Consider the following 135,763-nt stretch of genomic DNA (forward strand, 5'->3'; position numbering starts at 1 on the left):
GCTGTCGGATTTTCTGTGGGAGCAATCCCAATCGGAAAAGGGAACTGTACCTCCTTCCCAGCTAGATTCTGCCACCGATTCCAGTGGCGGTATTCCACAACCGGCCTGTGGTACCCCAGGAGTCAGCCTGCTACAGCCACAGTCAGCCTGTCCCGTCCTCGGGCCCTGCGCTGGACAATGCCGACAGGTTGTGATGTACCCACGGCATGTGCGGACACTGCGCCGCTGCCCGACACCACCGGCCAAGCCGCCCGGCACCATGCGCCGTGGCGTGAAAGGCCCTTGGCAAGCTGCAGCCCTCCGTTGGCAGCCCCGGTATCAGGGTGGAGCGGCGGTATCAGGGTGAGGCACCATGTCACCCTGGGTGTCACTTTGGAGCCGGCTGGAAGATCACTACTGCCAGCTGTGAGGGAGAAGCTTTATCTCCGCCGCGTGCAGAGGCTGCTTTGCCCATGAATATTCAGCAATATTCAGCAGCGTCTCTGCGAGGAAGCCCCGCCGCTCCGCCCCGCCTTTCCCCCACCACCGCCGACGGAGGGCTCGCAGTTCGTGTTTGCTATAAAATGTTTGCAGTCACTCATTTCTGACTAATACCGACATTATTTGCCGTCGCATTAAAACACGGTCGCTCACCGGAGCACGCCCGCCGGCCGGACTGAGTGCCACGCTTCCTGGTGCTAGCAGCCGGTGGATTGATCAGCTTTTCATGCATTACTGTTATAAGCTTTTTGGGAGGAGGTTGCCCCAGCGAGAGATAGGCTTTGGGTACGGTACGCTGTTGCTCCTGCCAATAGTAATTCTTCTAGCTGCCTGGTTGACTTGTCCTGCTCAGAAACTCATGGTTGCACGTTCACCAGATTGGGAGCCGGGAGTTCCCCTGCACAGGGTCAGTTTGACAGGGACCGGCGGGGCATTTTTTGACCTATTGCACAGCACGGACATTTCCAGGTTTTCACGTTCCCTGTTCACGACCTCCCTCTCCCTCTTCGTCTCCTTCCTGCCTCTTTGTGCCGTATGGCAGCTGGTCACCTACAAAGCCCACGTTTGTTCCCGGAGGACGAGAAGGGCCCTGGTGCAGCATCACTGCTGGCGGGTGACCTATGGGGCGTTTTTTACCCCTTTCCAGCCTCTGTTGCACTACTGACAGCAGCTCCAAGATTCGGCAAATTCCCTTTCCCTGGTGCAATGTGGATTCTCATAGGCGAGGCAGAGAAACCAGCGAGGGAGGCTGAAACCAAAAGAAAGAGGTTTTATCACAGCCCCTGGAACTCCCTGACTGGGATCCCCGTAGGGCGGAACCAAGCAGAGCTCCACCACGGTGCGTGGCCCACGTCCGTCCCCATCGCCAGGTCTGGCGCAGCTCTGTGCCAGCGCTCGGTGTCAAGGCCAGCGGAGGTTCGGTGCGGGGTGAAAGCTGCTCCTTCGCCCCAGCTCCAGGAAATCCTGCTGTGCACGACCGACACGTGGAAAGGAAGGTGCAGTCGACCCTTACCCCGGCGTCTAGGTGGTGGCTGTCATATCACCATCGATGGCTTTATTGGAAGCTGTGCACACACAGCTGTCCCCTCCCATTACCTCTGCTCTGCACAGGACCAGCACGAGTCACCGTGCAAGACGGCTGTCCGTCCGTCTGTCCGTGGTGCATGGTCTGGGTACTGCCCTCCTGCAGATGCCATTTCAGGCATCCCTTTACTCCCGGTGCCCTGGGGCTGATCTGCCCCCGCCTCTGCCCCTTCCCTCTCCTCTGCCCCACACCCAGCCCCGCTCCTCGCCCCCCAGCACCAGGGCAAAGTGAATCACGACCCCGTGCCTGCCCTCACCGGGGTGGCAGGATTCCCGAAACGCCCGCCATGAGCGGGGAGATCCCAGGAGACGCTGAGACACGATGAGCCACCGCCTGGCAGTGCTGGCGGGCGCCGGGGCAGGCGAGCGGGCCAGCACGCGTCTCCCAGAGCCGCAGGTTTGGAGTTTGGTGTCGCTGCCTCCACGAGCGGGAGCAGAGGGACTTGCCGCGCAGACGCCCATCCTTGTGTCTGACTGCTCTGGGCGGAGGGTGCTCTGCTGAATCGGGGATTATTTTTAAAGCACACATCGTGAGCAAGCATTAGTCAACTGCTCTCTGTAGTCACCTCCTTCTCACTCTTGGCTATAAAGGGCCAGATCGTGCTCCCGGTGGATTTCAAGCAAAGCCACAGCTCGTGGAGCAGGAAATCCCTCGTCAGCAGCACCATGCCACACGTGGCATCCGTTGGGAAGAAGTTACATCGTTCGACAGCTTCCCATGGGCCTGGCTGCACTGAGAGCTTCCGAGGGCTGGCGACCCCGTACGCCGCAGGGACGAGAGCAATTCCGCCCCACGCTCCACTTGATTATTCCCACCCACGCGGTGAATCCAGCTCTGGAAGGTCCCGGTGGTGCTGGAGCAGTCCCTGTCCTCCCCCTGCCCACTGCCACCCCCACGGGAAGCTTCCCCCGCCCTCGCTGAGATGCCTGCAGGGAAGAGCTGGCTGCAAAAAAAAAAAACCTGTGGATGTTGCGGATGGACCTTATTGCCCACAAGGAGCTTTGCAAAAGGCTGGAGCCGTTTGTCCCGATTCCCAGCAGGGCGCCCGTGCCCCCTCCGCGGGTGCCGGCCGTCTGCACGGTCCTGCCTTCCTCTCGGCTCGTAGTCAATGAGGTGAAGCAGCAAGTAAATAAAGAGGCAAACGAGGCCGAGGTTCGAAGCCAGGTACTCCCTGCGCCCTCGCCGGGCTCCGAACAATGAGGTCCTTTGCTGCCAGCAAAAAAAAAACCAAACAACCCCCAAAGCTTCCAAGCTGCTCATGGGAAGTCAGTGAAGCAATTACGTTAATGACTATGAATGGGGCTAAAAACAATCTTGGATGAAAATGAGTGAGGGGCCGAATGAAGCGACCGATTCATAGCCCGGCTCCCACATCCAGGAATATTTCCAGTAAGCAAAGGCCTCGTTTTAGGGACTGTCTCATCCCCCATTTGTGCTTGGGGGGACTCTATTTCCACTCTGCTGGGTCCGGTGTCTCATCAAAATGCCTTCATAAATGGAGCAAACAAGGGCTGTATATGGCAGGGAAGCAGTCAATTAACACGATCCGAGTTCTTTTAGGGGCAGAGTTAATCAAGCATTCAGCGTTTTGTCATTCTCGTCTTTCTTTCCTGGGAAAATCCTATTAGTATAAAATCACTTAATTGGGCACTTCAAAGAGCTGATGGGAAAACAGTCTTCGCCAGGGTATAAACGCCATTCAGCCAAACACTGGGTTCATTTAGACTTTTGCTGGAGCGTGAGTGTTTCATTAAGAGCCTTCACGTTTCCCACTTAAAAGAAAAAAGCTTGTTAGTAGAGATAATAAAAAAAAAAAAAATCTTGGAGATTTGAATCTTGCTGAAGAGGGGTTTTACTGCCTGAATACGTGGGGCTTTGTTTCGGGGCTTTGTCCCCAGCAGAGCCTCTCACACCGACAGCGAGTGCCGGTCGATCTGCGTCCCCCAGCCCAGCGATTTCACACCTGCCCGGGGGGTTCTTGCGAGGAAAAGCTGTCCGAGGAGGGAAAGAGCCAACCCGTGCCCCGCGCGGGGCGGGTGACGGCCCGGGTCTGGCCTTCGGGGTGTAGGATGGTGTGTTTCGCAGGACTGGACCCCAAACCCCGGGTGCCCGGCCCCGCTCTGTGCTGGGGCGGAGGGCCCGTGGTAGTTCCCCTGTTCTCAGGTTGTTTCCCTGGGCAGAAATTCAGGTTTTTGCAGAGCTTACGTTTATCCCACCTTGAAAAATAACAGTGTGCACCCTGATCTGTCATTGCCAACTCCATCCCGACAGACCTGAAGGATCTGCCCGACTCTTTGCTGTTTCTTCCCCCTGCATTGGTTGATCCCACAGGAATATTGCGTTTCCCCCGCAAAAACACTTCATGTACACCTTCGACCACCGAATTTCCAAACCTTCCTCGCTGCTGGGGAGGGCTGGGTGAGGAACCACGCAGATCACTTCGTTTCTGTGGTCGGCGCTGGCAGGTTTTTGTCTGGGAAAACATTTCCAGGTCAACCACATGCTTATATATATTAATGACATGTTATATTCAGCCTTTATAAAATCCTTACATGTAGGTGTTCGTGTGCATTTAAAACAGTTGTTACGAGCATGGGTCGGACCTCAGCGTGTGATTCCCATCAGACGCGCCGAGATCTTTCCTTGGCACAACGTTTGGTTCTTCACTTTGGGATCGGGACTACCTGACGTGCCTCCACGAAGCCGTGTTTCCCCGGTCTCTTCCTTCTCACCCAAGGCTGGGGCCTCCAAACCCTCATTTCTTCACCCAAACCATTCCCCCGCTCCCACCCACATCCCCTTGGCTTTTGGGGGTGCTGCTCCCCACGTCCCTGGGGAGGATGAAACTTGGTGTCAGAGGCAATGTGCCCGGGCACGTTCTCCTGATGAAACCCCGGCCGTGCCGGCGCTGAGGACGGGCTGAGTCACGCACCGACTCTGCCCGCCGTGAATAAGCTATTTGCCTCCACGTCTGCGGTGGCTTCCTCTCCCCTCGGTGCCTGCGGGACCCACCTGGGGAGATCCGCCGGGAAGCAAACGCTCCCCAGGGCTCCCCGGCCGAGGCAGCGACCACCGCACGGTATCGAGGTGCCCCTGGTGCTGGGAAGAAGGTTAATTTGAAATATGCAATCGTTTAATATATTCCTTTTGCTTCCAGGCGGTAGGATGGGTTTTTCAAGCAAATTATAAGGATGGATTCTCCCACGATCACACCACTCTGGGGTGGGGGCTGGGGACACCTCTTGGGGAGGGCACACCCGGGCTGGGAGAGGTGACAGCTCCGAGAGGGTGGCTACAAACGGTGGGAAGGAACGAAGGAAACACCCCGTCTGCCCTCGGCGCGGATCCTGCTCCCCAGCCGCGCGCCTCTGCCCTGCTCCTACTACGTGTTGTTGGGGCTGAACATCATGAGTCACCTTTGGGATTTTTTTTCTTAAAGTTCCTGTACCGCCTTCTGTATTAATCACGCTTTTTTTTCCCCTTTTTTTTCTGGCGATGCCACTGCAGACTCGACCATGGACTCTCTGACCCAGACCCTGACGCCATTCCTCTCCCACTTCTCATTTCCAGTAACCCACTTTGCTGCGGTCTCCTCCGATGCCGGCGCCGCCGCGTAGCCGGAGCTCCCCGGCTCCCGGCACGGGGACATGAGGAAGAGGAGCGAGAGCGGAGTTTGCAACAGCCCCCCCCATCCCCGGGCCCCCACCCCACCAAAACGTCACAGAGAGAATTACAGAGTTCATTTCCTAAGGGAAAATCTACACCCAGTTTATTTTCTGGCTGGTTTTGCCCTGGAACGTGTCCCCGGTGTAACCGGGAATATTCGCATCAGCCAGGCTGGCCGGCTATCTCGAGTCACTTTGCTTTTTTCATCCCTCGCTCTTGCATCAGCGGTTGCAGTTCGCTGCGGGTTGCACAAGCGAGGCCACTCCTTCCTCCGCCACTTTGGGCGCTAATTTAAAAACCTGTCGGTTGTGCCAGTCCCATTCCCTTTTGTGTATTCGGGGGGGGGGGGTTAAAAAAAAAATGAGCTGGTTTAAGCAGTGAGCATCCTCTTGGTAAATGCTGCTTCATCTGAGAGTCCCGGCTCGCAGCCGGGGGCTGCGCTGACCGGGGGAGGATTCCCACGGCGTTGGGCTTCCCTTCGGTGCCAATCACATCTTCCTCGCATCCAGAGGGAGCGAACCAACAAACTGCAGCTGGAGCAGAGCTGGCGGTGGGCGAGGGAATGATCCGCTACCGCACAGTGACGCAGCGAGCCCTCCGCAGTGCGGCTCTACCAGCTGCTCTTTGCAACCAGGAGCAAAAATCCTTCCCACGTGGAAGCAGCAGCAGCAGCTTCCCTGCGCGGAAAGGCTGTTCCAGCTCGCCCGCTCCTCTCCTGCCTCTTAGGAACGGAAAGACCGGCTGAGCTGGGGAGCATCCCTAGCTTTGCCAGGATGGATTTTCTGCAGTGTGTGATATTAATTTCGGATGCTTTCACCTTCCCCATCCTCCTTTCACCTTTCCTCCCCGTCCCACCATGCCGGTCCAGAGGCAGCCGAGGGGGTGAGCAGCCGATGCCGACCCAAACGCCTTGGCTGGGCCCAGCGCCGGGGAGGGGGGACCGGCGATGGCAAACGCTGCTGGGGCGCGTGGCAGCCTCCAGCCAAACATGCCCAAACATATTCTCCAGCTGCTCGGGCCGGTGGGAAGCTGCTGGTCCAGCCGGGAAATGCACGGGTGTTTTGCACGCCAAGGGTCCTGCTCGGCACCCCAGCACCCGCTGGTTCCAGGGGCCTTCGACGGTGCCTGGCACTCCCAAGGGACCGCTTTAATTTGGTCTTTGTCCCTTGGAAGGGTGCTCTTGCCTTCTTGTGCCCCACAGGAGCGCACCCGTGCTGCCCAAGGCGTGGTGTCCAAGGTGCCTGGGCAGCTTACGCCGTGCCGGGAGGGTGCTGCAGAATGCGGCCCCCCTGACTCCGTGGGCGTCAGCCCTCATGCCGCAGGGCAGAGACGGACCCACGACCCCGCGCCTGCCACAGCACAGGGGTGGGTGCCCTCCGGCCTTGCAGTTTAACCCTGGCAGAAGCTGCCCGCGGTTCAGACCTTTCCCGCCTGTGGACTTGGATGCGTTTTCCAGATAAGCCACAGATCCCTCCAAATCCTCCCCACAGGTTCCTGCAGGACATGCACAGACTTGTTCCTCCTCCTCGTCCCTGCCCGGGCGCCTGCAGGACTCAGACCAGCAGATCCTTCCCAAAACGCTTTTCTCTGGCCACAGCTGGGTGCCGGGGGTTCGGCTGGCGGAGCGGAGCCAGGCCCCGGGGAGAAAATCCGGCAGGAGAGGCCAGGGGCGGCCTGTGCTGCCCAGGACGGGGTCAGGCAGCGTCTGGGGAGCAGGGGAGCATCATCCCGGCGTGGCTCTGAGGTGGGCGCCCCAGGGGACGAGAGAGTCGCCCCTTCCTTACCCCATTATCCCCCTTTCCCACTGGAATCCTCTGCACTAGTGACCCGGCAGGCAGGAAAGCCGGGTGGGACGTGGAGCACCCCGCCTCCAGTGAGCCAAGGTCTTCGTGTCTCCCGATGGGGAGGGGGCACCCCTGTATCCTCTGATGAGGGGTCCCTGCACCCCGCTAGGAAGGGGCTCCCTGTATCTCCTGATGGCGGGATCCCTGGATACCCTAACAGTGGGGTCCCTGTACCCCCTGATGGGGAGGTCACTGCATCCCTTATGGGAGGGTGGGGGTCCCTGTATCGCCTATGGGGTGTCCCTGTATCCCATGATGGGGGGATCCCTGAATCCCCTAGGAAGGGGTTCCCTGCATCCTGTAACAGCAGGGTCCCTGCACCCTGCTAGGAAGGGGGTCCCTGTACCCCCTGGTGGGGGGGGTCCCTGCATCCCCTAGGAAGGGGGTCTCTGTATCCCCTGATGGGGGGGTCCCTGTACCGGCTGATGGGGGGTCCCTGCACCCCCCTGGGAAGGGGGTCCCCGCAGCCGGTGCCCCCGCAGGCCCCGCTCCCCGCTGGGACCGCGCGCACTCCCGGGACCGGGGACCGGGATGGGGAGCGGGGACGCGGGGCCGGGAGCCGGGCGGCTGCCCCGGGGGCCGGGCCGGGGCCGGGCCGGGGCCGGGGCGGGGCGGGGCGGGAGGGAAATCCCGGGCGATGCCGTGAGCGGCGGCGAGGCCCCGCCCCGCCCCGGTATAAAGCGCGGCGAGAGGCGACGAGCACCGGGAGACGCGACGCGACGCGACGGTGAGTGCGGCGGTGGGGTCGGCCGGCCGGTGGCTCCGGCCCTGCCCTGCCCGGGGGGGGTCACCGGGGGGGGCCGCCGGTGCCCGGCCCGGGGAGCGGGGAAGCCGCGGGTGGCGGCGGCGGCGGCTCCGCCCGGTGGCCGCGTCCCCAGCGGGGCCGCTCCCGGTGGCGGGCGGGGAACGGCTGGGCCCTGGGGGGGGGGCGGTGGGGAGCCCCCCGGAGCCCCCCAGGAGGGCGCGGAGCCCCGGGCCGGGCTGCGCTCGCCCCCCGGCGGCGGCGGGGCGCGGTGCGGGGCGCGGCCGGGCAGCCCCGCCGCGGAGCATCCCTGCCCGCCCGGGGGCCGGGCGGGGGCCCCGCTGGGCGGCTGGGTCCCGCCGGCTCCCCCCGAGGCCCCCGCAGTCCCCCCCGCGGCTGAGGAGTCCCAGGGGCTCATCGGTGTCGTGAGCGGGGCGTTCTCTGCGCCTTCCCCCGGGGAGGCACCTGCGCGGGGTCACAGCGGCTGCCGGCTCCATCCACCCCCGGCTGTGGGTGCTCCCAGCCCCTCCTGCTCCCCAAGCCTTCTCCCAGCTGGTGTAACTGGTCCTGGGTGTCGCAGGTGCCTGTGGGGTTGGCGGGGGGGGGGGGGGTGTGTGTCCCTGGGAGCGCCTTCATCTCCCAGCCCGGCTGGGTGAGGTTTTAATGCAACCGTGCACCTGCATCGCCTCTTTGCGAGGCGTCTTGGGGTTCTCCAGCCGGGTTGCAGGAAACCTTGACGCTCTTGCTTGGGAGAGGCTGCTAAAAGCGACACCAGCCCCGTGGGAGGGGACAGTGACCTGGCCCTTGTCCTTCCCTATTTGGTGGCTCCAGCAATCTGCAATCGTGAGTCAGGGCGAAGCTGTTATCTCGGGGTGTGGGGACCGGGGTGGCACCTGGGCCGTGGTGGTGGCCTGAGGATGGGGAGATGAGTGCCTGACACAGGCGGGGAGGCTGGAGGGTGGCTGGTCAGGGTGTCGAAACATGTCCCCTGCCTGCTACCTGCCAGGGCTTGCCTGGACATGCTGGGACTTGCCTCGCAATGAGGTCACCCTGTTTATGTGCTCCGACTGCCAGGAGATAGGAAGCTGGATTTCTATTTTTACTCGGGGATGCTCCGTCTGGGTCGGGAGCAGGGCAGGCACAGGGTCGGGGTGGCCCCGAGGACGGAGCGTGGCCCCACCACCCCCGGGCTGGAGGCCCTCCAGCTGCCCGCCGGCACGCCGCGCCGGTGGCGTGTGCCCGCTAATGCGGCACAGGCGATCCGGAGGGGCTGCGGGTGCTGAATCTGGGCAGGAACCTTCCTTTCAGGAGGGTGAGCACCCCATCCCTGGGGACGTTTAAGGGTGGGGGGTACACGCCTGGGGGTCTGTTGTGGTCCCGGCTTTGGGGGTCCCAGATTGGGTGGGCAATGACAAAGCTGTCTTGCACACAGGGATTTTATTTCTGTGAATCTTTATTTAAAAAAAAAAACCAAAACAGATTTAATGAGCACGGCTATGCAAGCGGGCTCAAGCCTTACTTCCAAAAGCCGTCAAATCCCAGAGCGTTGTTTGCTTTGCTCTGATAACGAGGTTCCTCAAACCGCGGGCAGCACGAGGGGTCCATTAGCCCCATGCATGTGTAAGGGGGGGGCTGCTTGGAAGGAAAGGCTTTGCCACTTACTGTGAAGGTCAAAGCTTTTGGCACCGATTTGAAACAAAACAAACAAACAGGGTCTTGTCTCTGGTTACCCAACAGCTTCTTGCAGATAAGGGGTGGTTACCAAAGTGGTCAAGCTTGTGGCATGTTCTTGCAGTTGCTTAAGGCTTCCTTGCCACCGGGCCTGGGTTCTTGAGATGAAGAAACTGGCCAGAAAAATATCCTGTTGCTTCACTTGCCCATGGCTTGTGCCTGCGTGGAAGTGGGAACGCAGCGGGGTTGTGGATGGAGCCGGTGGCAGCATCGCGGTGCTGGATGCTCTGCCCTAGTAGGGCTTTACCTGCTGGAGGAGGAATGGGGAACGTCAACATTTGCACCTTCCCCGTCCTTCTGCATCACACCAGCCTGTGTTTGACCTCAGTCATGCTCAAGCCTCTGCCCAAGGCACCACTAAAATCCCAAATGTCCGAGTCCAAGGGGAGCGCTGGCAGACGGAGGTCCCCTCCGGGCTGCGTCAGTGTAGAGCCCAACCCAGCTTGCCCCACCTTGGCTACTGCCTGCTTTGCCCTGGTAGCAAATGTACCAAATGTGCTTGGGCTTGCTCGTGGCTTGCCCAACGCCCCAGTAACTCGCTCTGCTTTCCTCCCAGCCACCACGATGCCCCTGTCTCAGAGCAGGGCCGGGCAGGTGCCATGCAGCAGCAAGGTGTGCAGGAACCTCTTTGGCCCCGTGGACCACGACCAGCTCCAGAATGACTTTCAGGACCTGTTGAGGCAACACATAGAAGAAGCTCAGCAGCGCTGGAACTTCAACTTTGAGACGGAGACTCCCTTGGAAGGACACTTCAAGTGGGAGAGGGTCTTCCTGGATGAGCAGCCACCCCAGGAGGTCCACAGCCTGGTCAAGGTCACTGGCAGTGAGAGCAGGAGCTCCTTGGTCCACAAGGTCCCCTCCAAGGACCATCCTGGCAGGATTTGCCCTGAGGGGTCTCAGCAGAGCTCGGAGGTTTGCAGGGCTGGTTCCCCACACAGCTTGAAACGTGGGCAGACCACCATCAAAGGTGAGTGTTGGAGGCTTGGTGTCACTCCATGCACGCTTGGTGGCATTGCTAGTGTCATGGCTTTCCTGGTAGGGACAGATGGAGCTGACTTGGGTGAAAGAGCCCTGCCTGGCTCCATGGACCACCCTCCATGCATTTCTCTCCTCGGAGAGCAGAGCCCGCCTTCCAAGGGGAAAAGGCTTCAGACTGGGTGCCTTTTGATTGCTGGGGGTTAGGCAGGGGCCTCACATCGGGTTTGTGGGTCTTGTAGCTGAAGATGCCCCAAAATAGTTCATCACCCTCAGTTCCCATGGCCTGAGCCTGTCCCCTAAGATCAAGGGCTGGGGTGGAAGTGCAGGTGAGACCAAACAGAAGAGATGGTGGAGATCTACAGGCTCTTCTCTCAAGGAATGCATGGCTTTGGGTGGGTGGCTCAAAAATGGAGTCCGTCTGGGCTGGGTTTTGGGATGCTTCCCTGGGGACACCTCCCTCTTCCTGCCCCACTGCTCCTGATGGGCTGGAGGCACTTTCCAACTCTCTCTTTCTGCCTTCCAGACTTCTATAGCTCCAAGCGGAGGGTCATCCCCGACAAGCCCAAGCCTGACAAGCCCAAGCCATGACCTGATGGTGCTTGGCTCCTCTGCCATCGGGGACAGCTGCCAATGCTGATGTGCCCTGGGGGTGTCCATGGCTTTTTTCTCCCCACCCTGTACTGTGTAAGCTGTCTGTATGAAGCAATGTAGAGTCTGTAGTTCCCTATTTATGAGTAGCTCTGGGGTCCTGAGAGACCTTCACTGTGTGCAATGTATAGGAGTAGCCCATGTTGAGGCTTGTAGCCCCACGGAGGGGATGGAGGAGGACTGAAACGGGCCTGGTGGGCCTAAGGCATTGCCCTGCCTGCAGAGAAGAAAGAGCGTGCCTTCTGCCCCGTGTTGGTGGGGCCAAGCATTGTCCTTGCGCCATCCTGCTGTCCAGCTGTGGTCCTTCCCCTGCCCGATGGCTGGCCGTGGAGGACACTTGTGTCCCAGCCACCTGGTGGCACCAGATATCCTTAAGAAAGGGTCACAGATATGGATTGTAGAGCCCTGGGACAGCCTGACCCCGAGGACACCCCAGTTGCTGGCACGTGGTGGTGGCCCTTTTCCCAGCAGGATGGACCCAGCAGTGGCAAGCCCTCGTCCACGCATGGAAGCGGAGTGATACGGGGGCTGCTCGGGAGAGGAAACGCTGTTCCCCGGACAGCCCTTCCTTCGGGTGACTCACCGGTGCTGTCACCCGAGATGGGCTGCAGATGGTGACAAACCCACTGGAGGTCCCCAGCACTGAGCTCATTGTGGGACCAACGCTGCCTGGGAAGCTTTGGGGTCCCCTGGACTCTGCTGACCCAAAACCCCACTTTCTTACCTTGTTGTTGGCTTGTGGAGTGGTGGTGTTTGCCCTCCCGTTCCTGCCTCCTTCAACACTGACACCAGGCTGGGGAGCTGCCTGCTTTGGCCATGTTGGGCTGCTCTAGGAAGGAAGGAGTCCTGCTCGCCAGCAAGGATGACACCAAAAGATGAAATTGTAGCTTTTTTTCCTGGAGTTTTTCTCCTTTGGGGCTGGGGGGGAGAGAGGACCCTCGCTTGGCTCTGCAGAGCGAGGGGCTTCGGTCGCCTCTGGGACCAAGGGATGTCTCGGAGCAAAGGCTGCTCGGTCCCAGCGCTGAAGGATGAGTCCCTGCTCTTGAAGGACTCAACACTGTCAGGTCTCAGCACTTTCACGGGGTTCATCTCCTGCTCTGCTGGATTTGGACTCTGGAAACTGGTGCAAGATGGTCCCAGGCAGAAAAGGGATGGAGTCGACCTCCTGCCTTGCACCATGATGCACTTTGCTGTCGGTGAAGCTGGCACGTTCACAGCACTAAATGTTTATTTATAAAATAAATGCTATTAAGTCTATGGGGGGGGAAGGGGAAAGGGAAATACCTGTTTATCTATAAATGTTAACTCTGAATAAACACTTGCCTTGTGTAAGGGAATTGGTGTCTCTGGGTTAATGGAAATACCAGTGGTGGGAGCAGGGTCTGGCTGTGGGGAGGAGGGTGCTCTGGTCTGGGTCCCTGCCTGGCTCTGGGGGCTCGGGGGTTGCTCTGGGGGTGCAGCCCTGAGCTGGGAGCTGCCTTTGGGCTGGCTGGGAGCAGGGGCGGCTGTGCACAAACCCAGCTGCGCTTTCCACCCAGCCGGCTGTGGGCAGGGGCCGTTGCAGCCCTGGGTGACTCCTCTGCAGCGTGAAACATCAAAGCGGGGGGCCAGGGAGCTGTGCGAGGGCTGAGAGGAGCAAAACCTCACCATGACCCCTGTGCTTAACTCCGCTGCCTTGGGACAGCTGTCTGTGCTGTGGTCTGGGGTGCAGGATTGGTGCTGCTACCGCAGCCCCAGCAGAAGCCACTGCCACCTGTGCAGGGTCTCACTGCGTGAATGTAGGCTCCTCTGCTGCTGCATTGTGACCCCAATCCCCTACTCCTAACCCCCAGGGCACTACCTGGTGGGGTGGGTGGCCATTAGCCCTGGGCAAGCTGGCCATGTCCCCATTCTTCCTTTAAAGGGGTCCCAGGCCGAAGAGGGTGACCTGTGGGGTGGGACAGGGAGATGTGAGAGCGTGGGATGGCACCGCTGATGAAAACATCCAGCAGCAAGTCCCAGGTGGGACTGAGACTGGAGCTGCTGGATGCCAGGGCTGAGATCCCCTGGGAGTCAGGGATGCCTCCCCCATCAGCTGCTTCCTCTGAGGACTGAGCAAGACTTGTACGTGGACTGTGAGCTCAAGTTGTGGTTGATGTGATAAACGACCCAATTTGCAGCGGATCCAGGTGAAAATAAAGTTTTGATGGTAAGAACCTTGTTGTGTCATCGGTCAACCAAGGATCCCTAAAGCACCCGCCTGTCCCCATGGCCCTGGGTGACACCCCCGCATGCCGATGCCCCTTGAAATGCTTGCAGAGCACAATCACGCAGCCTTTGAGCTGCTGCTGAGTCAAGCCCTACAGATTTAGCCCTTTTAATCTTTCCCCTGACGTCAGTCCTTCCAGACCCCTTGGCCGCTGCCAGCTGCTCCCCTCTGCTGTCACCTCCCGTTTGTCGGGAGCGGTGGTGATGGAGGGAGCAAGAAATAAATCAGCAAATACTCCCTCATCCCTGTTTGTGAGGCTCTGAGGGCAGCCAGGGTCTGTGCGAGAGGGAGCTTGGCCCTTGGGCCTGAGTTTTGCACCCCCCTGGGAGACCCCAGCCCCGCACCACCTCGTCCAGGCAGGGGAGGACCCTGTGCCCCCAGCTTTGGAGACACAAAATGGTGATGGGCTTCCAGCAGCTGAGGAATGGATGGAAACCTTGCACTTTCAGCCCAGGTTGTGTTTCGCTGCTCTCCTATCCCAGCCTGGCCTCAGCATGGAGCAAGGACGCCAGGGTTCAAACCCCCGCGACGGCCAAGCGGGGCTGGGAGGAGGGTCAGGCGCTTCCCCTCCTTTCCCCACTCTATTCAATCCCCTTTCACTGAGACCCGGCATCTCCTCGGGGCTGGAAAGGGCCGTTGGTGCTGCAGGGCTGGGTCGTGCCCTCCCGTGGCTGGTGCTAACCCCGGCGCAGGCTGCCAGCAGGGCTCCGCAGCTGGAGTCTTGCTGGGCAGAGGGCATGAATCAATGAGCTCTCCCAGGGATATTTGGGGGTTTTCCCCCAAAAGCATCCTCAAGGAAAGCAAAGCCAAAATTCAGCCTTCTCCATGCAGCGGTAAACAGCCCTGAGGTTGCGAGACGCAGTGGCAAACTGAGCTCAGAGGTGGTTTTTGCAAGCTGAGCACCCCAGCCTGGCCCTGGGGTTGCTTCAATCTGGGGTAACAGGCACCAGCTTTGCTCAGAGCGTGGAGAAGGAACAGCTGAGCCCTCAATCGGCCCACAACTGCCCAGGCGGAGCGGTTGCACCTGAGCTGGCTGCAGCTTCGTTAGGTTAAACGGGAAAGGAGCAGGGCTGGGCTGCGACTGGGTGGGTGTGATGGGGCAGGGCACCTGCGCAGCCGGTTCCCAGCAAGTGATTTAACCAGCCTGGATGGGGAGAGCCAGGCAGTGCCCCAGCCTCTGCCCCGTGGCTCCTGCCCTGGGAGCCTGGGCTCAGAGCTGTGCTGTGAGCCGGTGCATGTTAATTCTAGTTATAACCTAAAGATAATAGTGTTTCCCATTGCTTGGGATTTCTTCCCATTCCGCAGTTAAAGCGGAGCAAAAAGGCACACGACCTGTTTAATTCCGCCATCCCCTTGCAAACCAGGGTGGATGCAGACCGCGGGCAGTCAGCGGGTTTGGTGCTGGCTTTAAAGCTAAGTTAATAATTCAGGCAGGAGCCTTGAAAAAACATCAGTGTGAGCAGCACAGCGGGGGAGATCTCCAAATCCTGGGCCCAAAGAGCCTCCGCAGGGAGGGTTTGCGGGTTTGTTCTGTCTTTGGTAGGTTGTTATAACCTGTGGGCTATACAGTCTTGTAGTTTGGGTTATTTGGGCTCTTAAAATAACATTTGCTGTTTCTCTGATGCTTTTCCCGTGCCCCAAACCCCTTCCAGCCTTGGCCGGACTGCTGCAAACACGGAAAGGATGGGGACTTCTGCTGCGGTTCCCGATGACACCGGCGGTGCCGCTGCTTTGGGGTCTGGGGGAGTTTGGGGGGACGGTGACCCTCCGGATGGGCCCTTCTCGCACCCCGCTTGCAACGTGGCAAACAGGAAGCGTGTGAGCACCGGCAGTTGAGTGTAACCCGAAAACGGAAAGCCGCCTTGAGTAAGAGAGAAAATGTGAGCTCGGGCGCAGGGCAGGTCAGACGCCCTCGGTGCCGGACCAGCATCCCTCCCGGCCCGGGGAGCCTCACCGCCCCGTGCACCCCAAAACCGAGGGTCCCTCTCGGTAGGTGGGAAAGGTAAGCTTTGCTGCTCCGGGAATACCTTGTGCATCACCTTAAAAAATAGAAAAACAAGGAAAATAAGGGCTTTTTCTCACTGTTGGTGAGCTAGGGGGGCTTTTTCTTGCTGCCTGTGGGGGGACTGTGGCTGGGGGCCCTTTTCTGACAGCCGGGAGCAGCGTGGGGCGTTTTGGAGGGGAGGCAGGTCGCCGGCAGTCAGTGATGCCGTGGGGGGACCCTGCTCAGCCGGGGCTGGGGCGTGCGTGGTTCCCATCCCAGCCCCCCTGCTTGTTCTGTGCCTCTGTTGTGCAATGGCCTCTGCTCCCCCCGGGACTGGGGCAGGTAACTGGGGGCTTCCCCATGCCTTAAACAACCCCACCTGCCCCCTGCCCGAGCTCCCACTTCTGCTGTCTTAGAGGCTGGGACCACCATAAAGGCACCTGGTTTCTTCCCCCTCCCCAGTGTCCTGTGGGACTCCAGCAACTCCACAAGACCCCCTTGCTTCAAGGGGAAGGGGATGCTTTTGGGGCCTATTCCCACATTTCCAGTGCCCCCTGGGATTTAGCAGAATCGCCATTTCACGTTGCAAAAGGAAAGGGGCAGAGGGCTGGAGCAGCCGGGGGTCTCCCCGGGCTGGGAGCAGAAAGCCAGGCTGCAGTCGGCTCAAGCATGGCCCCAGCTCTGCGTCACTGCTCTCCAAGGCTGTGGTTTCCTTCACTCGGTTTTTCAGCTTTGCCATGTGGACAACCCCTCACGGGGATGGCACAGTGGCTGTTGGTGACACTGCCACCCACCCAGGATGGGGAGAGGGGAGCAGGGGGGTCCCGAGCCCAGACCCCGCAAGCCGGGGCGAGCACGCAGGCTTGACGAAAGCCTCCCCGAGCTCTCGCGCAGCTCTCCCCGGAGGTGACTCATGGCTGTGAAAACTGGGGGAGGAATTTTAAAAGCTGCTGCTGAGCTCTGAGAAAGCAGGTGGAACCACCACATTTTGCCCAGACCTCCAGCACCGCCTTGGCTGGTCCTTTGCTGGTGTCACCTCCCGGCTGTGTCACCTCCCGGGTGGCCCTCGAGCCCCGGTGGTGCCGGTGCTCTGTGCATCCCCCATAGCCGGGGTGGAGCATGGGGAGATTCAGGATGGGTGCTTGGCCAGTGGCAGGAGAAGCTGCTTGCCCAGTGGGTGCTGGGCTCGCAGCCGGTGGGGACAGCCGTTGCTCGCTGCGGGTCGAGGCTCTGTTTGCGCCGTGCAATTGGAGATAAGCGCCTCTCTTCCTGTTGCCAAACCTGGGGGCCATTTACACCAGCCAAAATGAATTTCCAGCTCAGTCCTGCTCTGCCATCTCTCACCGTGCCACAGCAAAGGTCTCCGGCAAGGAGGGAGCCGGCCAAGGCTCAGCACCCGCCAATTTTACCATTGACGGGACCAAGCCAGGAGCCATGGCCGAGCGCCGGGCGGCCAAGGGCCGGCGCATGGGCTCCAGCCGGCGCAAGCAGCTGCGTGAGGGCTCCAGCGAGGCACCGGCAGCAGCCCCCGGCCCCAGCGAGGAGCTGCCAGGGGCATCCGATTTAGTGCAGAGGGTGCAGGACTTCTTCAGGGAGCGGGACAAGGACCAGGCGGGGTTTGTCACCCGCTCGGACATGCAGGTAAGCGATGGGGATGTATTCTCAGGTCAAATGCCACCGGAGTGGCTGGAGACTGGATGATGGGTAGGTTTTTCCCCTGATTTGCTTTGTTCTTAGAAATTGCAGGAGGAAGATATCCCGTGCAGCAAAGAGGAGCTGGAGCTCATATTCGATGGGCTGGATGCTGCCGGCACCGGGCGGTTAAGCACCGAGGAGTTCACTGCTGGGCTCCGTAAGTGCTGGGCTGCTCCTGGACACAGCCCCGGTGCTTTCCTGGGGGAACCTGAAACGTTCCCCTTGCTGGGTGGCATATGATGGCTCAAAAAGTGTCCCCGTGCCTGGGTCTCAGCCCATGGCTCGCCTGGTGAGAGGTCCTATTGTGCCAAAGCAGCTTGTCGAAGCCACGGGGTGGGAAGTGTCAGGGTTTGGGCTTTGCTGAGGGTTTGGGGTATCTGTTGGCAGGGCAGTTCCTGAGCTCCCAAAAAGCTGCCAGGGACCACCGCCGGCGGAAAACAGCATCCCGGAGGGTCCGCTTGGTCCTCCCCAGCCCAGCGTTGGAGGGGGTGGACAGTGAGGAGCAGAGACAATTTGCTGCCTTCATGGACCAGCTGGGCACAGACAACGTCTCTGAAGAGTAAGCTGCCCTGTTTAGCACCCATGGGTGTCCTGCAGGATGGGGCAGAGCTGCGCCAGGGGGAAAGGCTTGGGGTATCACAGGGCAGGGTATTCCCCTCATTTGGTCCCCATGCAGGCAGCAAGCCAAGAAATGGCTTGGAGGTGCCTTTGCCCCAAGTGCAGGAGCAGGGCACAGGATCACGGTCACCCCAATGCTTATCTGTCCCCCAGGACCATGAATCCTGAACGGTGTGAGCTAAATGACCCAGGGTCCCATAGCTGGCCCGGCTCTGGGGGGTCCTGGGGGGATGCTCACCGCAAACCACCCCTCTCCCTGCAGACAGGAGATCTGGCAGCTCTGGGTGAAGCTCCGGCAGGATGAACCCCAGCTCCTGGGCAACCTGGAGGACTTTCTGGCCAAGATGAAGCACCGCATCCAAGAAGCCAGAAGCAAGAAGACAGCTTTGGAGGTGACCCTGAACATGTGAGTCACCCCAGGGCAGTGGAGAGGGACAGGAAGGATGGGGCCCCCTGCTCACCCCAGCCGTGGAGACGTGCCCAAGGAGGGAGAAACCTGGGTGCTTTCAGCATCTCCATCAATGGCTGGAGCAGAGGTTTCACTGGGAGCCGACATTTGAGGTCGGGCTCCCTCTACAGTCACGCACAGGATGGCGAAAGTGCCAAACTCAGACTGCTGGACACGTCCTTGCTGGGTGAACCCCTCCGGGCAAACCCGGCTGCAGCCTGCAGGTCCCATGGGCAACGTGGGGCCCCAGGGACCTGCACCCGCTGCAGCAGGGTCTGACCACCCCCCCGGCCTTGCTGTCCCTGGCAGGCGTGTGGCTGAGCACGACAAGGAGGTGCAGCAGCTCTGCGAGGCCCTGGAGCAGCAGATCCAGCAGGAGCAGCAGCGGCTGGAGCAGGAGGTGGGTCACCAGCTGCTCCTCTCCCCTTGCCACCCACCCTGGGAGGGGACTCAGCACCCCCAAACCCTTGTGACAGCTCCCAGATGGGTGAGTGGGTGCTAATGTCCTTGTTGCCATCCCAGAGCATGGCCCGGAGCCACCAGCACAGCATGGAGCTGCAGCAAGCACTGGATGCCAGCGAGAGGGAGGTGCAGCGCTTGGTCACAGCACAGATGGAGGTGAGCTGGCCCCAGCCCCTGGTCCCCCATCGTGCATATGGGGTCTCTGGGCTGTACCTGTAGCAACAACACGGTGTTGTACACCTGATCTCGGGCTGTCCCCACCAGCCCTTGATGCAGGTTGTCACATAGGACCTCCATCACTTCTCCTTTGCCACCCCCATACCCACGCTCCCCTCTGTCCCCAGAGCACCTGAGTTGTTTCCCACTCTCCACCCTCGGGGGGGAAAAATTCAGCCCCAGGTCTAGAGGAGATGGTTATCCATCACTCTTTGGCATGAGTCTCATAGGGGTCCTGGTGGGGTGTGATTGTCCTGGTTGCTGTCCCGCAGCTGGAGATGCGGTGCCGCAGCCTCCGCAGTACACAGCAAGCCACCAGCACCGAAAACCAGCAGCTGGAGGAGAGTAACCAGGTGCTGGAGGACCGCCTGCAGCATCTCCACCAGCAGCTCCAGCAGACCCATGGGCGCCTGCGGACTGCGAGGGCCGCAGTGGCGCGGGAGCATGCAGAGGAGCCTGGGTGAGTAGCTGATGCCCGGCATCTCCCTCTGCACCTACGTGGTTTCATCCTGGGAGGTGCAGTGGAGGGGGAATGAGTTTGATGGGTCTCGGCCATCATGGTGCTTCAGTGGTCTCCACAGTGTGGATTAATCGTGGTTTGGTGTGAAAAGCATCAGAAAAAAAGCCAGGACTATCAGCACCGTGCACTGAATGTGTCCCTGTAGGGTAGTGCCAGCAGAGATGGGGACATCCTTCACCCAGAAGGACCCAACCAGGACTGATCCAAGGATTGTGCGGTTTGCTGTCCTGCTGCAGCCCGTTTTGACCCATGCTCTGTGTTTGCAGGGACAGAGCGGTAGCAGAGATGCCTGACGAGATGCCGCTGTCCCCACAGGTACTTCAGCTGGGTACGCGGGGATGGCATGGGGTGTCTGTGCTCCAGGGACTCGCGCTGTTTGGTTTGGGACTGCCGGGGAGCCCAAGAGCACAGGGTGCTTCTGCAGCAGAGGCAGTGCCTCCCCTAAAAGTTTTCTCAGACTGAGTCGGCATGGTGTCCTGCGGATGCTTGGGAAGGGAGGGGGTAGCAGTGTGTTCGTTCTGATACCCGCAAGGTTTCGGGTGGGTATGTCTGGATACCTGCCAGAGAGCTCAGCATCGTTTCACGTGGATATGCTTCCTTGCCAAGCGCTTTTCTCTCTTTTCTCCCCATCCCTGTTTACTGCAGATGAGTCCAGAGAAGAGCGAGAAGAGATCCGAGATGCAGATCAGGCTGGGGTCCCAGAGCACCGAGCCCAAACGCAAGAGCACCCACCACGTGTAAGGGGTCCTGGGCAACAGCTGCTGCTTCAGCTCGTGCCCTCGACATCTGCGAGCCGGTGCCGAGCCCCCAGGTCCTCCACCCTCTCCAGGCAAAATATGAAATTTAGTCCTTTTAATGCTCCTTTCCCACCTACTCATCTCTCATCCTGGAGATCAGATCTCTTACTCCAGCTCATCGCTCTGCATCACTCCCTTGTCTCGGGCACTGGATGTATCGGGTCACGAGTTGCGTTTTCACCTCTGGTAATGTGAGCACAGAGCCTGGGAAGCACTCGCTCGCTTGCCAGGCAGGATGCGGCCCCGGGTCTGGCTCCCTGGGTGTGCATCCCCCTTTCCCCTGTCCCCATCACTGCCTGTGTGAACCTCCAGTACAACTGGAGGGTAAATACAATCGGGTTTGGAGAGGGATGGGGTGAGGTGATGGAGGAGGGACCCGCCGGTACCAGCCCAGGTGGATGGGAGGGAGCTGCAGCCCGACGCAGGGGCTGGGCTGACTCTCCCCCATTTTCTGCCCTTTCCAGGGTTTGGGAAGTGCTGCCCACAGAAATAAGCGTTTTGGGAGCCCCACTGAGAGCAAGCTCCATGGAAGAGGACCCCTTCCCAGAATTTCTGAAAGAGGAACGATTTTCTGACCAAAGCTCTTTGCTAAGAGAGATGAATGATGCAATCGCAGCTCTGAGCAAACAGCTGAAGCCACAGGCACTGGGTGCACCCTCTGTGCCGGCAGATGCTGCCCATCACCCCCGGGACGATGCTGAGCCCCAAACGGGGCCGGAGGCAGCCACAGCCCATGGCACAACCCCCAAGGTCCTGCAAGAGACCCTCCCCGGCCACGTCAGTTATGAGCTGTTCGAAGGAGACCTGAAAGAGGGACCAGCCACAGCTCACCTTCATGCTCCAGACGTGACACAGGCTGGTGCGTCCATGGGAGCCGGGCACCACAGGGCTCAGGACCTGGGGGCAGAGCAGGGAGAGAGCCCAGAGGAGGCGTGGAGGATGTTATTCCTGCAAGGAAAGGGCGCTGGTGTGAAGGAGCTGATGCTAAAGGCAGCTGAGCATCCGCAAGGAGCACTGGGAGAGAGCATGGAGGCAAGAGAGCAGGCGCTCATGGAGGTGGAGGGAGAAGGATGGATGCAGGAAAAAACAGATTGGGAAAAGGCACAGCTCCTGGGAGAAGCTGAGGAAGTGGCATTAAACCAGGGAGAAAATCTGGAGGCAGGTCTGGGGCCACCTGAGGCTGGGGAGGCAGGTCTAGCAGCGGGATGGCAGCTTGGCCCAGCTGTGGCTCCAGAAGAGCGTGCGCAGCCCCCAGGAACGGGGCTGGGGGAAGAGGCTGACCCGTCATCGGGGCTCTCTGAGAAACTTGAAATAAAGCCTGGAGAGCGCCTGGAGCCAGAGCCACCATCCTGGGGTGAGGCACGGATGGGAGCAGCCCGGGGGGATAGTGTCCTCCCCGAGGTGACAGTGGCTCCCGACCTCGGGATGCTGGAGGAAGAGCGCGTCGGTGCAGAGGCACAGCCCTGGGGAGAGACCTTAGACGCCGATGTGCCGCCAGCCCCAGCTCAGCATGGAGGGAGCAGCAGAGCTGGGGCCGAGGAAGGGGAGGTGGAGGTAACGCAGCCCAGGGAGGCAGAGCCGTGGCCGCAGGGTGAGTCTGCGAGGGGAGATGCAGCGTGGGGAGGGAGCACAGGAGCAGAGGTGCTGCTGCCACCAACTGACACGCAGGAAGGTGGAGTGGGGACAGATGTGCAACCGCTGGAGGCCCAGAGCAGCAATGCCAACGTGCAGCTGCTCGTAGAGGTGGAGGAGCTCAAAGCGAGCACGGAGGCAGCTCTGCAGCCCCTGAGTGAGGCTGGCTCCCCGGGGACAGAGCAGGGATGGAGCGTGGCTCCAGGTGTGCAACCACTGGAGGAGGATGATAAACCAGAGTTAGGGCTGGGGGAGGAAATGGGTGCTGCTGCGGTGCATGGTGAGGGTCCTTTCCCAGCAGAAACACCTGCAGGGAGCCCAGACCTGGGTGGGCTGTTCCCAGTTAAAGCTCAGGCACTGGGACTGGTGAAAGCAGAGGAATCTCAGGCAGACAGGCAGCTGCTTGGGGATCCCAGTCCAGAAGCCCCCCAAGGAGGGGAGGACCATGCAGCCATGCAGCTCAGGGAGGAGGCTGCGGATGGGGGACGAGGGCAGGGCAAGCACGAGCTGCCACGTGAGCCTGTTCTGCACGGGGCAGGATTCGGGCAGGGAGAGGGGGCTGGTGCAGAGGAGCAGCCTGGAGCCGAGGCCGATGAACACAGTGCTGGCAGGGGGGACCCCGCTCCTCTGCCCACGGTGCTGTTTGGGGAGCAGAGGCCAGGAGCGGAGGTGGATGGAGATGTACAGAACCGGGAGGAAGAGGGGGAGCTGGAGCTGGTACAGGGAGAGGGAATCAGTGAGGATGGGCTGTTCCCAGTTAAGGCTTGGGCCCTGGAACTGGCACAGTCAGAGGACTCCCAGGCAGACCCACAGCTGTGGGGGGGTGCCAGCCCAGAAATCCCCCAGGGAGGGGAGGGTGGAGCAGCCGTACATCTCATGGAGGAGGCTGATGATGGGGCACAAGAGCAGGGTGAGCGTGGGCTGCCACACGAGCCTGTGCTTGATCCGCAGGGAGCAGGAGTCGGGCAGGGAGAGGAGGCTGGTGCGGGCATGCAGCTGTGGCAGGAGGCTGCAATCCTGGGCACGCTGGAGGACCAGAGCACTGATGCAAATGTGCAGCTGCTTGCAGAGGTGAATGAGCTCAAACTGACCCCAGTTGGGAGCACAGAGGCAGATCTGCAGCCCCTGAGTAAGGTCACCTCCCTGGATACAGAGCAGGGAGGGACCACGGCTCTGGATGTGCAGCCCCTGGATCAGGTCAATAAACCAGAGTTAGTGGAAATGGAGGCAGAGGACACCCAGGCAGACGCGCAGCTGCATGGGGTTGCCAGCCCAGAAACCCAGCAGGGCTGGGGGGACCGTGCAGCCGTGCAGCTCGTGGAGGAGGCTGAGGATGGGGCACAAGAGCAGGGTGAGCGTGGGCTGCCACACGAGCCTGTGCTTCACCCGCAGGGGGTGGCCATCGGGCAGGGAGAGGGGGCTCCTGAAGGTGTGCAGCCCCCTGAGGAGGCTGTAATCCTGGGCATGCTGGAGGACCAGAGCACTGATGCAAATGTGCAGCCACTTACAGAAGTGGAGGAGCTCAAATCAACCTCGGGAGGGAGCACAGAGGCAGATCTGGCACCCCTGGGCGCAGCTGGGGTGCGGGAAGGGGAGCAGAGCCAGACTCCTGGTTTGGAGGCAGGTCTGTGTGCGGCTCACGCTGCAGACATGTGGGAGGAGGCTGCTGGGGCACATGTGTACCCCCCAACTGAGACTGCTTTACATCCTGAGTGTGCCACTGCTGTCAAGGGTCCTGGTCTGGAAGCAGTGCTGGGAGCACTCACTGGTCCAGATGGGCAGGTCCTGGAGGATACCCAGACACTGGAAATACCGCAGGGAGAGCGGGCTGATGCAGAGGAGACGCCTTTGGATGGAGCTCAAGGTCTGGAAGTGGTGCAGGGAGAGAGGCTGGAGGCAGGGGCGAGGATTTTAGTTGAAACTCAGAGTCTAGGGATAAAGCAGGGCCATGATGACGCTGCATCTGCGCTGGCCCCCCTGGTCTCCGAGGTGACATTACAAATCAGCACACTAAAGCTGGAAATGCTGATGCGGGAGGATGTTCTCGTTCCAGATGTGCAGCAGCTAGGCGCTTCGGGACAGGCAGCCCAAAGCGAGCTGCGGGAGCAGGTCTCGGCACAGGCAGATAAGATGATGCTTCGCACTGCTTCCCAGCAGCCAGAGGAGAAGCCGCCGCATGTGATGGAAACAGAGCAGGTAGCTGCCGGACCTGCCAAGCCTCCAAAACAGGAGATGCCACCAGTGTCAACCCTTTGCACAAGGGTCCAACAGGAGGAAGATGTTGGGAATGATCAGTTGGGGATGGTCCTCGGAGATGGCTCACTGGGGGATGCAGCCAACAGCAGCACGCAGCCTCAAAGGCAGCTCTTGGGAGAACAGAGTGAAGACCTCAGTGTTGGTCAACAGGAGAAGAAGCAAGAGATTGGGTGGAAAATGAGCCAGGATGGCAAGCCCAGCCCAGGAAAGGCAGGGGCCATGGCTGCAGATGGGGCAGGAGCTGCTCCAACAGGTTCTCCTGAAGCTTCCCCAGACCCAGACCACCTCTACAATGTGCTGTTCATTGGGGACTCCCACGTGGGCAAAACATCATTCCTGTACCGGTTGCACGCCAACACCTTCAACCCGCACCTCACCGCCACAGTAGGTAGGTCTCCAGCCCCTCTCCAGCACAGCTCTGCACCCACTTGGGTGACCTTCACAGTTCCTTTTCCTCCACTGCACAAGCTGCTGGTGATCACTATGTGCATGTTACAGCTCACGCCAAGCATGCTATGCAGCCTGTCACCAAGGACCAAATAGGACCACCAACTTCACACGCTTGGGATGCTCATGAGCAGGCAGTGCTGGTTTTCCTTGCCCTCTTTAGGGCACCAATACCAATGGCCCTGGTGCTTTTCTTTCTGCTTTGCCTTTCAGCTCTCTTCTCCTCTCTTAACCAACCTGGTTTTATTCATGATGAAATTGGAGACCTTCCCAAAATCCAGCCATTAAAGAGCTAAAAGCTGGAGGTTCACTTGGGACCAGCCCCCCTGAGCTGTAGCCTCAGACCACACCTGCACCATGTGCCTTCTCCATCCATCCTCTGTTGCAGGGATGAACTCTACAATATCAAAATATCCCTTTTTGTGTCTCCTAGGACTGGATTATTGGGTCAAACACTTTGTCGTGGACAACAAGCGCTTTGCTCTCCGCCTGTGGGACTCAGCTGGTCAGGAAAGGTAAGGTGCTGTGCTGTCTGCTTAAGGAGAGCAACTGGTGATTTTCCTTTTTTTTTTTTTTTTTCTGGTAGATTAGTGGAAATGAACGTTCGTGGCTTTGCTAAGCAAAGGAGGGGTTGTTTAAGAAGGGACTCTGTACAGTGTGTGATCTGATAAAGAATAATAAAGGAAGTCATTAAGATTAAAATAAGCACTCAGGCTGTTTGTACAACCTCTGTGATCAGGATAGGAGCAAAATCTGGGTTTTGCCTTTTTTGTAGACATGCATTTCCAGCTTTCCCACTGGGATTTCAGATTGTTCTAGGCAAAACCTCCTTAGACCTTATCAGTGACCATTTAAAACATACACAGGTACCACAGCGTCACCAAGCAGTTCTTCCGGAAGGCAGACGGGGTCGTGCTGATGTACGATATCACGTCGGAGTACTCCTTCTCCGACGTGCGGTACTGGCTGAGCTGCATCCAGGTGGGTGAAGCAGAAAAACCTTGCTCTGTCCCCGAGGTCTTGGAACTGGCGGTGACTCCGTGATCTGCCTTTCCCCACCTGACCTCTGCCTCCGGTTAGGGATGGACATCTGGGGGTGACCAAGCCCTTTGTGAAGGGCATTCTGCTTTGCTTTGGTTAGAAAATAGTTTTTCTTGGAGGATTTAAATTCAGATACTGACCATTTTCACATTTTGGCAGTGTTTCCTGGGGTAATTTGTTGATAGTATCATTACGATAATGATCAACTTTTTAAAAATTAAAAACCGATGCAGAGGAATGGAAAATGTTGAAAGTGATTTTGATAACACGTTTAAATCCACTTTGAGTCCTGGGAAATGGGAGGCAACTCATGTCTTATTAAAAACTTCTTGTTAGAGATTTCCAGTCAAGTACAAAGTCAGCGTTTAAAAATGCTGGAACAAACTAGGATGTCGCCTTGCTCAGTGCCTGTAAATCTCCTCCAGAGCATCTTCTGGAGGGTTCCTGAAGTCGAACACAAAGTGAGTTCACTACAAGGGTAGCTTCTCCAGTGCTCTGCCCTGTTAATAAACCAGGACAGATGATTTAAGGGAAAAAAATCCTTTTCTTAAGTGCTGTTAAAATCATTTAGGAATTTAAGGTTTTGTTATCGGCCCAAATCCGTGGGCATCCTTCACGGTGCTCCAGGATGCGTCGAGACAGTGTGGCCGGCTGTGATTCAAGGGAGAGTCAGATGCGCTCCTGATCCTCCCCTCTTTACTTGCTCAGGAAGGAGCAGAAGACGGAGTCGCTGTTCTGCTTCTTGGGAACAAAACTGACTGCGCTGCAGCGAGACAGGTCCCTACGAAGGAGGGGGAACGCTTGGCCAAGGTAGGTGCACAGCCCTGCTGAAGCATGCTGTCCTCTCGAGTTAGGCAAGGACAGCTAAGGATGGGTGCCACCAGCCTGAGGACCTGGAGAAAGGTGAAAGCCCTTAACTTACCTTTTGTGCATCAGTGCATGGCAAAGTGATCTCTGAACCCATCTTTCACCCTTCCCTTCCTTGCTTTCCCCTTGCTGTTTTAGTTTTGACTCAGCACCACCCCAGTTTATGGAACTGGATCTATAAATTAAAACATTTTCAGCTCTGCTTATCTTTTCTGTGAAGTGTCACGTATCTTCCCAGCAAAATATAAACAGTAAAACCACCAAGCCCTATCCTGTTTTAAAGATACTGAAAAGCTTAAAGTACAATTAATCTTTTTCAAATGTAGATGCCTAATAAAAATCAGGTGAGAAGAATCTCACCTTTACTGACTTAATTTCAAAGTTTATGGGATTTGGACCAGTAACCATTGGCCAGTTTTACAAACGGAGACAGCAGGACAAGGGGTTAAATGCTTAAATGCTCCCCCGCCCCAACCAGTCACTGGCAGGCACAGAAGACCCAGATACATCTAGTTACCTCTCCGTATTTGCTCCACTAACCAGAAAGCATCGCATCTCGCTCTGTTTGCAGTGTCAGCCTTCTCCTTGATACTAAATGTTGGTGTCGCAGCTACCAGAAAAGCTGGATTTCACCCTCACCTTCCAGTAAATAAGTTATTGAGTTATTTGTTTTCTTGAGTCCTTCTGTTTCCCCTTGACTGTGACTATCCCTTGGCTATTTACTCCCATATTAAGCTATTCCATTGCAAGAATATTACATTTCTATTCCGGCTCTATGTCTTCCAGGAGCATCAGCTCATGTTTTACGAATGCAGTGCTGCTTCAGGCCACAATGTCTCCGAGTCTATGGTCAGCTTAATCAGGTGAGGCATGTGCTTGGATTTTACCATCTGTCCTGAATTTAATGGGCTCCCTCCTTGCTTTTTTAACTCCAAATGCTGGTGTGTTACTGTCACCGGAGACTCCATGTGCCCAAATGTCAGGGAAAACTGAGAGCAGTGTGTGCCCAGCTGGGATGAGCCGGAGGGAAGTGCTGCAAGATGCCTCCTGAATATCTAGCATTGTAAGGAGATTAATAAAGCCCTTCTCGGGATGCTGCTGATCTCTCCCTGGGTTGACTGAAATCAGTTCTGTCTGTGATTTGATTTAGGTTGGCATTTTTAGCAGAGTCCGTGGTTCTCAAGTCGCACCAAGCTGAAAGGCTCCTAACTCCTTTCAGCCGTGCCGAGCCTCCTTTACTGATGCTTGTCAAGACAAATAGCACAGCAATACAAAATATGGGGGAAATACCCAGCTCATTTGCTTAATTTTCTCCCAGGTTGCTCAAAGTTCGTGAAGAGGAAATGAAAAATAAGGCAGAAGAGGTACCAAAGCCACCTCAGAAGAAAAAGGGCTGCTGCTGGTGATGGACAGACCCCCTGTTGTGACCTGAAACTGCAGCGACAGCCAGAAAAGCATAAAAATAGCCCTCAGGCACCACCTCTGCTCCCTGTGTGTCTGCCTTGCCTGATCTCCCTCGGATGCTGAGAGCAAAAGCCGCTGCGGAGGAGCCTGCTGTCACCCAGCCCCTTCCCTGCTCTTCTCCTGCCGCTATCCCAGAGCACACGAGCCCTCCCAAACACTCGCTGGGAAACTTTACCACTTTCTTTTAGAGACAGAAAAGAAGGCTAAGGGAAGAGGCAGAAAAGGAACCCAGCTGGATCCGAGATGCTGGAATGATACTGGAAGCAGCAGGGAGCAAAACCAAGTCTTGGGATAAAAGAAATTAATACCAGGAGTCACCCGAAGGCCCATGTGTAACACAAGGGGATTTAGGGCTGTCGGCGCTCCTGTGCAGTGGTGACTTTTGCTCTGGCTTTGCAATCTGATCGGATTTGATCTGGAACAAGGAAATATGCAATATATCCTAAATGCACTTTGTGAGCCTCTCCAATTAGGCAAGGTAAAGCTAGTTTTTCTCTGTCCTGGTTTATCGTGCCTGTGAGCATTAATGGGTCTTGACAGAAAACTACTAAAAACTTTGCTCAAAATAAATTCAAAAGCCTCAAGAGCACGGCCAGGATAACAGAAAGAGCACTGGGGTGGTGGGATACATGATCAGATAAATGCTTGCAAGAGCTCTTTTCATTGCATGGCCCCCAGAGCAGATTTTTGCACTATTGCAGCAAATCTCCGGGTGGGCAGGGAAGAGCAAGCTGCTGCACCTTGCCCTTCTGCAACTGAGACGGCTTCTTTACAAAGTACTGAACCAGTTTTAAAACCCAGCGTGTAAAATCTAAACAAGCGCATGGCACAACGTCAAGGTTTTTTTTTCTTTTTATAGCTTGATGCAGAGAACTATATTTTTGCAGAGGAAGATAGACTAAATAAATAAGAATACAAGTGTTCTATTTTAGTATTTTTATATATTACATGTGTTGCCTCATCCCCCAGCAGTTCAACGGATGTATTTAAAGACTGTGCTTACATGCAGATTTTGGGGAAATAATTCCGCTCAGACAGGTTTTCTTTTTGTTGCCATTATTATTTATACGTATACTGTGGCAAAGCATATCCTGCTTACAAAAATATAGTGACAACAAGAGTTGGTTTTCTAAAAACACTATATATTTAAAAAAAATTAAAAAGGATATCATTCTGCATGTTTCTAGCTCTGTTATAGCTGAGCTTTCCAAGGAAACAAGGCTTAAGAGCTCCTGATGCCTATGTGTATGTGCTTGTTTTCTCTTTCCCGGCTCCAAGCAGCTTTGGAGTCCACGGGCTGTTTTCAGCAGTCCCCGATGGGCAGCAGCTGCAAAGCTCTGAGACTGCTGTCTGAATAAAGCTCTGAGTAACTGAGACTAATTAACATCCCCATTGATGGAAAAATTGCAGTTTAAGTTTAGTCTTTATCAGACAATGACAAATCTCCATGGGAGAGACCTGCAACGCACAGCACCAGGCGCGAGCACACTTTCTGATTCTGCTGCTCACAGAATTACCCCTTTAAATGGGGCCGGCTCTGTGTGATACCCAAAAGCGCTCAGTGGAGATGATGTTGATTTGGCGATGGAGATGCACAGAGACCAAGCTCAGGCTCAGAAAAATCAGGGGTGTGAGCTTCACCAGGTCCGATACAACTTTGCAATGATGCAGGAATTTCCGAGTCTTTGAGAGATGAGTTCTCTCCTCTGCACGCCCCATCTCCGTGCTCCAACACCTCCGTACCACTGAAGCCCCCATCCCTGCACTGGCTTCCCCCTGCCACAGCCCATCCTCCCTTGGCACTAATCTTTAAAAGACTTTCTTTTCTTAATGCACTATATTTATACACCCATTCCATGTCAATCCTTCTTTACCATATTTCGTCATAAAATATCTTTACTGATGGAGCAGTGGGAGCAGCCTGAAGACTGCAGCTCCTCAGGAAGAGTTTATGTGCCTCGGTTCAGAGCCTGGACTGGGTATTCGGGGTATCTAACAATGGCTTTTTTGTTGTTGTTTGGGCCCATCTTCCCTGTTTCTGCTTTGCTGTTTTATCTTAAAATAATATAAATCCAAGCACACTTTGCAAGTCTGGTCCATGATCAGAGGAAGCACCGTTTCAGCCTGATTAACCCCAAAAGGCTCTTTTTACTGGGTCTGCAATGGTTCCTGGCAGCTTGACCCCTCTGCAGAGCTGCCCAGCTGCATGTATGCCGAAGCCATCCATCAGATCAGCTTTTCTCTTTGCCTAAATTTGCTGGGATTATGCATGGAAGATCCTGCTTTGCCGAGTGGTAGCAGGATTGCCCAGAAAAACGTTTTTAGTTGCTTGCAAAAGAATGAGTTGAGGTCGCCGAGGCTAAACTCTCCCATTAGATGGCAGCAAATGCAGCAATACCTACAAACTCTGCAATATTTGTGCTGGAAAGAAAGACCAGGGAGCTTGAACAGGGCCCAAAAGAGAGATCTGCAAAAGAAAAGGCTTCCCAGAACAGCAGGCAGAAAGAAATGTCTATCTTCTTCCACTAGAAATCAGGTCTAGAAAAAAGGATGGAGTTTGTGCCCAAAGGTGTTGCATAAAACAAGTGTTACTCCACTCCAAACCTCCCCTCCAAACTTGGAAATGAATTTTTCATTCCCAGGTTGAGAGAAACGCCAGGAAGGCAATAAAGCATGTTGGAAAACATGGCCAGCGTGTTGCATTTGAAAGCATCTTTCACCTTTAATAACTCATAGTCCCAGCAAACATTCCCACTGCAGAATCAAAGGGATCGCTCATTTGCAAGCTGTTAAATGCATGCGCGAGAATTTGGAGGAAGATCAAGGTCTGAGATATTAATAGCAACAGGGAAACGCATATTTGTTTGGACCACAGGATTTTTTTTTTTTTATATCAGGTTGTTTCCCTTTGAGCCGTTTGTAATTCCTCAAGGCACTCCACAAGAATTAGAGGAGCTGCCCCAGCCAAACCAAGATTGCCGAAGATCTCAGATACCAGCCCAAAGTCAGCAGGCGTTTACCACCGTCTCGCTTTGATGCATCCACCTTGAAAGCAGAGAACCCAGACGAGCTCCTGACAAGTTGGAACAAACCATCGGCCAAAGCTTTTGGTGCCCCAGCTGCCAGGTCTCGGGTCTCACCCAGCAGTTTCACCTCATTCCCCTCGAAAGGCAGTAAAATCGGGATGCAGAGACCGTCCCGCTTCCCACGCTGGGAAGGAAGGAAATTCAAACCTGATAAGAGGAAGTACTTTTTCTCGCAATGTTTAATTAAACTGCAGAATTCATCGCTGCAGGAAGTTGTTGAGGCTGAGAACTTAAACAAGGCTGAAAAGGGACCAGAGCGATACCAAAATCGCCTGTCACAACCCACAGCTGTCTCTGAAAATGCATTTAATTGCAATTAAGGACTGAAGCCTGCGTCTGAGAGCTGGGTGAGGCTGAGACCCCTCGCTCCTGCTTTCTTCTGAGCTTTTCATGCTAGGGATGGCTCTGGGGTCCTCTGCTTGCTCCATCTCCCAGCTCTTTGCTCCTGGAAGCCTTTCCTACGCTTCTTAGGGCAGCAGCATCTTTCTTCTCCCCCTTGCTCCCCGGTACCCACCCTGTGCATGGTCACGGCTCATTGCTTGAGCTGTGGGAATGGGCATCCGTGTCCCCACGGGGCTGGGGGTAAGTGGGGCTCAGGGGGGCACTGGATGGGTCTTGAGGAGCTGGAGGGGGTAAATGGGACCCATGGGGCTGCTGTGGGGTCTGGGGGGGCTGTAGGGGGTGATGGGTGGGTGCTGTGGGGGGATGCTGGGGATTTAGGGGGTGCTTGGGGGTCTCATGGATGCTGTGGGTTCTGGCTGTCAAAGGATTTGGGGGTGCTGTGGTTTCTAAGGGGTGCTGGGGGGGTCTCAGGGGTGATGTGGGCTCAAGCAGGTGCTGGGGGAGGTCTCAAGGTTACTGTGGGGGGTGTGAGGGGGCTGGGGGTTCTGGTGGGTGTGGGGGTGTCTTAAGGTGCTGGCGTCTCAGGTAGGTGCTAAGTGGGGTGTCTTAAGGTGCTGGGGGCTCAGGTGGATGCTGGGGGGGTCTTAGGGTTAGCAGGGGGGTGTCCGAGGGTGCTGGGGGCTCAGGTGGGTGCTGAGGGGGGTGTCTGAAGGTAATGGGGGGTCAGGCAGGTGCTGGGGGGGTCGCAAGGTGGTCATGGGCTCAGGTGGGTGCTAAGGGGGATCTTAGGGTTCCTGAGTGGGTCTGAGGGTCCTGGGGAGGGTCAGGCTGGTGCTGGGGGTCTGAGGGGGTCTTAGGGTTAGCAGGGGGTGTCTGAGGGTGCTGGGGGCTCAGGTGGGTTCTGGGGGGGCTGAGGGTGGCCATGGACTCAGCTGGGTGCTGGGGGGTTGTCTTAGGGATAAGGGGGGGGGTCTCCGTGTTCTGGGCTCAAACGGGTGCTGGGGGGCTTCAGGGGGGCTCTGGGCTGCGGTGGGTGTTGGGGGGCCTGAGGGCCACCGGGGGGGTCTTAGGGCCCCCGGGGGATGTTTCGGGTGCTGGGGGGTCTCGGGGGGCGCGGGGCCGCCCCGGGCTGGGCCGGGCCCCGGCGGAAGCAGGAAGCGGCGGGGCGGCCCGGCCCCTCGGCCCCCTGCGTCCCGCCTCCATCGCGGGCGGGAGGAGCCCGGAGCCGGGCGGCGGAGCGGGGCAGCCGCCGGGCGGTGCCGGGGTGAGGCCGGGGGCGGTTGAGGGGGGCCGGGGCGGGGGTCGGGGGGGAGGCTGGAGCAGCGGGGCGGGCGGCCGAGCCAAGGGCCCTGCGGTGGGCGCAGGCCTGGGGGGGGTGGCTCCCGGGCCTGGGGGGGCTCCCGGGCCTAAGCGAGGCCCTCGCCAGGCGCCCAGCTGCGGGGGTGGGGGCTGTTTTTTGCTTCAATTTATTGATTCCCCCCCCCCCCCCCAAAAAAAAAAAAAAAAAGGCCCTGGCTGGAGCTCCTCTGCCTCGGAAATAAATAAGGGCGATGCCGTGGGCCTGTGGTGGGGGGTGCAGGTCCCGCTCTGGAGGGTTTTTAGCCCAGGGCTGGGACCTGACCCCCCTGAGCAGGGCCGAGGCAGGCAGAGAAACGGTGTTAAAGCAGATGAGAATGTATTATTTATATCACTGTTTCAGGTTCACCAGCGAGGCGAGCAAGCTTTCCCTTTTAAAGACTCGTCCGCCAGCGTTTCTCTCTAAATATTTAGGTTTCTAAAGCCTGGGTCCAAACACCCCGCCGTGCATCGGGTTTGCGGGTAGGACTGGGCCCTTGGGTGGAAACCTTTCAGGCCGAGAACCATCGCTATTTATGTTCGCAGAGAGAGCTGTTTATTCCTCCTGGGGTGGTGGAGTTCATAAAAAATCGCAGTAACATATGGGTTCCCTCGTTTAAAAGGCCTGTCTCTGAGAGGTTGCTGTGTGGAAGGAATGAGACTCGCTCAATATGTGCGTGTGACGGCAAAGTGGGTACAGTAGTCTGTTGTTATTATTTTGTCAGTTGTATTGTGGTGATAGGAAGGGGAATAATGGATTGTTATTTGTTTTTTAAGGCCTCATCTGCTCTCAAAACAATGTGGGAGCGTAATGCCTTATTTCCTAGCTGAGGATGTGGGTTACTGTTGAATTTGTCAAGGAGCTGCATTGGGTTTTTAATGGCTGTGACTTGCAGGGGTTGTCTTCTTCAAAGGTATTTGCTCAGAGTTGGAAACAAATGTGGAGGGGGGAGAACTGGGACGTATCTTGGCAGTTTATCATAGTAGGATGCTTCTGCTGTTTGGAAAGGGGGAAATTGCCGTGTTTGACAGCATTTACGTAGGGATAAGTGTTTTAAGTGGTTCCAGGCAGATTCTGCAAGCAGGGGAAGCTTGCTGAATCTGCTGGAATTCGGCACCGGAGAGCTTCACAGGCAAAAGCTTTGGCACACGGGAGCCAGCGGAAGCTAGATAACCTTTCAGACCATTTAGTGCACCAGTTGCAGTGTCAAGGCAACTAGAGTAATCATAAAAGCTGTGGGGGGAAAAAAAAAAGGCATTTAATATCCTGCAGATGTGCTGGCTCTCGCTTGTTATATGAATCAGGGTATTACATAAATGGAAGAGTTAGTAAAGCAATGTATTGTTTTTATAGGGCCAAGTGTATGCCAGGTGCTTCACAGATGAGAAGAAAAGGTCCCTGCCTTGGAGAGCTTACGATCCATAATGAGATACTATTGATCAAACCTGCTTTGGGGCAGCTTTGCTGGCCCATGGGGCTGCTCAGGTGGTAAGATCTGGGACAAATATTTGCATGGAACGCAAGGAATGTCGGTAGAGCAGGGCCAGGAGCTAATTAACCTGGCAATGTAGTGCAGCGTGTTCTCATTGCGTGCTTGGGATTAGGTTTTAATTTGGCATTTTACTCTTTTGGTGTTTCTAAGGCTGTGGCTAGAAATTTGACACTAATGTTAATATAACATCTGACATTAACTGCTTGAGTTGGATGCTTAGGCAGCTGCTGACCAAACAAATAGGGGTGATTTTTCAGCCAGATAATTTTCCTGATCTGATTCACCATGTGACCACATAAACAAATGTGCAAGAGCAGAACAGGGAGTTGATCTTAGGGGGTGAGGAGCAATTGCTGAAGCTGATAGTACTGTTGAAAAGTGTTGTCTTTTTTTTTCTGAAACTGCACTCTAGCATTGCACACACAAAAAAAAAAAAATATTAAAAATGCCGTTGATTGAATTCTGGCTTGTAGGAGCCCATGGTTTAGGGAGAGAGCTGTCGGCCAGTTCTCTAAAGGCAAATCGGATTTCAAGTTTGGTTGCCTAACAAGAGAATCTTATTTCTTGATATATACATACATACGTTTATGGCTGATTTGTCCTGTGGGAGCAGCCAGAACAAGTTACAGCAGAGCAATAAGTTTAGGTAGCATGTTACACAGTGCTTGTTGTCTTGTTCTCAAGCGAGCAAAACGGATCTGTGCTTTTAAAATGCAGGCTGTGCTGCCAGGTGTGCGCAGAGAAGACCCGTGTAAATAGTTATACAGTTCTTGCAGTCCAGTGACAGGCTTCGCGGGGCAAGGTGGTGAATTGGGTGAAGCACGGGATTCACGAGCTGGTTCCTAGTGTCAGGTGGTACTTGGAGCAAAAGCGGGACAGGGGCCTGATTTCCATTTTCAGCTGTGATCTGGGTGTATTGGTTGTGCTGCTTATGTTTTTACATGATAGTCCTCAGCCTGTGCTTTCAGGGCAATGCATTGCTTAACTGTGTCTCTCCAGAAAGAGTCTCGGTTGTCCCAGTTTGATCCAGGTTAGAGTTTTCCCAGCTTGGAAACCAGAAGCAAAGCAAGACCTCACAGATGCTCCCTTTCCCCCAGCAGTGTTTTTCCGAGGCTAAATGTCACTGTAACAATGGGATTCTCACGTTGGCAGCTATGAGCTTGTCCAGCAATTTCTTTGCATCTATTCTTCAGCCCATCTGCTGCTCTGGGTATCGCGAGGCTCTGCCTTTGTGGCAGACAGGGGGAGTGGTAGAGGAACACATTTCTTTTTTTGGCTTCTTAATGCTGATCGCTCATAGGTGTGTTCTTACAAGCTTCCCCATTGAAATTTCACGGTGGGAAATAATTTGCTGTCAAATGGCATTTTTGTCTCTGTCTGGCGTTCACAATGCAATTCTTGCTGCGGTATTTAGTTATGTGGCATTTCTGCATATGAATGACCTGCAGGCAAACTTTCAGAGGAATGTAGGAGCTTTTGTTGCCTGCAGAGCATGCTGCTATCACGTTACTGTTACTCAATAATCAGTTGGCCTGGACATTAGGTTGCGAAAATTTAAACAAATTGTAAAATGTTGAACCTTGCCCCACACATACTGCTTATTTCTCTGTCCTGTTCTTATTGTTGACAGGGGATTTAATGAAAACAAATCTACGTTAAAATAAGCGACTAAAATTATAGCGCAGGAGAGCTTAGCTTGGCTACTGTGTGTGATGATCGGCTTTGTATTGCTGGCTCTTGTACTTGGTGAGCAATCGCTTTATGGGACGGATTCATTTGGAATAGATGAATAAATGGAGTTTCATTGATTTCTGGGAAGCTTTGTTCATTTACATAAGCTGCGAATCTCGGCCGGTTCTTCTCTTGTCAGGAAATTTCACGGCTTCTTTCAGTCCCCGGGGAGATATCGAACCAGCAGAGACTATCAGGACTGCAGCTAAACGTTGTGCCTTTGGCTGTGACCAGGTTTGCTCCAGAGGAGCCTGCCTTCTTGCCTAGACGTTGCGAAGTTCCTGTGATCTCTCCATACACGCTGGTGTTGAGCTGTACGGCTGGAGTGTGTTTTCTGTTAACGTACTGAATCTCTCCACAGGGATTTTTCATCGGAGGCCATGGAGCTTTCGGCCAATGAGCTCAGCATTTATGACAAGCTATCAGAGACGATTGATCTAGTGAGACAGACTGGCCACCAGTGTGGGATGTCAGAAAAAGCCATTGAGAAATTCATCAAGCAGCTCTTGGAAAGAAACGAACCCCAGAGGGGACCTCCACGGTACCCTATCTTAGTGGCTCTCTACAAGGTAAGATGTCTTTTGTGCACGCACAGACTGTTTGAGGGTCAGAGGTTCTCCTTTTGCTCCTGAGCCTTTTACTTCCCGTTGCATTTTCTTGATGAATTTTTCTGAGTTCCTTATTTGAAAAAGCTGTGAAGTGTAGCTTCCTTCCTTTGTCCCATGAATTGATTTGAAAACAGAAGACAGCTGACCAAGATTTGAAATTCCTTATGTGCGTTGAAGGTTTAACATGTCAACACCTTCCTCTCCCTAAATTATTAAAGAATGAGACTTGGATCGAGTCTTCAGGCAAAGATTCCCGGTGTCAGCACCCTCAGTGGAAATGTGAGAAAGGAAGGAGATTCTTAAAGTTCAGGGTTGAATAATGAAGAGATCCAGGTTCTGTTTCTGACCCTGTCACCAGCTTCCACCTGTCTTTATTCTCCTAGTCCATAAAATAAACTTGTTGCCATGATGCTTGATGCTAGAAAATATTTTGAGACCCTTAACTAAAAGCTGATGTAAAAAGTTTTGCAAAGCGGGTGAAGGGATGCTATTGTTAGGTAGGTTCGAGATGTTTGCTACAAGGGTGAAAAACTTCCCACTGGCATAATATTCAGTAATATTTTAGGGTCATCTTTACAAAAATCATCATGATGGTTTCTATTTAGAAAAAAAAATCAATCTTTCTTGCTCACATCCTATAAAAAGCTGTAAAATGAGGCAGGAGAACAGGAAACTGGAAATTTGAACTTTCAGCTTCTGTTCTTGTTTTTGCTGTTGATTCACTTTGACTTTGGGCAGGAGGAGAGATGCGTCATGTCATCTCTTTAAGGCTTATTTGGGATCCTGGTATGGAGGAGGGAGCTGGTGCCAATTCTGCCAAAGTGTTTCGAGGCTTGACAGATGTTTGCAAAAAGCCTTGAAAACCTTGCGTAAGAGGTATGGCAGAAATGCAAGCTTTTATTTGATTAGGTGGGAGGAATCGGAACTATCTGTAGATAATCCTCATTGCTCTGGTGCTGGATTATTTGCAGTGCTAAAATACATGAACCGAGTTGTGTGGCTTGGGTTTGAAGGCTGCTTAATTTCATCCTTGGACAGCCCTAACAATAAAACTGAGTGACAACTCTGTGTACCTAAATAGCATTGCAGTTGAACAAGGAGCCACAGCAAAAATTGGAGTGTTCATCTTGCAACGCACAGCCACAACCCTGTGATACCAGTGACAAGGTGCGTCCTGTTCTGAAGACACGTCAGTTCACTGCAGTATAATTAAATATGTGCCTCTTTTCTCTTGCAGGGCCTGCTCACGCTGGGCTTGGTCTTGCTGACTGTTTACTTCGTGATCCAGCCATACAGCCCGCTGCCGCCTGAAGCTCCGCTCTCCAGAGCCCATGCCTGGGGCTCCCTCATCGGTCACATCCGGCTGCTCTCTCTGCCCATTGCCAAGAAGTACATGCTGGAGAGTAAGGAAATGATTTCTCTGCTGTAACATAAGCCTAGCGAGAAATACCAGGTTAAATACCAGCCATGCAAATCATTTGAGTGTCTCCCTGGGCACCAAAGACAAATGTGTTACTGGCATGGCACCATGGTTTTCTCTTTTCCTACCACTGTACTTAAAAATAGCATCCTGAATTCTGGCTAGGGCTCTTTCCCTTCCATTCATTGGGGTTGAAGCATATTTTATCTCTAACTTCATAATTTTGTTCTTGCACATTCTCTTTTCCTTGCTTTTAACACCTAGAGTTTTTTCTTCCACAAGAGTTCCCTTCCTCTAAAAATCTCTGCAGTTCTGAGAATCGTACTGAGATATCTATGCTGGGTAAATGTCACCTTTTTTTATTTTTTCTGAGTAAGCAGGCAAAAACAGTTTGTCAACCAAATCTTGATATCTGTGAGCAAAGTGTAGAAACCTCAACGTGTGACCCGGGTTTAAGGAAAAGTAGTTTTTGCCAAGTGGCGTATTGGGAAAGGACTGTGGGCTCGAGAGCTACGGTGTTTATAGCAGTTAACGTAACATTAAGGGTAGTGTGTGCGTGTGTGAGGAAGCTAGATAAGTGGCTCCCTAATGGGGTGTTCCCATCACGGGAGAGGAAAGTAATAGATTTTCCTAGACTAAACCTAATAGAAATGGAAAAGTTTGAGTATTTCTCATTGTCAGTTAATCATTTCCACTGACTTAGGCAAATGGGTGTAAGCATGGGCTCTGCCTTTTTGATAAAATACAAAGACTGTCAGTAATGATAAAGCTGTGAATTATTTTGAGCAGGGATGTGGCACAATGTTGATTGTCTGTCGGCTCACTGTAAAAACAAACTCCTGTATCCATGCCCTCGACGGGTTTATATTTAGCTTTGGCAGCTCATTGTGTTGGAGTTGTCTGTTCTGGCTCTGACCTTCCTGCCGTAGCTAAAAAGGGCGCCCTGAAATGCCAGCGCTGTTCTGCATTTTCTCTGTGTGTCTCCCTCTCTTCCGCTGACGTGTGGGATTTCTGTTGGTTCGGGTTCGTATGGGTGGGACGGGGTATCCCCCATTGTTCATCTCCTTCCTTAGATGCTGGGATCTCTCGCAGGGAGGAAAAAACAAAGGCGAGGAGATGGCTCTGATAGCCACTTGGCGTTAGTAGCCTGCTTATCTAATGCATTTCAGCGTTGACATGAGTCTGTGCACACCTCTCTGCTTCTGTATGGAGAAGGAAACCAATGAAAACTTTAATGCTCGTAATTCTTCGGTGAAATTTTGTTCAGAAAGCTGACAAGTTCTTCAGATGCCGCAGGGCCCTGTTGGATGGGGAGAGCCCAGGGAGGTTCCTTGGGACAGGAGAAGGTTTCTAGGACAGGGGTTGCCTGAAATCATGAGCATCTTGCTGTGAAGATAAATAACAGTAGGAGCAAGTCTGGGCTACTGATGGGAAAACCAGCTGAATGGGGAGGAGATAAGGAAATATCCAAAGGAGCAGGGGAAAAGGGAAGGAAGGGAAGGATGGATGGGGAGGAAGGATGCGAGGTTGTTGTTTAAATGCATATAAAATCCCTCATGCCTCCATGAGTCCTGGAAATCTTCTGAAGTGATGAGCAGTAGGGTGGGCAGCAAGCCAGTTCTGGGGAAAGGAGGGGAGGTACAGAGGGGATGAGGCAGTTACCGCTCTGTTTTTCCAACAGTATTAGGTCGTGGTGGAAGCCACAGCATGTCCCAATTAACAAATTCACTGGGCCTGGCTGGGGTAACTTTGATCTTGCCTCAGCAAAAGGAACTGGATTAGACCCCGGCTATTTGAATGGGAGAGTGCAGCACCCAGGCTGAACCTTGGCTGGGTTCCTGTGGGAATCCCTCGTGTCCTGGCTTCCCGGCGGGCAGCTGCAGCCACTGGGGCTGTCCCAGCATCCAGCTGTCCCAGCAGTGCTGGTGTCAACTTCACGGCTTGCTGCTGAGTGGACCGTGGTAAAGCCATCCAGCAGGGATCCGGAAGAGCCAGTTTCATGGCGTGGGGCTGAGTAGTCTCCTGAGCTCTCCTGCCTTGTGCATGGCATAATGTTTTACCCTTAATTTTTGCCTTGTGATCTGCTGAAGGGAAGGGGTAAAGCTACATCTTGCCATCCTGTTTGTTGATGTGAGCATAAGGCCAGGAGGTCCTGCAAGCCGGTCTAGCGTTCTCCAGTGCATGCTTGCATAGGAGAAGGCACCATGCAACGAGACCGAGCAGCAGAGAAAAACACTAACCGAGGGGCTTGACGTACAGACTCCTCTTCCTTTCTCTATGTACGTCCTGGTAGATGAATTTTTTGAGGGGGCTGAGGATGAAACTTGGAGCTTTCTCTGCTCGGGCACCAGTTCAAATCCAGCTCGGGCTGTTCTTGTTGAAAGCCACCTGTTAGCAGTTTGGAGGCTGCCTTGGCCCACCAGCAGTGCTGGCAGACTTCCCCCAGCCGCACCGCCCAATGTGGTGCGGACAAAGCCCGGCTGCGGCGAGCGTGGGCATATGGGTGGTCCGGTTCGCTTCCTCTGGGCCTGAAGCCGCCTGGGCAGGCAGGGGCAGCTTGGCTGCGTGGGGCTGCGGTCTGGGGCCGTGCTGTCCCGCCTGAGCCTGCTCCGGGAGTAGTGGGCTTGAGGCAGTTTTCCTGTCTCCGGGATTGCAGGTTGGAGCCTGGTCCCCTGGTAGATGTGGGCTGAGCAGCCAGGTTTGTGTTGCAGAACAAGGGGAGCTTGGATGCCTGGTTTCCCCCGAGAGCCAGAGCCCCAGGTTAGAGCGGTGGTGAGGCTTTGGGAGGAGCAGGGGTGCAGGATACTGCTCCCCTCTGCCTCTGGCTCAGGGTGACCTGCCTTCACTCTCGCCTTCATCCTCGTCCCTTCCACCCCAAGAGCCGTGCTGTGGATGGCAAGGGCTGCCTGTCTGTCGGGGGCTGTGGGTGGACCTTTGAGCGGCCGAGGTGAGGAGCAGTGTCCGCAGAGAGCTCTCTTGCGTTAAGTTTGTAGGATTAGGTCCAAAGTAAATTTCCTTTTTGCCTGTCTCTCTGCTCTGCTGCTTGCCGGCTTTCTCCCCCAGATCAATTCCCATATTAAAACTAATGTTCCCACCCTTTGTTTCTTCAAAGCTGACTCTTAGACCCTTGGGTTTGGCGTCTGTGCCTCTTTTTCAGCTGTTTTCCCAGGACTAGGAACCAAGGTCCCTTTGGTTGGGGAAAAATTCTACGGAAATGTGGTTTGCATTTGCTCTTCTTGAGCTCGTGTTTGCGCAGAGCTTGTGAAAGCCCCAGTGCTGGGTCAGGCCGCCTGCTCCGGGCTGGGGGAAATGCCTCTCACCGTGGCAGCGTGCGGCTGTTGGCCGGGTAGATCAGCGCTTCCCGTAGCCCCCAGGGAGGAGATGGGCTTGCAGACCTCTGGGCTCTACCTGCTCTAAGGAGCACAGCGGATTTTGAGTGGGCACATGGGTTAACTCAAGGCTTTCTAGTGCTGTTCCAAGGAGAAAGCAGAGCCTACGTAACCTGGATTTGTTTCTCTTTGATATAGGCTGGGACAGACAAGTCATTCCCTCTGTATTTCAGTTCTCTGGTGCAAAGTAGAGGTACGAGTACTTCCCTCTCCCCTGCAAGTGTTAGGAAGTAATACAATGAGCTCTCAAAGTCTGTAGTAATTGAAGCCAAATGAAAAGGGTTTGTTTTGGTTTTTTTTTTTTTTTTTAACAGAAGTTTTAAAACCATAGTGGTGGTCACTCTACCTGGTTTTCAGTGGTTCTTCCTGTCACAACCGTGTGATATCCTTATAGCTTTGTTAATATCTCAATATGAATTTTGATGTCAACTGGTTGATAACTGTTCCCTGCCAGCCACACAGAGCAATGGCATCATGAGCGGAGTGTTAAGTTGCTCATGTGCGTCTGCCCCTGGTAAGTTCAGTCCTTGCGGCTCAAAAACTACAGCAGAGCGGGTCGGTCGGTGGTGAACAGGCTCTCATCCAACAATGTGACAATTTGCACATTGTACTGATAGCAGGGGTTTATAATGACCTCAAGGAAAATCCAACTTTGCTTCTAATAATGAAACCCCAAGCACACACTTTGGAAAAGGGATCCTGTGCAAGTTACCCCTAGCTTGGAGAAGACTCCTTGTGTTTAAAAACTCCCTTTTGCGTAGACCAGAAGGGCTAAAGTCATGTTTATTGGTTTTATACATAATCTATTTTAGAGAAAGGAACCCTGCTGGAGGAGCTGTGTTTACGCAACACCTTGTAAATGGCCTGTTGCTACTCCTGAGCGTGACAGCTATTTGTGGGGACCGGGGACCGGTCACAGCAGGCTGGGTTACTGGGAGAGGACAGCAGCCTCTGCCTCTTGGCTGGCCACCTTCAATTTGGCTGGAGGCTTGTCTTGGCACCCGGCCAGGTCCTGGCTTCTTTCTGATCTTAACCCTTTGCAGGCAGCCTGCGATGGGCCAGCCGCAACCACGTTTCTCTCCGCTTCTCACACTCCTCTCCTCCGCTCTTCCTGTAGCCCTGAAATGTGCTTATCCTTGGCGCAGCTCTGTGCAGAAAGGGAGCGTCCAGCACGCCTGTCTTAACACGAGGGTGGACTTTCTGCTTCTTGAGTGCAACGTGGGCTAAGCACCCAGGTATTCAGCCTTTCCCCGTGGGTTTTGCAGCCCACGCCGCATCTGACCCGCTGGGTTCAGTGATGCGTGAGCCCAAGGAACATGGGCCCACTCTGAATGAAAGGGTTGCACAAGGCATCTGCTTGGAAGGTAAAGCAGGGTCTGATTTCTAACTTCTTGCTGCCTTCAGCATGGCCTTCTCTTCTTGCTCGCAAAGGATCTTACTTCATTTTTTTTCCTGAGCAAAGTCAATCTGGTTTGCTCTTGTGTTCGTGCATATTCTCATGCACCCGCTCTGGGGGCTGGAGGATTTTGAGGTGGACATGAGCGTGATGTGGGTTGCAGTACTGCGCAGGGCTCCCTCCCATCCCCAGATAGCTGCCAGTTTATCTGATCTTTTTGTGTGTGTGTAAACAACCCTTTTATATTATAACCTGAGAGTGACCAACAGACACATGTGTTGGCTCATTCAAAGGGGAAAAAAAGGCTGACTCTGCAGTGCAGGGTGGTGCCAAGCTGTTTTCCTATACTGCTTTACTTTGGCCTCTGTTCAGCCAGTGGACTGTTTATTTGGATTTGCTGACAGTAAACTAACTCCAAATCATTGTGGTAATCCAGAACATGAAAAACTCTTCCTTTTGCTTCTGTATTTTAATGCCTTCAGAATTTCTTGTTTCCTCATTTGCAGAGCAAGTGAATTCTCACTTTGGGTTTGCTTCCCTGGACAGAGAGTGAGTGCGCCGTACGTGACCTGTTGCAGAGGCATTTAGCAGCCTAGCAGAGCCCTGTTTACACTAGTGACACAGGCACATCAAACCTTTTACGGGCTGAAGCCACTGTCAGGCAAGTGGCAGCAACTGGGAGGGATTTGCTTCAAAAGCGTGCTGTTCCTCCGAGCCAGATTGCTCATGCAGACGCTGCCAGAGCAGCACAAGCCGCTTTCTAGGGCGTGTAACCAGAGGTGCAGGCTGGAGTAGGCTTTGAAGGCTTTTCTGACAGCTTGATATCTGCCTTCAGTTTTCTAGATTGGTAGGTGCAGATTTCTCCTAGAAATAATGCTCTGTTGCCCCAGTGGACTGTGGGTTCCTCTTGGGCTAGGCTGAGCAGACTTGATTTCACAATGTCTCGTTGGATCAAAATCATTTTTGTGCTTTGCTAGAGGTTGACTAATCATCCTTCGGTTGTTTGACCAGCCGTTACCCATTAGTGAAATGAATGAGTAGTTCTTCGAGCTGTTGACTTTTTACCCAGAACAAAAATAAAGGGTTTTGATGGGTTTATTTGTAGCTGTTATTTTGTTCCTAGTTGTTCCTAAAAATGCTAGGAACCAAACTGGGAGGTTCTTTCTTGTCCTGGCCTAAATACTTTCAGTATACTCAGAGCTACAAAAAAGTTCAATATGAGAAAGAGGCGAGGAGCTTGTGCTGAACAGGGACCCTCTTTGTAGTATATATTTAAAGCCCCACTGTGATGCATTCCTTAATCAGGACTTCCACACTGTAATTAATAAGCACCTCCTTATGTTTCCTGTCTGACTTACTCAAGAACCCATCAGTTTAGCCTGACTTTGACATGACGTTATAAATGATCAAATTAACTTTTAGCCTAGTGAAAAATTTCAGCAAGATGGAGCTTGGGAAATGTTGCTTTTGCAACAAAGTGCTCTGAATGTCTCCTCTGAACTGCGCCACACAGTAACTACAGAGCTCTTAATTTCTATATCTGTACAGTAAGAACAATGAGATTTATTCATGTCGTAGGCTGTGATTGTGAATTGATGTCTGTAAATTGCTTTGAGTTTTTAAAAAATATTGTTCTATCTTTCTGTAAGGTCTGGGAAAAGGGGCGTGGTGATAAGCATATAGCGTATCCTGCTGCAATGACATAGCACAAGTAACAAGCTATTGACTTGAGGAGTATAATATCTATAAGTCTGCAGTGGTCCCAACACGGCAAGTGGCTAGTGGTATCTTAGGAGCAAGAACAACCTGGCCTGCATATTCTTTGGCTGTCAAAGCAATAACAGTAGGTTATGAGCTGCAACTTCACTTTAAGGTTAAGGGCTAGACCTTGCAAATCCCTGTCCTTAAAATAATGGAAAACAGCACTGTAAAATCCAGCATCTGGAAGCTAGACATTTCCAACTGGAGGGAGAGCCGCAGCCCTCTGTGGTGATGGTAATTGGACAGCAGAGCACTGAGGATCTTGTGGCCCCTTCATCACTGGGAATCTTACAGGTGGGATCAGATGTGTCTTAAAAAGCTCTGCCCTATGTCAGCCATACGAACCAGCTTGTGGTTGGGCTTTTGCTATGAAAATGAACAGAGGAGGTAAGTATCCCACAGGCTGCCAGATGCACATCTGTAAAGGGCCCCTTTGGCCGAGGGGAAAGTATGGTCGCAGACAGCAGAGGGTAGGCTGAGGTCTTAATCCCCTCCCTTGAAAGGTCTCGTCAGATCCACCTTGAACAGTTCCCCGACTCTTACAAATGTGCAGCTGTGGGGAGACGTTGTAAAAGTGGAGATCAGCATCTTCTCGTTGTTGAATCTAGCACGTAGAACGAGGTTGTGGCTGTCAGTGCAGTGCCATAAATGAGTCACTGGGTCGAGCCTGGGTGAGTCCGTCCCATCCTGAGCTTACATTTGAATTGGCCAATGTAGAGTTGGTCACGCCTGTTGAGAGCCCTGAGGTTTACCTGCTCACCTACCCTGATGACAAGTATTTCTGCTGTTCTTGATGGTGTGTTGGATCCTGTGAGGGACAGTCCAAAAGTGTTGTGGGTGTTAATGGAACAGCCAGGCTTGTACTATGGACCTACAAGAAAGGACGGAGAAAAGTCTTGTGAATATTCAGTGCGCAGGCCAGTCCTTCTTGAGAGCCCTGAGTTCATCCTAGGCTTGCTGAAGTTGTTTGACTACCCCTAACACTGGTCCCTAGTGAAGTATGTGGTGGGATTGGGGAACAGCATCATCCTCAGAGGAACTGGGGATTTGGAGCCAACCTTTGTGGATTATGGAGCTGCTTAGTGCGTCAGACAGCCCTCTGGGGAGCTTGCTTCTGGATATCGAGGGCGATGGTAGCAAGAACCCGTAAGGACAGAAGACCTGGGGGGACTGTGAAGTCCTGGGGGAGTCCCCCTTCCCCTGGAGCAGACTTTTCTGTGCAGACCTGGCTGTCGCTTGCCTGCAGGACACTTCTTCAGCCTTGCAGCCGTGAGTGCTGGGGGGCAAACCAGCTTGGTGGGGAGCCAGCAAGCTGCCTCAGCACCTGCAGTTCTACATGCAGGAGGTTTTAGGTTTTCAACACTTCATTAGGGTCAGAAGCAGCCCTTGGCTCTGTGTGTCTTGCTGGAGCAAAAGGTCCCCCTGCTACAGGGCTTCCCTTTGAACCTGCTGCGGTGGCAGACTGATATTTCGCCCTCCATATGCTCCCTAAAGAGACCAGGGCTGTTGCCGAGGTCCTGCTCTCAGATCTATGTGGGCAAGTTTCCATAAATTTTATTGCTTCGCTGCAACGGGCAGAAAGCAGGGCCAGGTCTTCTCAGTAACCTCTTAGCTTCCAATCTGATCGTCCACACCCAGCATCTCTGGGGTTGTGCGCACACACCCCTCTGTAGTTCAGGGGACAGCCAAAAAACTTGGGAGATCCTCTGTGAAAATGGCCAAGAAGGGCGGGGGACTCATTTTAAATTGATTATAAATTGAAAAATCTTTTTCTGCATAGTGGAAAGTAGAGTCATAAACTCCTTCTAGCATTAATCATAGATGTGTTTTAAGGAAAGTTGTTATCTCTTCGTCTGTGCAGTGTTTGCAGCTGGAAGTCCCCAGCCCTGGCTCTGCTAGGATTTATCCTGACACAGGGGAGAAGACAGCTCTTGTTCTGGAGAGCTAATAAAGCATAAAAGCAAATATTAGGTGGGTATGACTGATGGGGAATTGAGGTTCTGCTTAACAAACTGAAGGCTGCTCCTCAAAGAGGGGTGAGAAAGCACAAGCATGGAGGAGAGGTTAGTTGGGACTGGCCAGCGCTTCTGTCGTGTAATGGATAGATGTACGTGTCAATGCTACAGCTGCTTTCCTGCACTCAGACTCTGCAGGGATAATTGCACACGCCCAGCACTTTAACATTCGAATGCAAGTGGATGGGACCATCGTGTGACGGCTGCACGTGACGGTTGCAGAGGGATGAAGAGTGCATCTTTCTTTTCAGTCTCCGAGCAGACTGTGCGTGCGCACAGACAGCGCGCTCGACTTAAACCAAAATAATCCCCCAGGGTGTCTGGGCAGGGTGATAATGTAAAAGGAATGCAGGGAGGGTAATCGAAAGAGAGAATAAGCATCCTCGGTAAAACTCCTGCTCTGGTCCCCAGTGAGCAGTTGCATGCCCTCTCCTCTGCGCACGGTCTCTTCTCCCGCCCTCCCTGGGAAGGGCAGGCGCTTCTCGCTGCCCGTACTTGTCATGCCAGTCACACGCATGCTGGTGCACAGACTAACACCCTCAACAATAAATCTAAAAGATTAATTACCAAAAAAAAAAAAAAATCCCACAAGCCCACTTGCGGCATTTGAAATGCATCTCAACCGTGCTTCGCTTGGGTTATTCATGGGGAAAAGAAATAACCTCCTGAATCGAGCAATTGAGAATGCAAATATCCCAGCCTAACTCAAAAGAGGAATCAAGCTCTATACTGTCAAGCTGATTAGCATCCCGTTACGTGGGGTACTGCCCTGAGCCCCGAGCGAAAATTTTGGGACAACTGTGCTTAACGCTCTGGGATGAGGTTTCTAAGTTTTGCCCAGAAAGAAATTATAGTATTGCTACTCCCTGTATGATGAGAGGCCATAAGATATGTTTTCTTGTTCTCTTCATGGCGACTGCCCTTCCTCTGGTGAGATCTTTCAGCCTTTTGTTTCCTGTCACTGACCAGCTGTTTTTTGTGAGTTGAGGGGTTTTTTTGTTGTTGTAAAATTGAAGCTTTCTACAGGCAGTGGAACAAAGATTTTCTTTTTTCTCTTGTGAACAGGGAGGGAAAGTACGTTGGAGCAGTTTCTCATGGGAGCAGCACTTCTGCTTGCAATAAGGATTTTACACTTTGTTTTGCCTTTTTACCCCTTTCCCTGAAAGCAGTGTAGACACGTCTTCCAGAAAGACTGGGAATTATATCCTGGTCCCTTTCAGTCCATATCCCAGCAGTAGGGTGGGAAATGCAGCATTTGGGAGTTGACTGGAGATATTTAGAGGAAAAAAAGCAAAATGAATCCCAGTCTGCTCCTTGTTGTTATGTCCCAATGAACCTAAATCCTCTATAATGTTCCTGTTTGTCTGTTGCAGATGTCAGAGGGAAAAATAAAACAAGAGCTTTCCTGTTAAGTGCTGTTCATCAATTATGATCCCTGTGCAGGAGGGTGAGCGTGGCTGGAAACCACAGTGGCAGTAACAGGCAGGCTGCGTGCGGGTTTGTTTTTTTCCCCTGAAAAGCTGCTCTGCATCCTTGTTTCCCAACTTTATTTTTCAGACAGACTTCTCTATCTCTTCTTTCTCCCCTTTCCCATCCTGAGTGGGTGGCTTGCAGCCATGTCCAGGAGACATGAGCTGTTTTGACATGTGCTGGCACCGAACGGGGCGGGTGGGCCTGTCGTGAGGACAGATCTCTGGACGTTTCATGTGAGGTGTGTTCCAGGTCTTGGGTTTTTCCTAACCCACCCCGACAGATCGGGCGTTTGGGTAGGTTTGCTGCCACTGCCGGTGTTAAACATCTCCCTGTTGGATAAAGGCTGCAGAACCAGGGCTGTCACTGCCACAAAATTAGAGCCGCGTCCTTTTAGCGTGGCGGCTGCTCCTGCAGATCCTTTAGCATAGAAATACATGGAGCATTCAGCATTATCGGCTCTTATCCTGTTCGTTCAGTGCTGCAACAGGTCTCTTCTGTTAATGTTTACTTACTTTTTTGTGCTGGCAGGAGTGTTAAGTTGGAGGAGGGAGGCAGGATGTAGGCATCAAGTAACGGTTCCATGTAAAAATTGAACTTTTGAAGATATCAACATATGCAGTGTTCATTGTAGGCCAGTTCAGCCGATTGTGGTGTAACAACGATTTCTGGAATTTAAAATGGATATAGCTGTGGTCCAGGGGTTTCTTATGCCTTCTGGATGTCTCCTTGATAACACGTTGGGATTGCTCTTTTGCTTGTGGACTTGCTTCAGTTTAATTGCACTATATGTGGTGGTTGCCATCCTTCTATTGATAACGAAGGGTAACTTAGCCTGTATGCCTCATATAGAGAGAGGAGTGGAATTTCCATAAAGCTCTCCCACTTCTCACAGCCCCGAGCCGTATCTCCAAAATCTTCAGCCTGTGCTGGAAATGTTCTGTGATGAGTTCCCTGCCCTGGTGAAGCTTGCTCTTTTTGAGTAACTTACAGCCATGGGAAGCTGTAAGAAATCTCAGTGTTTCATGTTAGGGATAATGAGTTTATCATCAAGTCTGTCTCCTTTCTATTTCATTTTTGGTCTTATTAAACATGTTTCTCTTGTTTCTTCCCAAGAATGCCAGGACTGGTGGGCAGCAGGTTGCAGACAGAACGCTTCTACGCTTCCCGCAAACTGCACAGTCTGTTCTGCTGTGAAAAGCATTCAGATAGTGACAGACTTTGGAGAACTATCAGAAAAGCTCCAGAGGTCTCAGCCTTTCCTAATCAAGGTAATCCATGGATTTGTAAGGCTGGATGATTAGTCCAAACTCTTGAATAGCACCAGCCAAAGACCCCTGCCCAGTATTTTCAACCACAAACTCAAACTGCTGATTGCAGTAGAACGTATGTCTAAGAAGACATTTAGTCCCAGTTTAAAGATGTCGGGGGTGAGGAGCTCACTGCGTCCTTAGCAAGTTGTTCATCTGACTAATTATCATTGTGGTTGGAAACTTAGCAATCTAGATGGCTGTCGCTCTTGGATGTTCTTTGGCGGGATGGAAATGGGAGCGGGGAGGAACCCCAGGTGCACAGCTTTTATCTTTGTTTTGTGTCATTTAAGACAGGACAGCATCTCTCCTATGAAGAACTGAAGCATTTTCAGTCCCAGGATCCAGAACTGGCAGAGGTTATAATAGAAGAAAATTCAGCTGAACTGTGGAGCTGCCCCTTTTTCTTTCCCTGGTGAGTCAAAGACAAAACACCTGACATCCTTTCTGCAGGGGTGCCCAGGCTTTTTGCCTGTGCGAACTACCAGGAGCTTGAAAGTTACACTTTAGCTGGAGGGAAGGGGAACAAGGGTGGGTTAGTGTCTTCTGTCTGCCTGCTGGCACTGATTTGATCCAAGGAGAGGACTTCTGCACTAAAAATGGAGTGTTGTGGCTGGGACTTCACGTGTTGCTCCCCTTACAAGACAAAAATATCCCAGTGACTGCTTGGTCCTGTTTTCAGGCCATACATTAATCATCCGGGCTGTGGTCTGATCACCTGAGGCAACCAGTTTACATTTCTCTGTCTGCTCAGTGGAAATCCTCCACCATTAGTGCTGACTGAGAAGAGGTGCCATGACTTTTGGAAAACACTGAGAAGTATCAGAAAGCTAAAAGATCCTGCAATTTGTGTCTGGTCTCGTGCAAGAAAAATGGCCTACCCTAATCCTGGCCCTCTGTTGACTGTGCTAAAGCCTTTAGCATGACTACAAGACATTTGAACAATTCGGAGCTCTCTAAGGTTGCAGAGCCACCCAGTGTGTTAGCCAAGTCTTTTCACGTGGAGAAGAGTGCGAAGTAATGTGGGAAGTTGCCGCTCTGTGTGGAGTAGGCTCCCTGGCACGGTTGTACGAGCAAAGGAGCAGTGTCCAAGCAGACTTGGAGAAGGGCATGGTGGAGTCTGTGCTTTGGCTAATGCTCAGATGGGATCTTCTTGCTGCACTTCTTGACCGCAGCACTGGTAGACGGATGATCAGGGTACAGAAGTATTAATTGTGTCAAGCCACTAGACGCAGATGTAAAAACAACAAGCCCCACCCTGCCTTTTCCAGTTACATTCCCTAGCCTAGAGAACAGCCTTGGATTCCCCCTGCCTTGCCATGTGCTTTCAGTTATGGTTGCGTACAATGCCACCTCTCTGCATCTTTTGTAATTAATTGATCCAATCAACGACTTGGACAATTTTAAGAGAAGAGGGGAGGGAAATTAAGTTTAGGCATCCATGATGATCTGTTTGTTCCCTGTTTAACTGGTCCTGCTGCAGGTACTCAGAGGAAGATATGAAGAAGCACAGGTTTAGAAGCTGAGAGGTCAAATTTTGCTCCTAGCTCCTAGGGACTAGTCTATCAGCAGGCTGTTTATCAAGCATGAATATTTGTGAAGAATTTTGATCTTGGAAGTAGCCTTTTAAATACAAGCATTATCATTGTGTGAAATTTCTTTAATATGGGTTGTTTTGTTTTGTTTAGGAACAAATCTGTGAATAAAACTCAGATTCTGCAGGAATTTTTCCCCACTTCCTCTTTGCTGTCCTTCCCCAAGACAGTGTCCCTGGAGAGCTGCTTCCTCATCCGCCATCCAGATTTGGGAAATAAGGTGAGAAATTCATCCCAGAGACATTATCTCCCCACCTGTGAATTGTCCTCCAGAAGCTCCAAGTCTTTGGGGGATTTGCAGGACATTTTCAGCTGATGCAATTCCAACAGAAGGGTTTAGGGTTGTATCAGTCCTGTCCATCCCTGTGTAACGTGGCAGCTCAAGGTTGCTGTACTACCCAGAAGTTGTGTCTAGTTTTGTGCGGGCGGTATACCGCATCCGCCTCCCTTGGCAGTTAGAGAGGCCGGTGGGGTGTCCCAGCTCTGTTCACGTTTATGTCCTGGCCTTGCTCTGTAGCTGGGTGAGGGGATGGTCTTTTTGTGCACAGTTGGGCAGGATTCATTTAAGAGTTGCATTTTGGGAGCATCCTGCATCCTGGCAGTAAGTCTCGCCCATTCTGAGATGCCTGCCACGGAGACATTTCACTGCAGATAGTGACACTTCAGGCTTCTAGCCTAATCTCCTCCTCTGTTTTCTTGTGGGCTTTGTGGGTGTGGAGGGCCTGCATTGCCTTGGACAGAAGAGGGGAGGAGGACCCTTGCATGCAGCTGACCTCAGTATGATTTACTGGTAACTGCGGGGAGCAGCAAACCTCTGGTTTGCGCTGTCTCGCCTTGCTGCAGGGCAGTGACTTGCCCCTTGTTTGCTCAGATAGGCCTAAGAAAAGCTAGCAAGGCTTTTGAAATGCTGTCCTCTCATCCTAGAGTTACAGTTTGCACAGCCTCTTTGCTGTCGGAAGTGGCCAGCTCACCCTGACTGTTGTACCTCTGGACAAGTGCAGAGGACACTGTGAGATGTTCAAGGTGGAGCTGGAAGCTGGAGATTTGGGTGAGTACCGGTGCTGTAGCATGCAGGGTGTGGGAGATCCCTTGGAGTCAGGAGACTGCTTCCAGCTGGGTCTTTTCTGTCTGACACCTGAGAAGGGGGTGTGTGCCATTACCGCCCCCAAACCGGTGTGTGCCCGCTTGTAGCAGTACAGAGGAGTGGACTGGACTGGGAGTTTGTGGCCTGGAACGCAAATAACAGGATACCATGAGATGTTCGGTGTCAAAACTGAGCAGTATGGACTACGCAAGACACAGCGCTTTGCCGGGTGTTACAAACCCAACGTGTCATTGAGGGCGGTGTCTTTCCAAAGAGCTTCTGCATACCCCCATCACTTCACGGGAAATGTGAGCAGTCATTAAACGTGGATTCATCTAATATGGCCTCTATTGCATCTTCCAAAGGTTATGCCAGCGCAGATTACTGGACGATGAGCTTCATGGCCAAAGGGACAGAGCCGGCGGTTGTTTGTGACGGAGCAGCTAGCTAAGGACGGTGGGGTGGGAAAACAGAGCTGTTTAGAGGATAAGAAGACTTTCAGCTTTGAAGCCAAGGCAACGTCTTGAAAGCGATAGAGCTGGGGCAACTGGGGCAGGCAGCTTTGCCACCCTGCATGTTTACAGTGTTTAAAAATGACTGTTTTCCTGACCCTTGAGGTAATTCTTTGCCTTTCCTCAAATGTATTTTGGGAGAAGCGCAAGCTATTTATGACCTTCCCTGTCCCCTCAGGTAAGCCCTGGGTTTGCAGCAAAGGGTTTTTTCCAGAAGCAACAGAGGGACTTCTCAGGATGAGATTCACCTTGTGTCCTTTGTGGATTATGGCACTTCTGAAACTTCCCGGGAGTTTGGGAGTGGAGGGGGTGTGTGACATTTCTGTGTACATTCCTCCTGAGGAGGAAGCTTTGAGCCTGTCTTGTCAGGCCAGCTCTATAAAGGGAATGAATTGGTGATGTGTCCCAACTCCACCCCATCTCTCCGTCTCGTACATAGCTGTGTGCCTCAGTAGTGTGCCCCACAAAGCCAATCTCGGCTCCGTGCTCCAGGGCTGAGATGAGCCTTGCAGCCTAGGGGCAGAGACCCTCACCCACTGCGTCGTTCTTGTACCCAAAGAATCTGTTCAGGCCTCTTCTTTGTGTCTTGTGATCACTCTTCTGCGGTTCTCTATCAGCAGGTTGTGAGTGAGTCAGACAGTAACTGTGCTTGGTTTTTTTTTCACCATCTCCTTTCCTACAAAAATACTGATGCAAGTTTTAGTGGTGATGGTGCCGAGCGTGCAGTAGTTCAGGACAGAGATGGGGCTAGGTGCAGAACAGCTCTGTACAAGCTTCATCTTCTGATTGTGCACCTAAGTCACCGGGGCTGCACGACCGTTTTCATATACTCCTGGCTTGGAGAGGTGCTGCCTGTGTTCCTGGCCCAGGGTACCTACGGGAGCACCTGAAAGCTTCCTCATCCCTGGCACTTTTTTTGCATCGACTCCTTCCAGACCTGGAACTCTGTCTTCAGAATGAACGTTGGTTTTTCCTGAGTCCTTTCCAAGCTGCCTTCGCATGCTTCCTGTTGCTTGAGCACTGCTTTATCCAATGCTGTGAGAGAGGCTCGGTTTCAGTGTTTGCAGGCTGTGGATGCTGCGGTCCCTTCCAAGTCTGATCCTTTGGGTCCGATCCCGCTGTTGAAGATCATTTACAGATGTGTCAGGCTGAACTCATGGGCCAGGGCTGGGGTTTAGGACATACTCTCACAGTTGTTAATATGGAATTGGGAGGGGTTTTGTTTGAAAGCAAGTTAACTCTGTTCTCAGGAGCGAGAACCTTTTCCTCTGTAAATATTTTAGGTACGCGTAAAACGACAGATTGGAAAAATGTCTATCCAGCCTTTGTTTTTGAGCAAGACCAAGAGAACGGGAACAAACATCGTACTAATCTTGTTAGGGTCTGACAAAAGCTGCCGAGTGGGATGACCATGTCTGGCTCCTGTACAAGGATAAGGCAGAGGACAGTTCCTGCTCCAAAGAATTTAGTTTGAGGCCTTGACACTACAAACATTTCTATGCATAACCCTTGTTTTTTCTCCTGTAAACGAATAAGAACCACCCCAGCACCCATGTCAGTCTGTGTGCATGGCCCTCGACGCTGGACCAACACGCACCAGATCTAGTAGAACCAAATGGGGAGGGCCTGACTCTCTTGGGACAGAAAAGGACTAATTTAATTTGTAGCAAAATATTAAAGGGAATTGGATTAATAAGACTTCTGTTAGTATTGTTAATGCTTGGGGTGTGTTTTACACTTGTGACACTACATGCGGCCTTGTACATGCCAAGACACACACGCACCGCCCCTCTCTCCCTCCTCTTAAAGCCTGGGTCTTAGTTCATGGAAATTCAGGAGTTTGGTGATGGCAGAATTAGGGCCTCATTAGTGACTGTTGCTGTTTACACTTTGGCAGCTTCTCAAGTCAAATTCAAAGGCTGACAAGGTTACTTCACCTCTTAGTGGTTTTGTACTTGACCCGTTTCTGTAGAGCATTTGGTTAGAGATGCGTACGGACAGAACCTGCGGGACCCGTTATCGACGAGATTGTGGGTGCTTTGGTGATGCTGTTACCTCTAAGTGTCCTTGAATGTAACTTGTAAAAGAGCTGCGGAGACAATTCTCAAGTGTCTGTGAAATGCCTGTGTTTTGTGAGTCGCACTTAAGCCGTTGTGGCTGTCTGTCTCCTTTGGGAAGAAGCAGAGAAAATGGATCTGTCTACGATTGCTGTTTAGATTGGGGGGAAAGGGGCAGGTTTGTGCCTATTGAGCAAAAGTGCTCTTGCGTATTGCTTCTCCCCTCCGCAAAGAGTTGCAGCTGGTTGGACAGAAGATGGTGAATCTGGACTGTTTGCAGATCAGCTTTCCAAGTGCACTTTACGGTCTCTGCATAAGTTTCCAGATCTGTGTCTAGGCAATACATTGCATATGTCCCAACCTTGCTCCCTTTGGAGTTTACATCATTTGTTTTTAAACTTCCAGTATATTTTCTCTTCCTCTTCCAAAAGCTGTAAGGAATTAGCTGCTAAACTAAAACAGGAGGGCAATTCTTATGCTGATAAAGAGCCGATTTTTGGCCCTAGCCGCTGTTGAGTGCGGAGCCCCAGTCTGTAGCACAGCTTCTAGAGCAGCTCCTGTCTTCTGCTGCCAGAGAAGTAGTGCCGATGCCTCCCGCATCGCAACGCGGGCGAGGAGCCGGGATGGAAAACTCAGAGGTGAGGCCAAAGTGGCAAAACTGGGATGGCCAAAAGGAGGTGTTGACACCTTGGCCAAATGGCTGCAAGTGAGCCCTGGTCGTCTTCCTCCTCCGGGGCTCTGGCTTCACGGAGCCTTTCCAAAGGCTGCCGGAGGCTGTGACTTCCCTAGAGAGCCTGGGGCGGCTGCTAGTGATCTGCTGAGGCTGAACTAGGGGGAATGTGGCTGTTTTCTCGGCTATTGAGGCATCGCGGTGACAGCCGTGACGGGATGAGTCACAGAGGGCGTGTGTCCCATCCTGGTCTCCCTCGCCTCTGGCTTCGCTTTGGCACTTGCGCGTATCCAAGCATATGTGCTGGTTTGGACAATCCCCCGCTCCCACCCTGGCCAGCTCAGAGGGGTGCCCAGTCAATGCCTGCGTCCTCTTTGTTTTTAAAAACTATTTGTGTGCTTTAGAGCTCTTTGCCCGTGAGCTGGGAGATGGATTCCCGCTCACCCGACGTCCCGGAGGCTGCAAAGCTGCTCTGAAATCACGCCAACGAGGCGCAGAAATCAGTGCTACCCGAGAGCCCCGTGGGCAGAGATGCAGAGTGGACGTTTCTCCACTTGTCAGGCCAGGAAGACGGGCTGTCACCCGGCAGCCGGGCAGGAGGATCGTGGCTTAAAGCTGGCTTCTAAAAGCAGGGGTCATTGACCGTTGGTCTCAGTCCTGAACTCAGGGTAACTGAAAGGAAGAGAAAGGAGTAGTATTATTTACTTCAGTACCAGGAAATTGGCATCCCCTTCGGGAGCCGAGCTGCCAGTTTCTATTGATTCTTTTTTTTTTTTCTTCCTTTCTTTTTTTTTTTCCCCCCTCCCCGCTGGCATTTCACACACAAATTCCCCCAAGGCGGCTCTGCAGATCCCAGTGTCAAACTCCCTTTGCAAAGCCCTGGAGAGCTTCCTAGGGTTGGGTTTCCCAGGAGTCTTGGGCCTTTAGCTTCTCCTGCTAGCCCTCTTGCTGTACCGGTCCAGCAGAGAAGCTGGTTTGACTGGGCTGGATCAAAGAACCTCCCTTCTCCGGTGGCTGGCCTCCCTGGCTTTCTAGCAGCAAGCCTTGCACGCCCTTCCACAGCAGGTCCCGCTCGCAGCGTGGGAGCACCCCGAGCCAGAGGAGGTGGGGAGCAGGAGAGCATCCCGTTACGAGAGATGCGAGCTCTGCGAACTCCAGCATCTCAGCAAGGTGATCCTGCCCTAACCCCCACGTTCACATCGCTACCGCTGCTCCGGGGAGCGAAGTTTGCCGGATCCGCCCGATCCCAGGCGCCGTGGTCCACGTTTGGCCCCGTGGTCCCCACGAGAACTGAGCACTTTCTGGGGTGAGGCTGTTTTCGTGGGCTTTGCGGTGGGTGCACAAAGAGCTCTTGCTTCCTGCAAACCAAACTTTCTCCTCTTGGTAAATTTTATGTGTAGAACTATATATTCTCCTCTTCAGGAACCTCCTTCTTGTAAAGGACAGATTTACTGTCCTGCTGAGTTAAACAAGGGAGATGCTGGACTTCCCCTTTGCATTGGAGATTCAAACGAGTGGCAGGTGATTTATTTTTAGCATCATCTCTTGGTCTGCGGGAAGGGGAGGCACGTTATAAAGGCTCAGGGGTGCTGGGAAGTAAAGCTATATATGCATACCGACTGTTTCAATGCTGACACTATAAATTCACTGGTGGATAAAAAAAAGAATGTAAATATGCACTTAATGCAGAATTTTATGGATGGTCATAATTTAATATATTGCAAACTTTGTAAATACTTGGAAAAAAGCCTGTAAAGTGTGTAAATAAATGAGATTTGTATGTAAGAAGAATAAAAAAAAAAGTTTTTACTTTTTGCAATTAAATACAAGTGTTAATGCACCTTTTCCCCTTTCCTGAATTTTTTTTTTTCCTTTTCATGTTGCATGTCTGCCATCGGGGGGGTTATTTAACCCTTTTCAGGGCAGTTTTTCTAAGTGGAAATGCCATTTTAAGCAAAAAGGCAGAACGCTGTTGTTTGGAAAATGTCAAAAGAAACACTTTGGAAAATGTTCTGTCAGTTTTAGCCTGGTTCCCTAAACAAAGCTGATGCAACAGCTCTGCCTGTCCCTCCTTTCTTCCTAATAACAATCTGTCCTTCCTTCACAATTCAGCTTATTTCAGCCAAACCTTGAGGGCAGAAGACAACGAACTCCTCCAGAGTTCATAAAAACAGGCAAGTAGAGGAGCGACAGACCCCGCTGCTCCCGGGACAACGCGTAAGCCTTGTTAGACACCGGAGAAGCCACGCCGAAGACCCTCGAGATGCGAGTCAGTAGAAAACCAGGTTTTGTTGCTTCTGCAGCGCGGAGTTGTGCCTTTCTGGAGCCCGCCCGCCTCGGGCCGGACCCTGCGCACCCCATCAGGTGTCGGTGCGCGGCTCCCGGCTCCCGTGCCGAGGCTGCTGGCTCCCGGGAGTGTGGCGGACGGGCTGTTCCTTGAGTGAGGAGAAGGAGAGCTGCATTCCTCATGTGCTTACCTAATGCCGGCTGGACACGAGCTTGTCAGCTCCAGGGTGGGGCTTGGACCCTGTGCTGTTAATCTCGATGCTTCAGACGTTGGCTCCAGAAAGAGCCGTCGGGGCAGGTTGGGGAGTTGAGAAATGGCCCTGCGCCCCCTTTGCCAGCAGCCGCGCCTGACCTTGCCAAATGCATCGGCCGTTACTCACGTTTCCCCGTGAGTCCCGTGCCCCGGTTGTGGCTACTCCAGGGCTGTTTTCTCTTCCCCACGAGCACTGTGTGTCCCATTTTCCCTTAATCCCTGCTGCTGCGCTATCTCCTGCGAGGCTCCTCAGGATGCTGTAGTGCCAGGGGCTCCGCGGAGCTTGGCCCTTCATCTCCCCATCGCATTTGCAGAGACCAGTACATGCGTTGGGATCTTCTCGGCCCTGCCTTGTTCCTCGTAAGCCAAGCCATGGCGAGCTGGCTGACAGGAGTTGGAGCCAGTGTTGATCCTTTCTAGTTGTTTCGCCAGGTCTCTGGAGATGCAGCAGCGGAGCTTTTGAGGTGTCTCATGGTGGAGATGGGTTGGCCTTGACCCAGATTCCAGGCCTGCAGTTCGCCTTAGCGATAAACGGGAACCTCTGGTTTGACCAGATGAGTTGAAGACGGCCTGTTGAGACACTGGCCTCAGACCCTGCTTGCAGACATTGTTGGACTACGGGGAGTATGGTAGACCCTGCACCTAGTGAAGGAGAAGGTAATGTGCAGAGGTAAGAGATTTGGGGGGCAGTAGGAGAGCTATTGTGGCAAGAGGTGATCAGCATGGTCCAAAGCAAAAGGAAAAATGGCAAAGCATCGCCTGGGGAGGGGAGAGGGGGAGGCAGAGCCGACAGCGTGTGATTAACTTGGCTCTGCTAGCCAGCGCTGCCCACCCGCTGATCCTTTCTAATAGCTTGCGATCCCCAAAGGCAGCTCCTGGAGCAGAGCCGGGGCGGTTGCACAACCGCAGATGGGGAGGAGGAGGCTGCAGGCGGGCTGGAGGGTCTCTGCCAGACAGTCTCCATGGCGGGGCGACTCGGGACACCTGACTCTGAGCCCTCCAGGTGTCCGTCTGGGGGGGAGCACGGCCCGGCCCTGCCGAGCTAAGGGCTGCTTATTCCAGCCAGCCCCGAAGACAGCTATAGACTCTCAACTCCCCATTTTTGGGGCAATTTCAGCTCTATATGCTGTGCTTCTGCTCCTGCTCACCCTTCTCCTGATGGCACAGGGAAGGGCATCAACCCACCCCCTTCCCAGCAGGCTGGGGGAGCCCCGGGGGGTCATTCCTCAGCTGCTCGTCCCCCCAGCGCGGCCGGTGCAGGGACACGGGGCTGGGCGAGGTGGGCTCTGGCTCCCAGCCGGGGAGGGACTGTGCTGCAAATGGTTCTCAGCAGTTGCATCTGGTTGCCTCCGTTTCCAGACACAGCTGCATTCCAGGGAGCAGGGAGGACCCTCGTGTAAAACAGGGCTTTGCTGGTTGCTCGGGGATTATTATTGTAGTTGAGGAGAAAAGGGGCAGGAGGTAGAAGAGAGGACACATAACCGAGGGCTGAGGGGATGCCTGAGGTTTGGAGCAGCAGAGGCTTGGATGAAAACACCGATCCCAGGATTACGATTCAGGCACGGGGTCTGTCTCGGGGAGCGGACCCTGCGCGCTCGTTGGCACCGGCCGTACTGCTGCTTCTCCATCAAGGCTGATATGTGAGATGGGTGTGTACCGCGTGGCTCCGAAACACTGCTCTAATAAAGAAATACATTTCCTCCCCAATCTTCAAGCTGTTGGGTGTTCCTTGCTTTTGGGAGGTGCTTTAAATCTGACTGCCAGAGCCGTGGGCTGCTAAGAGCAGAAGCTGGCTGCACGATGCTGAGCTCAGGTCTTCCTCCTGTTTTGCTGTTGCTCACAGCGCTGGAGCTGAGCTGGTCCCTGAGTGATGAAGAAAAGAAGATCATCTTGGATGGGCATAATAAATACCGCTCCCGGGTCTCTCCTCCTGCTATGGATATGCTGAAGATGGTGAGTGGCTTTTATTGTAGGAGAATGTCAGAGGGTGTTCGCGTAGTGCAAGCCTCGATCTTAATGCTAGGAGGGATCGGGGTTTTCTTTAGGGGAGGCAATTCTTCTGTAGGGCTACAACGAGGTATTGATGAAGGGATTCCCTAAATTGCCTCTGAAGAGATGAGTTTGCTTTCACCTATAGAGTTGTCTTTGGTTGTGGAAGTTCCTAAGTGTGATCCGAGTGCCCTGATGCTCTGTGCGAGAGCGATGCAGCTCTCGCTCCCGCGTGTGCCCGCTGGGGAGGAAAGGCAGGGGAGACGTGGCCGTGAGCAGGCGCCCCGGGCTCCTGCCGTGCGGGGCATCGCCTGGCGCGTTGTATTTGCCTTTGCAGGTGAATGGGCTTTTATCTATAGGAGGGAACGTCAACTTCAAAGATGGCAACCAGGGCGTTCACTTATTTGGGCTTTCCATCACTCTTCTAATCCCCACCATGCCTTGTGCGTGGCTGCCTTGGAGGTGAGGGATCTCCCATTTCGCTTGGGGAAATCGAGTCAGGCACCCGCCATCACGGGTGGCTGCAGCGGCAGCAAAAACGAGCTCTCGAGCTAGTGCTGCTTTTTGTCTTATTTGGACCCTTGATTTGATTAAAATTTGGCTATCGTGTTTTATCTTGCACCACATGTGACTTTTCTCGCTGTTAGCATGTATGGAGGAGGAGGAGGACAACTGTTTATCATGGACATTGGAGTGCTTTGCCCTTTCGGTCACAGTGTGCTTGGAGGAGACCTGGCCCAAAAGTTGACCAGGCTGAATTAAACCTTTGTGGGCTGGGAAATGGGAGCTTGCTGAGCAAATGAAGGAAAAAGCTGCGTTCAGTTACAGGGACTAGTGACTTCAGACTCAAAGGGGACAGAGCGAGGACCCTAAGCACCATGATCCCATGGACACCCACCAGAGCAAGGCACAGAAAACTTGGAGAATAAGGGCTTTGGAGCCAAAGTCTTAGCGAACGCCTGAGGGAAACAATCTCTCAAGGTCCTTAAGCCAGCGGCAATTCTGAACCAGTGACTGCTGCTCCCGGCTGAAGCTTTGATTGCAGATCGCGTGCTTCGAGATGCTCCCCTCCGCAGCCTTGCTTTGTTTCTGCTCAAACATACAGGACCCACTCACAGTCCAATGCCAAAGGCTTTTTTTTTTTGAAGCACAACAAATGTTTAGCTTGCAGCAGCCCTGACGATCTCTTGGTAGAGGTTTTCCATGAGAGCGCTGTCCTTGCCTCCCTCCCGGGAGGTTTGCTTGGGCTGTCTTCACCTCCGAGTTCACCTGCTGCCGTGGCACCGTGCCCGGCTGAGGTCACCCCGCACTTCTGTTTGGGACACGGATCTGGTTGCTGTGGAAATAGTTAGGCGATGGGGGGAACGCATAGCCTAAAGCCACTTTTCTTTTTTAATGAGGCAAATCCTGCAGGTGCGAGTCCCCTGTTTATGGAGCCCAGCTCCGTGCCAGAGGCAGAGGGGCGTGCGCTCCCCAAACTGGGTTTCCAGCCATCGCTCTCAGCCTGGCTTGGGGCCACGGTGGGAGGTCAACCCATACTCTGTGCCTCCATCCAGGTATTTCAGTGTTTCCTTCCCCCCCGGTCCCTTAGTGCTGCTGCTCAGGGGCCCGTCCGCATCCCCTCAACACCCCGATGGTGACGTGCTCTGCACCGGGGCCATGCTCTGTCCCCCTTTGGATCCAGCCCTGGCTCTGGCCGGGAAGGTCCCCCCTTAGGATCCGCTGGTTGCTGGGCTGCCTTCCAGCCCGCTGCAGAAGCAGAGCTGCTGTCTCCATCAAATGGTGCAAGGCCAGTCCAAACAGCTGCGGCGTAGGGTTCCCTGTGTGCCTCCCTGCGAGAAAACCTCTCCTCCCGCATATCAATGCGGCCGGCGGGGGGCTGCGGGCCAGTGGGCTCAGCTGGCGGCAGGGCCACTGCGGCTCCGGAGGGGGCTCTTGGCAGGCAGCCGGTCGGCCGTGTCTCAGATCCAGGCAAACAGATGATGTTTCCCAGGAGCGTGTGCTCCCAGGCTCTGTGCAGCTGCTGGGGATGTGTCCCGCTCTCCTCCCATCCCCACCCTGGTCAAAGAGGGATGTCCCCAGGCCCCCTCCTGTGTGACCCGGGGTGAGTTCCCTGCTTTCCTCCATCCAGCTTCACGGTTTCTCCATGCTGAGTGGAGGATGCTCCATGATGATGATAGAGATGCTCCGGGCAAGGTTGTGAGGGTTGTGCTGATGCACTGACCTTCCCCCGTCTGATCTATAAGCTAAGGTTTGGTTTGGGCTGAGACTGACTGTGGAGCTCCCCTCTCCTGAGGACTATGTTGGTAGGGATTTGAATTTTACTCGTGAATGGGGAAATTGTGGCCAGAGAGCCCAGGGGTCCTTGGTACACGTCCTTCTGTATGTCGGAGAGCCCAGTGTCCCTCTCCGTGTGCTGACGCCGAGCTCCTTTCAGAGCTGGGACACGGAGCTGGAGGCCTTTGCTCAAGCCTACGCAGAGAAGTGCATCTGGGACCACAACAAGGAGAGGGGACGACGGGGGGAAAACCTCTTCGCTATGGCCCCAACCCTGGACCTGGAATTCGCTGTGGAGGACTGGAACGGGGAGGAGAAATACTACAACCTGACGACTTCCACGTGTGTCCCCGGGCAGATGTGTGGCCACTACACCCAGGTACCAAGCTGGTGGGGCAGAGGGATGGGGTTGTTGGGAAAGAAGCTGTACCAGCACCCCAGCTCCTCCCAGAGTCTTTGCAAAGGGATGGGGAACCAGGCAGGAATCACCATGGTACAGGGGCACCTGGGCGTGGTGCCAGCCATGACCAGCCTTTTTAGAGAAAGACCACTTTGAAACAAGCTCTGCAGCCCTTTTTGGCTACTCGGCAGAGCTGGGTGCCAGCTTGTCTTAGGCAGAGATATGAGGCCTCCGTGTTTCTTCACAGCTTGGGTGGGAGCAAGGAGAAGCAGAGATGGTGCTGGTAAATAGAAGGATGCATGTATGGAGGGTTCCAGGACCAAAGCACAGATAGTGATGCTCTGCCTGGGTAGACTACACGGTAGGAAAGCTGTGGCACTTGGATATGTGGACTGCAGCCCTGGGTTGGGAAGGTGGTCGGACAGGGGCAAGGGGCAGGATCCTGGATGCTAAAGCAACGTGGGGATGTGGGGGCACACACTGAGATGAGGGGGACACTGGTGTGGTGACAGAGCAGCCTTCAAGGCCAGGGGACAGGTTGCCAACAGGGTGCCTGCCTTCCCCCAGTCACCTCACCTTCACCCCTGGTCTTTGCCTTAGGTGGTCTGGGCAAGCACGCATCAGATCGGCTGTGGGGCAAATTTTTGTGAGAAGATCGACGGAATTGAAACAGAGGACATGTACCTGCTTGTTTGCAACTATTATCCCCCGTAAGTCCCATGCCTCGCGTGGCTTGACGGGGTTTCTGTGCTGGAAACGTCCATCCTTCAGTCCCTAGAGCAGAGCAGGATTTGGCCTTGTTCAGAAATAAAAACAAAGCAATTCCAAGAAAGGCCTTTGTTATCTTGGGCTGGTCACAAAGGAAGGAAGGGTTGTCTGGTGATCCTCGCCCGTGATTGCGACTGCTGAGGTCTGGTTCAGCTCCTGGCACAGACCTGAGGAGGGAGCTCCCCGCCTCCGAGAGCTGCCCAAGGTGATGCTGCCGTAGCTGAGGGTACAAGTGGCAGCTCCCTGCTCTGTGCTTTGCTCTTCCCCGCCGGCAGCAGCGGTCGCCTGGGGTAGAGAAGCCCATTTGTACCAACAGGAAGGGTTGGACATGGGAGCAGAGGTGGGTGGCCGCTTGCAAAGCCCTGGGACTAGCCTTGGGGACCACTTGCTTGGAGCTGGCGAGACCAACAAGAGCGGCCGGTTGCTGCCGACCTCCTTAGGGGTCTTTGGGAGACAAAATCACATGTCCAAATGCCCATTGACTGCTCTGTTGTAAGGGGTGGTGAAGGATCTGGCCCGTGGAGCTGTCTCCCCTGGTTTTAGCAGCCTTGGGGTCAGGTTGTTGGGTAAACGGCACTGACAGTCTGTGGCAGGAGACCAAGACCTGTTTTTTACATTAATCCCGACTTTTGCCTTGGCTGGGATATTCCGGTTGAAGCAGACCCCCTCTTTGGGATGGGTGTTTCCCCCTCTCCTCACACCTTCTTTTTCTTGGCATTTTCTGCTTCCAGGGGTAATATGAAAGGCCGAAAGCCGTACAAGGAAGGACCCTCGTGCTCACAATGTCCCGAGGGCACGGTCTGTGTCAACTCCTTGTGTGGTAAGTGAAGCGAAGTGGCATGTGTCCCTTGACAGGCTATTGGGACTCAGACCCTTGGGTTGGGGTCCAAGCTCTGAACCTTCCTGGAGCTATCGGGAAGCCCTGGACCAGCAGTTCCAGGACTGGATCATGAGACATCAGGTGCGAGGGCAGTCCCTAAGACAGGTCAGCTGCCTCAAGATGAGGAGGATCAGACAAGGACCTCGTACCCCCTTGGCCAGCCATTGTTGCCCCATGAGGATGCCCTGACCCCAAGGGGCAGGAGGTTGTGTGAGGGAGATGAGATGTCTCCAGGTTGGGAACCTCAAAGCTGGGGGATGGCCCAGAGTGACCTGAGAGGGGTCGGCTGCTGCTTCAACCCCCAGCTGATTTCTGCTGGCCCTGCTTAGCGCAGGGGATCTGTTGAGGTCAGCTGACCCCAGCCCTAATGGATGGCACTTTTCATCTCTCACCAGAACCCACTGTAGAAGAGACCACTCCAGCCCCTGTGACACCAAAGGCAAGCCCATCCACCCCAACCACAGCCATGCCAAAACCCACAATCACAGCCAAACCAGAACCCGCAACACCAGTGCCCACCACAGCTAAGCCAAGACCCGCAACCACACTTCCAACCACAACCACAGCCAAGCCACCACCCACAACCACGCTCCCAACCACCGCCAAGCCACTACCCAAAACCACACTTCCAACCACAACCACAGCCAAGCCACCACCCACAACCACGCTCCCAACCACCGCCAAGCCACTACCCAAAACCACACTTCCAACCACAACCACAGCCAAGCCACCACCCCCAACCACAATCCCAACCACAGCCAAGCCACCACCCACAACCACGCTCCCAACCACCGCCAAGCCACCACCCAAAACCACGCTTCCAACCACAACCACAGCCAAGCCACCACCCACAACCACGCTCCCAACCACAACCACAGCCAAACCACAACACACAACCATGCTCCCAACCACAGCCAAACCACCCACAACCACACTCCCAACCACAGCCAAGCCAAAACCCACAACACTAGCACCCATCACAACGCCAGCCAAGCCAAAACATGCCACCACGCTCCCAACAACAACCCCAGCCAAGTCAAAACCCGCAACACCAGCAGCCACCACAGCCATGGCCAAGCCAAAACCCACCATGCCAGCAGCCACCACCGCTACTGCCAAGCCAAAGCCCACCATGCTAACAACCGTCATGCCAAAACCCACCACAACTGCTACCACTAAGCTAACACCCACCACACCAAAACCCACCACAACCACCACTACCAGCAAGCCAACACTCACCACAACCACCACTACAGCCAAGACAACACCCACCACACCAAAACCCACCACAACCACCACTCCAGCCAAGCTAACACCCACCACACCAAAACCCACCACAACCACCACTACAGCCCAGCCAACACCCACCACAACCACCACTACAGCCAAGCCAGCACCCACCACACCAAAACCCACCACAACCACCACTCCAGCCAAGCTAACACCCACCACACCAAAACCCACCACAACCACCACTACAGCCCAGCCAACACCCACCACAACCACCACTACAGCCAAGCCAGCACCCACCACACCAAAACCCACTATAGCTATGGCCAAGCCAGCACCCACCACAACCACCACTACAGCCAAGCCAACGCCCACCACACCAAAACCCACAACTATGGCCAAGCCAGCACCCACCACACCCACCACTACAGCCAAGCCAGCACCCACCACACCAAAACCCACCACAAGTGTGGCTAAGCCAAAACCTGCCACAGCCAAGCCAACACCCACCACACCAACATCTACCACCACTACAGCCAAGCCAACACCTGCCACTACAACACCAGCAAAGCCAAAACTCACCACTACCGCACCAGCACCTACCACAACGGCAAAGATGCAACCAAAAACTGCCACAGCCACAAACCCAGAACCCACTGAAACAGAAAGACCCAATCCTACTGAGGCAACTGGGCTAACTCTTTCCTTTGAGTCCACGTTAGACGTCGATTATAAAGTATCTCCAGAAGTAGACGTAGACACCGGAGAGCCTGTTAGCCCCTTAACCACAGTGGATCCGGCTTTATTAGAAAGCATGGGCACAGCCTTCAGCCCCAAATCATTCCCAGAAACAAATAAAGGTGTCAAAGAGGATGGGAAAGAGAAATCAGCCTTTTCCAGTCCACCTCCATCCCTCAGCCAAATTGTTCCAGAGATCAAGTTAGGTTTCAATAAAGCTGAGCTCATAACCCCCTCAAAGTCAGTGGTCTTCAGCCCTGGAGAGCCCACCTTCTTGCGCTTAACATCATCTTCCAAAGAAAAAAAAGGGCAGAGCCCTGCTTTCCAGACCTCCCTCTCAGGTAAGGTAATTGTGGAGTCTGCCCTGGCATGGACACTCAGATGTTCAGTGATCCCCAAGCAGCATGGAGAGCGCTTGGGAGGAACCAGTATCGGACTGGTCCTTTGGATCCTCCTCTCGTACGTGGCACCAACCCTTTTCCTCACTCTTTCCTCTAACGCTGAAGGGGCTGGTTGGATGTCTCGTTTGTGAAGCATGGTTTTGTTTACAGCCTGCTCCCCACTAACCCACCAGCTGTGTCACGCCTTCGCTGGATCGGGCCACTGCTACCTCGCGGTGTCTTGGTGCACGTCGCTGATGGACCTGCATGACCGGGAGTTTCTCTTTTGTCCAGATCTTCCCCTCTAACTCCAGGTTTTCTTCTGCCAGCAGGTGCCCTGGACACTGAAGAACTGGAGACAAACTCAGACCAGACAAGCATGGATCAGCCCACGGGTGGAGCCCCCAGTACCTGCTTGGGGCTTTCACTCTTCCTCCTACCCAGTGTCATCCTGGTGGGCCTTCTGCTTTGAATGGTCTTTCTCAGCTGTCCCTGCACCAGTCACCAAGGCTTTCTTCAGCATTGGTTGTTCCACAACCCTGGTAGGCTTGGGAGACACCACGGACAATTCAGGTTGACACGCTCTCTTCTTACGCTGCCTCATCTGCTCCAGCCCTGACGAGCCAAGGGCAGCTGGCAGTCCCATGGGAACTTGGTCCCCTTCCCGAGGAGACCCAAGGGCAGGAGGGTGTCTGCCATAATGCTGGTGACCTTGGACGCTTCTCTTTTCTTCCTGACCAGCCTGGGCTTCTGGTCCGTTTTCAAACTGGAAATGATGAGCTCTCCCCCCCACCTGTGTGGCTGGCAGGCCCCACCACACCATGTCCCCAGGGAAAGCAAAATGACTTGGAAACCCGAGTGGCGATGAGACGTGGTCATTGGTTTTGGTGTTTGTCTGTAGATGAGACGTGGTGGTTGGGTTTGGTGTTTGTCAGGATGAGTTTCCAACAAATATGCTCTTTTCCCCTCCTGATGTGTCTGTCTGTCTCGATTTTGGAGAAGTTTCATCTCTTCCTTTCTTGTCCAAAAAGAGTGGCTTTTTTTTTTTCCCCACAGGAAAGGATTTCTGTTTCCTTCCTGGTTCTGGTTTAGCTATGGCCAGTACTACCCAGCTGTACTCCTTTCTCCTCCTCACACCTCTGCAGCCCTCGCCTCCTTCCTCTCTTCTGCTCTCTACCGCATGTACCCATTTCACAGTTAGTCCATTGCCATGACTGTATTTTACGCGTGTGCCTGCACCTGTGTGCATGCACAGAAGAAAAACCTTCAGCGCTAAAGAGGAGTCATCGTCTCCTTCATACAGCTTTCTTCTGCATGGCTTCTTTCTTTGCATAACTTAAGTGTATTTGAATTTAGATACAGATCCCGGTTGACATGTATTTTGCCTGTGGTGGAACCTGGTCTAGGAGAAACAAGTCATCACGTGTGCTGGTACAATTTGAGCTCAAGAGAGCCAAGTGAATGATGTTAGAGGTTACCAATGGTTCCAGGACTTGTTGGAGGACCGCTTTCGTTGTCTGGGACACTGTGTGTTTTATTCCCCCATGTCTCTGCTCCCTTCCCCTGAGGACTCCCAGTAAGGTGTGTTAAATATGTGACAAGCTTTGCAGACCGGTGGAAGGGGCTAGGAGATACAGTCCCTTCCCTGGTGGTTGCATCCTTTGATTTCTTAAAGAGATGAGGTGGAGAATGACCTGAAGGCCAATATTCGTGTCCTCCCCCACGATGCTGTGTCCTGTGCATCCCCAGAGCATGCACTGAATAAACCCTGTTGTGAAAGTCTGTTGTGGGGCGTGCAGTGTCTCGCTGGGGGATCTGGAAGCCGGGGACCTGCTCATTATATCTGTAAAATGCTCTTGATCGTGTGCTTAGGTAGAACTGCTAAAAGACAGTGTGGCTCCTGGGGGTGCTGAAGGGGTGTTTTGCTTTCCAAAAGCATCGGGGTGCCGGTTTTTGCAAGGTTGCAACTTCATGTTTTTAAGGCTGTGTAAAAGCAGCAGAAGGAGGAGATTGAGAATGACGTAGGGAGTATTCCCCGAGCGCCCAGCAGAGTGCAAAGCAAAAATGTGTCCCCACCAGGAATTTTTGGGCACGGAAAGCAAGAGGAAGAGAGCTCCGAGCAAAAAAAGAGATCGAAACTGGGGCTGGAGCGCTTCTGGTTCCCTGTTTTGAGAGGCCCAGCAGCCAGCCCCTTCCCGCCCCCAAACGCACACTTTTTCCTCTTTGCAGCAAAAAAAGAAGTTAAATGCAAGTGTGTGTCCCCAGATCCTGTGCTTCTGCAGCATTTTCAGTGCAGAACATCACCCAGCTGCGAGCAGCACGCGGGGAAAGGCCCTCGGGAGGCATAAACTCGCGGCACAGGAGTGATGCTGGGATCAGACCTTTGCTTTTTGCTTTTCCCCATCCTTCCACCCCTGCTTTGCCTGGCGAGGCTGCCCCGCGGCTCTGCGTTTCCTTTCTCCCTGAAATCTGCTGCAGGAGCCCAGCAGCACCAGCTCTCTTGCAGGAAACCAGCTGCCTGCGGGGTTTTTTTAGGTCACGGTCACTGCTAGCCCTGCTAAATGGTGACCGGCAGATGGCAGTGGGAGAGACACCGCAGAGAACTGGGCAGCTCTGAACTCGCTACGCAGAACCCTACAGAGAGTTTCATGCTTTATTTAATCACATCAGATCGCATCATGTAGTTAAGAATCAGGTTAAAAATAACCTCCTGCCCAGGTGCCGTGGCTGCTCTACGCTCTCGTCGCAGGCTGAGCTCCTGCTGCCAAGCTGCTTTCGGGGAAAAAAAATCCAGCCTCGGGTTAGGGACAATGATAGAAATACAGCCGGAGCGGCTGCTGTCCGCCTGTTGTAAGGGGCGAGGGCTCAGGCAGGGATGGAGCTGGGAGAGCATTTCAGGACCGTGACTGTTTTTCCATGTGGGTGAAGGAGAGTGTAGCATTAATTCCCTATAAAGGGTAAAAAGTGCAGAAAAGCATTTCTCCTCCCAGCAAAATCAGGGCATTTGGTCAACACCTGATTTTTTGCCATGTTGGATCCCCCACCCTGCTGAGAGCCATCGTGGAGCTGGAGCAACGGTGCTGCTGATTAACACCATTAGCAGAAGCCCATTGAAATAATTCTAGGATTGAAATATTTTATCATGATTTTGGGGCTAGTGATTCTTGTAAAAACTGTCAAGTTTCGCCTTCCTTAAGGTCTTGACTTCTGGAGACACGCAGTTGTGCAAGGACCTATTTATAGAGTTCCTGGTAACAGAAAATTCAAAACCAGAAGGCAAATCCCCTCTCCTCTTCCCCCTGTGCCCCAGGACAGCGGGGCTGAGCCCTGCCAGCACGGGCATTTGGGATGGTTTGGTTTAATCCTAAATTAAGGAGTTTTAGGGAAGGAGGGAAGGTGACGGCATGGCAAGGGTAAGGTATGGCGTGGTGCACAGGGGAGGACACAAAACATTCAAGGGAGACTTTTGCCGCATTTCCATGCCATTTCTGGGGTTGGCATGAAGGATGCTCTGGTGTCGGGGTGATGTGGCGGGCAACTCCTGGGGGGGAAAGGAGCCCAGACCCTGGCAAAGATGCTGCTGGGTCCTGGCAGCCCCATAGCCGTGTGTGGTGGTGGGAGGAGGAGGAGGCATTTAACCATCAGCTGTGGTCAGTTGGGTTAAAATCATGGGATTTGTGGTGTTTATAAGGCTTGGCTGCTGCATTAACCCCACCTGCTTGGTTCCCCCCCCAACCCTGGGTCCTGTTTCCCAGCAGGGAGAGGGATGCGCCTGCTGCAGGTGGGGCGAGAGGTGACTTAGCTTCGTGCTCCTGAAGCTCCCCTGAACACGGTGAGTCGGAAGGGTTGGGGCAAGCTTGTACACCATCCTGGGGGATTTGCAGCTGGGGCTGTGATGCTGGTAGGTCCGGCTAGCTGCCCAACATTCCCTCTGAGTATTTGGGCTGAAAGCGCTCTCGTCCTGCAGTGTCCTCGGGGCTGCCGGTGGGGACCCACCTTTCTCCCTCTTGCTTCCTGGCTGCTTTTTGCTAAAAGAAGGCACCTGCCCCTCCTTGCCACGGTGGCCAGCGATGGCATTGCTGCCACAGCGTGGCTGCCCTGCTGAGATGTGCCTGGGTACCCTGGCCAGCGAGTTAGCTGGGCATCCCAAATGCTCATAGTTGCAAGCTCAGGCAGCCTGCTAACCCTCCTCCTGGGAGAGGCTGCCCTTCCCATACATCAGGAAGCATTAGAGGGAGTAAATATTGCCTTGGCTGGTTTCTGAGCCCTAGTTGTGATTTATCAGAGACAAGATGATGGGTTAGTGGAGGCTGGAAGTCCCTGTGTTCTTCTGTTGCTGGTATCAGAGTTATAAACGTGCTTACAGTGAGGACTATCCAAGGCAGAGAGATGCCCAACATGCAGCCCTTGAGCTGGCTGAGGGGGAGGAAGCAGGTTGATAGGATTTGGGTGGGCCCAGGAAAGCACCTACTGACAGCCAAAACGGAGGGTCTCAGCTGCTCGGCCAAGCCAATCTGCCCCACATCCTCATCATGTCCTGGCTGCGGCTTCCCTTTCACGCTCAGGATTTTGGTCAAATGGAGAATTTGGTCAGTGATGCACAGGAACGCTGGCCACCCCTCTGGAGGTCCCAATTCACCAGCCAAGCTCGCTTCAAGGCAGTAAAAAGACACTCTTTTAAAAAAGTCAAAACAAGTTTATTTTCACAAGAGAGTATCTCCAGTAATGTTTTATTCATGGCTTTCAGCTCACACAGTTTCGCTGCTTGAGATTCTCTGCATTAACATCAGTGCAGTGGAGGGGGACTGAACTGAATTCATTTGGGACACGCAGGATGAGCTGTTTTCCAGGGGATACCTCTTAAATATGAAGTGGATATGCCACTCTGTTCCCATGCTTGTTGTGCTATTTTGGTACCTTCCAAGCAATTTGTGGCTCGGAGCCCTGCCCCTCAGCAAGCAGCTAGAGGATAATAACGCATCTAAGAGGACCAAGCTGTAGTTTTGCACAGCAAGTCGCCAGGACTGCTGAAGAGCCAGATTTATGGAGAGAGGATTGCATTCCTTCGCTGCCGGACACTGCGGCATCCCCACCCACCAGCTGTGGCCCAGCCTGAGGAAGTCGTGTCCCAGCCTCGCTGCAGCTACGCCTCATCCCAAGAAGCAGCGGAGCCTTAAACAAGCTGCTACATTTTGGGGAGTCCCGTGGCCCAAGCAGTCAGGTCTGGGTCTCCCTGTGCATTTTCTCAGGGTGAAATTGAGGGCTCCAATTTCTTTTTGCAGCTCTCTTCCTCCCACTTCATCTGAGAAGGTGTCCTCTGCTTGCCCTCGCTCCCTGATGTCTCAGATCTCACACGTTTCCCTGACAGTGAGATGGCAGTGATAATGGCCTGAGATGTCCTTCGGTCCTGAAGAACTGATGCAGCCCTGGTTGTATTACAGCTCCACTCATGGTCTTCCTCCTATTTACTTTGAAATATGGCAGAGGGATAGTCCCATCTGCTCCTAAGAAAGAGAAGAAATAATGATTCCCTGTCCCTTGTCAAGCGTCCGAGCTCTGAAGCGTGCTGTCTTCTCACGTCTGTTGTCAGATGACGGTGCTACCTGCCTGGCAGAACCCAGAAGGATTAGGACTTGCTCCCTTTGGCTCACATCTCTTCCTTACCCGTCTGCCCTCTAGGACAGGGCGTTAGTCTGAATCGTTGGCTTATTCTGTGTAAATACACAAGAGCCCTAGTCTCTCGCCAGGGTTTGCGTGTAAGTGAGTTAGGTTGATATGGATTATCAAATCAGAAAGAACCACCCTTTAACTCTACACCATGGGAGAGCTGGGAACTTGTCCAAAACAGAATGCACTTCCTGAGCAGGGGCCGACCAGCCAAATCTGATCAGCTCCCAGGGCTTTGAGTCCGCAGGCTAAGCTTCCTCTTGCTTCTAGTTCTTAACCCAAACTTCAGAGCTGGGTGCAACAAACTTAAATCGCAAGCTCAGATCTATCCTCTTTGTACCAAAGTATCCACTCCCCTCCAGACTCGAGGACAGCCCAGAAAAGAACAGCACACTTAAACCCTTTACAACTTGAGCCCATCTCCTGCAAAAAATGAATAGAACTGAACACCAGGAGCTGATGCACCAACTCATTTCATTGTTTCTCTTGCACCCATTAAACAGAGAGATTTTCCGTAAGTAGGTGGCTCCATGCTCATACGACTGAGGCACGGAGCAGTCCCTGGAAGAATGCAATCCTGGGCGCTATGAGAGAAGACCCACTGAGTTGTTCAACAACGCCATGCTGTGTTCTGGGATCCTCAACAGAAAGATGTGATGCCTCAGGAGCTCTGTGGCTGAGCCAGTCCTCCAGTGGTTTTGCTGCTCTTTAAGGAAGGCAATAGACTGTATAGTTATCACCTGAAATGGGATAAAATCCCTCCCACCAAACTATACAACCTACTACCTCACCTCCACAGAGCAATACAGAGGTCTCGCCCGATTCACGGCCGTATCACTGGCTTTGCATTACTTGCACCACCTGCCTCCATGCTTGGAGAAGAAGTAGATGATGAGAACTGAAGACCTGACTGTCTCCTTAGGAAAGACAGTAGATTGTATAGTTAGCTCAAAGGGAGGATAGGACTCCACAACTATTCAATCTACTACCTCAGCCTCAAGGACAGCTTGGGATCATGGCAGTCTAAGGCAATGAGATGATCCTCATCCAGGCATCAGCTGCTCTGCGGCTCCTGTGAAGAGAAATGCGTGAAAATTCATCAGACTTCACGACGTTCGGGGAAAACCCAACCTTGTCCTGGAGCTCCCTTTCCTTATTTAAACCTCCTTCAGTCCACCTGGACTATCCTTTATCCTTGGCGATCACACTGGCTGCAAACTTTATGCACCCAAGGGCTTACAGAAGCAGCAGCCCTCCCCTTTGAACCCAGGGCCATACATGCAGATAGCACGTCCCTTCTGAAACTGCAATGGCACCAAGTAACGTACAGCCAGGCTGACCTCACCTCTTGAACACACAGCATATCTAGAACAAACCTGCCAGACCAGATAAGGGAATCCATCAATTTAGCTGCTATGCACTCCAGGGAATTGAGCAGATTAGAAATAACTGAGTACAAGGAAGCTTTTAGCCTGCAAATGTAATGGTATCGAGTACATCAAGGCAGATCTCATTTCCTAAACAAATGAGTGCAACATGCAGGCTTGGTGTCCCTTTAATGCTATAGCACAGCCAGGCAATATTAGCATGGATCTGAGACAGACGGGCTTCCCCCCAAGCCCTTGGCTCACCTTCTGAGACTTTTTCATTCTCTGTACACCCAAATACAGATGCTAGGTATTAAGTTGGTAGTTTAAAAGAAACGCATGAGGTTCTTTTGCAAAGAATTCCCCTTGAAGATTAAAGAAAGCTGTAATGCAAAGGGAGCCACCAGTAGCACGTTAAGCGGGCGGCGTGTGCAGCACAGCGGATACCCAAGGGAGGACTTCCCATGAGAGCACCGTGAGGTGTCCCCAGCCTCCCCAGACATCTGCTGAGCATTGTGGTGAGAGAGGCAGGGGCTAAGGCAGCAGTCCCCAAAGGGACAAAGGCTGCCTAATGCTTTGTGCTTCCACAGCTCACAGGCAACTACCTAAATAAGTGAGATTCCCAAAGGTTTGTTGAACTATTGTAGCTGGGATCCTTGAGGTGAGGGTTTAGGATGGCCTGGGGTACAAGCAAGGTTTGGAAAGTGCCCCTGTTCCTTTGCAGAGCTGTCCAGAAGTCCTTCTCACCGGCATTCAACACAGTCCAGGTAATTCTCTTAATTTCCTTTGACAAACTCAGCCTTCACACGGGACGACCTACTGTGCCAGGCCATCTGGCCCAGGCGTCTCCTACTGCGACAGGGTATAAATAATGTCAAAAAATCAATGTTGCAGGATGGATTCCTATAGCATTTAAGTACCCAGCCCATCCACAGCGCCAAGTACCTTGCATCCCAAACAGCCTTCTGACGGGAAATATTATTCTTCCTGTTTTATTGGCATAGAAAGCGATGCACAGAGGTTGCACATCGCTCCTTAGCACATGCAACACCAGCCAGAGCTTCCCCGAGGTTACAATCAGGCTCGAAGGGCCATCCAGTCTGTCACAGGCCACTCTGCCTCCTCAGGGAGAGAAGTATTAATTTAGACAAAAGTGTTTCAGCTTCCCAAAAATTAAGGTAGTGCCACAGGCACCAACCAGAAGGGATCATGGCAGCAAGAAAGCCAGCGGTTGCTGCAATGGTGGAGGACTGGGGAGGTGGGCAGCCCAGACGATCGCATCAGATGATGCATATAGCAGAGGACCCTCATCTTCTCCAAAGAGACTCTTGGCAACTGACCTGGACGAACAATTTTTCCTGATTCCCAGTCTGGTGGCTTACAGTATTTTAAGCATATAAGCAAGACGTATAGGCCAGGCATTTAAAAGGTCGCTCTTGATACTATTGCTGAGAATAGGCACTTGGGCCAATCTCAAACTGTGGGTGGGAAATTACATTAAATAACTCCTAGTTCACATAGATCTAATTATACATGGAGAGAAAAAAAAAATCCCTTCTGACTTCTGTAAGTAATCCTGAAAACAGGAGATTTAATTATAATAATTGTCTTAGTGAGTATAGGTTTTGGGAATACCCAGCTGCTGACTCTGCAATCCTGATCTTGCCAGGATCCGTGAAGAAAGGAGTCAAACAGGAGGATTTAGAAATACTATGCCCGGTAAGGATCACTATGACCACCCTACCCATAGTATCACTGTCACATTTATTTGTGCTAGGTGCTATACAAATTGCAATGACAGCAAGCCCCTCTCCCGGATGGCTTCTGGTCTAAACCATCAAGACAAAAGATGGGAAAGAAGGAGAAGCAGAGAGGTGACCAAATTTTCCAACGATCTCACAGCAAGTCCATGGTAAAGCTGACACTGGAACCAGCCCTGGGAAGCCCTGCTCCAGTCTCTGGTCACACTGCCAGGGCAATGGTTTACCTGAGCCAGCCTAACCAGGTTAGGACAGGTTGATATCCACCTCTCCCGACTGTCTTTGAGGAAGAGGGAAAAAGTGATGTTCCATTTTAATATCTGTAGGAGAACCATAGATCCTGGGAGAGAGAAGATCACACACATACTGGATAACAGCTCAATGGTAAAACCCCGCTGGGGTTTCACAAAGAGGCATTGTGAATTAGTCATATATCCATGCAGCCATAAGATTTGTGCAAACTCCATATCTACTGAGATTCTCAGCAAAAATCCCACGGCAATCGCCAAAGTGAGCTGTGTTCCAGCTCTGCCCTGCTTTCCAGACGTGCAGCCTTCCCTTCTAGAAAATCACTGCTAAAGCATGAGATTTACAAGTGCCTGAATGTGATGTAGCTATGCAAAATTCTGGATAAAATAGCCAACAGGGTCTGTAGGAGTCAGAAGCCTACACCCCAAAGCCTCTCACTGCCTTCTAAGTTATTTAAGCCCAGTTTTGAAGATTTTTGGATACTTGACTGCTAAGAAGTGGACCTCTTTGAAAAACACCATTTTCTGTGCAGACCTTAAGGTAGTGGCACTGCAATTTTCCCTTCCAAGATTCATACGAGTCCTTCAAAACTAGCCAAATTTGATTTTTGTGAAAAAGCTCCATCGGTCTCTGCAAGAGACTGCAGGGAGGTCCCCGTGCTCAGCGTGTGCCACAGCACAGTCCTGCTGTCTAGAGGTGCTCGGAGGGATGAGAAAAATTGGCAGGTAAAAGATTAATATGCTTCTTCACAGCAAGATCCTCCAGGCTGGCAAAAAAATGGCATTTCCAGTCCAGCTTTCAGACTCATTTTTGGGAGGGAGAGGTGACCTACAACTGTTCTTCAGTTAGCAGGACTCAGGGCGGCTCGTGACGAGCAGCCGATCAGACCCCCAGGAGACAACCCAAGCTGATGCCCCCCCAAATTTCGAAGCATCCACGGACCGAAGACGCCCGAGCACGGCCAAGTCTCTGCCTTTAAAACGGGGAGGCACGGAGCCCGCCTCGGAGAGTAGCTGGAAAGGCTCCGAAGCTTTGAGGAGCTGATCTGGTTTTTTAAGGAGCACTGAATGAAATGGAGGAGGGGGGGAGGAGGGAGGAGGAAACCATAAAACAACAAAGTCGCTCCTTTAAAAGCAGACACTGCTTTCAGCTTTTGTATAGCCGCAGTCCCGCACGTCAGTGCCAAAACGTGCTGGGGACAGGCAGGGCTTCTCAGTGGGAAATCAAGGCCCCGCGTCTCCGAGAGGCTTTTCAGCCTCCTGGGGCATGGGCTGGACTGGGGCAGAACCAGCCCCGACCAACGCAAAGCCTGTGTGCAGCCAGCCGGCTGCGTTGGCACAAAATGGCTGACCGTCGGCCATTTTGTTTCCTTAGCTTTGCCTGTAGGGATGCCGGTAGTGACTTCACGTCCTTGCCTCGCCACGTTGCTGGAGTGGAGAAACAAAAAGCAAACAGACCAAAAAAGAAAAAACAAACCCCAAATAAGTGAAAACAAAAAGAGGTGGGGAAGGTTTTCGATAGCTCCCCAACATTGCCGGGGCGTGCAGCCACATACAGCACCGTTCAGACCTGCGCGACTACTGGCCGGCAGCGAGGAACCCGCTCACAGAAAAAGCAGCAGGCAGACCAAAAAAATGTCTTGAATGCACCCTGTGCCACTGGAAAGCAAAAAAAATTACATTTTCCAAACTAGCCACAAGGACAAGTTGCTTTTAAAGTCTCACAGGCCAGGCAAACCTCTCGGAAAAGCAAGGCCAACCATCTTCCCAGACACCCGATCCTGGAGTCGATATTAAAATATCACGCTTCAAAAGAGTTAATCAAAGGTGCTGCAAATAGGGAAAGGGAAATGGAAGTAAAAATATTTAAAGTTCATTCCTGCAACAGCCCCCGTCTCAGCAATGCTTTTCCTCCATGCTCTTTTAATGACGTAGGTAGTATTTCACATCAATGTTGTCATAGCATTTGTTTATTATTAAATTTTATTTCTTTGTTAATAAACAGCTACTCATCTGTTAGGGGTTGTTTCAAGTCCTATCAGATGTTTATAAACATCTGGATCATCATTAATGAATCTGGTATTGTTATCTATAATACACGCATCTGTAACCTGCTCGTCACGCAACTTATCTTTTATTAATCCTTCATAAATCCGTTATTAAAGGTGGCCACAAAGGTAACGTTTTTTCCTAAACGTTCGTGTATTTTCCTTGTCAGTTAGCACGTAATTTACACTCTCCGGAAGAAAAAAAAATCCCAGAATTTTTGTCATAAAAGTAAAACAGGCGCTATTGATATTTCATTAAGTAATTTCTCCAAAATACTAAAAATCAAGAGATATAAGAGAAAGAATATCTTTTTGGTTTATTTTTACCTGCTCCATACTCAATTCTATAGGTTAACTCAAAAATCTAAAGAACGAAGGTCCTTCCCTGTAATACTCTACAAAACTCTTCCATTAATACTGTTTTCTTTCTCGATGTTCAGTTCAAAAGCTGCTCACGAAAGGTGCGCAGGTAATGTCCACCCCTAACGTAGATTTGGACCAAAGCATTTAATTTAAAATGCGAACCGCCCGCCCAGCGCCCACACATGCAGCCCCGGCTCTGGGACCACCGTCGCCCATGCAATTCTCTACATTGTCCGTTTGTAAGCAAGCCAAGCAGATATGGAGGCAAATACCTTTCTGTGCAAGAAAAGCGATTTCCCCTCTTTCTGCTCTCCTTCCCAGCTCCTCTCTGAAAGTGTCTGCTTCTCTCCAGATGTCCGGGCAGCCCCTCAAGGAAAGGTAGGACGATCACCCCAACACTGATGCCTTATCAAAGCCCGATCCCCCCCATGCCACTGGACAGAGATCTGTTCCTCCGAGCGTCCGTGAACGAAGAGACGTGACTACTAACTCCAAGACATCCAGGCTACTGAAGGAAATGCAGAATCACTTGTAAAAAAAAAAAAAAAAAAATCGCTTTTATTTGGCGCATGTTCTGGTATTTTTGCCATGCTTCTGCGCAAAATTGTATGGTAACGCCACCAAGTTCCCTTAAACTTTCAAGGCATGTTACTGTTGATGGCGTCTCTGTCATGTATCACACCTTAACGTGTGCAGGATACACACGCTGGCGCAGTAAACAGCTTGTTATCACAGTACAGCTCCGTCCTCGTAAGAAAAGCAAGGGCTTAAAAAGCCAAGAACAGCTATTTCTTTTAATATTTAAATTAAGATTTTGTATTCCCAAGATGAAAACTTTCAAGGCAAGAAGGCAATAAACAAAACAAAAATCCCTAAAAAATAATCCTCCGGATCACATCAGCTAAATCCAGGCACTGCCAGATCAGTGGAAAGGTCAGATCTCATATTCACCAAAAACAAGAGGACACACAACAGGTTAAAATGCTACCGTCCAGCAATGACCGGCTCTAATCATACCAAGCCGATGTGTAAAACCATCCGCCCGTCCAAAAACAAATTAGACAACAGTGCTCTCTGGTACTTTATAAATACAGAAGAAAGGAGGGCTGTTTTATTGAATATAGCGAACAAACCTTTCCGTCCGGCTATACCGTGCAGCCCCGCGACTCTGCATGCACCGAGTAGCCTTACGCTGCTAATACAAAAGCTCAGTTTGGCAATTCCAGGCATTTTCAGTGCTCAACATACGCCAAAACTACCCACTCTCTGCCTCTGATTTTGGTCTCGTTCCAAAAGGTCCTTTTTTTTCTCTTTTTTTTTTTTCTCTCTCTCTCTCGCTACAGCCGGTGCCACGCAGAGACGGGAGAGTTGGGCTCGAACATGGCCGCAGCCTCCAAAAAAGAGCCAAGTTCCAGCGTCCTGGCTTCCCCCTTCCAGACGGAAAACAAAATGGCCATGCAGCAGCCATTTTGTTTGCTGCGGGATGGGAGGGAGAAGGGAAGGGAGGGGAGACGCAGGCCAGGAGGGAGCGCACGGGAAGGATGGGGGGGGAGAGGGAGGGAGAGGGGAGGGCATCGATTCGGCAGGAACCCAAAAGCTCTGCAGCGATGCCCGGGCGCGTCCTCCCTTCCTCCCGCCGGGGCTGAGCGGCCCCATCCAGCCCTGCAGCAGGACCGATGCGGAGGGACGGACATGGAGTCGGCTTTTCCAGCCCTCCCAGGCCAGTTGAGCTCGAGTTGTCCGGCCTCACAGGGGTTACGCTTCCTTCCCTGGGCCTGGCTGGCACCTCCGGAGATCCTGCCCGCTGGCACGGGCAGGCTCCTGCCTGGCCACTGCTGGCACCGCATGGCGTGGACTCTGCGAGAGCTCCTGATGGGAGCCAGGCAGGAGAGCGGAAACCAACCCGGTAACGTCAAACTCCTGAACTTCCCTGGGCAGGAAACGGTGTAAATAACACCCGCAGGGAGGGGGAGAGGAACCCGGAGCAGGCGAGGAGGCCCTGGGGATGGTGGCTCGGCGGCAGCATGGCCTCTACAACCCAGATCCCAATGGCACCTGTGGCAAGGAGGCCCAGGGAGGAGCGATCCGAGGTTTCCTCGCTTGCTCCTGTCTGGATGAACCCGCCTCAGAAATGGAGCCACATGGCCGAGGCCCATGCAGGGTCCGGGCTGGCTTGCAACGACGCCTCCCTGCTCTCAAGCACACCAGGGGACAGTGCAGGCAGCTGCCTGATATCTGCCCATAACGCAGGGCGCAGCTCTGTCCTTGTCCCTCCGAGCACACCGGGAGGAGTGAAAGGCTGTGCGAAGCGGCAGACGATGGGGCTGAGCTGCGCTGCAGGCAGCGGGGCTTGCAGGCAGCCCTGCCTGCCCAGTGACCAGCTGGCTCTCTCCAGCAGCGCCTCGTGCCTGCAAAGCACCTCGCAAGCTCCATGACTTTTACCTGTCTTTCTGCCCTTCCACAGCCCAACGCCACAACTGCCCGTTCAGGCAGCACGCCTACGGCTTGAGGGACCAGAGAAGGACCAGAGGGACCAGAAGCATGGCGTGAAACCTCCTCGACCCTCTTCTCCCTAAAGGACAGAGCTGAGCTCCTAGTTAGCAGCCTTACTGAAGAAGCCAACAAGCTGCAGAGATGAAGCCCACCCTCCACCACGGAGGTGAAGTCCCTTCAAGTCCTGACCAAAACCAGACAAGAGGTTTTCAGAGCACGGCAAGCACCGCACGACCTTGTGTGAGAGCACCCAGCATGGGAAGACCCTTAGGAGCACAGAAGTCAACCCCCCCGGGCTTTCTGCTTCTGTAGGCAAGACAAGCAGTGAAAACCAGGACTATTCCCAGGATTTAGGATGGGTAAGAGTTGCCAGTTACAAGCCCTATCCCCTAAGGATGCAGGGAACTGGAAATGCCAAAACCTAGCACAGTTTTGAAGCTGTTACAGCTCTTGTAGGAAAATCCTATAAGGAAGGTTGTTAATTGCACAAGGCACTTCGTGGCATATTCATGTGGGATAAATTTAAGCACTGGAGGCTGGACCTGCTAAGCTTTATCTAGTCAGTGGGGAGGACAATTTCTCTGCAGAGTAATTTGGAGCAGAAACATAATGCCAACATCTTGAATTCTCCTGTGAACAAACCTAAAATCTCAAGATTTTTTTAATAACCACTATTCCTCACCATTTGATCCTCTACCAACTTTCTGTAAAGTAACCTAAGCTCTCCAGGTGAAAATTATGATGAATGTAGTAGTAATTAGTAATCACAGCTTAGTAATTTGCTGTGATTGATTAGTCTTATTAAAATGTACCTGAAAATAAGCATCACTTGTAACAAACTCTATTAAGTGCCTGCCCATCCTGACTTTTCCTGTGGGCTAGGTGGGGAGCCATACAACCTCAGAGGTAGGTTTGTGCACTTTGTATTAACCTTGTAGTTTGGAAATTTTGAAGGTACGTAAGAGATCCAAGTCTGGTTTATTTTAATAGGATTTGGGAAGGCAAGGCTCACTTGAAAACCCCAGCTTTTGCACTGAAAGAATATTGCATTTCTTGTGCAATACTCTTCCAGGAAAAACACCGAGGCAGCTTGCAGAATGAAGACCAAAGGGCTCTGGATGCCTATAGCAATAGATCAAGAAATGTCCGTGTGCAGCACGTCAGTTTGAAGCTAGGAATGAGGAACGGTTTCAGCTGCTCTGATACCAATACTCTCTTCTAGAAAAACCCTGACAAACTGAGGAACTTTATTTTTATCCTTATTCTAAGTGAAAACTTATTATGAACAGGGCAGGACGAGATACATTCACAAGACGGGGTGTTTTGCTTTTCTCAATAACAGGGCCCCTAGGCAGCGCCTTGCTGGTGGGTCCTGAGATGGAGCAATAGGGCGTTAGGGACATGCATGGGGCTAGGATTGCTGAAGACATTAATAGCCCCCACAAAAATCACACATAACCCCTCGGTGCTAGTTGCTTATTCAATAAATCTTAGTCAAATGGCTAGGAATAAGAATTTAAGAGTAAAGAAGAGGGTGCGTGCGCTTGGGAGGCTTATTAGCGTGGAGGGGAAGGTATCTGACTGCGTAAGCAAGGGAAGGAGATGACAAATGCACAACAGGTTTTGTGGACCTGGGTGACTGAGAGCTGAGATGGTTTGTGTTAGGAGAAGGAGGTGTGAATACGATTAAAATGCTGGAGCTTTACAAAGGACAAGGGAGGAGTTGCTGAGCAGGGGGATATTTTTGTAGCCTCCAATTTGGGCTACTGTGGGCTTAGTAAACTGGTGGTAGATTAAGACATGGTCATGAAAGGAGTCCCTTCTACAGGACAGGTTGCTTGCTCTTGGTGCTTTCTGCTTTCAGATGCTGCTGCTGTGGCCTCACCAGAGCTCTTATTCAAGGCATACCCTTGACGTTGCTGTTCAAGCTTCCAGTGTTGTGAAGGGCTTACTGCCTGGGCAAAAGCCGGTTCAAAGCCAGGAGCAAAGGACTGGTAAGGCACGTGGGCCCATACTTAAGCCCCAGGAGACTCTCTTCCTCGGGGATGAATCACTGAATGCAAGATTTGGTTCTCATTCTTCCACACACGTGTACTGGCTGCCAAGGACTGTCATTTGATAGCAGGTAGAGCAAAGCGTGCTGTCTGACTTCAGATCAGAGCTGGGTGGGGAGAACAAGATTCCCATTTCTGTTTGTGATCAGGACTCGTGAGAAAGGGTCTGTGATGCTGTCATGGGTCTTGCAAGCCAAAGAACTTTATCTTTGTGCTTTAGCTCTGTTTTTTCCTACCATGTCGTAAAGCCGTGGAAATCAGCTGCTCATGATCATGTGTTTGAGTCTGTGGACTTCCTCAGCATCAAAGCTTCCCCTCTGGCTGTTTGCTGGAATCTCTTCGGGTCTTATCCTTCTGGTTTATTCTCATCCCAGTGACCCTGTACAAACACAGCCCCACCGTCATCTCTCACATGCTCTTTCCTCCCCACATTGGCCATTTTGCTTCTGGTTCATAAAATTTAGAGTGGATGAAAATGTGAGTAAGAAGCAAAGGGATTTTATTCATTCGCTGATGAGAAAAACTTTCCTTGTGAATGAGGAGAAATGGCATTAGCTTTTTTCCTTAGCTGGTGTGAGCATGTGGGTGAACCAGATCACCTTCTCTGGGTATATTTGGATGGATTCTTTTCTTCTCCAGGTTTGTCCAGCAGCACCTTTCCCCACCGGGCCTCTCTTTAGGACTCTTCCATTTCTGTCTCAGGGTAACTATGTACATAAGGCGGCAGCAGCAACAACAAAATCATTTGGGAAGGAAAAAAGAGAATTAACAGCTGCTTTGCTGAGCTCCTGCATCCAGTCTTATTGAGTCACTTTGTCTCTGTTTCCTCCTTTGGGAGACAGATGCTCCCTACCTGGGATGCTGAGAAGGTTAACTAGTTAATGTAGTAATTAACCAAATGGGCTTTGAACAATGGAATTGCTTGCGGCAGTAGATGCCATGAAGGTCTAAGTCTAATACTGGCTTTAAGAAGGGTGGGCTCCCAGTTCTTATCAGCTGGGACACCTTCCCCTCAGCCAGAGAGAAAAGAATTTAACTTATCTGCATTATTCATACTGTTGCCACAGCACATCTGAAACACAAACGGCCAGAGTCCATCCGAGCTCTTCCCTGCCTGCTTCTCCCACCAAGGCTGAAGACGCATCTGATTTTCTTCTTCTCACAAACACAACTCTGGGGCTGCAGACCGAGGAAGCAGAGAAATCCAAGCTAGGGTTTTTGACAGCATTGCTAGTCTTTTTGGTACGTGCCCAGCAGTCTGTTTGTGACCCATATCCCACCTTGCTCTGGAGGACTGCGTGCACCCAAGGCAGTTTCTCCTCTGCCTTCCAGAAGATGGGTGGTGGCAGAGAGCACTCTGCCTGCTGAAGTGAGAGATGGCTTCACTTTCCACATCACTGGGACCCATCCCAAACTGGATCTGGAGCTGCAGCTGCAATGAATCCTGCAAGCCAAACCGTTTTAGGCTTTGGCCAGTCCTGAGCTCATCCAAAGGCCATTTCATGCAGCTCCAAGCACATTATGTGTCTATAGAGGCAACCGAACAGTGAAGTCAAACGCCACAGCGGAGGCTGTTACCTAGTTCTGAAATGTTCCAACAAAGATGTAACCACCGGAGATGATGGAGGTTGTTTGCCTTACTCGGGCATGAATACAGCAATCCATCTAGGCTGTGCACTTCATCAGGGTGCCAAAAGTTACCCCTTAAGAGTGACATTGTCCCCAGGCCATCCCGTGTGGGCTGGGTGGAAGAGAAATTGTGACAGTTTTGATTGCTCAGGGAACTGAGGTCGAGTTTGATTTCCAAATGCGAGACTAAATTCTCCTTCTGCTACAGTTCTGCAAGCTCTGAAACTCTGCAGGTTTAGCTGGGTTCCTCCCCAGCTGGAAAAGAAAATGCAAGGCAACATCACAGCTATTTCTTCTGTGTCACATTTATACAATGTAAAGGCTTAATCTGAAGAAGCTGAAATTCATAATTAGGCAGGCAAGAACCTACAGTCTGAAAAATGCATCCCTCTTTCTAGTCTAGTCTGAGGCGTGTATTGTATTAGGCTCTTAAGGGCTGAGTTTTCAGAGCTGCGTTTTCAGAAATGAACGGCTGCTGAAAGCGGCCCCTTAAAATAAGCAAGATTAGCAAATGTTCCCACCTCCAGCAGTTCTGACGATGACACCAAGAGACAGATTTTCATCACCCTTTTGACTGAGCCCTTCTGGAGCTGTGGACATATTTTCTACAGGCAGAGTTCTTTACAAAACTCCCCTTTTCCAACACAGAAACTATACAGATTCCTAACTGCAGCCAAGTTTGACCACAGATACCATAACACAGATCCATCTCTCTTCCCTCTTTGTTGATGCAAAAATGCCTTGGAGAAATAATATCGATATGTCTTTGCTAATTGATGGTGGTGTGTTGGCTTTGACCCATCAGTTGATTGGCCATCCTCAACTGTCATTTCCTAAAACCAATATTTTTCTGCTTGTTTATCTTCCCTGGCCTTGTTTGCACACAGCCACCACCCAAAACCCTCTCTCTGTCCAGGGAGTAGGATTTATCGCCGCTGTTTCAGTAGCAGCAGAACACAGAACAATGTAGGGCCTATGCAAACAAGTACTGCTGTTTTCTTTTGCTTTTCATTTATTCCTTAGTGGTAAATCAGTGCATTCCAAAACAAACACAAATCAGAAGATTTAGGACCCAAAGAGCAGTCCAGAGCAATATAATAGGGGCTGAAGACAGGTTGCATTTAGAAGTTAAGCAACAAGTACCCCTTGAAAGCAAATGAAATGTTTCATCTGTGATGTATACCTCAAATTATTTCTGGTCAGTAATGACATTTTGGCACTCTGCAAATGGCAGCAGCTCAGGTGCCTGGATCATTTAACACTACACACAGGAGAGGTCTGGGCTGAGCGTGCAAACTGCTCTGGGTAGGGACCATCTTTATCTTCCGTATGTGGATAGCACTTGGTACAACGGATCCCTCAAGACACTCCAACGACCAAATGCGACACAAGTTAAGAGCTAATATAAGTGCGGGTTGAGACAGTTTGGACACCAGAACTGGGAATTATAACCCTTAGATTTTGTCCTGACTCTGTCACCAAGCCTGACCTTTCAGAAGGCCCTGAAGGACCATGCAAGCTTGAGCCACTGTGTTACAAAAAAGCATTGAGCCACACACCAGCTCCTTCTTTGACTTCATTTCAGCCCAAGCCGGCACATTGGCCTGGCGTTTGCAAGCCAATGCAGGGCTGCCATGTAGTTTTTGCATAGTTGGACAAGATTGCCAAGGAAAAGAAGGTGGAACGAATCCTGAGGATCCTGCATCAGCAGCTATCAACTTTAACCAGCGTTCCTACAGAGCGGGACTGAAAGCCTAGTCCCTTCCACAACCACGTGGGGACTGTATAGCCTGTGCTCAAGATCCCACATGATGAACAAGGCTTTACAAGCCTGGCAGCCGAACATAATCCACCTTTACCTGCCTGTGGTAAAGTTGAGCTCAGATGAGCAGGCTGGAAAGCTGAGCTTATCAGCGTGTTACAAAGATCACTTCGAACTTTTGTTCAAAGCCCTTGGGGAAGACGCCCACCCTCTCTCCAAAGAAGAGTCTCTTCCTGGGCTTGGTCCTGCTGTTAGCTGGTTTGTTGGCTGCAGGTCTCCAGGGGCTCCCTCTGGCCTGAGGCGGGGAGAGGGAGCAGATGCCGTCACGGCATCCATGGCTCAGAGCAAGCCTTGTTCTCAGCCTGCCTGGAGTGGCCGTGGCAGACACAGATAAAAACAGTGCCCGGGAGGCATCTGCCTGCAACGGGGCGTGCGCTGTTGATGCGCAAGGATGAACAGATGGGTTGATTACACAGGGAGAAATGGACACTAATCGTATCCAGATTCACCAGCTGCAGGATTTCCTCCTGAGCCCTAAAGGACAGGAAGCCCTTACCTGCTTTGTTATCCTGTCTCTGTTCATTAGCCCCTTCCCCCGCCCTGGGAACCACATCTCAGCTAATTCCCTGGGCAGGGGAGGGCCCAGACTGCAAAGCTGAGATCCAGATGGGAACTCCCACAGTGCTCAGGCACGGCTGGATCCAGCCCCAGGTCAGGGGCCTATCCTGGCTGTCAGCTCCAGCACAGCCAGGCTCCACCGGCTCAAGTTTCCCTACTTTGGGAGCTCGTTGCCGGACTCTTCTTTTGCCGCTGCCTCTCTGAACAGCCGGGAAGATTTCAGGACTAACGAGAGCAAGTTGTGCAACAAAGACTGCGTTGGGGATCGACACATCGTGTGTCACCACGTCTCTGCTGCGATGCAGCTGCTTCTGGGGTGGAGTCCAGCGTGTGTTGCATAGCACACGGCTGATGGAGCCAGGGAGTGAAGGAGCTTTTGCAGATTTAAAACAGCAGAGGCAATCCCCCAGCAGGCTGTAGGACGACTGGCCAGACTGAATTGGGAGGTGATGGTGGAGACCTTATCTGTATTCTTACTCCTGGGAGACTGAAACATGCTGAGTGGTCGGGTTTCATCGCCTGCTTAGCTTTTATGCAGTGCCAGGTTGGAGAAAGGAGCAAACCCCTCCTAGACCCCTTTATCCGTGTCCCTCTGCGTCCGTCCCCACTCTCTTCAGCCACAGTCACGTGCTCCCAAGGCAGCGTGGCTGGAGGGATGATCCCAGGTGTCCTCCCTGTGGGGCTGCTCAGCTCCCAGGGTCTCAGCCCAGTCCTTTTCCCACAAACAGGAGCCCTGGGAGCAGACGTGGCGGAATTCAACCTGTTGATCGTGTTGGTATCAGCACCCACCCTGACTTTTGGTGGAGTCTCCATGTAAGGAGTGCAGCCTGCTTGAAAAATGTTATAACGCAAGCCATTGCTCCGAGTCAGGCTTTTTGGGACCCTCTCTCCTTGCATGCTCAGGATGCCTCCATTCCTAGCCCTCAGGCTTCTGTTGTCAAACTCGATGCGAGCAAATTAGCCTGCTCCCATCCTGCTGCTGGCTCCCAAGCCGTCCTGGCTCCACACGCTGGGATGCCACATGCTGCCCCTGTGACCTCTGTTCCTCTCAGCAGGGCCGGTGCCCAGCACCAAGCAAGCCAAGACTGAAGGAGAGGAGAACCACTCCCTGAATTCTTGATGTTATTCCCAGAACCTCCCTGCCCAGCCAAAGCTGCTTCAGGTCCCCACACCTGGCACTAAAACATCAGCACGGGCCATCCCACGAGTTCAAACCAGACCCTGAAGATCCTGACGGAACAGTCGACCAAGTCAAAGGTGGACATGGTTGCCCTGCAGAGCCCTCAAGCTGGGAGGAGGAGGAAGAAGCACAACACTTCTCATGGTCTTGCAGGTGAGGAGAAACCTCCTGCCTGGGCCGGGGCTGCCCTGGGATGCATGGCCATCTCCCTTGGGATGGTCCTCGGTCCCCAAGCCCAGCAGGATGGTGACACTGATGTGCTGGCAGCAGCCACAGGACAGAACAGCACTGATGGGAATGAGCGGGAGAGGTGCTGGCAAAGCCACCACCCCACAGCCTGGCTACGGCCCCCACAAAACCACAGGGTGTTACATGTGGGGTGATACTTGGTTGTCATCATCACAATGATATAATACCTACCTCTTGGGCTCCACAGACCTCACTTTGTGCAGCATGTTGGTTGTGCCCTTTCCTGGGCTACTTCTTCTATTTTCTGTGGCCAGGACTATCTCGTGAACGACCCTAGCTTGCCAAACCCAGCGTGCATTAGCCCTGCGTATCTCCTGGGCTTTCCAACTGCAAAGCCAGACAGCACAGCTCAGTGCCCATGAGCAACCCTACAATAACAAACCGGCCGCCTCGCTTTGTCCTCCCAGCCCTCACCTTTCGCAGCAGCCAAGTAACATCAAAGATAAACAGTAGCCATGAGCAACTCCACAATAACAAACCAGTACGAGAGAAAAAAGTGGAGGGAAATTAGGGAATGAAAGAGGTGGCAGAGAGAGAGGAAAAAAAACCTGCAGGAAGGAAAATAAACGATATTGATTCTTCTGAGGACCAGCTGTAGGGTGGTACGGAGGGTCAATCAGATCTGGGTACCTCTGGATACAGTATGTTCCCCATGGTGCATGAAGCTGCTAGCATCAGCCCTCCCTTGGATGTATTTCTACAAGGATCCCGTTAAACTTGTGCCCCCAAATCCCCTGGGACAATTAGTGGAAAGGCTGAGGATGGAGCCCAAGGCCAAATTCAGTCTCCTTGCCTTTCACCCCCTCTTTCCCCACCAAAAGTTGTACTGAAGTGGGGAAGCTTAATAAATGGATGGTCCAGGATGGGGGAAGCTGGTGCCCTCAGGTCTGGCCTGTAGAGACACAGAGCACAGCGTTTTCTGCAGCTGTAAATCAGGCAATTTTCACCAATGCAAGTTTTGCTCCAAGTTGTTTTTTTTCTTTAAAAAAAAAAAAAAAAAGACAAAATAAAAAAGGAAATCACAATCCAAACTCTGCCTTGGCCAAACCTGGCCCTTTTAAGGAAAGGAAATTTCCCAGAGCCACCCTCGACAAACCTGGAGGCCCGATCCTGCTCTCAGGAATGTCAGTGCAAAGCCAGAGTGGCTCTGCTGACTGCTGGGGGGTTATGGCAGCTGAACGAGGCTCCAGCCTCGGAGAAAAGCTCCTGGTCTCCCGCCCAGAGATGGAGCAGAGCTTGCACCAGAGCAGTCTGAGAGCAAAGTCCTGATTCAAAGGCAATAAACAGCAGAAAGATCCAACTCCCAATTTCAAGAATTCATCCTTTTTGCTGAGCCATGTTCTGGAAGCATGAGCCCTATTTTGCTGTGAGCTGTGTGGAATAAAACAGCTGCGTCCCTTGGCTGGATGGCTCTTCCAGGGGTGCCAGATGTTTTGCTTAGGACACGTCAGAAGTGTCTTGCTTGAGTTCAGGCTTTCTCTCCTCTCCGGCTGCCCACTGCAGAGCCCACTGGAGCCATCGGCTTCAGCCGGTTTTTTTTATATCCACTCTCCACTAGCTTTTCCCAGGGAAGCAAGAGGGTTCGGGGACAAATTGGGAAAGGTCTGGTTCCACCCCAGCCCCTGCTTGTATCAATAATCTGTAAGGGGAAAGCTGGGCTGATGAGCAAAACCCTAGTGCTGCCTTCTCACAGGCATTAAGGGGCTGGATGTAAACTGGTGTGTAAATGTGCTCTGCTGAGAGGGCATCCCGACACATTTTGGGGGTCAGATCCCATGAACTGACCGCCCCCAGCTCCCACAACACAGGAGTTTCAGCTTCCAAATCAACCATGGGATATTGTGAAAACCTACCTACGGCTGTGCTGAACGGCACACCGGCAAGCGGCAAGGTTTAGAACCAGACCCCGGCATCCCGGCTGCCAAACCTGAGTGCACGAGGCCACGCAGCTCGCTGCAGGACCGGGAAGATGCGCAACATCCAGGACAGCATCTCTGGGAGCCAAGGGGCAGGCGAGGCAATTTTGGGGATGTCCCCGGAGCACGGCGAACATGGCCAGCGCAGGCTGGCGGGTCACGGAGGCAAAGCAGGGCTGGGGCGTTCGGGTGCTCTGTGGCCAGTTCGAAGGCTTTACTGTAGGGCCATGCGTCACTCACTGAAAGAGGATTTTTTTCGGAGAAGGGAAGAGGAGGGGGGAAGGCAGGCAGGGGGGGAAGGAGGAGGAAAAATTTGGTGAAGGAGGAGGGACGGCTTTCATGGCTCCCAAGCGCCTGCGAAGTGCACGGCGGCTGGGAAGGAGGACCCTGCCCTGCAAACAAGCTGCTTTTGTTGCGTCCCGAAAGGGCCTAAATTAAGTTTGACAGAAAGAGGGCAGATTCACATGCGCTGGGGCCAAACCCCCAGGCTCGGTTAGGGCTGGGCAGACCAGGAGAGCTTCGGCACGGCGGTGCCAAATCTCGCCCGGGTGCGAGGGGAGAGGCGCGAACCTTCACGAGGCAGGAGGTGCTGGGCGGCCGCGAGCGGCCCCGTTAATCATCCCGATGCCTTCGCAGAGCAGCTTCCTCCCAGGAGCACCGGGCTTGGTCCATCTCCAAAGCCTAAAGGCCGCCATCAATCCGGGAAAAGCTGCTGTCGGAGCGCTCCCTTGGCCGGCTTCGCCTGCCGGGCCAGCAGAGCCTCCCGCCCCGCTCCCGGGCATCTCCCCGGCCTTGCCGCCCACCCTGGCACACCGTGCCAGTGTGAAAAACAAGCCAGCTTCTAAACAGTTAACGCTGACAAAACCAGACCGCTTGAGTTCCCTCCTTCCCGAATCGCTCCTGGTGTAATTCACCCCCCCCAAAAAGAAATAAAATTATCCTCCTCCTCTGACCTTGCCAGGGTGTCCTCCCTCCCTCCCGTCCTCCCTATCCCTCCTTCCACCCTTCCCATGCCCCCACCCTGCGCTGGCACAGCCGGCCAGGAGCACGCGTGCCCGCCGGTCTGCTCGGTGCTACGAGCTCCCACCACGTTAGCTGCGGCTGCCATGTTGAATTGCAAATCCGACATGATTCGACATATTTTTTTTTCCTCCTCGGTGGTGCCCGGTGGGGAACTAAAGCAGCACCCGCGCAACACGCACCCAGCCCCGGGTGGCTCTCGGGGACGTCCCGGGTGGCGGGGTGAAGGCAGGGAGAGAAATCACCCTCCAGTCCTGCTCCAAACACTGCACGTAGGGACCTGCCTAACTGCTACACATCCCTCTCTACAGGAGACCGATTTTTAAAGTCGGATGTTTTAGCACCAAGGGCCAGAGGACTCGACGGGAAGGGGTTTCGGGGAGAAGGCAGGTTACAGCAACAACAAAGCGACTAAGCAAGTGGAGGAACACAACGTTATTTCAAATCAAAGGCAAAAAAAACCCAACCGCATGAAAAAAAAAAAAAAACAAAATCAAAATTAAGAGTGAGGTTCGATTTCGTACCAAGGCAGCAAGAGAGACGCACCGTGGAAGAGAGTGGTTTTGTTGTTGAGTGGTGGCTGGATTTAGCTCCGCTTATCCGGACAATCATCGGGGAAGGATCCTTTTCCGAGAAAGGCCAGTTTGAGTGAGACAGCTTTTTTTTTTCCCTTCTCTCGCTCGCTCTCTCCCCTTTCCTTCTCCTCGCAGCTCAACGCCAAGAAATGGGCGGTGCCTGGATGCCAGGCTCCATCCGAACGAGACACCCAAGGCCAACGGAGGCTGGCACAAAGGCGAGCTGGCAGGAATTCCTGCACTCGGAGCCGCGCGCCCGCGGGACGAGCCCGCCACCTCCCAAAAAATCAACCTCCGACGCCGCCCGCTCCGGAAAGTTGCCTCGTTGGGCTCAAAAACACCCCACCAGGCTCAAGCACAGGGGGAAAAAAAGGACAAGGGGAGGAAAAAAAAAAAAGAAGCCAAGACTTTCCTTTGCATCGATACAGGTTAAACAAAAGGCCTGGGGAGGTGGATTATTTTTTTTCCGCCCCCTCTGGGCTCCTCTTCCCGCCTGCCCGTCTCCCTCCTCCCTCCTCGCGCCCTCCATCGCCGGCTCCCTTGCCCGCTGCCCCAGCGTCCAGGCAGAAATGAGCCCTGGGCTCCCTCCTTCCTGGTTTTAGCACGACAGGAGGCGGCGGGTCCTTGAATAGGAACACACACACCCAACGCGAGAGGGATCCGATGGGGGGGCAGGAAAAAAAAGGACCAAAAATAATATATATACAAACAACAACCCACCCGCCATGGAGGAAGATTGGAAGCAGTCGCCGCCAAGGGGGGCGGATTGGGGGTGGTTTGGGTGCCAGGGGGTATTTTTGGCCTTTTTTTTTTTTCTTTTTTTTTTGCTGCCCTAGCACCTGGGTTGTGCCGATTGTAAAAGGGAGTCACGGCGGGTTGGGGAAAGGACTGGAGAGAGCGGGGGGGCAGCCGGGGTTGGTAGCGCTGCTGGGGAGATGCCAAAAAAACAAAACAAAACACGTTTTCATTTTGTTTGCACCAGCCTGGGCGCAGGCGAGCGCGGGAGAGAGGGAGGGAGAGGGAGGCGCACGCCGCCAGAAAGCCGCCGCGCTCAGACGCGGGCCTGCGGCCACGTCCCTCCGCAGCCGCCCCAGCAGCCGCTCCCGCTCCCTCGTCCCCCTCTCCCTGCCCACCCGGCTTCGCCTGCCAAGTCTGAGTTGGCACGGCTCCCCCGGCTGCGCCGAACAAAGCCGTCACCCATCCCCGAGCCGGCGCTGACAGTAAGCAAAGTGACAGGCGCATCTTCCGCATGTTAATCCAAACGGCGAGAAGGCGAACGAGTAACGGAGGCCCCCCCCTTGCCATGCACGTATCCCCCCCCCGCCGACGACCCGCGCACCCCACCCTTGGCACCCGCCGGCCTCGTGCGGGGATGGCGAGGCCCCCGCCGGCGGGAGCACCGAAGCCTCCCTGTCGGCGAGGTTTAAATCGAGCCAAAGCCCCGCTCGGCGGGCAAACGAGGCCACTCGGCATCTGCTGTACCTGTTCCCGCTGCCTTCATCTCGCCTTGGAACCGTGACAAGAGCGCACTCGCCTCTGGTGGGCTCTCAAAGCCGCGGGTCTGTAACCCTTTGCAGGAAGTTGGCACCGATCCCAGGTAGGACTTTACTCCCCGGCTCTCGCTCTCTCCCCCCACCTCCGCCTCCCGCTCCCTCCCCTCCGCCTCCCCACCCATCCTGTCCCTTGGGCCCCTCTCGCGTCCCCCAAAACACCTCCCGGCCCCCCGCTCCCCCTCCGCCGCTCGCCAGCCTCGTCGGCCGGGGGGCAACGCGGGGGGCGGCCGACCACTGCTGGGTGCCCGCCGAGCCCCGCGCGCCCACCGCTCTTGCGCACGTACCCTTCGAGGATGACCTGGGCAACACAGAGAACAACAACTTCCTGCTCCGGCTCCCTAAAACGCCTGTTTCCATGCAGGGGTTAGGCGGCGCGGCGAGACGGGGGGAGCTGGGAGGAGGTTTGGGGGTTTGTCGTCATTGAACCGTGCTTTTTTTTTTTTTTGCCTTTTTTCTTTTTTTTTTTGCCTTTTTTCTTTTTTTTTGCCTTTTTTCTTTTTTTTTTTTTGCCTTTTTTCCTTTTTTTTTTTGCCTTTTTTCTTATTTTTTTATGCCTTTTTTTTTTTTTTTTGGAACGTATATTTCTGCCCAGCAGCCCGAACCCAACGCAAAGGGAAAGGGGGGGGGAAGAGAAATCAAATGGGAAGAGAATAGCTCCAAGTCGGCAGGACAATGCACGGGAAACGGGGAGATTAGCGTAGCTCTCGAAATCCATCGCGCCCTCCCCGTTTCTGAACCATTCGCCCCCGCGCCTCGTCTTTTTTAATACTCCCATCTCCTGAATTATTCCAGTCCACGAGCGGGAGGGGAGCGCACAGTCCGGAGTCCCTCGGAGCTGCCAAGAGCATTGCAACAGGAAAGAAAGAAAGCGAGAGAGGGAGAGCCAGGCAGAGCCCTCACAATCGAGCAGCGAGAAGAGCAAGGAGAAATTAACATCCAATTAGTGCCGTGTTTAACGAGGGAGACAGAGGCGGCTGTTGTTTTATTGCCCTGTTCTTTTCAGGCGCATCTGACAGGCAGCGGGGAAGGCACCCCTGCTCCAAGTGACGTCATCATATTTTATTTTTTAATTATTTTTTCCCCCCCTTTTTCCCCCCGTCTTTCCTCCTCCAAGTTTCGCGGAGATCGTCTCGGCAACTCGGCCAGGGAAATTTGGGACTTTCTTGTATTCAAGCTGCCGGCTCCCCCCTCTGCCTCCGGCCTCCTTCCCCCCCCCCGTCTCCGACACCAACCCCGGAAAAACAAACGCGCCAACCCACCCCAAAGTCTTTGTTCTTCCAAAAAAAAAAAAGGAGAAAAAAAAAAATAATAAATGTTGGGATCAGAGCCGGAGGGAGCCCAGAGGAGGTTTCTCCGCGTGCGCGTCCGAGTGCGTGCGTGCGTCTGTCCCCTCTCTCGTCCCTCTCCCCAGACGGCTCGTTCGCCTTGTAAAACTTTGCGGCATGTGACGCTGCTCCGGCCTCCTCTGGCAGCCTGACAAGAGCCGTACCGCCCGGCCGCAGCGCGCAGGCGGCTTTTAAGGGAGAAACTCCATTCCTAGAGATCAGAGAATTAACACGTTTTCAGCAAGGGACGGCGCCTCGGACAATGGCCGCCACGGCGGCGGCAACACCGACCCTCACCATGTCGGGTCGCGGCAGGGGGAGAAGAGCTGAATCAAAAGCCGGGGAGACTTTTTCCCCCTCCCCGGCTCGCTGGGCCTGCTGCTTCTCCCGCCGGGATGGGGGGGCCCAGCACCATGCGAGCACCGAGGGCGGCGTATGGGGGCCATGGCGGCCGCGGGGAAAGGCATCCCGGCCGACCCCAGCCCGCCTGTGCTGCCACCTCTTTCCCCCAAGGCCTGGGGTCTCCTCGGGGTGGGATAAAATGCCGCCGGCTCCCCCCGAAGAACATGGCCATCCCAGGAGGGAACGGAGCGGCTCGGCTTGGGGGATTTGAGGGAGCTTCCTCAAAAAAAGGGCCCGCAGCAGGCAAGGGGGAGCGTGGAAAGCAGCGTCCCCGTGCTCTTCCCCTCCTCTTACAAGGCTTCAGCAACGGACAGAGCCCCACCGCCAGCGTGGCAGGCCAGGCCACTGCGCCGAGCTTTCCCGCCGTGCCCTTTGTGGCCTTTTCTCCTTGTTTCCAGCCAGGATTTCCCTTGTCCAGAGGGGAGGAATCCAGCAGGACCCAGCTCCTCCGTAACTTCGACGGCGGGTGAAGGCCATCCCGGGGGACGGGGTGGCCCCGCTCCCACCGAGGACAGGGCTGTGCAAAGACAGGGGACGAGTCCAGGGCCACCGCGCCGCTGGCGCCTGGGTGCGGTCCAAGTCCCCACCCTGAGCATTTCCCGGCACCAGCCGGTCCCACCTCCCTGGCGGCAGGATCTCCTCCGCGAGGGTTATTATTTTATATATCTATTTTTTAAAGACTTCTTTGCCTACGTGGAGCTCGGCGCTGCAGGAGAACAGTGCAAACAGCCTTATCGAGGGCAGCCACGCTGCAGGGGCACTTCCTCACGTGCGGCCGCAAGACGGGGGCCCTCCATCGCTGCCAGGGCTGGCGGGGGGGGCTGGCACCCTGACACCAGGGTGATGGGCACCATTCAGTCATTGGGAGAGGTTTGCTGGGCTGCTTTCCTCCCGGCTCTGCAGCGGGGAGAGCAGCACGGCCGGGTGGGGTTTGGTTTTAACTGAAGGGTCTTTAGCAGGACGGCTCTGCAGGGGGAACGGGGAGGGCGATGCGATCGGTCCGAGCTCAGCTGCACTTTCCCTGGGCACGAGGGCTTCACCAGCACCTCGTTGCTCCCCAAATCCTGCCCGACCCAAGCGTCCAAGCCCCGCTGAGAGCCAGGGCAGCCTTGACCCGAGTTTCCCTCTCCTGGCTGCCGTCACTGCCTCCCTTCTCCCCCCAGCAGCTGGGAGCAGATGAGGCCAAAGTCCTGGCAATCGCTGTTTTCCACTGAGGGCTGATAAACCGCGTGGGCAGAGAGCAGCAGCGCTCTCCACCCATCCCCACTTTGCGCCGGAGAGAGTCAATATTTAAACCCGAGTTTGTTTCCTGGGCAGACAGGGGAGCGCTGGGGCTGTAGGTGGGAGAAATCCCCGGCTCCATCCCAGGCTCTGGACCCAAACCTCCTGCTACACCCCTTCGTTTGTTCTCCCGACCCCAGGTGTCACCCCGGATCACCTCTCCCGCGGGAGCAGGGCCCCGTCCCCATCAGCTGTGCTACACGAGCACCAGCTGCAGGGCCAAGCACCCGCTAACGGGGCAGCGATTTAAGGGAGAGGGGTGCCCAGCCAGAGTTTGGGTGCTCTCCTTGTCTGCTTCTGCTACAGCTGCTGTCCCTATGGTGGGACACTGCAAATGAAGCATGGGACAAGAAGAACCAGGGTTAGAAACAGGAGGTAAGGAAATATTTAATCATCCTATGAATGGCAGCCCCTGCTTCAAGGTAAGGCAGTGCACTGAAATCTCTGAAACCTGGTTTTCATTTAAATTGACCAAAAACCTATATTCAAGTGTTGTGTTTCCAGCAAACCTCATGGGTCCCAGTGAAATGGGCAGAAATTGCTGGCAGGATGCTTGCTCTGGTGCAGATTTAGGTAAATTCCTTAGGTAAATTCCTTAAAGGAAAGGAAATGGCACTTTTCATTGCGGTGGCTGCCGCCAGGCTGTACACAAGGCGTAGGAGGCTTTACAGGCATGTGACCAGCAGAAGGTGGCCTTAATTTTGAGGGTAAAGGCGTACGTTCCTGAGCAGGCGTTGTGTGAGCTGGGAGATGCAATGCCCGGTGTTGGGGTAGGCAAGAAACCAGTTAACGCACTAAAAGGCAGGCGGGTAAGGACCCTGGGAGCCGTGCAGGGGAGGACGGAGTGGCTGAGCCCACCCGATGGCCTCAGCGGGTCTGACAGCAGCAAAAGGTCTCCACCATCCCTTCCAGAATTGCTCAGGGTCAATTTTAACTCCAAACATCTATTTTTCTGTATGCTGTTTCAAGCAGCCAAGCCCATTGCTGCCTCCACCCTCGCTCCAGGTGCTCCCAGTTTGCTCAGCCTAAACCTCCTGATCTTTCATGGAGGTGAGGAAGACCAGAGGGAATCTGAGTTTGCAACTGCTGGTTTAGCCCTGGCTTTGGGGAAGAAACCAAAGGAAATGCCCGTGTTAAACTGAAACCTTCCCTGAGTGAGGGAGCCTGGTATGCAGAAAAAAAATAACACTTTTTTAAAAAAGAAACACCCGAGAGTTGTTGTTTTATAGCTGTATTTTGGAGCACAATTAAATCCTCTTTGAAGTAACCTCTGGTGTTAGGGAACAGGGCCATGCATTATTTAACTTTTGTGACTGTAACATAAACTGTACCGGAGGAAGGGAGGACAGACAGGACTGACTTCATGACACCAAAGGGAGCTGGGTGGGAACCACCAGTCCCAGCGTGTACCAGTGCTGTCCCGCAGGCCCTGGCTGGGAGGTGTGGATCAAACCCATCCGACGGAGGAAAACCCCTGTGCGATGGCAGGCTGGGGTCCCCAGAGGACCACGATGGGATGTGACCCCAGCTGCTGCTGCAGCAACACATGGGAACCTGCTCAAGGACCCCAAAACCCCTTCCCAGGGAGCGCAGCAACACCTCTGTGCAAAAGACTGCTTCGTGGGGGAACCAAAACGGGGGAAATCTGCCTGGCTGCTCTGACAGCACAGGCTGGTGCAAAAAAACTCTTGTCTGGGGAGCTGAGGAGGAATCCTGCCCTGCTACCACCGGTGAGCTCTGCTATGCAAGGGCCAGCCGTGCTCCCACGGGCATGAGGAGCCCCTGACCCTGACACCTCGCAAGCTTTTGGCCAGCTCAAGGTTTACTCCTGTATTCCAGCCAGCAACGGACCGAGTGCCCCTCCTGCAAGGTGAACCCTTCAGCACATAGCTGTTAGCAGGACACTGCCACGCGGCAGCCCAGCACCACAACACGTGGCTCTGTGTTCATCGGTGAAGCAGCGATGCTCTGGTTTGGCAGGAGCCCGGTGGGGCTCGTGGTCCTGCCGGCTGGGAGACACCCATGCGACGCAGTCATGCCGGTACAGAGACACGCTGCACCCAAGCACGGGCCGGTCCAACCCAGGACCCACCTCCCCTGAGAAATGCGTCCAGGCTGCCTGCCCAGGTGACGCCCAGCAGCTCTGCCGGGTGTATTCTAAATACAGCCCATCCCGCTGCAAAAACCCTTCCCAAAGCTGTTGCCTCCGCAGCGCACACCCCTCCCCAAGCGCTCTCTCTGTGTCCACGTCCCAACGCTGCCCTGGAGCTGAGCTCTTTGGGACTGCGCTGCTCTTTGTAGTGGGACTCTGTTTCCCTTGTCTGTTCTGATGCTATAATTTCCCTTTCACGCCCATGGGAGGTGGTGTGCTCCCTAGTGTTCAGGCACCCTCAAAACCTTAAATATGGGTCACGGGGTTGATCTCGCCCAGGATGAGCTACCTGCTGCACAATCGTTTGCCCTCTCCAGAAGAGATGAGACGGGAGGCCGGTCAGCTGGCGCAGCCTTCCCAGCCAGGCGACCTTGGATCTCTTGCTGCTTCTCAGCTCACACAGAACAAAGCAGTCTTTTGTCCCCGCATCTTGGGGCTGGCTCATTTAGTACCTGGGCATTTTCTGGTGTCCCAGACTTCCTCAGTGACTCCAGAGCTACAGCCTGGACCAAAGAGACAAGACAACTCCCTCCTGCTCTCTCTGCTTCACGTCCCGGTTGAAACAGCCACGAGGATGGGACTTTGGTCCAACTGGAGCCTGAAGCCAGATCTCCAGAAGCCAACTTGTTGCTGGCCTTCCTGGAGAGGAGGTGTCTTGGTCTGGCACCACAGACTTTGGATCGAAAAGAAAAAATATACATATATTGAAACAAGTTTAGGGTTTCTTGAGGAGTCCAAGTTCATCACCTCTCCCTGCCAAGGAGTCAGTCGCTGGGGAAGCAGGCGGCTGGCATGGGCGCCCTGCGGAAAAGCAGGCTGGAGCCGCGGAACAGCTGCCCCTGAGGAGGAGAGAGAGAGCACAGGGTCAGGGTAGCTGTGCTGAGACCCGGACGGGGAATTGCAGCTGGTTTAGCAGGGACGGATCGTGCCCGCTGCAAGGCCTGAGCACCCCAGGTTGCTACGGGGGAGAAAGTGGGGTTTCAGCCCTGTGGGTGCTGGAGTCAGGCCTTTCCCCCAGGGGTGACTGAGGGAGAGGGGCAGAGCCACCTTGCTTTGCTGTGTGCAACGCATTGGCTAAAAGTTTGCAGGCTGCAAGCTCAGGGCATGTAATGGGCAGACCAGTACTGCCATGCCTGGTACCAGCGCCAGAACTGGAGGGATGGAAATGGGTTACAGAGCACATTAAGGATGCGGCACAGGCACTTTTTGGGCAGCGCTGGAGACCTCGGGAAGGAACAGAGGGAGCTCAAAGCCCTGCGTGTGCCCTGCTCCCTCACCTGAGCACTGAGATACCTCCAGCAATGGATCCAGGATGTAAACGCGGGAGCGTAGGGAGGGAGGCCGGCGCGCAACCTGCATGGCAACAAGAAATAGCTGAGACGGTCTGTACAGATGTCACGTTATCCAGACAGGTAACACAAGAGCAGCAGTAAGTGAGGACACAGAAACGGTGTCTGCACTGGGCTGAAGGCCAAATGACCAGCTCGTTATTTACAATGCAACAGATCATGTAATTTAATTACCCTTGGAGCGTACAAACAAGGAGCGGTACCTGGATACGTTAAGAGCCCAGGACTATATGCCGTGTCTACACCTTCAAGAGCCAGCAGATATCAAGAAAACACTACACCAGCAGCTTGGATCCAGTCCCCTTCCCATAAGCACGAATGCAGAAGACTTCTTGCAGCAGTGGGATTGGGAAAGCAAGCTTGGTCCTGCTCCTGTCTGCACCCATCCCTGCATTAAGAGCTGTGCTTCCCCTCATGCCGCTCCCCGGAGCCAGCACAGTCCCTTTGATCCCTTATCCCTCCGGTCTAGTTCCAACCAGACCGCACCACCATGACTCTCCCTATTTCTCTCCACTTGAGCTTTTATGCTGCTCTTGTCTGTGCCCTCTGATCTAAAATTATAAGCAACCTGGGACAGGAAATGAGCCAGCTCCGCAAGGTGCCATACAGTTTACGGTTCTGTATGAAAGCTTTACGATCGTTAACAGAGGATTCGGACAACAAGGGGCTGGAAGAAAGGAAGGGAAAGCCTTAGATCTCTATGTGACAGACATACCCACAGTTGTTCACCGCCACGAGATCTCCCACGAGAAGGAATGGGTACGTCAGCATGCTCACAGCGATCTGAAAGCATAGAAAACCGGTAGCCTCTCTAATGTTCATCATGTCAAAAAAACTAGTTCCAGCTTTTGCATGTTAGCAAAGTTATTCTCGTCTTTGGATATAAAGTACAGACCAGCCTTTTCCCCCAGGCCATGAGCTCTCACCCCACAGATGCCGGGAAGAGGACAAATGATGTGGCAGTTGCCTACGTACCCCCATCACAAATTTTGTGTAGCTCCGGATCACCGATGCCTGGCTGAACTGGAAGGAGAAACCAAAGGGATTATGGAGGAGGTGGATGGCACCAGGCTGTCACTGTCACTACATGACATCCCTCTGAGCCCGAGATGATGGGTGTGGGGCAGGGGAAGGAGGCAGAAAGCAACGGTAACCACACCACATCCCAGCTGAGAATGAGGGAAAACATTTGCTACCAACCCTGATCCCCCAAACTGCAGCTGAAACGTAGCCCTGAGCAGGCACGGCATCTTTAGCACTTTTACGGTGTTTTATCCAAAGCCCAGTGCCTGTCTGTATTAAATTAGCTGTTAACCTCCCATTAACTCCTCCCAGCTGCAGGTGGTTGGTACGGGCCCCCCAAACCCTCCATCGGGCGCTTCCACTCACGTTATCGTCCACCGCGTAGGTGTTGATGAAGTGAGCCAAGAGGTTGCAGCACCAGAGGAAGATGACGTCTCCCAGGATGTGAGGGACTAAACCGCTGCAACGGCACAGAGGGACATGAGGTGCGGGAGGGTCCCCGTGCCGCCTTCCAGGGTGCCCAGCCCTCCCTCGCTCCCTCCACCAGCACAGAGGAACCCCATTCCCCCAAAATGCATCTTCACTTTGAGAGGAACTGAAGGGAAAAGGGAAGATTTCAGGGAAGAGCTCTCTCGGCCTTCAAACGTGGTCCTATGTGTGCTGCCAGCTGCTCTGGACAGGGGATGCTCTGGAGTAGGAAGTTTGGGATCTGTTGTTTGGGCAGGACTCAGCCAAGTCCCCTTTTTCTACCCCAAATCCCTTCTTGGCCCAACTCCTGCTCTGAAACCCAGGCAAGACAGAGATGAAGCGGGTTTCCATTAAGCTCATTTTGCAGATGCTGTTCCGGATGCAGAATGAGAAGTTCATCTCTTTGTGGAATCTCCCTCCTTTTAGAAATTAAAGTGAGGGGGATTGCTCCTGCAAAACCTGCTCTACTGCAAAGTGGGATTAACTGGGGGCAGCACTCCAGTCCTTGATTTTTTTCCCATCCCTGCTGCCACCTGAGAGCACAGGAACACGGGGTGATGTGCTGCTTTGGCTTACAGCTCTCATCGACATGCGGGCCGGAGCTCCCAGCAGCACGAGCACCCCCAGCTTCTGCAGCTAATGGCACTCAAGCATTAACAAAGCATCTCAGAAGGTTCCTCCAGTTTGTCAGAGCTCCTGCAGCATCTGTTGCACCAGCGCAGGCATCGAGCGCAGGGCCTCCTGCTTTAGCTGTGCAGTTGTTCCACTACAAAAGGATCCAGGTGTGTTTTAAACCTGCCTGTTTCACCAGCAGATGTGTTCAGATAGTTCTGAAAATGAGCCTGCTGAGAGCCACACGAGCATTTGCTGGGCTGGAAAGAGCCCCCTCCAAGCACAGCAGTCCGAGCCATTGATTTCTTCCCAAACACCACGCTGCCCTTCAGAGAAGGGGACCAGTTTTGTTTCCTGCCGTGGTCGCTGCAGCAGCAGAACGGCAATGAGGACTGCATGCTCTGATCCAGCCTGCTTCGCTTGCTTGGTGTTAGGGTTTATGCTTTTTGGAGACAACCTGTGTATTGTCACGGCCCTGGCAGCTCTGGAGATGCAGCCGAGGTCTCAGAGGCTAGGCACAGCAGTCATCTTCAATAGAAGATCTGCTGGCTTAAAAGATGTGATACATGAGAGCAACGGACAGGACAAAGAAATCAAAGCTCTCTGGTCCCAAAGAGATGGTCTGCTTTCCATTTAGCATTCAGCCTTTGTAAAAAAAATCCTTTTTCTAACTCAAAGTCAAGTCTGAAGCAGACTCCTGAGCTGCTGCAGATACAACAGGAGCTTAATAAAGTCCAGACACAGAGGGCTGGTCCAGGACTGGGCCACGGCAGCCATGTAAGTAAAACCTCACCCATCTGTTGATAGGAGAATGGGATCGTTTGTTCCATTTGCAGTAAGGATCCCATCCTTCCCTCTCCTCCATCATCAAAGTAATGACGGATGCTGGGCCTGAGTCTATGGGATGACTGGAGACCAGGGGTCTGAGCGAGCTGCAGAAAGGGACTATAAAAACCTAATTCATTTGTGCTACAACTCTCACGCCTGGTGAGATGTCCAAGGAGATCTGGACTAGGAATATTTTTAGAAGATGACGAGTCATTAAAAGCTGAAACAGCAGCAGGCAGATGAGGAAGCCTGCATGATGTACAGTGACTGGTGAGAAACCCCAGTGCTGGGGAGCTGGGACAAGCCATCTTCGAGCTGACCATGCGCAGCAGTTTCGGAGCCCCAGGAGCATCTTTCTGGCCTGCTGGCAGGCAGGAGGCTGCTGCAGATACGAGGGGCAGTGAGATAAGTCCATCCCCTGAAAAGTCTTTATCTCTAGCCAGGCATCCAGAGTGAGCATGTGCCGCTGTTACAGCTCCATAGAGGTTGTAAGGCCATGAGAAACAAGTGCACTGCGATGATTTTAAGGGAGTGGATGTGTTTGGATTGCATTAGGAGGGCTGAGAGCAGAAAAGCAGCCGTTTGGCCCTACAGATGCAGTTTGCGTTCCCCTCACAGCAGTGTGATTTCCTAGCGGGGCTGTAGAGCACGTATAACTTCAGAGCCCTCCTGAGACATTTTGGGTTGTGTTAAAGCCTTTCCTGTGAACTATTAAGTTTAATTAGGCTACCAACAGTGTTTATTTTATGTGGAGGAAGGGAATGCGGCAGCTCCTTTCACGTTATTTCCTCAGGAGGTGGAGGAGAGGGAGGGCAATGTGCTCCAGCCATGCCCCACACACAGGGAACATCCCAGAGGAACCTGTATTTAATGGAGGTGATTTGGGGCTGCACAGCTCAGAAGAGAAGCTGTGAGCTGCAAAAGGAAAATACAGCGACATTCAGTTGATGGGGTCTCTGCAGACCCCTGGCCCTTTCGCCCTCGGGAAGGACAGGGTGAGACCCCCTGCGACTGCTTGCCTCTTCCTGCCGCATTCATGTTTCATCTGGAGGCCCAAATTTTGTGATTGCAGAGCCAAAGGCATCAGGCCTGAAAACCCCTCCTGAAATTTCGGAGCTGCCTTTACTATTATTGACATAATAAAGTGAGTTATCTCCCCACCGGGAGCAGAGGCAGCAGGTGGTTCTGCTTTTATATAGATGTGGAAAAAAAAGGCAAGAAGCATTAATTAAGGGTTCAAGCAAAAAGGTGTCCAGTAGACTTCGATTTCAGCAACGCCATCAATTTGCTATGCTTCATAAGCGGCTGGAGGCACCTTTCAGCTCCTTCTGGTCCGGGCAGCATCACGCTCCTGTCATACAGGCAGACCTGCTGCCAGCACAAGCCACCTGCTCATTACAAGCACCCCTGGTGCTCTTCAGAGGAATGTGCTTCTTATCCAGGCCCTGGCTTTTATTTCAACAAGGAGTCTTATTGTTGCACTTGATCTTGGTGCCTGTTGCACAAACAAATGCTTTAAATGCCCCTTCTCTGAAACACAAAGAAGCACCAAGGGACAAAGGTAAGAAAAAATACAAGGTTTTCCCTGGGCTCTGAAGGTTTGATTGAAGATAAAGATCTGGGGCAAACTTAATGGTCAAACTGGAGTGCTGTCAAAGGCACAGATTTGATCTGTGCTCACGGGAGTGATGTGAGAGTCCCTCAGTCAGACAAGGTTTCAGCTGGGGGGAGCTCAGCACGACTCCTTTAACTGAGGTTAGCAGAGCAGCCAGAAGAGCCACCGGTGCCACCAGACTACGGGACAAAGTATTTAAACAACAACTCACGTACACAAAGAATCCCAGGATCCCTTCTTCCTTAAATATCCTGCCGATGGCGCTGAACACACCGCTGCCAAGAAAGGAAAAGAGCTGTAACCGTGCAGAGGTTGCTCTGTCCTGCGCAGCTTCACATGCGCTCTGCAGCCACCAGCCATAGCAACGTCCTCCCCAGCCATCGTGTCAGCAATGCCGCAGGCAGCTCTGTTCTGCTGCTTCTCCTCAACCCATGAAGGAGCGTTGTGTCTGCACTCTACCAGTCTGCAATAACGCCTGGGACAACGCTCCACTTGCTGACAACTGTTTAAATGCTGAAGCTAGAAGAGCTCTGCTTGGCTTTGTGTGAGCAGACATGCAGACCGCAACCACAGCACGTAATATGCTTTGATTAGGCTGATTCTCAACCAAAGAACCCTGTCCTGCCTCTGGGAGCTCGCGCTGGCAGTCGTGGGTTAGCTGCAATCCTGTCTAACACACCTTCAGATGGCTGCAAGTGCAGTTTTGCTGTGCAGAGAGGTAGATACTACTGATAAAAGCTTGGAAAAATCTTGCAGGCTAGCAGGGTTGCAGCAATGCTTTGTATTATCTACTCCGCCTCCCTGCTGACTTCCCTTTCTGTTAACACCTAAAGCAAAAAGGCCGGAGACTCCCTGTGTGATCAGCAAGGTGCGTTACAGCCACCAAAACCCCCATGGGCACAAGGCAGAACAGAGGCACGCCAGGGACGGAGCCCAGCCTTCCCCTGTCCCTTCACCCCACAGTCACCCACCCTCCAACCAGGACTCAGATTCACTTTTTGGTCTCCCAAACCTCCTGGCTTGCCATATCCATGGCATGGCTTGCATGGGAGCGTCTGGCATGGCTGACTCCAGGACTCATGCTTCTGTGTGCCCAAACCCTTCCAGGCTGCAGCTACTCACCTGTATTTGACTTCCCGGCCTACAAACTGGACCATGCAGCGCATAGAGATCACTACAAGGAAAGAAAAACAGGGCTGACAAAGAAACAAATCCAGTTTGGGATGCAATGGATGTGAAGGAAAATGCAACCTGACCCTTCTGCCCTCCCTTCCCTCAACTCGCATCACCTCCAGCAGCTCTCAGCGGTCCTCATTGCCACAAGGCTCACGAGAAACCGGTGCCCTCCCCTAGTCTGTAAGTGATGGGAAGGATTTCTGGCCCTAAGCCCAACGGGACCTCTAGGACAAGCTCTTGGATGAAGAGAGCACCTCACCACTCAGCTGGGTTAGTCCCTGAAGGCCAACCCAAGCGTCAGCCTAAGCAACCACTCAGACCTGCATCTGTTCTGCGGTTTCATACAAAGCCATCTCTGATAGAGAAGCGCATCGAATACACGGGGTTTTGGACTGTCCGGCGAGGGCTGCCAGGCAGAGGGACAGGACTCACCGTGCAGCGGATGTGAGACAACCCGGGACACGCACTGCATCATCATCTCGTGAGATGTCTGGGAAGGGGAGGAAAAAAACCACACCTGTATGAAAAGCTGTGCTGCTCCACCTGCACAGATCAGGCCCTTTCCCTTAGCGTACAGAAACCCATTTCGGGTCCCTCTTTTAAAATCTGTTGTTCATGGTAAACCCCTATTCCTACAAAATATTTCATGGCGGGACACGGAGTGGCTACTGAATACCATGGCCTTTTTACCCAGAGTTTCCCTCCCAGTAATTTCACCCACAGCCCACAGTTCAAGCTTCCTTTGCTCTCCAGGCGCATACCCAATGCGATCTCCCCGATCGCTCGTTAACGTGCAATATCCGCTTCTCACCTCTTTCACCACTTTCCTAAGGGAGGTCTTCACATCATCCTTGTTAGAAACGTGCTCCATGTCTTCCAGTGGAAAGGCCTGAGCAGAGAGAGAAGAAACATATGGTCAAAACTGATGGAGATGCTGACCCACAAACCCTCAATGTCTGAGGACAGGAGCAAACCACGAGCAGTTGTGCTTTAGATGGGAGGAGAAGAAAACCAGGCAAGAATGAACACAGGAGGAAGAAGGATGGAAGGCAAAACAGGGAAAGACAGGGGTCACAAAACTGCTTACAAAAGATAAAAGGCAAGTGGTTGTTCAAATTAAATTAAAATTGTTTAAAAAATAAATTCTAGGGATACGGGCTGTTCTGTCCTGAAGGACTATCCAAAGCCCTTAGGAGATGGAGAGGGATGGGCGCTTTATTCCTCCACGTGCAGTCATGTCTGGGTGCAGGCACGTGCAGTAGCACCGGCCGCCCCAGCAAGCTGATTTATGGAGAGAGAAGCCGACCTTTACCTTCTTCACGCTCCCCCTGGTGATGGTTGATAAAGTGCTTGAGATGAGGCGAGGAGTGAGACCACGGAAGAGGCCTCTTTTCCCATCCACTTCCACAATGTGTCTAGCTGGGTAAGAAAACACCAGGCTGCTGTCAGTCAGGAACCGGCTGACCCGCGGAGAGCATCCCAAACACCTCGGTGTTCAGCCGAAACGCCGCCGGAGCTCAGCACGGCAGCCGCTCTGCAGTCCCACCGTAAGTGATTTATTGTAACAGTCCTAAATAAATTTCATATAGGATGCAAAGAATCCTTACGTATTCCCTGTCGTATCTGTCTAATCTGGAAAGATAGCTCCAGTATCTTGGGCTACTTCTTGTCTTTTGATTGTTTTGCTCACCTGACAGGGCTACAAGGCAGTTTGGACTGAACCAGGGCAGGGAGGGATCACCTCATGTGTTGTGTGGTGTCACCTCCTCCCTCCGCCCCGGCGGGTCAGACTCGGGGTTAATATGGATCTCACAAACCCAGGTTCACTTGCTGTCCCACCACCTTCTCCCTGCAAACTTCCTCGGGTCTCTAGCCAAAAAACAAAAGCCGATGGATTCAATTTCCGCTGATACCACAAAGTGGACTACAACCCACTACGTGCTTGTGGGTGCCGACTGCTCCTCCCCCCATCTCTGCTGTCCCAAGGGAAGCCAGGAAGGCTCTGCACCCCTCCATCACCCAGTGCTGTAAATCTGTTTGGAAAATGCATCTTCCAAAGGGCAGCACCAGAGCATTTCCAGCCCCAGGTGTTCCAGGACGGGTCTGCAGCGCTTTCGTACTGCTCCTGTGCTGGGTCCCCCTGCCCCGCGGGTACTGCTGTCCAGTTTTGGGATCAACCCAGCTTGACTTTCAGGACCATGAGCTCTCCTTCCTCCCTGCAAACCCACCGTGAAAGCAACCCCCGAGGTCACAGGGTATTCACCCGCCTCTCCTATGCCGCTCCACCCGCAAAAAGAGAAGAATAGTTCTTTTTTTTCCTTCTAAACATATTACCTTCCCTTTTCTTGGTATTTCAGTCCCTTTAGGGCCCCATCTACAACACAAAGGAGCAGAGCAGGGGGGCCAAGTTATTGCAGGGCCGTTTTCTAGCAAAGAAAGGTGCTTTGCTATCTTTAACACACGCAAAACCCTCCACCAACAAACCTGCGCCACCTAAACCCCTGCCGCCCCCTCCGCTACAGTGCAAACCCAGAGCAACGTGCCACAGGAAGGGGATGCAGCACCAGCAGCGGGGCCACCACCTCCTTGTCACCAACAACAGGTAGGTAAAACTGACGGCTTTGCAACTAGTTATAGTGTTTTACGTCTCATTGCAGCCTCGGGATGATCCCAAGGATGCTGCCAGGGATGTGGGAGTGCCGCTGGAGGTCAGCTCGGTCTACCTGGCAGCTCCCAGCCCCGTTTTGGGGAAGGACATCGCGCTGGCAGGGATACGCTCGCTCACCGTAGGTGAAGAAGCCGGGCAGGTACAGGACTTTCCTTCCCAGCACATTTCTTCCAACGGTTGGAGGTAGTGGCTCATGTCCGACCTGCAAGATAAACCCGTGAGCAGGTCCCTGCCCCTGTCCCGGCATTCCCGAAGTCCCCGGGCCACGCGGCCTCAATCCCGGCATCCGTGAGCTGCCAAAAGGCCACGTCCCCCCCAGGTACGTGGGAGTGCCATGACATGGGCAGTCCCTTTCCCATTATAGGGGTCCCTAGGGTACAGGGGGTCCTCATCCTTCCCATTTTATGGGGGTCCCTATCACAGAGGGGTTCTCAGGACACTGCAGGTCCTCACCCCCCCGCTATATAGGGGCTTCCCATCCCTCATTATATAGGAGTCCCCATTGCAGAGAGTATCCTCATCCCTCCCATTTTATAGGGGTCCCTGCTCTACAGGGTGTCCCCATCCCCTGTCATATGAGGGGGTCCTGATGCCCCTGCCATAAAAGAGTCCCCGCTCTATAGGGGTCCTCATCCCTCCATTACACAGGGTTTCCTATTCCCTGTTATATGGGGGGTCCCCATTGTAGAAGGTATCCTCATCCTCCTATCCTACAGACTTCCCCATTTTATAGCTGCCCTCATCCTCCCGGTTCTATAGGGACCCCCATGATACCGGCTGACCTCATCCCCTGTTATATACGGGGGCTCCCGTTGCATGGGGGCCCTTATTGCCTCCTTATATAGGGGTGCCCCCCCACTGTATAGGTGCCCCCCTTGTGTCCCCTGTTATAAAGCGGGGGGAGGAGCTGTATATATAGTGGTCCCCAGCGCACAGAGGTCTCCATAGGGGCACTCTATAGGGGTCTCCCTCCCTTCACTATACCCCGATCCCCCGTTATACGTGGGCTCCCGTTCTCCGCCCCACCCCCCCGGCGGCCCCGAACCTGGACGAGCAGCTTGACGTAGAGCAGCGGGTGGCTGGCGGCGGCGAGCCCCGCTCCCAGCACCACGAACAGCCCCTCCGCGCCCTCGGCCCGGGCTCCCCCCGGGGCCGGGGCCGCCGCCGCCGCCTCCCGCCCCGCGGCACCGCCAGGGGGCGCCCTCGCCGCCGGGGGCAGCGCCGCCATCGCCCCCCGCCGCCGCCGCCACTGCGCCTGCGCCGCCCGCAAGGCGTCCTGCGTCACCGCGCCGGGCGGAACTATTGAGTGACGAGAGGCGGGGGGGGGGGAGGAAGGGCGGGCGGAACCATTGCGGAAGGGGGGGAGGGAGGCACGGTGTGAGGGAGGGGACGGGGCGGCCATGGCGGGGCCGGGCAGCGGCCGGCGGCGGGGGCTGTGACGGGGAAAGCAGCGAGGCCGTGAGGGGCAGGGGGAGATGTGGCGTGCTGGGAACGTGCCCTGCGCTCCGCTTTCCCCAGGGCTCTCCTCAGGGGGGACTCTGACGCTAGCGAGCCCCTCGGCCGCTCCTTCCCTCTTCGCAGCAGGTCCCTTCCAGCCCGGTGGCCGCCCCTGCCAGCAGCGGGACCGCTCCTGCCCCCGAAATCGGGAATAAACCTCTTAACACCAATGTCGCATTAAGCAGCAGGCGTTCTCTTTATTGCGGCGCGGGATGCGCGGGGGGTAGTTCCACCTGACGTGCGTGACGTAGGTTTCATCGGTCAAAGCTTACATCCCCCCCGTTACGTACGTACGCGATGGATTTCCCGGAATTACTATCCACGTTCATTGTTCCCTGGGATGAATTATCATAGTTACATAGTCTTTACACACGCGGCCCGAGTCTCCGAGGGCTTCCATGAGAGGTCTTCGCTGGTCCCTGGTGGTTCCTAGTGGTTGAATGGAAGACGCTCTCATGGAAGCGGTGTCTCGTAGCGTTCTTTTCATGAAGTCTTTTCTTCCAGATGTGGTCTTTTGTCTTCCCAGGTTCCTTGTCTTGGTGTCAATGGGTCTATCCGCTCTCCCCCAGGAGATGCCAGTCACAGCTGGGAAGCCGCATCCTCGGGTGGGTTCTTGTCTGAGGCCCCCGGTAACACCCAGACCCAGACGCAGCCCGCGAGGGCGCCCGGGCCCCGGCGCGCGGTGGGACCCCAGGGGCTCCCAGCAGACGGGTACCTGCAGCGGCCTGGGCCCCCGGCCCCACTCGCGCCGTCCCCGCTGCTGCCGGCTGGGCTGTGCCACCAGTTTGAGGCACGCAGCAGGGTCCCCCCCGAGCTGAACATATTCCCAGTGTTTTCTCAGCGTTTCTCCCACTTGCAACCTGCCGTGCTTCCTCTTTCCTTTTGAGGCCAACCCAGAGACAAGCTCTCCTACCGCAGTAAGGACAGCAGATGGTCTTCGCCTTGCAAATCCTCCTCCCCAAACAGCATCGTGGGTCCCCGAAACACCTCGAAGCAGAGAGGGGGAGAGAAGGAGGGAGCCGCAGCCATCAACACCTGCCCCTGTAGCTCCTTTACGCCTGGGACCCGCTCCCAGCCGGTGCAGCCAGTGCCATGGAGGGAGAGGCCGATAATCAGCGGAGTGTGTTGAGCCTGATGGCTGTGTTTGAAGAGCACTGGTAAGGAGGGAGCGTCCCAGGCGCTGTGGGTGCGTTAGGGCTCCATGGGGCATGGGTTTGGATGGAAGAAACACGCTGTGGAGGTGGTTTGGAGGCTGTGGAGAAGCTGACTAGGCAATTTGCTATTCTTTAGCACTCGGATCTGCCCCGGTGTCTTCCTCCTGCTGCAGGGTCATGGAGAGAAGTCTGAAAACCTCAGTGGGATGTGACCGAGTTTGCTGGAGGTTTCTGTGCCTGGCTCAGGGTTAGGTTGTGGCATGCTTGTTCCCTCCATGCTCAGCACCTTTGCAATCGGTCTGGCTGGTGAATGCTTCTTCCCCTGCTGCTGGGGAAAAGGAGTGTAGTTTGCAAATACGTAGGCAGGAGTCTTCACTGGGAATTAACTGCTTGCGCATTTGGGATGATCTGAGCCTCAGGCACCAGCCTCAGACTATCCAGTTTGCAGCAATGTGGCTCCAAGGAAAGGGAAGAGAAAGAATCGTGTTCAGGGGGAGAGCAAGTTCCTTTAGGGCTGCATGGCAGCCCCATAAAACAGCACCTTCACTTGGAGCGTGAGCTGGGACCCGCAGACAGCGTGTGCCAGGGTCGGAGCGAGGGGATCTGCCTTGCCCCTGGTGTAGAAGTTATTCTGAGGTTTGGGGTGAGTCATCGTTGTGATCCGTGCCTCAGTTTCCCCATCTGTTGCACTGGGATACCCACTCTTGCCTTTCCTTGTATCAGTGAGGTGCTCTCAGTGAGCCTTCATGAGGCTGGGTGGTTGGGCAGGTGAGTTTTGCAGCACTTCCTAAAGATGGTCAGGCACAAGATTTCCTTCTGCTCCAGGAGCTTCGCCTGCATCTCCGCTGCGTGCTTTGCTCTGGGCTTTGGGCTCTGGATGGCTCCAGAGCAGCGTGGTTGTCCCCATGATCCCACAGTTGAAATTTGGCCTGTGATGTTGTTGCGTTGGAACCGTTTGCGGCGTTTGATCTGCCTCCATTTCGCTGCTGCAGTGTGTTTGTTGTTTATTGTGAAGCGTGACTTTGACTTAGAGGAAATAAAAGTAACTTAACGACTTTTGGAGGAAGCTGGGGGACCTGGAAACAAGTTTTCTGGAACAGAAAACAGTTTAGCCCAAGTCAGCACAAATAGAAAGAGAGAAGTTCCCTGTTGGATCTCGGCAGTGGGTTTAGGCTGGCACAGGTCTGGGAGGCACCGGGAGGGACAGACAAAGCCTCTCTGTCACGTGAAGGGTTGCGCCAGCCCCCACGGACAGGAGGGGATGTTTGCATGGCTGTGGATGCACTCCTGAGCTCACAGACGTGCTTATCAGTGTGGGGATGGACCCATCATCCTCTTCAGATCAGTGTCTGCCACTCAAGTCATCTCCTGTCCTCAACTTCACCATTTTATGTCCAGTTCCATCCCAGTTTTCCCCTCCTCCTCATCCCACTCCTGTCTACAGGCCACCAGTATATGTCTTTCCAGTTTCTGCCCAGCACAGTTTACCACAGGGATCAGCTCTCAGATGACACACAACTTGCTGTCATCTTCACGGCCTGTGCCCTGTGTGGCTTCTCCCTGATGCATACTCTGGACCTGTTTCCCTTGTCTTTGCCAGAAAAGGGAAGAGAGAAAACCACAAAAAAACTATGCCTCTGCAAAACCACCTACACAAGCCCTCCTCTTGGCTGACACCTCTTGGCTATTTGGCTTCTAAAGCCTCATTGCCCAAGGCCGCTGGCTCCCTGCTTTGGCTCCACGGTGGCAGCAGGCAGAAAGCCAAAGCCGTACCAATGTCGCAAAGGGCAGGGCTATGCTTTGCGAAATAAATGGCTGTGGGTGGGATAAAGGGCAGAGTTGTGCTTTTCTAGAGCAGGATGGGGACTGACTGCATCAGCAGGAGGCACTGGGAGAAAGGCTGGATCCTGGCCCCCTTGGGGGATGTATGGGCTTTCAGACCCTGGTTTGTATCAGTAGGGTTGTAGCAGAGCAAAGCAGCATCAGCACTGGGGGGCTGCTGTGTCTTACCACCTTCGCTCCAGGATGGTGGCTTTAACCTGAGCCTGGGAGCTGGGTGGCCCGCGCTGTGCTGGGGGAATGGGTGAGCTGATCATACTGATTCCTCCGTGGCAGGGCCAGCAAACTTGCCTGGAGGGACAAGCAGACTCCGCACAGCCAGACTACTGCAACCAGCCAGCCCCAACAGCTTCCAGCATCCCCTGCCAGCCAGAGCCTCTCCCAGATGGCTGCCAGGCACCAAGCAAAGCAAGAAAATGAGGAGGAGGAGGAGCAGCAGGGTCAGCGGGGGCTCAGCTTCAAATGCTTCCGTTCTTTCCGACACAAAATCAGAGAGGACAACTGGAGGAGGCAGCAGGACCCAGGCCTCGAGCCTGGCAGCAAGGTAAGCTCTGGAGGCGGCTCAGGCGAGGCTGGCAAGTGCCCACGCTCAGGCAGGGAGTCGCGTGGGCTGGATCTGAGCTGAGGTCTTTGCTGGACCTGAGCAAGTCCCTGCCCTGCAAGGGCCGGTGCGTGGGGTGACAGAGAAGTGGCACCTTCCCTGATGCTTCAGGCACAAATTTCCCATAGTCAGATAGATCCAAGCAGACCTTGTCTCTTCCAGCTCTGATATAACTATGCCGTGGGGGTCAGAAGCGCAGGTGGGCCCAGCCAGGTCCATCCCAGGGCATCTCCAGGGCTGTGCTGCCCTTTGACGACTGCAGGCACATTTCTGCAGGACTGCGTTCAATTCCAAGGTGCAATTGTAGACCATGGGTTAACCCACCCCACCCTGCCCCACTCCTCGGGGTCGCTAGCCCTGTATTGCTCCAGGAGAAACAGGCACAGAGAAAGGGGTAACCCAGGAGGACGTGAGCCAGGCTTCCTGACAGCCCCAAAACAGCTTTGTTTTCACCCTTGTTTTCACGGCATGTTTTGTAGAGGTCCTTCCCTTGCCCTTACACAGAGCGAGGTCCAGTTTGATGCTGGGCTGTGGTCTGTGAACACTGGGGAACAGAGCTTAATCCCCTCAGGCTGGTGGGAGTCGTGTCTCTGCCCATGAGACTGAGCCCTTCTCCCCATACAGGAACCAGAGGAAAAGAAAATCGCTCTGGAGCTGCTGGAGACGGAGCAGGCTTACGTCAACCGCCTCCACCTTCTCGACCAGGTGAGCTGGGGAGCAGAGGGGCCCACGCAAGTCTGGGAAGCAATAGCCCTGCTGCTGTCTGCCCCCACCAGCACAGCTTGGCCACCCCATGCTGACAAACCAGGCAGGACCACGACGCAGCTCCACACTCACCAATTTTCGTGTGCTCCTCGGCAGGGCTTGGACCCTGTGGCAGTGCCTGGGCTCAGTTCAGGGCATGCACAGGCCAGGGACTGTTTACTGGAGATTTTGGAGAGAATGAAGCTGTACAGATGAGAGCCACGCTGGGCTGCTGGTCTTCAAGGCCGGAGAATGGGTCTGGCCTTTGCCCTTCCTACACCCCACACCTCCAGGGAGCACCTTTGTCCCAGCAAAGCCTTCCGTCCCCCCTGCTTCTCTCCTGGGGCCTGGGATTTCCCTCCTGCACAGAGTCAGGCCTTTTCACTGGTTGATGTGCCAGTCTCAGAGAGGGAATGGGATCCTCAAGCCTCTTCCTGACCCTCTTTATTCACCCCTTCTTTCTTCCAGATATTCTATACAGAGCTGATGAAAGAAGCCAAAAATGGGAAGACAGTCCCAGAGGAGGTGGTGAAAATGATCTTCTCCAACATCTCCTCCATCTACCAGTTCCACGCCAAGTTCTTCCTGCCAGAGCTGCAGAAGCGCATGGAGGACTGGTGAGCTGCAGGAGGGGAAGGCAGGGCGCCTGGGTTGCTTTGCCAGAATGGGGGAGCAGTGGTGGATTTGGTCTCCCAACAGGACCAGGGAGCACAGTCTGTTTTGCTCTGAATGTCTTTGTGCTGGAAAGCACTTCCTTAAAACACTCCAGCCCGCATCAGGGTATTTCTGAAAAGGGGGGTGACATCTCAGGTGGTGTAGGGGTGTGCCCAGGCATGAACGGCCCAGGCTGGCTGCAAGCTGGGCACATTCCTGTTCTGGAGAGCAGGAAGCTGTATGGGGACGTAGCAGGTCACAGCAGTAAAAACCTCTGTCCCCCACCATGCACGAGCCACCCCTTCGCTTTATCCCTCGCTGTCTGTCTGCCTCACTGGACTGAGGAAGCTGCTGGCCTGCGGTTCCCTCCCACAGGAGCTGCAACCCGCGGATCGGGGATGTGATCCAGAAGCTTGCACCATTCCTGAAGATGTACGGTGAATACGTTAAAAACTTCGACAAGGCCGTGGAGCTCATCACCGTCTGGTCGGAGAAATCCCCGCCCTTCCAGGAGCTCATTGCTGACATCCAGGTAATGGGCCACAGCAGGGTGGGGGACCGCAGCAATGCTCCCCAAAATCTCCCTGAAAGGGAGAAGCAGCGGAGGGTGGGAGCTGCCGTGATCACTGGTTCTCTCTCCTCCCCAGAAGAGGAAGGTCTGCGCTAACCTAACGCTGCAGCACCACATGCTGGAACCTGTGCAGAGGATCCCGCGCTACGAACTCCTCCTGAAAGACTATGTCCGAAAACTACCGCCCGAGTCCCCAGACCGGGACGATGCAGAGAGTAAGGGCTCTGTCTGGCTCTCCCCGCTGTGGGGAGCAGCAGGGTGGGTTTGTAGGGGAAATAACAAACTCTGGTGTTGTACACGGACATCAGGATACCCGGATTCTCTCACCAGCTGCACTGTACCCTTGGATAAACCTCTCAGTCCGACCCTTTTCTAGCAGGGAGAGGGATTAATCTGCCCTTTCAGGGTCTATGGAGATCAGTGGGGAAGGTAGGTGGTGTTTCAGGATAAGGATGATCCCACCAGAGCATCCCCCAGGGAGACCTGCACTGACCGGGGGAGCTATCAGACCCCTACGGATCACAGCAGCTCCCAGTCCTGCTGGGATGGAGTGACAAACGAGCGGCTGGCTGTCCCCGCAGGACCCGACCGCGCCACGCTGCGCAGTCCAGCCGGACCCAGGCGCTTGCACAGCGTTCAGGGCCGTTCAGGCGGTGTCCAGGGGAGGGCAGCAGCCACCACACGCGTGTCCCCCGTGAGGGAAGGGACCCAGGGGTTTTCTCCCACAGCTCCCTAGCAAGTGTTTAACCTCCACCCTTTCTCTTCTCGTTGCAGAGGCCCTGGAGATGATTTTCATGGTGGCCAAGCACTCAAATGCAGCTATCGCCGAGATGGTGAGTGCCTGTCCCAGCTGGCAGTGCTTTGCGGCTCACGGCACAGCGATTTGCCAGATTTCGTCATGGCCTCGCTGCTGTGTGACTGAGTGGAGCACAGCCCTGCCCTGAATGGGACAGGAGCACTGGGGGTTCAGCAGAGGAGGTTAGACCCTGCTCTTGATGCCTGACCCCGTCACCCCAAACCTGGGGAAGTCATGTCTGCAACATCAGCCGTGATGTGACCGGCTGTTTCCAGGCTGGGAGCTGCTTCGAAGATCAGTCTGGGGTGAGAGAGCTGTGCCACCTCCCCTGGTACTCAGCAGCTGGCGTGGGAGGGGGGGATGGAGGGGACCCAGGGATGACAAGGTTGTGGCTGCTGAGCTCCCCACAGAAACAGATCCTTCTGCCTCCCCCAGGAACGGCTGCAGAACCTCTGGGCGGTCTATCAGCGGCTGGGCCTCGAGGACGACATTGTGGATCCCTCCAACGAGCTGATCAAGGAGGGGCCAGTCCAAAAAATCTCTGCCCGCAACAACAGCACATCGGAGAAGTACCTGTTCCTGGTGGGAGCTGGGATGTCCAGGGGAAGGGGCAGGGAGCAGATAGGATAGGAATGGGGAGAGGGGCAGCACACCCTGGCTGGGGTGTTGCTGGGTCATCTCCACACAGAGGGGACGAATGCAGAGCTGGGGGGTTTGAGCCACCCAGTGCAGGGCACCCTGTACAGGACGTGGTTGGGAACCTGCTCATCCCCTGGGCACGGCAGCCCTTGGCAGATGTCACGCTCCCAGAGCGCTTCACCTTTGCAGGGTGGGAGAGGGCTCGGGCAGCAGCAGTTGCTTTTTAGGCTGGATTCTTCCCAAGGAGCAGCTCAGCCCAGGGGGGTGAAGGACCCTAGATCCCAGGGAAGCCCCCAGCTCTGAGCAGACAGGCGCTGGGCTCCAACCAACCCTCTCCTCCTCCCCCCTGCCCAGTTCAACAACATGCTGCTGTACTGCGTGCCCAGGGTCATCCAGGTGGGTGCTGAGTTCCAGGTCCACCTCCGCATCGACGTGGACGGCATGAAGGTCAGACATGCACTTTGTCTTTGTGCTTCCCCCAAACCCTGGCTCCCCAAAAATGCACCCTGCTCTGGGGTGTATTGTGGCTGCTGGCCCGCACCTCCTCGGAAAGGAAGGAGGAGCTGGAGCCAGGGGTGGCTTTGTGGGTGAGGAGGACTGGTTGATATGCTCTAATCCTGTGAGATTGCAGTGCAGCCTCGTGCACGTAGGATTTGAGGGGCTGAAGGGCTTGTGCCCAAGGGAAATCCCTGTCCCCCACATCACAGAGGAAGGTCCCTGTGTGCTGGACGTGGGTTCAGCTGCTCCACATCCTTTCTTTGGTCTCTCTCAGGTGCGGGAGCTGAACGACACGCAATTCCCTCACACCTTCCTGGTCTCGGGAAAGCAGCGGACGCTGGAGCTGCAAGCCAGGTAAGGGGAAGGGTGACGGTCCCGCAGACCCTCGGGGAGGAGGGACAATGGCTTATCCATCTCCCTTTTTGTACCCAGGTCTGGGGAGGAGATGAACGCCTGGATCAAGGTACCACTGAGTGCTGGGAGCGGCAGCACGTCTCACTCACCTCAGCTGGATGCCCTGTGTCAGGGGCAGCCCCTCGGCTGCCCCTCCAGCCCCTCGGCTGCCCCTCCAGCCCTGCCTTCCCCTCTAGGCCTTCCAAGATGCCATTGACAGGAGGGAGAAGAGGAGTGAGACCTTTAAGACAGCAGTGCACGGGCTGGAGCTGGGCACCCCTGCGTTGAAGGTAACCCTCCTGCCCTCCCTCTGTCTTGCCTGTCTCCAGCACTCCCCTGTACGGAAGCTCAGGGAGAACCCACCTTGCTGTGCCTCAGTTTCCCTAGCTAAACAGAGCTGGGGGGGAGGCTGCAGGCAGGGAGAAGGGCTAAGGAGAGGGAGGGATGAGAGCAGAGGGGCTGGGACAACCTGGACCACAGCTAGCCAGCTAGACAGCGATGCCATCTCCCACCCCCAGACAGAGGAGCTGGGCCGCCGAGCCCCACAGTGGGTGCGGGACAACCTGGTGACCATGTGCATGCGCTGCAAGGAGCCCTTCAACGCCATCATACGCCGGAGACACCACTGTCGGGCTTGTGGATACGTGAGTCGCCCCTTCCGCCCTCTCTTCTCTCCGTCCTGGCCTGCTCGGGCAGCCGCTGGGCCAGGAGTGCACCTCTCCTACACCTTGTACCCCTTTCCCTGGGCTCAGGGCTGCTCCCGCCCCTCAGCTCCCCATGGAGTTGTCCCTGGGATCCCCCAGCCCTGCCCCAGTCTCACCGGTGTCCCTGTCTGGTGGCTGTAGGTGGTGTGCGCTCGCTGTTCTGACTACAAGGCCGAGCTGCAGTATGATGGGAACCGTCTGAACCGTGTGTGCCAGGAGTGTTACGTCTTCCTGACGGGCCACGTGGTGCTCGAGGACCGGGAGGGGAAGCACAAAGGCATCCTGGAGGTGAGCTCTGCCCCTCTCTGCCATCCTCCCCATGCCCTGCTCCTCTGTCCCTCTTGCTCTGAGCTCTGCCACACACCGTGGTCCCCACCCTCGCTGTCACAGCCCGGCCATGCGCCTGCAGCAGGGGGGTGGGAGTCACTCCCGCAGCAGTCAGAGGCTGCCTGCTAATTGGGAGGCTGGTGGATGTGCTAAGCCCTCTCCCTCCTGCTCTGAGCCTTCGGACCAGGCATCCAGGGTGCTCTCCACCACGGGATCTCAGCAGGACTCTTACAGCCAGGACTGCCCCTCGCCTGCCCCTGCTTTGGGGGAGTTTTGTGCAGCAGGCAGGGAATTCCCCAGGAAATTACCTTTGCTCAGTGCCCTTTCTGCCTTCTGCACAGGGTATTTAGGGAGTTGTTTGCTGTTTTTTTGGCAGAAAGGAGCTGCAGAGGTATCGGGCAGGAGTTTGCTGTGCAGTTCCCTGCAGCTGCTGGACAAGAACGGCAAGGGGGGCACGCGGGGCTGGTTCGTGATCCCGCAGGATGATCCCCTCGTGCTGTACATCTACGCAGCCCCCCAGGTAAGGCCGAGCTCGGCTCCATCTGCAAGGGACAGCCCAGCGTGCCCGTCCCATGCCTGCCACCGCTGTGTCCGCTCTTGGCAGGACGTCCGAGCACACACCTCCATCCCGCTGCTGGGCTACCAGGTGAGGGACCTGCCCCAGGGCGACTCCCGCCACCTCTTCCAGCTGGTGCAGTCCCGGCAGGTCTACACCTTCGTGGCCGACACTGAGGAGCTGAAGCGGCGCTGGATGAGGGCCATGGCGCGCTCCGCCGCGGGGATCACGCACCCGGAGGAGGGCGAGGATGTGGACTCCTGCGACGAAGCAGAATGAGGCCGTGCCCACCTCCTGGGCTGCCTGGTAGGTCAAACCTCCCCCTGCCCGTCCTGCTCGCAGCCAGCCTCAGGCAGCTCCTCCACCTCTCTGCGCTTTGGTTTTTCATCAGGAAAAGGGCAAGGCAGCGACATGTTCGCCACCGCACGGAGAAGCCGGCTCTTCCTCTCCCTCCTTGCTCTCCGCACTGGACAGAGACGATGGAGGTACCCAAGCCATGAAGTGGAGGGAGAGCCAGGGGTTTTTGGAGAGCCAGGGGGTTTTGGGGAGCCTGCGCCCCTGCAGCCAGCCCGGCCCCGGCCCCGGCCCGCTGTGCCGTGCCGCCGGCTGCCGCCCGAGGGCAGCAATGCCTCAGCCTTCCCCCGAGCCTGGCCCGGCGCTGGATGGTGCAGGGGAGATGCCCAATTTTGTGAAAGCATCTGTGGAATTGGGACTGCTGTGATAAATCCTACCTGCAACCCCCCTGTGCGGTCTAAGGAGCCTTTTTGGGGGGGTGTATTTTCCAGAGTGCCCCATGGGGTTGCCACCAGGGCCCCACATCTGTAACCAGCCCCGGTCCGACACCCTGCAGAGACCCAGCTTGTAGCTCACCCTCACCCGGCTCGGGGACTCTCGTGCTGGGTTTAGGATGTCCCTCTCCCAGCCTGTCACCGCTCCTGGCCTCCCACTGCTGCAGTCCCATGGTGTGGGGGTTCCCCTTAACCCCAGGTACCCCCAGCCTGCGTCGCGAAACCAGCCTGTGCTCCTGCCCATCCCAGAATTTCCCTGCACCCCATCCTGCCCACAAGCACCTTCCACCCTTGTACCTCTCTCGATCACCCGTTTCCTGGGGGGGAAACGCTCTGGGACAAATCCGAGTCCACATAGCTGGTGCTGCTGCGCTGGGGCAGGGCAGTGATGCTGAGGAGATGGGGCAATTCCCCTCTTCATCGTCAGCATAACGAGCACCCCTGGTCGCTTTGCCCAGCGCTGCAGGCTGCAGCCCCACGTTTCTCTCTCTTCATCCTCTTTAGCTCCCCAAAAATGTTGCCCAGGCAGAAGTTGCCCCTTCTGAGCCATGGGATGCGGGAGCCCACTGTCCCCAGCAGGCAGGGAAGGCTGTCCCTAGCAGGCAGGGATTTCTGCCTGCACCTGGATCACACAGCAGCTCCAGCCCAGCAGGCAGACGCACGGCAGCCTCGGGCAGGGCCCAGGGGTGTTACGGGCTAAACAGATCCATGGAGAGCGGGAAGGGAAGCGAGCTGGAGCCAGATGTTGCAAATGGGGACAACGCTCGGGGAGAGGATGGGGAGCAAAGATGAACCACAGCCGTCACCACTTGGGGGGCCTTGGGGAGCCAGGAAAAAGCTGTAAGCGTCATCCTCCTTCATCAGTCTGCCCAGCTCAGCTCGTCCCAGGAAAGGGCAAACTGCAGTGGCTTTATCTCCTCCAACTTAAGAGATACCATCAAGGAAGGGGGAGAGGAGCTGGATGTCCAAGGGAGAGCTCTGCCAAAGCAATTGCCCCTCGGGGTGCCACCCCGCATGGGGCTGAGCGCAGAAGCAAACACCACAGGGGTTTCCAGAGACACCCCAAAACCACCCTCACCTCCCGCCATCGCCTCATGTGAAGGGGAAACCCCAGCACCCCTGAAAAAGCCGGGGAGCGCAGGGTGCCGCTGGGGGGAAAGAGCGAGTAAGGGGAAGCCCACAGGGCTGGAAGGATCTGCGTGGTGGCCTTCCGCCTCGGCGTCACCCCGGTGTCAGCAAGGAACAAAACAAGCCTGGAGCGGGGAGCTGCCATCAGCCTGCAGCTCATGAATGGGCCTAAGAATAGATTTCCTGTTTACCGACCAAGAAATCACTTCTGGGGCAGAGGGCACCTGGGTGCTATTTTTACCAGCCCCGCCCGCCCCTCTCCTGGCTCCCCGCCGCCCTCGGGGACCGCTGCCCCACTGCAGCATCCACCTGTGCCGGGGAAAGGGGCTGCCGAGGGACGGAGGGGTGATGGGGCGCCGGGGCGGGTTATTGCCGCGGCCTCGGCATCACGCCGGCCCTGAAGGATGCTGCTGGGAGACGGCATCACTCGGCTGCCCTGAGCATCCCCAAAACCGGCTGGTGGGAGACCTAACTCATGGGATTTCGTGATTCCCCCACTCTGCTTACCCAGACAAAAAAAGATTTTTTTTTTTGCACCCAAGACGTGCAGCGAACGCACTGATCAATTTTTCTCTTCCCGTGCTTTTTCGGTCCCCTGGCTGCGTCACAGCGATGGTCAAGCGGAGCAGTTTGGCCTCTCGCCTCCCTGCACAAAAGCGAAACCCCGTGGAGAAGTCACACAGTTTCCTATTCTTGAGAATGAGGAAGGCTCGGAGGCCATTTACTGGAAACCCCCCCCGCCGCAGCCCTCGCCGCGGCCTCTTCTTGTAAGCACTGACCAAAATACATTGTGAAACCCTCGCACCGCGGCTACGCTGGGGGCCGGGCCACCCCTCATTGAGAAAACCCAGCCCGCAGCAAAGGGGAACAGGCACCAACGCAGCCGCCGCTTTGCAGAGGCTTCGTTGTCCCGTGCTCACCCCAAACCCTGGGTACCGCACCCCGATCTATCCCGTGCTGCGGGAAAGGGGACGCAGAGAGGTTCAAGGGCACGGAGCGAGCAGAGAGGTAGCCGGTGGGGACGTGGAGAAGTGTGGGGGGGTTGCAGTCGCCCCTGCGCCCCGCTGCGGGGCTGTGTGCGGTGCAATCCCCCCCTGCTCCCCGGGAAGGCGCTCGGCAGGACGCGGGGCCCATGTGCTCCATGCCCCCTATGTGCTCCTCAGGTGTGGGGTGGGATCGGGACCATATGGGCCCTATAAAACCCCACACCCCCGGCCTGCTTCTTGCCCTGGCAGCTGCTCTGCGTGCTGGGGGCTCTTGGTATATAGGGACAGGCTCTATAGGGGGGTTCTCTACAGGGTAGGCATTCCCCCTCTACAGGGATTGCTCTATAGGGCACATTCTCTTGCTTGCTAATTGCAGGTCCCTATAGGGGCTGCACTCTGCTATGTGAGATATTTTCCTGCTCTATAGGCACTTGTCTCCAGGGAGCTGCATCGCTGGGGCAATACCTCTTGCTCTACAGTGCTTGGGGTTGGGTTGTATAGGAGCTGGGCTCCATAGGGGCCAGCCTTCTGCAGCAGGGGCTCTTGCTCTATAGGTGCTGGGCTCTATAGGTGTCAAGCTCCACAGGTGCATTCCCCTGCGCCATCCCCTATAGGGCCTGTGACCCACAGGGGCTCCGCTCGCTGATGCGGAGCATGCAGCCCCGGGGGGCCGTTCCGGCAGCATCGCCCTCGCTGCAGCGCCGCGGCGCTGGGGCTGCGCAGGCCGGAGCTGCGGCAGCATGGCCTCTCCCCGCCGCGCAGCCTCCGCAGCCCACGGGGGTTTCCACCGCTCCCACCGAGCGCTTTAAATAATAGATACGCCGAGGCCGAAGGCAGCCGCGGAGGAGCCCTGCGCTGGTGCACCCCTCCCTGCCCGGGGCTGCGGGGGCGCGTGGGAACCCCATCTCCCCTGAGGCTGGGTGGGGGGATTTAAGGACGGGAAACGATGCTAAATGATGCAAAATATCTGTGATCCCCCTCCCAAAAATAAAACACAGCCAGGATTGTGCAGCCTTAGAGCTGGGGTACCCCAGTTCCGCTCTGCAGCCCCCCGAGTCCCCCAGGGAGCAATGCAAAGCAGGAGGGGGACCCCGGGATCCGGCCAGCTGCACCCCCCCTTTCATTGCACTGGCAGGGTGTCGCTACCGGGGTGTCCCCAGGCTTGGGGGAGCTTTGGGGGGGCTGCAGCTTCCACCTCCTTTTCGGGGGCTCCCGCAGGCTGCCGGCAAAGGGCGTTTCGTGCAATTGAGAACCAGGTCGTGCATCTCGGCGTCTGGCGAGGCGGGAGGTGTTTCCCGGTGGCGCAGGAATTTGCTGTTTGCGCCTGTGTTGCAGGAGGCTGGGGGAAGGAAGGAGGGGGGGCGATGGTTGTTATTATTTAATTTTATTTTCTTGCCTCCATCCAGGAATCTCTGCAATGTGCCGGCTGCTCCCCAGGAGGCTGGGGCGGCCGTGAGTCACTGCTGCCGCTGGAACGTGACTCAGTCCTGCTGCTCTCCCTGGCAGGACATGACCAGACTGCCAAAGCCAGGGAGAAGCCCCAACGCAGCCGCCTGCCCGTGCCGGCGGGCGAGGACGCGCGAAACCTTCCCGGAGAGCTCAGCCCCCCGCTTCCCACAGGGATATCGGCCCATTGCCATGGGGCAGAGCTCAGGCTGGGGGGGTAAAATGGGTTCTTTTTTTTTTTTTTTTTTTTTTCTCTTTTTTTTTTCCTAGCCCAGAAAACCCTCCCCACCCACTCTGGCTCACCCCCCAGTGGGTCACCATGGGGCTGTGGGTACCTTCCCGGGGTTTTGCTTCCCCATCTTCCAGGCCAGGCCCTAGGGGGGAGCAGGGAAAGCTCTGGGTTGCCCCACTCCTGGCATTGCTCCTGCCCCAGTTCCCGTGCCTCAGTTTCCCCATCTAGTAGAGAGCGGAGATTTCCACATCAGGGAGCGGGATGGGGGTTACTTCAGGTTGTGCTTTGGGATGGGTGAATAGCAGCTGCGGGGGGGTATTATTAATATTAATAGCCAGGCTTGGTCAGGGCTCTGGTGGCAGGGGGGACGTGAAGCAGCCCTGAGTCACAGGGCAGGAGCAGGGGGTGGCCCAGCCCTGCGCTGAGCACCGGCGTGCTCGCTGCACCCCAGGTCCACAACAGCCAGGGGCTGAGGCCGCCCCACTCATCTCACCCGGGGCTGGAGGATGCCGGGCTTGAGCCCTCCTCATCCTCACACCGCTGCTACATGGGGAAATGGGGTGAGAGAGCAGCAGAGGTGGCCACGGGTCAGAGCTGAGCACTGGGACGCTCATCACACCTCTGGCCACACGGTACCTCCGCGGCCGCAGCTGCCTCTGTCAGCCGTGATTGAAAGCCAAGCCGGGCTGGCAGCCCTTCTCTGTGATCTTGTTAATTAAGAAATACATTTAATTAGCAGCACCCCAGCTGTGACTCAGCTAATCATCATGATCGAAACACGAGCCGGACTCCAGCGCCGGAGCACGGCAGCGCCAAACCCCTCCAGCAGCCGCGAGCCCCCAGCTCCGCCGTGGGACCCCATCGCCCGCCAGGCACAGCCCGCTGCCCCCCGGGGGTTTTGGGGTGAGTTTTCCCCTGGGCTGGAGGCAGGTTAGGGCTGAGACCGTCCTCCTGCAGCACCTCACACACGCAGGGTGTCATCCCCACCCGGGGCAATTACCCATTGCCACGCTGCGAATAATCATATTAATAACCCATTTACTGCGCTATAAATAGCCTCGATAATAACACCCTGGGCTTTCCAGGAATAGATCGTCAAAAATGGGAGGAAAACCATTCCCACCCTGGTCTGGGTTGCAGATGGGGAAACTGAGGCACGGCTGGTGTTTGGGGCACGACTCTCGCCCGCTGCACCGAGCCGTCTGCCAGGCAGCTGTGGAATTTGCTCCCGAATAAACCGTCATGTAAATGAGCCCTTATGTATATTTATAGGCGCCGTCCTGCCAGCTGGAATCTAATAGGGGAGAAAATAAACTGGGAAACTGCCTGGAACAGGAGGGCGGCGCTTCACACCTCGGCCCCACGGCCCCGCCAGCACTGCCGGGGATGGGTGTCTGTCCCTGGGGTGTCTGTCCCTGGTCTCGGGTGCCCAGCCCTGCACCCCAGAGTGCCCAGCCCTGGTCCTGGGTGCCCAGCCCTGCGCCCCAGTGCCCAGCTCTGCTCCTGGGTGCCCAGATCCCCAGGGGCCTGGGTCCTGGGGTGCTCGGGAAGCTGACACCAGGTGCTCTGCAGCTGCTGCAGGCTGCAGCGGGCTTTGGGCTCTGGAAAATTTGGGGGTGTTGCCAGCACTGGGGGGGGGGGTCGCAGCGGGTGAAGCTGTGGTGTGTTTGGCATCCCTGTGCACGGCGTGGGGCTGGCACAAGGGGTCCCTCCCCAGCCAGCAGGGCCTGGGTGCCACCTCCGTCCCCGGAGCTCCTTCCTTGCTGTGCCAGTGTGCACACACGTGTGTGTGCGCATGCACGTGTGTGTGCATGCAGGTGGACACATGCACGTGCATGGGTGCGTGCACATGTGTGTGCACGTGGCAATGCCATGCAGGCGCTGCAGGGTGCAGAGCACCCACCCGGCGGGCGGCCGGTGCAGGGGTGGCCACGGCAGCGGGGCTGGTGGCAGCACCCATGGCGGGGGAACAGAGCCACACGCCCAGGATTCCCCTCGCCCGGATTTCCCGCAGCCTCCGCAGCAGCGCTGGGCGGGGGAGCAGGCGGCAGCCGGCGGGAGCGAGGCCGATTAGAGATGCAGACAGCGCCGCTCGCCTAATGTCTGCCTGTCTCGAGTAGACAGCAGCAGCTCGCGCGGCCCCTCCGCCGCCAGCCTCCCCTCCGCACCCCGCGCCTCGATGGGTGCCCCGTGCCGAGGTGCAGCCTCGCTGCCCGTGTCCGGCTTTTTGGAGCGCGGAGGCAGCGGGTGGCATGGGGACGCTGTCTCTGGGGTCCCAGCAGGCCGTTAAGGGACGCGATGGAGCCAAGGCCAGGCGTGACCCTGCAGCCGTCCCGGAGGGGGGGGTTCGTCCCTGAAAAGGGAGGATGGCGAGGCCGGGGGGGTTCGGAGCAGGGATGCTGGCAGGGCTTCGTGCTGCAGCACCTCTCCCTCCCTCCCTCCTGCTGCTCCCGAGCGCTCGCTGCCATGATTCCCTGCAGCGGGCTAAAAATATCCCCGGGAGCAGCCGCCGCACACCGGCACTTGGAGGTGGTTATAAATAACCCGAGGGGGGGCTCACGCTGGCCCCGTGTCACTCTGGCCCTTCCCAGCTGCTGCGGGAGGTCAGAGCCCCCGTCCTCACCATGCCGCTGGAGGGGTAGATGGACAGATGGAGGCGTGCAGGGAAATGGGGACGGAGCAGCCTCTGCCCCTTGGCCGCGCAGGGAAACTGAGGCACAGGTGGGCATAGGTGGGGCTCTGCGGGGGGAGGCGAGGGGCCCCTTTGCCCACGATGCTGGGGGAGGAGGGATCAGCCCCGTGCTGATGGCAGGGCTGGGGGGGACACAAGCCCTTGCGCTCGTGTCACTCTGAGTCACATCTGCCTGCCTCAGATACAGCCCTCTGCACCAGACCCGTCCCTCTGCAGCAGAACCAGCCTCCCGCATCCGACCCATCCCTCTGCGCTGGATCCGTCCCTTCACACCAGCTCCATCCTTCAGCTCTGGCTGCTTCCCTTTGCACCAGATCCATCCTGCTGCCTTGGATCCATCCTTCTGCCTTGGATCCATCCTGCTGCCTTGGATCCGTCCTTCTGCCTTGGATCCATCCTGCTGCCTTGGATCCGTCCTTCTGCCTTGGATCCATCCTGCTGCCTTGGATCCATCCTGCTGCCTTGGATCCATCCTGCTGCCTTGGATCCGTCCCCCTCCATCAGATCCAGCCCCAGACCAGGACTGCCTCACTCTTCCCACACCACCCTCCTCAGGGTGGGGGACGAGCTCTGGGGACCCGCTCAGGGGATCTGCCCCCCCTGCCCTCCCATCTCTCCATCCCACAGGGCCCCACTCCTGCCTCTGATCCATGCACCGAGCTGGGGCCATTCTCATGCCCGCACACCTCAGGCAGCTCCACGTCATGGCTGGCTTCCTCCAAGGCCGCAGGGAACAGGCTGCAGGAGGGGGGTCCTGTGCAGGACGGGGGTTCCAGTTCGGTCCCATCGCCCTGTTGAGGCTGAGCATCCCAGGGGAGCCCCTTCCCGCCGTCCCTCCCTCCTCGCTCCCGTTCTCGCCATGTCCCAGCCCACCCCGGCAGAGCTGCCAAAGCACAGGGCAAACGGGGACAAGCTGGGAGAGAGAGTGATTTTTGCAAGCGTTTATTTTCCTCCATCAAAATCCACCAGCCGGAGAAAGCAGCGGGGAGGGAGGATGGGGAAACCCATCGGGTTTCATGGGGGATGCTGCCGCCCCCCGCGCCGGCGCTGTGTTTATTTCCCCCCCTCCCCACACCACATTTCATGTCGGCCCTGTAACGAAGCTGGGTAATAAATATCAGCGTGCTGGTAAGCGGTGAATCACCGCCCGCTCCTGGCGCTGACACGCCGCCGCCGCGGCACACGGCATTTCTGTCCCCAGCCCTGGCCCCCCGCCAGCCCGCCGGGTCCCCGGGAAGCGAAGCCCCCGCTGTCCCCAGCTCCGCGCCGCAGCCAGGCCACCAGGCAGTTTCAGCCACGGCACAAACATATTTGGCCACGTTCCCCTGGCTCCCGCCCCGGGCCGGTGCCGGGAATCAGCTCCAAAAACCACGTTTTGTGGGAAGGCACCCACTAGGTAGTAACATTTCACCGCTGACGGGAGGCTGCCGGCTGCCGGAGACCCAGGGATGCTCCTGCCCCCCGGATGCTGGGGGTGGCCCCGCGCCAAACCCCACGGTCACCCCATCCCTGCATTGTCCCCAGTGTGCCTAACTGGTCCCAGTGGGTTCACCCTGGGGCAGATGTCTGCTTTTCCAGCTCCACGTCCCCCGCCAAACAGGCCTGACACCCACCAGCCCCGGGTCCTGCCGCCTCCCTGCTGCCTGCACCCATCCTGCACCCTTTGGCCTCAGCGAGCCAGTCCCTGTGGGATGAAGGGGGACCGCAACCCAGCTGCGGTTTCCCACCCCACTGGGTCAGCGCGTCCCCACTTGAAGCACCAAAGTGACACATCTGTAAAATGCAACTGCTGGCAGGCTGCCCTGGGCTCGGGGAGCATCTCACACCGGCCCCCCAGCACCAACCCCCCTCCAAAGCAGCTCCCCAGGGACCCCAAACCCATCCCGGGCCCCAAACCGAGCCTGGGTCCTGCTGCTGTGATGGGGCTGGCACATCTGAGGCCATGCACCCCTCCCAGCTCGGTGTCACCCTTGGTGGCGAGTGACACGGCCCATCCCAAGTGCCACCAAAGTCTCCCGGAGCTGGAGTTCAAAGTCCCCCGAGCGGCTGATCCCCTCCACAAGTTACAGAAGGTCCTTGGACCTCGTGAGCAGCTGGTGTGAAGCTGTAATTACCTTAATTAGCTCTGGGATTGCATTCCCTCCCTGTACTAATTTCGTTTCTACAGTAACCAGCCCGAGAGGTGTGCGTGTGCTCGGAGCGAGACAGAGGCAGGAACCCAGCAGCCAAACCAGGCACCCCGAAACCAGGGGCCACCCCCAAATCCCCACACCCCAGGGGCTCAGCCCGCCCTGCTCTCCCCATGCAGAGGTTCAAGAGGGTCCTCGGTCTTTCCCACCATCCCAAGGGGGTCATTTGCTGCCAGCAGCATCCGTCTGGCTCCGGGGAAGGGACAGGTTGGGGGGAGCAGATCCAGAGGCTGATGGTCCCTAAATGCACTGGTGGATTCAGGGGCAGGCAGAGCCTGGGCTCGTTCCTTGCTGCTGGTGTTTGCTGTAACCCAATATCCCCCTGACGTAAGAGCCATTTGGGAGGAAACCATAAAAGCTTCAGGAAATGGGTATTAATTCACATCGTGGCAATAAAAGGGAAGGAGGGCTCCTGGGCAGCGCAGCCGCCTTGGGGGAGTGAAGGCAAGCGGGGCTGGGGAGCGCAACCTCTGCTGGGCAGCGGCCAGGCAGTCTTGGAGCGGACCCCCGCCCCGTAATTGGGAATTAAACCCCCTCTGAGTCTTTTTGGGTAGAAAGCGGGGGGGTCTGCAAGGTGTGGGAGTGCTGAGGTCTCGCCTGGCTGTGGGTGAAGCATCACCGGCTCCTCAAGTTGGGCATTTGGAGCTGGAGCGTGGCTTGAGATGACTTTCTCACCCTGGAAATTTGGAGCAGGTCCAGCTCTTCCCCTGCAAACGCCAAACCCTCCTCTGACCGCATCCCTCCCCGATGCCAACCGGCCTTGGGATGGAGAGGGCACCCCCCCAGCCCGGGCAGAGGCCAGGGCGGCTCCTGACCCACAGACCCAGCCGGGGGGGACGAGGACGGGGGACCCCCCCACTCCCACCCTGCGCAAGGGCAGGGACCAGGCGATCCCACTGCCATGCTGGTCTGGTCCCGGCACTGTGGCCATCACCATGCGGGCATTAGCCTGCAGTAAGGTCCTGAGCTGGGCAGGATCCACCCTACTGACTGCGGAGGGAGCAGGGTGATGCTTCGGGGAGCCCCAGGGGGGATGCGTGCGGGGTGCCCTCCCCTCCGCCGCACCAGGAGCCCTGGGCTCGCTGTGCGCGTGGGGCTATAAATGGTGCTGGAAAGCCATTTGCAGTGCTCCCATCACTCCGCAGAGGTTTCGGCAGCTCAAAAAGCCAGCGGAGCCTGGGGAGGGGGCTGGGAGGGTGCAGGGCAGGGACCATGCTCCTGCTCCCCGTTTCAGGCATCCAAGAGCCACCTTTCCCGGGACGGATTTCTCCCCGGCGGCGGGCAGCGGCAGCAGGACGGGCGGCGGAGGCGAATTTCGCTGAGTGGTTGCTTTTTAAAAATAACTCTGCCTTTGTCAGCAGGTCAGGGTTGCTCCAGATTGAATAATCACAGCCGCCCAGCCCTCCCCTGCTCCCGGGCACTCGCTGGCAGCCCCAGCCCAGGATGCATCGGGCAGATGCTGGACCACGGCCCCTTTGCTGGCATCGCTGTCCTCGGGGGTTGAACATCTCCCAGGGGACAGGATGCTCTGCATCTCCCACTCTGCTTCCCCCAAAACCCAGCCCGAAAGCCACAGCGGGTGGTGATGCCCCAAGCTCGCATCCCCAGGGCTGGGGTGGGTAATGGGGGGGGAGCTGCGGGAGGAATTGGGGCGTGCGAGGACGGAGCCGTCAGGCTTTTGCCGAAAGGGCTGACTCACGCAGTAATTACGCCTTGAATGTGAGCACGTTCGTGCAGGGATGAAAGATGCTCACAGGAGCCGAGGCAGGGAGCTCGCCCGCTCTCCCCCCGCCGAAGGCTCTGCCCCAGCCGCCGCCGCAGCAGGGAAGGAGCAGATCCAGTCCCCTTTCATCGGGAGCAGGGAAAGGCCCCAGCTTTGGGGCAGCAGCTGGAGGACGGGCGGGAGGGAGCGTGGGGGCGATGGGGGAAGCTGGGGGAGAACGGACAAGTGGTGGGAGAAGGAAGGTGAAACCTTGCGGAGCAAACCATGACGGCAAAGAGCAGTGCCTTCAGCTGAATCGCAGTGAAGCCAGCGATGCTTGGACCAGGCACGGCGTGGCACGGTTCGAGGGCTGGGCTGGCTTCCAGATGGGCGACGTTTGGAAAGAGATGAAGCAATTCGGCAGCACTGTCCTCACCAGGCACCTACGGCATTGGGAGGGGGAATAAAGCACATGGGAGGGAAAGGCTGAGCACGAACGGCAGCGAGCTCGGACCGGGGCCGGCTCTAGGTGATCGAAGCAGATTCCTAAATTCTTGCAATTGGAGAAATACTGCCTGGTGTGGGGAAAATGGAAACGGTCTCTGTCTCGGCAGCCAAAGGAGGGGTTTAGGGCAGGAAAGCAGCTCCCTGGGCTTGTCCTCACTGCCGTGGGGACCGGGGACGCTGTGTTACCTGGGGCTACGTTGCACCAAAAGGGTCCTAAGGAAAACGGGGAGGAATGGAAAGCCCCCAGCCACATCCCCTGTCCTGTCCCAGGTGGGATGGGGACAAGGGGACAGGCCACCCGCAGAGGCCAGGCTGCCTCTGGCCACCCAAGGGCTCCCCAGAGAGCCCCTGTCCCCATCCCAGTCTCTCTTTGGGGCAGGCTTGAGGGCAAACGCTGGTGTTGCACAGATAAACCCTGCTCCAGGAAGGGAGCGGGTGCGGTGCAGAAACCGCAGGTGCCTTATTGCTCCCTACAAAGACCCACAGGACCAAAGCGGGGGGGAGATGTTTGTTTGGCTGGGACTCCATCAGCAGGACACGGAAGGGTGGAAAACAGAGGAGATGCTGAAAAGGGGTTCAGACTGCTGGGAGCGGCTGTTTGGACTCCCCTGGGCCATTTTCCCCCGACAGCAGAGCGGTGGCACGCTCAGCATCCTCACGCAGACGTCCTCACACGCCCTTCACCGAGCTGGCAGGGACGCGAGGTCTCCCTGTCGCGACGCTGTTGCCGGAGCGAATGCTGACGGCGAGGCCAGATCTTGCAGAGAAATCCTCTGTCTTGTTCAGGTCTGATTTACACCCCGGAGACGCTGCTGTGCTCGGTAAAGCCGCCGCTGATTGATAGCAGCGCGACAGCATCCCACCCCGCGCCATCTGCATCCTCCCCCAGCACCCAGGGACAGCCCCGCGCCACCCGCCCTCCCGCAGCCCCATCTGCCCGCGATGGCATCGTCCCACGGAGCCGTCCCTGCCCTGCCACTGCCACGGGGACGCGGGGGTGATGCTCCCCAGCACCCTGCAGCACCCTTGGCCACCTCCAGCTCCATCGGACAACGTTGAGACCGTGCAGCCCCATGCTGCTGGGGTGAAGCATCACCAGGGTCCACCAGCCCCCTTGCCGCCGTGCCCGGCAGGTACCAGCTCTGCCGGAGGCTGATCCAGTGATGAAGCAGTGGGGACTTTTCCACATCCCCATTGCACATCTGCAGTCGCTCCCTCCCTCCCTCATTGCAAAATGCCTCCCTGAGCTCTTTGCATTAAAATCAAACCCTTCGGCACATTTGGGTTTGGGGTGAACGCCGGGGATGGGGTGGATTTGGCGTCCCATCCCTCCTCCTCACCCCCCATGCCATTTCAGAGGTGAGAAAGGAAATCACAGCCTTGGTTTTCCTCCCTTTTTTTTTTTTTTTAATAATAAAGGCAGGGAGCAATTTGGGATTGTGCTGCTTGTGGAGGGGCTGGCGGCGCGCCGGCGCTCTCTGGGCTGGCGGGGAAAAATGGGGAGGGGGGATATAAAAGGTTTCATGCGGTGAGCCGGGCACTCAGGGAAGAGGCTGAAAGGGGGTGGTGAGTGCTTTGTATTTCATGCTTGAAGGCACCGAGGCTTTTACCAGCCTTCCCACAATGATTTAAGACCAGCTCTGCAGTTCAGGAGGGGATCGGAGCCGCGGCTGGCAGCTCAGCGGGACCCCCCAGATTTGCCCGGGGTGAAGCCTGGTCCTGGCTTGGAAATGCCCCATATGGGCAAGTACCAACCGTGGGTGTTCGTGGGGCAGCTACGGAGTCAAGAGGGGCATCTCTGGGGCACGAGCCTGGTTTAGACATCTGCCCTGGGATGTGCCTTATGGGAGCGGTGGGGAGCCCCGGTCCCTGCTGTCCGCCCTGTCCCCCTCCTGCTCAGCACCTCGTCTGCAGCAAGAGGGGTCTCATCCATCTCTGCCCGCAGAGCTCATCCCTTCTCAGAGGGTTATTTACTGTCAGCGAGTGTGCTAATCCTATAGAGGAAGGTGGACATGGGTTGTGGAGTCCTCTCTCGCCCCCAGGTCCTCCTGAGCTGAGACCCCAAGAGGCAGAGCCCCCCAAAAGCAGGTTATCGCCTCCCGGGGGGGCTGTGCAAATGGGCATGCGGGGTTTGCAGCCAGCTGCTCCCCGACACAGGGATTTGGGGAGGACCAGCCGCATCCCCCAAACTCATTCGCTCTGGAGCACGGGGTGCAGCCCACGTTTTGGGGAGCACGTGGGGCTCAATCTCATGCTTCAGCCACAGCAGCGATGTGTTTGGGACTGAGGTTTTCATCACTCCTGCTGGCACAGCCCGGCAGTATGGGCTCCATCAGGTTGGTCCATGCCCTGGGACCTCGCCCCTCAGGCCCCTCAAGTGAACCCTGGGGCGAGAACGTCTCCTCCAGTCCCCCCATTCCCCACTCTCCATCCCAGCCACCTCCATCCCAGCTGTGGGTCTCACAGCCCTGCCCCATCCCATCTCCCCAGCTGGCCTGGATCCGGCCCGATCCCCCTCACCCCACCCGCCCCCGGCTATATAAGCCCTGAGCAGCCCCAGCTGATTTTCCTTCTCTGGATTTTGCTTTTTTCTTTCTAATTCTGCTTTAAACCAGGCCCATGGCTGCTTGCCTCCTGTGCCAGGGCTCTTCTGCTTCATCCTGGGCAAGATGTGGATGGGAAAAAGGCTGGAAGGATCAGGGACGCTGCGGGGAAGGGTCAGACCACGGCAAGTAAATGGTGTGAGTGGTAGCAGAGGCTCTTGCCCTGGCAAGGTGGCTGTGTGCTGTAAGGGGGATGAGAGCCAAAAAGCTCATGAAGAGGCCGCAGGTTTGTCTGCGGCTCAGGGGGGAACTGGAAATGAGAAGTGAGGGTATGAGCAATGGTCGTGCAGGACCTGAGGTCGTCTGGGAAAAGGGAGAGGGGAAAGTGTCAGCCCCGAAGCCAGGTTTGGGGGTGCGAGTGGCCAAGGATGGGGCTGCAGCAGGGATGCATGCAGGAGCATTGGGCTGAATGTGCAGGCGAAGCATCGAGGGAGCACCGCAGTCTGGGATGCACCAGGATGGGGAATGGGAAGAGCCCAGCATGGTGGGGAGAACAGCCCCCCCGGGACACCCCCAGCACTGCTGCTTCCTCTGGCAGCCTGCAAGAGGGCACGGGGGCTTCAGTCCACCCTGGGTTTGGTGCCTGGGGTGACACCGGCTGAGGAAGGAGCCCCATTTGCCGCAGCCACGCCAAGGGCTTTATTGCAGAAACCCCGGGGGGAATTAAATGTTGGGTTGCTGCCAGGCAGCAGCGCAGCGGGTGGGAGACCCCCGGGGGCTCCCCTCCACCCCAGACCCCCTGGGTGGCTCAGCAGGGTGGGGATGCAGGGACCCCTTGCCGGGGGGGAACGGGGCCTTGCCAGGGGACAGGCAGAGCCGATAACCCCCGAGCTGCCCTTCCCGAGCAGAGGGAGCCGCAGATAAAAGCACCGCAGGCAGAGCAGGGCTCAGCTCCAGGCCTGGCTTGGGCTGATACCAGTCCCAAAGGGCGACCTCTCCCCTGGGCTTGGCTCAGCCCAGCAGACCGGCCGCCTCTCCCACTTCACCCCAAATTTCCCCCCCACCCTGGATAAGCAGCTTGCATCGCTCAGATTGACCGAGGTGATACCCCAGGCATGCCCTTCCCCTGCTCTTATTCAGGTTTGACCATGCTTTGGGGGGGGGGGGGGGGGGGGGAAGTCTTGCTTATTATAAAACAGAGACCTGCAGCGATGCCCAGATCTGCTTGCAAACCTCTGCGAAAGCCTCTGGCATCACAGGTCGAGCCGGCGAGGCCAGGAGGAGCTGGGGGGGGGGAGAAGCAGCTGCTTTGGGGATTATTAATGAGCAGCGAGTGATGGGAAAGGCGAGGATCAATTGAAACAAAGGAGTTCAATGGTAAAAAGAAACGTTTGCGGAGTAATGGGAGTCCATTTCTCCAGCCGACTGTCGGAAACGCATCCTGTTAAACATCCATCAATTATCCCAGCTTGCAAATGCATTAAGGTAATGAGGAATTATCCATCAAATACACTTAAAGCCAGTGCCCCCCTCTGCCAGCCGCCCTGCAAAGAGCCACTTCAGAAAGGGAAAATGGCCTGAAGGTGGATGGAAATGCTGGGGGGGGGGGCAGCAAGGAGGCCCCAGGGCTGCGTCCCCTGGAGCCCGGTCCAGCCTGGAGGATGACTTCCCAGCTCCAGGGTCAGCTCCGGGGCTTGGCTGCCTCCTTCTGTACCCGCGTTTCCTTCAGAGAGCTGCAGTGACACCGGCCCGTGTCCCCCATGGACAGCCCACGTACCTGCTCCATGCCTCAGTTTCCCTATCCCTCCTGCAGTGCTGCTTGGGGCCACCCATGGGTGCTGCTCGTGTCTGCACCGCATCCCCCATCACCTCTTTTTCCAGGAACAGAAGCAGCAGCGAGCGTGGTGTGTGGTCTGGCAGCTAAATTCCCCGAAACCCATCCTCTGCCACTGCCTGCCCCTGCATCACCTGCACCCCTTGCACCCAGGATGGCCCCGTGTTGGCAGAAGGTGGGTGTTGGCGGGGGGAAAGGGCCTTGCAGCCCCTTAGGATGCCGATCGCTGGGCTGGATGCATCGAGCAAAAAAATAAAAGCATCTGGCTGGCAGGATCCTGCTCTGCCATCAGCGGGAAGGGGGTCTTGGAGCCTTCGCTGCCCCAGCGGGGCCTGGGGGGCTGCGGGTCCAGTTGCTGCATGTGTAGGGATGAGCCCGTGCCCACAGGTGGGTTTGGAAAGCAGCTGGAGCGCTGCCATCGGGCAGTGGGATCTGAGCAAACAGGGAGATGAGGGCTGTGTCCTGGTACAGGAGGCTGGAGGGTCTGGGGTCGGTGGTCCTGGGTAATTAAAAGGATTTGACCCTTTTGGTGCTGGATTCGGGGCCAGCCCTGGAGTTTTCCAACCTGGGTGATGCAACTTTGCGGCGAGCCCTCGGCCGAGGTTTCGGTGCCTTGATGCGAGGGGACACGTCCTCCTCCTCCCCAAGGATGGGGCTGGGTTTATCAGGGCGTTCCCCCGGCAGCAGGATTTGGGGAGCCGGGGCTGCTCCGTGGTGCTTTGGTGTGGATTCTCTGATGTCTGAAGCTGTGGTTGTGGGCAGGCTCCTGCCTCTCCCTTCATGTGGAGGGAGGATTGAAGAGCAACAGTCGGAGTTTCTCCTGTCTGTACACCTGCCTGGTTCTCAGCTCTGCAGGCACCACTCGGTTTGGGGTTGGAGGTGACCAGCGTGTTCAGAAGTCCCTGGGAGGAGGCGAGTGGACAACCAGCATAGTCACAGCCTGCGTTTCCATAAGGAATGCGGAGAAAAACCAGCTCCTGGGCTTGTCTTTCCCAGGGT

At 54.9% G+C, this 135,763-nt stretch overlaps 6 protein-coding genes and 4 long non-coding RNA genes across 25 annotated transcripts in view; 8 read left to right on the plus strand and 2 right to left on the minus strand.

The window, feature by feature from the left end:
* Positions 1–7,712: 7,712 nt before the first annotated feature.
* On the plus strand, positions 7,713–12,416 carry CDKN1A (cyclin dependent kinase inhibitor 1A). Of its 2 annotated transcripts, none has more exons than XM_087762365.1 (3): positions 7,713–7,801; positions 10,104–10,514; positions 11,049–12,416. In XM_087762365.1, the coding sequence occupies exons 2-3, from the start codon at positions 10,112–10,114 to the stop codon at positions 11,111–11,113; spliced, it is 468 nt and encodes a 155-aa protein (XP_087618491.1). In that variant the 5' UTR covers positions 7,713–7,801; positions 10,104–10,111; the 3' UTR covers positions 11,114–12,416. The 2 variants fall into 2 exon arrangements, with proteins under 2 accessions (XP_087618491.1, XP_087618492.1); XM_087762366.1 differs by lacking the exon at positions 7,713–7,801 and adding an exon at positions 8,437–8,659.
* Positions 12,417–15,294: 2,878 nt separating this feature from the next.
* Positions 15,295–29,034, plus strand: RAB44 (RAB44, member RAS oncogene family). 2 transcript variants are annotated; one of them, XM_087762362.1, is made up of 16 exons: positions 15,295–15,423; positions 16,724–17,046; positions 17,143–17,257; positions 17,488–17,659; positions 17,981–18,124; positions 18,476–18,566; positions 18,689–18,784; positions 19,117–19,304; positions 19,631–19,679; positions 20,010–20,101; positions 20,626–24,437; positions 24,930–25,011; positions 25,363–25,477; positions 26,246–26,347; positions 27,191–27,267; positions 27,723–29,034. In XM_087762362.1, exons 2-16 carry the CDS (start codon positions 16,840–16,842, stop codon positions 27,808–27,810), a joined length of 5,430 nt encoding a protein of 1,809 aa, XP_087618488.1. In that variant the 5' UTR covers positions 15,295–15,423; positions 16,724–16,839; the 3' UTR covers positions 27,811–29,034. The 2 variants fall into 2 exon arrangements, with proteins under 2 accessions (XP_087618488.1, XP_087618490.1); XM_087762364.1 differs by having other exon boundaries at positions 15,331–15,423; positions 16,760–17,046.
* Positions 29,035–31,161: 2,127 nt separating this feature from the next.
* CUNH6orf89 (chromosome unknown C6orf89 homolog) lies at positions 31,162–57,389 on the plus strand. Of its 8 annotated transcripts, XR_015705710.1 has the most exons (10): positions 32,468–32,560; positions 36,217–36,424; positions 37,701–37,866; positions 49,031–49,185; positions 49,518–49,639; positions 50,913–51,039; positions 51,744–51,867; positions 56,205–56,448; positions 56,565–56,663; positions 57,255–57,389. XR_015705710.1 is itself a non-coding variant. In XM_087762080.1 (9 exons), the coding sequence occupies exons 2-9, from the start codon at positions 36,236–36,238 to the stop codon at positions 57,322–57,324; spliced, it is 1,197 nt and encodes a 398-aa protein (XP_087618206.1). In that variant the 5' UTR covers positions 31,162–31,301; positions 36,217–36,235; the 3' UTR covers positions 57,325–57,335. The 8 variants fall into 8 exon arrangements, 7 of the variants coding, with proteins under 7 accessions (XP_087618206.1, XP_087618212.1, XP_087618205.1 ...); XM_087762080.1 differs by lacking the exons at positions 32,468–32,560; positions 56,565–56,663 and adding an exon at positions 31,162–31,301 and having other exon boundaries at positions 57,255–57,335; XM_087762079.1 differs by lacking the exon at positions 56,565–56,663 and having other exon boundaries at positions 57,255–57,335.
* An 824-nt stretch (positions 57,390–58,213) lies between these two features.
* On the plus strand, positions 58,214–68,125 carry PI16 (peptidase inhibitor 16). Of its 4 annotated transcripts, none has more exons than XM_087762078.1 (7): positions 58,214–58,351; positions 59,525–59,634; positions 62,108–62,326; positions 62,948–63,057; positions 63,847–63,935; positions 64,391–66,304; positions 66,673–68,125. In XM_087762078.1, exons 1-7 carry the CDS (start codon positions 58,342–58,344, stop codon positions 66,813–66,815), a joined length of 2,595 nt encoding a protein of 864 aa, XP_087618204.1. In that variant the 5' UTR covers positions 58,214–58,341; the 3' UTR covers positions 66,816–68,125. The 4 variants fall into 4 exon arrangements, with proteins under 4 accessions (XP_087618204.1, XP_087618203.1, XP_087618201.1 ...); XM_087762077.1 differs by having other exon boundaries at positions 58,216–58,338; XM_087762075.1 differs by lacking the exon at positions 58,214–58,351 and having other exon boundaries at positions 59,120–59,634.
* A 4,213-nt stretch (positions 68,126–72,338) lies between these two features.
* On the minus strand, positions 72,339–93,342 carry LOC148055240 (uncharacterized). Of its 2 annotated transcripts, none has more exons than XR_015705670.1 (3): positions 93,130–93,342; positions 72,802–73,082; positions 72,339–72,716 (listed from the first exon to the last, which is right to left on the minus strand). It is a non-coding gene; the product is annotated as an uncharacterized LOC148055240 (long non-coding RNA). The 2 variants fall into 2 exon arrangements; XR_015705671.1 differs by lacking the exon at positions 93,130–93,342 and adding an exon at positions 78,069–78,318.
* On the plus strand, positions 79,300–90,556 carry LOC148055241 (uncharacterized). Its single transcript, XR_015705672.1, has 4 exons — positions 79,300–79,702; positions 80,261–81,195; positions 82,154–82,283; positions 83,411–90,556. It is a non-coding gene; the product is annotated as an uncharacterized LOC148055241 (long non-coding RNA).
* LOC148055242 (uncharacterized) lies at positions 91,029–94,207 on the plus strand. Of its 2 annotated transcripts, none has more exons than XR_015705669.1 (2): positions 91,029–92,889; positions 93,441–94,207. It is a non-coding gene; the product is annotated as an uncharacterized LOC148055242 (long non-coding RNA). The 2 variants fall into 2 exon arrangements; XR_015705668.1 differs by having other exon boundaries at positions 93,638–94,207.
* A 4,406-nt stretch (positions 94,208–98,613) lies between these two features.
* On the minus strand, positions 98,614–108,979 carry MTCH1 (mitochondrial carrier 1). The gene is made up of 12 exons (XM_009462480.2): positions 108,790–108,979; positions 107,862–107,946; positions 106,389–106,495; positions 105,888–105,965; positions 105,509–105,566; positions 105,023–105,074; positions 104,116–104,175; positions 100,744–100,837; positions 100,330–100,377; positions 100,070–100,137; positions 99,283–99,358; positions 98,614–98,844 (listed from the first exon to the last, which is right to left on the minus strand). Exons 1-12 carry the CDS (start codon positions 108,970–108,972, stop codon positions 98,770–98,772), a joined length of 984 nt encoding a protein of 327 aa, XP_009460755.2. The 5' UTR covers positions 108,973–108,979; the 3' UTR covers positions 98,614–98,769.
* A 452-nt stretch (positions 108,980–109,431) lies between these two features.
* On the plus strand, positions 109,432–119,433 carry FGD2 (FYVE, RhoGEF and PH domain containing 2). 2 transcript variants are annotated; one of them, XM_087761975.1, is made up of 17 exons: positions 109,432–110,398; positions 112,511–112,778; positions 113,460–113,540; positions 114,048–114,196; positions 114,609–114,765; positions 114,881–115,019; positions 115,579–115,637; positions 116,036–116,182; positions 116,594–116,686; positions 117,012–117,091; positions 117,170–117,200; positions 117,328–117,420; positions 117,649–117,774; positions 117,976–118,122; positions 118,538–118,681; positions 118,766–119,023; positions 119,109–119,433. In XM_087761975.1, exons 1-16 carry the CDS (start codon positions 110,334–110,336, stop codon positions 118,994–118,996), a joined length of 2,010 nt encoding a protein of 669 aa, XP_087618101.1. In that variant the 5' UTR covers positions 109,432–110,333; the 3' UTR covers positions 118,997–119,023; positions 119,109–119,433. The 2 variants fall into 2 exon arrangements, with proteins under 2 accessions (XP_087618101.1, XP_087618102.1); XM_087761976.1 differs by having other exon boundaries at positions 118,850–119,023.
* Positions 119,434–133,977: 14,544 nt separating this feature from the next.
* LOC148055243 (uncharacterized) overlaps positions 133,978–135,763 on the plus strand; it is a 4,370-nt gene continuing 2,584 nt past the window's right edge. The window contains exons 1-2 of the long non-coding RNA XR_015705743.1: positions 133,978–134,031; positions 134,812–134,939. This is a non-coding gene — a long non-coding RNA (uncharacterized LOC148055243). The remainder of the gene's footprint in view (positions 134,032–134,811; positions 134,940–135,763) is intronic.

The sequence above is a fragment of the Nipponia nippon genome, unplaced genomic scaffold, assembly GCF_047370975.1.
Source record: "Nipponia nippon isolate SJK-2023a ecotype South Korea unplaced genomic scaffold, ASM4737097v1 scaffold_25, whole genome shotgun sequence".
Classification (NCBI taxonomy): Eukaryota; Metazoa; Chordata; class Aves; order Pelecaniformes; family Threskiornithidae; genus Nipponia; species Nipponia nippon.

Excerpts from the sequence above, each read along its gene's own strand:
- FGD2 (XM_087761975.1), top strand. The coding sequence starts at position 110,334 with ATGGAGGGAGAGGCCGATAATCAGCGGAGTGTGTTGAGCCTGATGGCT. Across the intron at positions 115,638-116,035 it reads ATGCAGCTATCGCCGAGATG|GAACGGCTGCAGAACCTCTG; the intron begins GTGAGTGCCTGT and ends TGCCTCCCCCAG. Across the intron at positions 116,183-116,593 it reads CGGAGAAGTACCTGTTCCTG|TTCAACAACATGCTGCTGTA; the intron begins GTGGGAGCTGGG and ends CCCCCTGCCCAG.
- CUNH6orf89 (XM_087762080.1), top strand. The coding sequence starts at position 36,236 with ATGGAGCTTTCGGCCAATGAGCTCAGCATTTATGACAAGCTATCAGAG. Across the intron at positions 49,186-49,517 it reads CTCAGCCTTTCCTAATCAAG|ACAGGACAGCATCTCTCCTA; the intron begins GTAATCCATGGA and ends GTGTCATTTAAG. Across the intron at positions 49,640-50,912 it reads TGCCCCTTTTTCTTTCCCTG|GAACAAATCTGTGAATAAAA; the intron begins GTGAGTCAAAGA and ends TGTTTTGTTTAG.
- CDKN1A (XM_087762365.1), top strand. The coding sequence starts at position 10,112 with ATGCCCCTGTCTCAGAGCAGGGCCGGGCAGGTGCCATGCAGCAGCAAG. Across the intron at positions 10,515-11,048 it reads TGGGCAGACCACCATCAAAG|ACTTCTATAGCTCCAAGCGG; the intron begins GTGAGTGTTGGA and ends TCTGCCTTCCAG.
- MTCH1 (XM_009462480.2), bottom strand. The coding sequence starts at position 108,972 with ATGGCGGCGCTGCCCCCGGCGGCGAGGGCGCCCCCTGGCGGTGCCGCG. Across the intron at positions 105,075-105,508 it reads TGTCTCACATCCGCTGCACG|TGATCTCTATGCGCTGCATG; the intron begins GTGAGTCCTGTC and ends CTTTCCTTGTAG. Across the intron at positions 98,845-99,282 it reads GGAGGTATCTCAGTGCTCAG|GGGCAGCTGTTCCGCGGCTC; the intron begins GTGAGGGAGCAG and ends TCTCCTCCTCAG.
- PI16 (XM_087762075.1), top strand. The coding sequence starts at position 59,482 with ATGCTGAGCTCAGGTCTTCCTCCTGTTTTGCTGTTGCTCACAGCGCTG. Across the intron at positions 59,635-62,107 it reads CTATGGATATGCTGAAGATG|AGCTGGGACACGGAGCTGGA; the intron begins GTGAGTGGCTTT and ends AGCTCCTTTCAG. Across the intron at positions 63,936-64,390 it reads CTGTGTCAACTCCTTGTGTG|AACCCACTGTAGAAGAGACC; the intron begins GTAAGTGAAGCG and ends ATCTCTCACCAG.
- RAB44 (XM_087762362.1), top strand. The coding sequence starts at position 16,840 with ATGGCCGAGCGCCGGGCGGCCAAGGGCCGGCGCATGGGCTCCAGCCGG. Across the intron at positions 17,047-17,142 it reads TCACCCGCTCGGACATGCAG|AAATTGCAGGAGGAAGATAT; the intron begins GTAAGCGATGGG and ends CTTTGTTCTTAG. Across the intron at positions 24,438-24,929 it reads GCACCTCACCGCCACAGTAG|GACTGGATTATTGGGTCAAA; the intron begins GTAGGTCTCCAG and ends TGTGTCTCCTAG.